This window comes from Chaetodon auriga, chromosome 19 (assembly GCF_051107435.1).
Source record: "Chaetodon auriga isolate fChaAug3 chromosome 19, fChaAug3.hap1, whole genome shotgun sequence".
NCBI lineage: Eukaryota > Metazoa > Chordata > Actinopteri > Chaetodontiformes > Chaetodontidae > Chaetodon > Chaetodon auriga.
The window spans coordinates 11,625,001-11,736,477 of NC_135092.1; the positions used below are offsets into that span (position 1 = coordinate 11,625,001).

At 42.0% G+C, this 111,477-nt stretch overlaps 7 protein-coding genes across 18 annotated transcripts in view; 2 read left to right on the forward strand and 5 right to left on the reverse strand.

Annotated features, from left to right (window-relative positions):
• Positions 1 to 23,589, reverse strand: part of rabgap1 (RAB GTPase activating protein 1) — a 71,775-nt gene extending 48,186 nt beyond the window's left edge. The window contains exons 1-10 of one of the 2 annotated variants that reach the window (XM_076757314.1): positions 23,444 to 23,589; positions 12,899 to 13,134; positions 11,065 to 11,094; positions 9,541 to 9,799; positions 8,262 to 8,475; positions 7,975 to 8,149; positions 3,668 to 3,828; positions 1,005 to 1,115; positions 313 to 379; positions 128 to 230 (exon numbers count right to left, since the gene is read on the reverse strand). In XM_076757314.1, coding sequence (XP_076613429.1) covers positions 128 to 230; positions 313 to 379; positions 1,005 to 1,115; positions 3,668 to 3,828; positions 7,975 to 8,149; positions 8,262 to 8,475; positions 9,541 to 9,799; positions 11,065 to 11,094; positions 12,899 to 13,051 — 1,273 coding nt within the window. In that variant the 5' untranslated portion in view covers positions 13,052 to 13,134; positions 23,444 to 23,589. The remainder of the gene's footprint in view (positions 1 to 127; positions 231 to 312; positions 380 to 1,004; positions 1,116 to 3,667; positions 3,829 to 7,974; positions 8,150 to 8,261; positions 8,476 to 9,540; positions 9,800 to 11,064; positions 11,095 to 12,898; positions 13,135 to 23,443) is intronic. The other variant, XM_076757316.1, reaches the window with a different exon arrangement.
• A 5,638-nt stretch (positions 23,590 to 29,227) lies between these two features.
• Positions 29,228 to 50,139, reverse strand: rc3h2 (ring finger and CCCH-type domains 2). Of its 2 annotated transcripts, none has more exons than XM_076757765.1 (20): positions 49,852 to 50,139; positions 42,764 to 43,092; positions 42,548 to 42,665; positions 41,795 to 42,028; positions 40,766 to 40,941; positions 39,105 to 39,305; positions 38,788 to 38,920; positions 37,905 to 38,023; positions 36,642 to 36,754; positions 35,942 to 36,256; positions 35,390 to 35,592; positions 34,976 to 35,286; positions 34,485 to 34,631; positions 33,054 to 33,191; positions 32,013 to 32,177; positions 31,669 to 31,918; positions 31,256 to 31,340; positions 29,904 to 30,111; positions 29,630 to 29,793; positions 29,228 to 29,517 (listed from the first exon to the last, which is right to left on the reverse strand). In XM_076757765.1, the coding sequence occupies exons 2-20, from the start codon at positions 42,992 to 42,994 to the stop codon at positions 29,370 to 29,372; spliced, it is 3,459 nt and encodes a 1,152-aa protein (XP_076613880.1). In that variant the 5' UTR covers positions 42,995 to 43,092; positions 49,852 to 50,139; the 3' UTR covers positions 29,228 to 29,369. The 2 variants fall into 2 exon arrangements, with proteins under 2 accessions (XP_076613880.1, XP_076613879.1); XM_076757764.1 differs by having other exon boundaries at positions 34,976 to 35,289.
• A 3,591-nt stretch (positions 50,140 to 53,730) lies between these two features.
• LOC143338374 (zinc finger and BTB domain-containing protein 6-like) lies at positions 53,731 to 55,527 on the reverse strand. The gene is made up of 2 exons (XM_076758731.1): positions 55,219 to 55,527; positions 53,731 to 54,795 (listed from the first exon to the last, which is right to left on the reverse strand). Exons 1-2 carry the CDS (start codon positions 55,525 to 55,527, stop codon positions 53,731 to 53,733), a joined length of 1,374 nt encoding a protein of 457 aa, XP_076614846.1.
• Positions 55,528 to 57,070: 1,543 nt separating this feature from the next.
• On the forward strand, positions 57,071 to 79,512 carry LOC143338154 (tyrosine-protein kinase JAK2-like). 3 transcript variants are annotated; one of them, XM_076758360.1, is made up of 25 exons: positions 57,071 to 57,490; positions 60,840 to 60,972; positions 64,012 to 64,297; positions 67,141 to 67,264; positions 67,376 to 67,496; positions 68,191 to 68,336; positions 68,637 to 68,931; positions 69,128 to 69,247; positions 69,788 to 69,945; positions 70,030 to 70,141; positions 70,229 to 70,415; positions 71,383 to 71,507; positions 72,545 to 72,679; positions 72,767 to 72,854; positions 73,869 to 73,996; positions 74,101 to 74,239; positions 74,440 to 74,591; positions 75,079 to 75,229; positions 75,369 to 75,502; positions 75,743 to 75,932; positions 76,399 to 76,523; positions 76,794 to 76,966; positions 77,311 to 77,428; positions 77,650 to 77,763; positions 77,857 to 79,512. In XM_076758360.1, the coding sequence occupies exons 3-25, from the start codon at positions 64,036 to 64,038 to the stop codon at positions 77,962 to 77,964; spliced, it is 3,405 nt and encodes a 1,134-aa protein (XP_076614475.1). In that variant the 5' UTR covers positions 57,071 to 57,490; positions 60,840 to 60,972; positions 64,012 to 64,035; the 3' UTR covers positions 77,965 to 79,512. The 3 variants fall into 3 exon arrangements, with proteins under 3 accessions (XP_076614475.1, XP_076614474.1, XP_076614473.1); XM_076758359.1 differs by lacking the exon at positions 60,840 to 60,972; XM_076758358.1 differs by lacking the exon at positions 60,840 to 60,972 and having other exon boundaries at positions 57,071 to 57,322.
• A 439-nt stretch (positions 79,513 to 79,951) lies between these two features.
• rln1 (relaxin 1) lies at positions 79,952 to 81,529 on the reverse strand. The gene is made up of 2 exons (XM_076758836.1): positions 81,159 to 81,529; positions 79,952 to 80,659 (listed from the first exon to the last, which is right to left on the reverse strand). The coding sequence occupies exons 1-2, from the start codon at positions 81,352 to 81,354 to the stop codon at positions 80,319 to 80,321; spliced, it is 537 nt and encodes a 178-aa protein (XP_076614951.1). The 5' UTR covers positions 81,355 to 81,529; the 3' UTR covers positions 79,952 to 80,318.
• A 339-nt stretch (positions 81,530 to 81,868) lies between these two features.
• plgrkt (plasminogen receptor, C-terminal lysine transmembrane protein) lies at positions 81,869 to 92,454 on the reverse strand. Of its 6 annotated transcripts, none has more exons than XM_076758840.1 (5): positions 92,260 to 92,454; positions 91,769 to 91,862; positions 84,265 to 84,395; positions 83,399 to 83,508; positions 81,869 to 83,119 (listed from the first exon to the last, which is right to left on the reverse strand). In XM_076758840.1, exons 2-5 carry the CDS (start codon positions 91,847 to 91,849, stop codon positions 82,992 to 82,994), a joined length of 450 nt encoding a protein of 149 aa, XP_076614955.1. In that variant the 5' UTR covers positions 91,850 to 91,862; positions 92,260 to 92,454; the 3' UTR covers positions 81,869 to 82,991. The 6 variants fall into 6 exon arrangements, with proteins under 6 accessions (XP_076614955.1, XP_076614952.1, XP_076614953.1 ...); XM_076758837.1 differs by having other exon boundaries at positions 92,195 to 92,429; XM_076758838.1 differs by having other exon boundaries at positions 91,769 to 91,865; positions 92,195 to 92,429.
• A 3,011-nt stretch (positions 92,455 to 95,465) lies between these two features.
• On the forward strand, positions 95,466 to 106,002 carry LOC143337635 (butyrophilin subfamily 3 member A2-like). 3 transcript variants are annotated; one of them, XM_076757290.1, is made up of 10 exons: positions 95,466 to 95,687; positions 96,718 to 96,778; positions 96,935 to 97,206; positions 97,532 to 97,628; positions 97,929 to 98,195; positions 99,237 to 99,347; positions 100,548 to 100,616; positions 101,619 to 101,669; positions 103,455 to 103,581; positions 104,075 to 106,002. In XM_076757290.1, the coding sequence occupies exons 2-10, from the start codon at positions 96,724 to 96,726 to the stop codon at positions 104,559 to 104,561; spliced, it is 1,536 nt and encodes a 511-aa protein (XP_076613405.1). In that variant the 5' UTR covers positions 95,466 to 95,687; positions 96,718 to 96,723; the 3' UTR covers positions 104,562 to 106,002. The 3 variants fall into 3 exon arrangements, with proteins under 3 accessions (XP_076613405.1, XP_076613404.1, XP_076613406.1); XM_076757289.1 differs by having other exon boundaries at positions 95,467 to 95,687; positions 96,932 to 97,206; XM_076757291.1 differs by lacking the exon at positions 100,548 to 100,616 and having other exon boundaries at positions 95,467 to 95,687; positions 96,932 to 97,206.
• Positions 106,003 to 111,477: the final 5,475 nt, after the last annotated feature.

The following is a 111,477-nucleotide window of genomic DNA, read 5'->3' on the forward strand; positions in this document are numbered from 1 at the left end:
CAAATGTTAGTGTGAAGATAAGAGTCAATAAAAAAACAACTAACCAATGAAATATGAAGCAAGGAAACAGCAACTGTTGAAATTCATTCTGCTTTATTAGACTCTTCGACAGATTTTTGGCCGTTACCTTTGGGCGTTTCCTCATTCACAGCCTGGAACTGAGGCGTGTTGGGGTTCCAACTTCCTGTGATGATGTAAGACTTCCCGTCTGAGCTCTTTCCCATTGATTCCTGAAGGGGCACAAGTTGGAAGAACTTAGCAAACACACAATGACACACACACACAAACACACACTTGGAAACAGCAACCCACCAGGTCTAGCAGGTGCATGTCGCTGTTCTTTACATTTTTCCCTGGGCTGAGCAGGAGACCGAAACACCTAGAGAAGAGACACACATTAAAGAGACACATTCAAATAAGAGACATAGAGAGATGCAAGAGAGGGAGAGAAAAGTCAGATGAATAGGATTACATAAGGAAAAGGAAGAGTAAAAAAAGAAAGAACAGAACATGAGTGGGAGCCAGACATGGAACAATAAATCTCCCTATAGAGTAAAACCAGTTGTTAACTATCACATGTTACCGCAAATGGCTTCCTGGACTGATCCTCTAACACAGACCAGAACATGGAGTACATTAAACACAGCGCTTCAATCCTTGCCTTCTCTGGGTTCATCAAACAATAACAAACCACGATGAAAATGGAAGTCCGCAAGAAGGTGATGGAATGTTTACATTTCAACAGATTTATTAAAGGTGGAAAATGAGGAGCCCTGGAGACGGACTCGCATCAATCACCGTTTTAGAACAGTGCCGGAACACTTGAAACCTGACATGGACCGACATGCAGATGTAAAGGCGTTCACCGGTGTGTGTTCTGCGATCACAGAACACACACCAGAATGTCTGGTCGTGTTTACAGCAGACACGTCTCGACTGTAGGAAGCTATTCTGAAGATGTTCTGGGTGTCAGTGTATGTGATTGAGCTTGTGCTTTGTTTTACCTCTCAATGGCCAGTTCCTTATTGGAGGTCTGCTGGACATAAATGACAATTTTCTTGTCCATGCCTGCACGCAGCTTGAAGCTCTGCTTGTCCTTGTCTTTTGCTACAGCACTGAATATGTAAAAAAAAAAAAAAAAAAAAAAAAAAAAGTGAAAAGGTCACAGAGAGAAAAACAGCAATAAATGTGACAGAAGCGTTGTTAAATTGTGTAGCAGATACAGTGTTACAGCATTGAACAGTGTTACAGTAAGGCAGATTTACTATTATTTGAAAGCTTACATTAGAAAATGATATTAGAGACATTTTAGGTAATATGTGACCACAGGCTGACAGGACAGGTTGTGTAATTATGCCTGGACTAGGAGGGAAACCAACAATACTGCAGTTACTTCTCTTAATGCAAACAAACACATAAATCAAAGCAACTCATGCTTCTTCTGCTGGACAACTACACCACTGGAATTCCTTCAGTAAAAACAAGACTTGGTTAAATCTAATATATGGCTGGATCGTGTATGGTCAGCGGTCGTGTCTATAATGTGAATTCCTGGATATTAAATGTTCCTCTACAATTTTCTCCAGTGGTCCCAGTACTATTTGTTCTTAAAGTGTACTGAAGCAGCATATCGCATGACAAAGTTAAGCTACCTTTGAGTCATAAAATGTTCAAAATGCAGTTGCAAGAGCAATACTTTCTACCCATACCTTAAAATGTTTGATTTGAAAGAAAACTTATGATTAGAACTATTCTAATTACTGCCCCCTGCTCAGTCGTTCTATCTGCAGGATGACTGTCATTTTTCTATGACTCACTTTGTATTCAGTGCTTTGATACAATATATATATGTGTATAGTTTATTTATATATGTTCTTCGGGGTGCTTTAACTGTGCGCTCTCCCTCGTGCTTCTTGGCACATCAACAGCTGTCTTCTTGTCATTGTTCAACTTGTACATGTACCATGTGACACTTTGTCTTTGTGGTATTTATTTCGCCTCTCCTCCGCTGTGGTTGGACAGGGGTAAAAAGTGACAGTGGCATCTCAGTGACCAGGAAAAAGACACCAAACATGCAGCGCTCAGTGCAGACTAGATGCTCAGCGCTTCATCACATTGCTGACGTTTGTATCATAGTGTAAATGCGTGGCGCTACCACTGTTCGCGCCTACTTTGAAAGACCAATGGCCAATGGTGAAACTCAGCACTCAGTCGACAGACCAATGTCACTCAGGTACTCCGTCAGTCAGTCACAGACAACCATGGCCCCTCTGTTACAGTCCAAAAACCAAAAACTGGATAGACCCATTTATCATAATAAAAGCCTACATAAGAGCCATGTTCAAACACGCTCTGGTCCTGGTTCTCCTCTGCTCTGAAAGCAGATGTTTGAGACAGGAACAGTAATCAACATTCTCCAAACCCTCGCTGACACAAATTCCTCAGGAAACACTGAGGAAACCATTAAGTACAGAGATTCTTGAGTAAGAAAAAAAAATCAATTTATCAATTTTGAACTCAGTCAGAACCTGCGATGATGTTAGGCACCACTTAAGTCATGGAATTACACTGACTCCAGACTCCAGATAAACAGGCTTGTTTAGATCCCATTAAAGTAAAAATTTAGAATATGTATATTCTACTTACAGATATTTATTTCCACAAGGAAAAAATGCATGTATGCTTGCATGAGAGAGCTGTTTGCTTGGAGCACACTAAATATAATCAGCCAAAAGCTAATGAGGAGGAAATGTGTGCTAACTAAAAATAATCACGGGCATTTTTGTTTATTTTTTTTTTGGTTTTCCAAATAAGATGAGTATCAAGGCCTGTTTGTGAATACACAGAAGTGACTCAGTAATATGGGGAAACAGAATAAAAAAGGTCAGGGAAGATGTGTTGAATGGAGCGAACACAGGAACCTTCTGTTCTCTTTATCAGTGTGTGAAAAAGAGCATGATCTTAATTCGAGGTGGTCAAAATATGAGTCCACCGTGAGAAAGGAAGGACCCCTCTCTCTCTTTCACATGTGATCCTCTGTTTCCTCTTTAGTTATATTTTCATATATCTATAAATATTTATCATTTCACATTACTCTCATAATTTCATGTTTCATTTGGTGACACATGCTTCCTGTATATAAACCAATAAGATGATGCTTCCCTCATGGTATGTACTTCACATGCTGTCAACCCTTGAATGGTTTGTGACTTTTTGTAAATGGGTCACCCGAAAGTGTGCTAACTTCACTTAATCCCCAAAAGTAGGGCTGCATGTCCCTGTGTTTGTATGCATGATGGTTAGTTTGGTGAGAAACATTTGGTGGTCATTTTCAGTCAAATCTTTACATATTTTGCTAGAATGATGTTGTCCAACACAAACATTCCTGGCCAGATTTGACTATTACAGCTGGTGTTCAATACAGTATGCGGTCTAATAACAAGAGACTGAGCAGTATGCCTACATCTACAGCACAGAAAGCTGATTCGTCTCTGGCAAAGGTTGGCTCGACAGAAAAAAGGTTCCAGACGTCTGTGTAACTCAAACGTATTTCAAGACAGCGTATTACACATTAACTTTTCATGATTTCTACAACTGTGTGTGAATCAATAATGATGATCGAAAGCTCTAAACATTAAAATACATGATGTGTGAGTGTGTGTCTCACCTGTAAGTACCCTTGCCATCATCCTCTTTGATTTCCAGGCTGACGGTGAAGGTAAACAAGTCGCTGTCAGGTGTGAGCGGAGCAGCCTGCTGAGATGATAGAACTGCCTTCTTAGCTGACCGCCGAAACGCTGTGGCAAAGCTGTACAGTATCCGACTCACCTGCAGGAGGTAAGGTACCCAAGACCCTTAATGAACAGGAACTAAACACAATACTACACAAACACAAGGAAGCTCAAAGAAAATGAATGTTTAATTATGGATAAACTATCATGTGACCTGTAGTTTATTCTCCTGTGAGCCATTTCCCTCAAAGAAGCAGAATTCAGCTTCACAATGAATAAACTTGTAGTCATGTTCAGGGGAAAAGAAACAAATTGCCACACATTTTGAGTGTGGAAACCATAGACAATAAACAAGGACAGTCCAAGTGGTGCATTTGTGCAATCAGATACAGAAAGTCTTTTGTGCCAATCCCCGTCCACCCTGCCTCCACTCCTCCATTGGCTTGAGTTATAGACACACGCAACACTGGTAAGTCAGATAGCTAATTAAAGCAGAAATCCAAAAGAAAACATCCACTGAAGAGATGGACAGTATCACAAGGCAAAATACTGCTTTCTTTTGGCTTTTCAGCTTCTGTAGCTGAAATGTCTTGTGGACCATAAAATAAAGATTTGTAGTGATCAGTAAGTAATCACAATCATTAGTATTGATTTAAAGCTCAATCACACCTCTGCAGATCTGTCATTGCCACTGTGTTATATGGGACATTAAAAAGCTTACCTAATGTGATCAACCACTCTACTGACAGCAGAGTCTCCAACCTATTAACCATTTTGAGTTTTAATCAAAATACTGATTCATTTTTGCTTTTGTGGAGGTAAGTTTTCTACTAACATTAAACAGAGACACCTCAGTCCTTCCAGAGACTGCAGGGTTCTGCTAAATCTCCAACCCCAAAGAGGAGCAGAGTTGAAGAGGGAGTCAAGCTAAAGACTGCCAAGTGTGGAAAACTGGGTGGTAATGATTTATTTATATTCACTAAATGCACTTTTCACTCAGAAGACTTTAGATTTGTGAGCTTCGCATTTAGTCAAGAAAAAGTATTTTATTTTTGATTATTACTACACAGACATGTGTCTGTGATAATAAACAGTGCTCCCCCAACCAGAGGCCCACAGCACAGTGGTTTTGGATCATCTCTAATTCTGGTAAATAACAGAGCGTGGGGGTGACTGTCTGAGGGATGAAGCAGGGAAACTGCTGTTATCAATAAATAAAAATGCTCTTTTGCTTTTTTTTCAAAGCCCGAGTATAAAGCAGCTTCTAACCTCTCCTACACAAAACCTTTGTTAAATTCTTGGTACGGCAGAAGGATGTTAGGGCATTACAGGGGGTTTATTTGTGGAAACAACGGGGTACTGGAAGTAAGAGATTTGGAATGAGTGGAGTTAAGATGGGGGTCACCCCTTGTATTCAGGAAAGTATGACAAATAACAGAAAAGAATAGTGCTGTACTGTTCCAATAAATGCTGAAAACTGACCAGCTTTGACCAGTCTACAAATGGCTTTTTTATTTTTTGTGTTCGGTGTGAAGGAGTTCTACCAGGACCTGGACAGTACTGCAAAAATGTCAATCTGACAAGTAATTTAGGCTGATATTAGGTGCTTCTCCTATAAAAAGAGAAACATTCTACCATCCGGTCTTTCTAAAGTTTTTTTTTTTTCTTCAGGCAAACTATAAAATGACCCCACACAAGACAAAATAAAGCAGATCAATCAAAAACGAAATTTAAAACAATTCAGTTAACCTTTTCTCTCAGAGTTCAAAACATGTGTCCCTGGTTGTTTCTTTACTCAGGAAAACACTTAAAAATATGTTGAATAAACTATAGAGGAAATTAAATATTACTGTATTCACCCTAAGATTTCTTATGAAATCTGATTATATAAGGTGTTTCAGATTTGGAATCAGCCTTTTTCTACAAGCTGTAGCCTTTAAAGGTCTGGAACTTGTTCAGCATCCTGTTATATTGTTTTACTTTCCGTCTAGGATATTCTTATTCTTTCTTACTTGGCAGCATGATCTTAATGAGCTCACCAACATGAATCTTTGAGACATTTTTAACCGGTGTCACAGAAACCATCTACATCCATTTGCCAGCGTCCAATTTGTGTTTTTCTCTCTAAAGGTGACATAATTTGTGTTAGGAGCCCAAATCATTGAGTGAAACAAATCTATTGAAGCAGTACTGATCTGAATAAAAACAGCTCTAGATATACATCTTTGGACCGGAGCAGCAAGTTTATGGGCACCGAGGGGAGGTGTTGGGTATGAGACTCAGCAGGGCTCTGCATCACCATCAACACCAGAAAACTGGGAACTGTTAGAAACTAGCCTTGGGGCCTGACTAGGAGGTCTGGCACAAAGGAGGACTGAGGAGGTGGTTTGCTTTATGTATGAACAGTTCCACTCCAAAATCCACAAATCTGTTTAGAAAAAGAAATTACACAGACTCTCCCAAAAAAAAAAAAGCATATGATTACAAAACCTGAAAGTGCTGCCAGTGATAACTTCAATAAAATCATAATTCCTTTTCCAAATTATCACATTTTTTAAATTATGGGTAAAGAATGCTTCAGACGCTCTTCAAAATCTGAGCTGAGGCCCCCTCACCTCGACCTTTAACCCCCTAACCCAAACGTGTGATGGCTTGCCACAAGGTTACCTCAATACACATCTGGAAGTTTGAGTGTGTATGCAATCAGAAAATGTATTTCAAAAAAATGAACATTTGTAAATACCTTTTAGGTATGGCTACAGTGTGCAAAAATATACTTCAAAATAGCAAGTCAAACATCTTAATGAAAAAAAAAACTGTGGTTTCAGAGGTCAAAAGAGTTGTTTGATTTGAGGCTAATGAGAGGCATATGACTAGAGCAGCTTTTTTATGAAGAAGAAGGCAACCAATGGGCTGACTCGCACAAGTCTAATAATGCAAATGAGAAGCTACCCAAAAAAAAGAAAAGAAAAAGCTAGCTGGTTTGTTGCTGGGGGGTTTGGAAGGAAGAGAAGGGCGGGTGCAAGAGGATGAAGAGAGGGAAGAGGGAGCCGAAGACAGAGATGTCCGCTTACTAAGTAAAGACACAAATTACTACTGGAGATTATGTGGATTTGTGTGTGTGTGTGTGTGTTTATGCATCAGTGTTTTAGCGTGAGCATGTCTGTAACGGGTGGATGTCTGGGAAACTGGATAGTGGAGTGATGTGGGCCTGATAAAGTAGCTTCTGTCTGGGGGCTCTTAGTGACATTGAAGGAAAGTGCTTCCATGAGGGAGAAATCAGGTCACTGAACACTGGAGCAGTACTTTAACCCAGTTCCATGAGTGGATTCTCTCTTCTCCTCTTTAATGTTTCTGCTGAACCCACAGTATATAAGCAATGACACTTCCTCTCTCCTATAAGTTGGCTCGGGGGATTGAGTGTACTTTTTGTTTGTGTATGGTGTCCATGTGCATTGCAGCGTGGCCTGCAGTGCATGACATGGTCCCCGAGAGATCACTGAGGAAGCTCCCACACTGACACTGAACCCTGAGGGACGGACTACAGGGAGATCAACAATTTAAGACAAGGTCAACCAGAACACTGCTGGCAATATTAGTGTGAACACAAGTATATGTATGTGAGTGGAAGAGACAGAAAAAGTGTGAAAAAAGTGAGGAGTGTGTGAAGTGAAATGCAGAGCAAAGCATCTATAAGAGGAGCTTGTGCTCCCCCTTTGGTATACTATCTGAATAGCAGCAGCTTTGCTTGTTTCTGAGTCTTTTTGGATACAGGTTTTGCTTTCTGTAATCATTCCTCCTGTTCGTAGTGGCCTTTAAGAGATCCCTTCCTAAAGCGCTGTCAATGGAGGTGATGGGAGAAAAAAAATTACTGTCCTAACAGTTTATCTGAAACTAATAAGAGGTTCAGCAGTCTGAGTTAAAGCTCCTCTTTGTGTTTCCCTGGACAGTGTTTCCATGTTGAAACAGAGTAAAAAAAGAGAGTATTCTGTACTAAAAACGCTGCAACCTGTCTAACTCAGGCTGCTGAAGCATCATATAGGAATCTGAATCAGTTCATTACCAAATATGTCTTCACATCAGAGGGATTTGCCTTGGTGTTATTAACTTCATTAACTTCAGATACATTTTGGAATGCAAAAATGTGCACCTACCCTTTAAATGTGTCTTCAGTGAACATAGTTAAACACTAGCTGAACAACAGTCAATCAATCAATCAATCAATCAATGATTGAATCCTCACCGCTTCTTGGATTTGGCAGCGGAACACGTGGATCCTGAAGATCTCAGCGTTGTAGTGGCTCTCAGTGAAGGCGAAGCAGTCGCTCTCTGGTGTGCCGTCATGGCCTCGCACACAGAACAGAATCTTATAGATAGGGTAGTTGGCGATTTCCGTACTGGCATTGGGGTCCAGCAACCTGTAGGATATGTATGAAACAATTATCATGCCGTTTGATATCTCAGCAGTCACTGTTGCAGGAGATTTCTTATGCATATCTTTCAAACTAATAATCCATATGTTCCCCCTACCTGACGGTGCCTTCGGACACGCCTGGCACAGACAGTGTGACATCCAGGGGGACTTGGCACTGCCCTCTAAGGATACTCATCATACGGAGGGCCTCCACCTCACTGCGGGGGGCGTTGACCGAAGCACAGCCCAGATATGTCAGCTGACTGAACACAACGCTGTCCTCATCTGGGATGGGACTTCCAGGACTGCCATCTGATGATGATTCATCTGCTGCAAAGGGGGAATGGATACAGAGAGGGACAGACAGAAAGGACAGGAAAGAAAAGGCAAAAGGATTTGATTATTTTATCATTTCAATTAGAAGCCTGACTCCAAAAAAATGGGATGCTTTGGAAACAGAATGCAATGATTTGGAAACCCTTTTTGAATTATATTTTATTAAATATAGTACAAAGACAAGATATGTCATGTTCAAATTGATAAACTTTTTTTTTGCACATATGCACTCATTCTGAATTTGATGCATGCAACATGTTTTTGAAAAGTTGAGACAAGCCATGTTTACCATTGTGTTACATCACTTTTCTTCTAAGCAAGTGTTGATATACGACCTTCACTGTGCACAGTCGAATCTTAACGTGCATTTTTAGATGCGACAACAAACAGTATTTACCAACAATGGTTTCCCTAAGTGTTGCAGAGCCCATTCTGTAATATCCTTTATACAGTCATGTCAGTTTGAATGCAGTGCTGCCAGTGGGAGTGAAGGTCACAAGGTCATTACATTTACAAGAAAATGAAAAAGTTGATCAGTATGAACATTAAATATTTTGTCTTTGCACTGTATTCAATTGAGGTTAGATTGAAAAGGATGCACAAATCATTGAAGTCTCTTTATATTTAGTTTTATGAAGCATTCCAACTTTTTTGGAATTGGGGTTGTATGATGTAACAGTTGTGCATCAACACCACTTTCCTCACCTAGGATAAGCCTTCTGCTAAGGAAAAATAAGGTAGTAGATAGCAGGAGGTGAGATAGATGGGTACGTGAGAGGAACAACAGTCATATCAATCATTGAAATTCATGTAACAAACGCATAGAGGCGACAAGTAAGTGAGAATAAAATGGCAATAATCCTCTGTTACAAAGATAAAAAGAGGCAATGAGGGAAGTGGAAAGACTCACAGAATACTCTATGATTTAGAAACCTGGGTGTTTTTGTGATATTACTTTGTATGTCTGACAAACACATCTATAAGCTGACGATAAGTACCATTGTGTGAGCTCTGACAGACACAAGAAAGGAGGATAAGATAAGTCACATCATGGCTCACCTCGGTACGACCTCTCATTCAGCTCGCTTTCCTGAGCCGTCTGAACAGGAAGCACCATCTCCAACTTGGGCGGCGGCGCGCTCAGAGGGTCGGAGCCAAGCGCTACAGGTGATGCCGTGGTGGGAAGAAGGCCATGGTCGCCCCCGCCGAGTCTCTCCATTCCTGCCTCTGATCCGAGCCCAGTGTCAGCTACCGATGGGTCCATGAGGACATCCTCTAACTCCCTCTGGAGCTGCTGCTCACTTCCATTTCCCACAATCTGATACAAACACACACACACAGAGGAGTAGAAACACACACACACACACACACACACACCCAGAGGAGCAGAAACACACACAGAAACAGACATGAACACAACCACACCAAGGAGCAGGGACAAAAGGAAGCATAAAAAGTAACACAATTACATGTAATAAAACACAAGAACAAATATTGTTATCCAACAAAATCATTGTAGTAATCACCATAACGTATCAAATTTATGATCATTTATAGGCCTGCATCAACTGAATTACATTCTTCTCTTCCCTTGTAGAAATGTGCAATGGCTCTGCCTTTAAATGTGATTTTGTGATTCATTTCAAATGACTGCAGTGTGTTTAAGTGGGATATTTCATCCAATATTAGTGATTAGTAAGCACGTGAGTTTGAGTTGTGAAATACTTCTGTCAAGACACTCGAAGAGCCATCCCTACTTTCGCTGTGTGCACTTATTCCAAAGCTAACAAACAGCAAAATTAAAGAGCAAGCTTAAGGCTGGACAAACCATTAAGCAGCCACAAAAGGAGGCAAGGCCCCTTTCTCCCTGCCTGCTGTGGCAGCAGCCTGATGTTAGGAAAGAAATGAAGAACAGACTTAAGCTGCAGAGGGCACTGCTGTGCTGAGGAATAAGGGATCAACGATAAAGGATATACAATCAGATTTTTCAGCTTTTGTGGTATATGTGATTATCACATGATTGAATATTCTGGTTAAATTTTCCAAGTAGGCTCTCCAGGTACAGGCAAGCCATAAATAATATGTGTGCCTCAGAGGTATATGGAAATCTGTTCCCTGCTGTTAGACTCAAGCAAAATAATCCAAAGCAGGATGGATACTACAGTACAACTATAGTGTCAACGATTCTAGTGCCATATAACAAAAAGATATAATTTGAAGACTGATGTAAAGCAGCTATCAATTCTATATTTAGGTTCAAACACCTGACATCACTGCGTCGCTATGCAACTATGGTTGGCCTTGACTTACAGGAAGTGCTAAAAGCCTGGGTAGTTATCAGGTACACCTGAGGTTCTATATATGTGAGAATGCCTATCACTACCATCATCAAAACCTGAGTGTTAAAGAGGCTGGCGAGGGCCATCACTCAGTGGCCGGCAAAAATACACAGGGCACAAATAATCACAGACAGAATCACCACGGAATCACATCACTGAAAGAGAGAAAAATAGATAGATACAAGCAAGGGAGAGATACAGAGAGAAGAGGAGGAAAGGAAAGATAGTGAGAGAAGAGACTGACCTTAAAGCTGACCCCTTCCTCAGAAATCACCTGCATAACAAACAACAAGTTTAGACACACTGACTCCTCTCTGACTGGATGGGCTGACTGGGAGGGAAATGTGCACAAGAGTGTGTTGGGCAAAAACCAATACATGATATCTGGATGACCAAGTGTCAGTGAATGGAGTGATTTCACCACTACATACTGAGAACAGTGTGTGTGTGTGTGTGGGGGGGGGGTACCGCTTTCCTTCCCTGTGACAGCAGGCAGACAGCCGCCACTAGGCTGCACAAAAAAGATGCCTCAGCTCGGTTTTCCATCAAAATTACTTTCAATACTTTAATGCACTCTATACTTCTGTAATATACAAAATCATATTCTCTAATCTCCGAACGCAGCGAATGACAGGAAAAAAAGTGTGACCTCTTCCTGCAATCTGAATATGCAACGTTCACCCTCTGCTGACACCATCTTCTGCCACCTTTACAACATCGAGTCAACAATTCTGTACTTCACAAAGAAACACAGGTACAGTAATGAAATATAAACTAATGAACACAGTATGAACATGCAAGCCAGCTAAATTCAAGTGAAAGTGGTAACTAGTGAACTGTGAGACACATGGACAAAAATGCATCCTGAGGAGAGGAGAGGAGAGGAGAGGAGAGGAGAGGAGAGGAGAGGAGAAATCTGAACCCATTTGGGACACGCACAGGACAGTGGCTGGTAGCTCAGAAAGTCTTCGTTCTCTTTGTGGAGACACACCCCTGTCACAAAACACCATTATTTTCCCTGACAATGAGTTCAAAGCACTCGCTGCTGCATCCCCACACAGTTTGTAAACTAATATCTGCTGAGTGAGCGCTAGCTGAAGCACTGAACTGAAGCGCAGAGGGCATCCTGTATGACAGACATGCTGCGGTGCGATAGCACATGTAGCATACTGACAGAAGCAGCTGACTGACTGCAGATGGGAGCTGTTTTCCCCAAAGTTAAGTAGCATGCTGATACTGAATGACAAACTGGTAAAACATCAGCTGAAAACATCAGTGTTTTCATCAGTTGTTCTTTTGCCACTTCCCCATACCACTTAAACACCAAGAATTTACCATAGAAAAACACGGAAAGCAAATGAAGTTCCTCACATGTCTGAGAGACAACAACGAGTTCTTCACAACAAACAGAGCCTGTGACAGCATGCTCTCACTTTCTAGTGATGAGCAGGCATCAACAAGGATTAAAGGGCTACCTTACCATAAGCAGCAAATGAAAAGGGACAATCACAGATAAAACACACAGGACCAACTATGAGAAGAAGGTAGAGTGAGAATGTGGAAAAAGCAAAACAAGAAATGGTTAGCCTTATGGTTAGAGTGTGAGAGTGTGTGTTTAAAAAGGTGGATGACAGCTCTTGACATGTGAGTGATGAACACAGCCTGACACACGCTAGCAATGTATGTCAGATCAGGTATGTATGGACTGTGACTTCTCACCTGCAATTTTAACAACTTATAGAGGTGATGAATAGATAAAAGTGAAATGAACCTCTATATGTTTTGGTAAATCGTGCTGTGGGTGCTGAGAGAGACTCCTAAATCTCTTTAACTATTACAAAAAAGAGTGCTGATACGACACATTTAGCCCGCACCACTGGCCTTTGTTCCTGCTGTTATTATTATGAGTAATAAATAGATATTTACAGTAAGAAGGACCTACAGACACAATCTAAGGTGGTTATCACTGTAAATGTCAACAGACCAGTGATTCTCTGCACCTAAACTCTGATTTGAACTCTGAAGTCTCCTTTCTCTCCCTTGTACTTCCGTCCATACCTACACCCAACCATCCTTACCTTCAGTCCTGTCTTTTCGTCATCACTACCATTATTAGTGGAGGATGGTGTCTCGTCCCCCAGCCGGGACACAAGGACAAAGTCCTCACTGTTGAGAGTGGACACTGAGTCCGAAGACACGCTAATCTTCCCCACCGAGCCCTTGTCATCCATGGCTGCCGCTGTTAAACTCAGCCACGCTGCTCATGAATGGAAGACGGGAGGAGGAAGAGGTGGGAGATGATGAGCAAAATCACCTAGAACAAGAACAAAATAAATAAAGAAAAGAAGCAGAAAACAGTCATGATGTGATGAAATCCATGAAAAGCATCTTTTCAGGCAACTGGAAACTTGGCTACTTAGAAACTAACCCTCTAAAAAAATGGTGAGACTACTTATTCTTCACTTTTAAAGGTCTTTTTAAAAACCTGAAGGGAACAGTGAGGCAGCTGTACAAAACCCAGAGAGCAGGAGCATAAAAGAGAAAATAAGGGTGCAAAAGAAAGGTTAAGCAAAAAAGCTTAGTTCAAGTGAAAGTGACTGACAAGAGAGCAGGCCACACTGAAGAAGGCACAGGAGAGATCAGAGGAAAAAGAGGATCTGGGGGTCATTTGAGGCAATTCTGTCTCTCAGCAGACTAAAGCAGTGGTACTTGCAAAATAGTTTGATGCAATGCAAAGCCATGATGATGCAATTTTGAAAAAGAAATGTGCATATGAAATGAGGTAATCAGCAACGAGCCATCTCGCGTCCACCATCCACCTATTCCATGTCAGTCCTGCCCCATACAAAGATTCAATTGTGGTCCCCCCACCACCACATTACAAGTACACCAGAAATACAATACCACACAAAAAAATGATACACTGATTGTGCTAATTGCATTGCGTGCACCGACTGCTCTCCCGGCCTGCTGCCACAACCACAAATAACCTGAGCTGAGATCCTGAGGGACACGCTGCACATCATCAGCTCATCCCTCGCTCTGCCTTTCACCACAGCTACCATCAAATATGAAACCAGTCAAGAAAAGCTGACAAAAGTTCAAAAATCATAGAATTTGTGACGACAGCTAACTGCAGGACCTGGAAAGAGGAAGCAGGGTTTGGAACAGGGTGAGGAAAGCAAGAAAAAGAAAGGGTTAAATAAATAACTTTCACTATTAACTTACAGTGGCATGATCAAAAATCACGTCTACAACACAATGGTGATTTTTCTTTATTCTCTATTAGCTAGTTTAGTGATGGCAATAGGAGGTAGAACTCAGGAGAAAAGTAGTTTTACAAGCAAAGTGAGGAAGAGCGTTATCGTTACAGCTGGTACAAGGTAATTCCTGAAAGAGGGAGGTGCCATTGTGTGTAACACAGGAGGAAAGGCGCAACAGAGGGTTCTGGCAGAGGTTCAAGAGGAGACCATAACAAGATATTTCTAGCCACCCTCCCTCCACTCCTGCCTTTGATTCTCACCAGCCCGCTCCCTTTCTTTTACTACGCTTTTCTTCTTCATGCCCTCCTTATCTCTTCCCCTTGCAATCTTTTATTTTCTCAGCCGTTAGTGCTCTAAAATAAGCCTTTTATTTTTCCAACATTTTTCTAAAGGTTTCGGTTGCTTTTTCTTCCACTTTTCCTCTTGTCAGACCCTTGTCTTTCCTATTCAAAGCAGGTCCAACAATGGAGATGTAATAGGAAAAAAGGTCTACAGCGGAAAAGGTCAAAGCAGTTGATAATGTGCATTACTTATGATAACATTGTTATCCTGACCCAGAATAAACCTCAATATAAGTAGCTATGCCTGTGTGACTAGAAAGCTTTATAACAACTTACTGGATGGATTTTATTATGAGGCTACCAAATACAAACTGAGTAACATTAAATGACATCTTAGGCTTATTCTCTTTATCTTTTCACAGCAAACTAAGGAAATGAGCGACTGGTATTCATCCAAAAGTCCCGGGTGTTGTTTTTCACTTGTATTGCAAAACTGAGGTTGAGCGACAGGGTCACAGGGTACGATGATTTGTCACATGAATCACAGAGTAGCCTTAGATCAAGCAGAAAACTGTCACACACAACGGCTCATCCTTGCATAAATAACAAGCTATTTAACTTTAAAGTCAGTTTCACACTTGAAGTTTGGTTCACTTGGCCAAGACCTAGATAAAAAGATATGCTGCAGTGTTCGCACTGCCTTCATGTTCACACTGATTACAAATGACCCAAGAGGGGCAATCAAGGAGTCATATGCAGGTGGCTCACTCACTGTGTTGGCAACTATCATCAAGCGTCATCAATGCTACATAGTCTCATGGGGGAATACCAAAGACCAGTAGTACTTGGTGCGCACAGATTTTTAATATTTTAATGCACACACTGGAGGATTCAAGACAAGATGCAGGACCACACAATTGTGGTTTCCACTAACCGATTCAGAGTGACTTGGGAACAGAAACTTGCGCGATCAAACAGGACTTCAGAAAAAAACAAACATGGTGACAAACTGTCTTCGTCAGCTGGTTGCACTTGTGTGCGATACGTTCTGCACCAAAACACAGGAAAAACATCGAAGACATAGCTGAGTAGACAGAATCAGCATGGCTTATACATGTTGCAGTGCTTTGGAGACAAAAGTCCTACTCCTGCTGTTGGCAGCCATGTTTCTGTTGTACACAAATATGCATTATCTGGTTCACTCTCATTGGCTATTGTGGGTTTCTGCACAATTTTCTATCATGTTAGTATACTCATCCAACACAGATCAAGCCATCCCTTTCCTGAGTTCACAGTCAGCAAATAGATTAAATATTAGTTAGGTCTTTAATATATCACATTAAAATCGCATGTCTACTACCATAAAATCTTGTCGTTTGTCCATTTGCTTTCACGCCACATCAACTGGAACTGGACCAACACCCACCTTTTCAAGAGGTTTTGGTATGGCCACCATAAACGCACCAAGGCAAGCATTTGCTTGAACCAAACTATACAGGCTGCGGTGAAAGCACCCGAAAAATGCTCCAAAAGGTGTTATACAGCTGTTTACAGTGGATGAAAAATATTACAAACATAGAGGCAAAAAATATGCTCATCTAAAAGCTATGTTCAGGCAGGTCTGGCAATGGCCTGAAGTTAATGTCAGACTGTGGGGAACATTTAATTCAACTTTCATCATGGGCTTTACAGAACATGTAGAAGATCCCTTGAATAACACAGAGGGAATTTAATAAAGGCTTATATCTACAATGATTCAACGTCTAATTTCCCCCCCAAAAAAGCACAATTTACACGGTCAGGGTGCAGTCAAAATCGTTTGGCAAAATTTACACATGTGGTGTGGCCAAAAGCAGGGATGACATGAAATATCACAGGCTGGGTTGTAAACATAAACTGCAGGAGCAAGCATGGCTAGCGTGCTGTTAATTGTACCGCTTTTATCAAACATTTTCCTATCAATAACCTCTGTCACTGTCCTTCCACTCACTCCGGCCAAAAGGCTTTTTTCTTATCTGCTGTTTTCTTACTTCAATGTGCAGCTATAAAACTGAATATAAGCAATTTTTCTGCATGGCATAGCTCCACCCAAAGGAATCTGAAACACCTGTGTGGGACTGCACCCTATTATCTGCTTGGATGTTTATGTCAAGCAACTGTCTCAAATTTCTTCATACATATAAAGCACTAATTTTAGGGTGCATCGGATAAATTGTAGTAAACCTACCAGTCCAAAAGAAAAAGAGCAGCTGACTCAGTAGCAATCCAAGAGGGATATTTGCATCAGTCCTCAGCCCCTTCTTATCTTCTCAGGCTTTTAATCTTGAAGAGACGTTGCAGATGTTTACTCTACTTTTGGCTCAAAGGCAGCTGCTTTCCTTTTTTAGCACACGTGTCCTCTGAGTGATTAGTCTAGTTCTTTTTCCTTAGATTTATGTTGATGAACTTTGAGTTTCTACACGGTCTGGTTTTTCAGTTCTGCCCCAGTAGTTTCCACTGATAATACTTATTACCAAAATCTTACTTAGTTGATTTCAAATCCACCATTTCTGCTGAAACAGATGTACAAAGATGATGCCATTAGAGAACTTTCACAGAGGCAAACCAATGAGGGATGCATGGTTGGATATGGATAATGGTTTGATACGGACTTAAATGACTGCATCTGGCATCACTGACAGTGGGGCTGATCTATGGACAGATCTATTCAATTGAATTCTATGTTTACATCTATGTGCCTATTTGCCTTAAACATTCCCAAAGAATTTGGATTCAAGCATCTTTTTACATGCTTAGATAATCCGTTGAATGGTCTTATTTGATGGTACCAAGGCCTTATACTAACAGACCCCATGAGTGAAGAGAGACATTTATCTCAGCGAAATACTGTTTGGTGGCCAGTCCTTTTTTTTTCTGGCCACCATAAAACTTAAAGTGTAGATCACTGGTTTGGAACCCCAGAGCGAGTCATTTCATTTGGGAGCAATGCAAACAAGACTTCAAAACCAGTGGCGTTATCTGAGAAGGATGCCAATTAGCTTCACTGATTCATTCATGTTTTAAGCAGCAAACACAGAAAACTGAACCTTTGCAGTCCAGCCAAGACACACACACACACACACACACACACACACACACACACACACACACACACACAAACACACACACACACACAGAAAAGAAAGAACGGTTTGACGCTGGACTACACATCTCTACACACACATGCACAAGCAGCTGTATTATGAACACAAATAATCACTCACTCGCAGGCACACATGTGCACGCACACACAAACCTCATACTCTATGTGTCTGACTAGCTGGCGGCTCCAACAGGCTTATAATGGTTGCCTTGTCACCCTGCTTTCCTCTCTAGCCTCAGTAACAGCCCTCTGTCTGCTCCTGCCATGCTACACTGTTCATTATCAGCCTTTTTCAGCGATTTGGTATCCTTCCAACAGGACACACAGCTATTTGCCCATCATGCGACTGACTGTTACAACGTTAGCAGCAGCGTTTTTTCTGTCTAAATGTCTTAAAGTGGAGAACATATCAAGGCTTCTGATGTTTGTTGTGGAGCGGCAGACTATTTCTTGATTCCCTCTCACTATTTTTTCTCCAGCCACACCCTTTCTCTTGATTTTTCCACCTTGTGTCAGTTTCATTTTGTAAATCTCATCTTTTTCCCTTTCCTCTGACTGTTTTTTGACGCGCTTTCCTTTTTCTCTCCTCTAGTCTAAAAGGAAGAGGGACCGGCATTGAGTTTTCATTTGGTGCAAACCACCTTGAGCATAGGTGGTGATACGAGGGCAAATATTTTGCTGTTCATATGCACCGTTGCTGTTATTTCTGACAGAAACCATTCTGATAGTTGTTATTTAAAGTTCATTATTTCCTCAGTAAAACACTATCACTCTATATCACTATGCACTTCCCTCAGGAGACACTTTTTTATCCATGAATAAGGAAACAAAAATTGCCAGTGTGCACATTTTAGAGTTAGTTTAGGTTGAAGAAGACATTAATTACATGTTAGATTCAAGTCAAGTTTCATAGCAGGGCTTCAACCAAAGATTATTTTCATTATTAATTGGCAGTTTTTTAAGTGACCAATTAACCATTTTGCACATTGCACATGGCTTTCTATGTTCACCACAAGGAATCAAAATGCATTATATTTAAATTTAAATATTTAAAGTACAGTGGGGTATAACATAATTTACCTTTTAAAATGTCAGAAAATAATGAAAAATGCTAATGCTATAGTCCCACTGGCGAACTCAGATTGTTTGCTTTGTCTAACCAGCAGTCCAAATCCTAAAAGTATTCAATTTACCACGTCATATATGCCAAGGACAAACAGCCAATCTTCACATCTGAGAGGCTGGATACAATTTTTGATAATAGTCAATCACTCCAGTAACTGTTTCAGCTCTATTTCATCGGATCATACGCACATGGAAAGGCATCAGATCTGCAAAAGCTTGTTTCCAAATAAGGTAAATGGGTTCAGTGGCTGTTACAATGTGACTGTTGCATATATTTTTGGCCATGTCAGGTTTCAAAATGAACAGCATCCACCTAAGAGTGTTAAAGTGAGCACATTTAGTAACAACATTCAATCAGGCATCAAGCTCTGTTTTTCCAGATTGCAAACCAATCGTTTGGCAGGGCTGACTTTTACCAACTCAGCTGACACACACAGCAACAACAGCAGTGAGGCTGATGTAGTCTGGGTGTGTTCTGCAACAGATCATGCAGAGTGCAGCTTAATTCAGGGACCAAATAACTGACGAGAGTGACCTCTGAGCTGTTTGTCGCAGTTAGAAACAGAGGTATCTGAACCTGTAACATGCATATCTTACGTCGATCCATGGGTAAAAATGTGCATTCTAGAAACCTACGCCTGTCTTTTTTTTCCCCCCTCTCCACCACTCTCCAGCTGAACGGGCTGTTCTGGGCTGCCAGCTGGGCCCTGCGTGCACCTCACAAGGGAGAGGAAGACACAGCCAGACACAGCCAGAGAGCATTCAGGCTTGCAACACAGTCCCTTTCGACTCGCCTCACAGCAGTGATTTCGGCCAGGCAGAGATAGCAGGGAAAAAAGGGGGGAGAGAGAGGAAAAGGAGAAAGAATGACAGAAAAGGCTGAATACCACAAGGTTAGTCACAAGGTACAATACAAAAGGGAAGAGAAAGGAAAGAAACAGAAGAAGAGCTGTGAAAGAGCACACACACACACACACACACACACACACACACACACACACACACACACACACACACAGATGCAGTCCCTAATTTACATCTTATTTGTACTGTGTGAGCATCTAAGAATCATCTCAATTCAGATCCACAGCGGAGCACTGACTCCCAGTCGGCTATCCTCAAACGAAACCTCTGCATGTCTCACACTCAACAACAAAACTATCTCACATGACTGAGGAAAAAAAAGACTGGTTCACACAGTGCAGGCCTGCTTTTAACTTCTGAAATGGAGCACTTGCTGCAACAAACCCCTGCACTGTGACATACTGAGCTGCACAATGCGTGGCTATTCACAGACATTTATTTAGCAGTGGTGTGTCTCTGCCGGTTTTTAAAGAACAGAACTATGCCTTATAAAGGAAACTTGACACCGGTGTGTGTAGCTCCAGCAACAAATAGTTGTTAAGGGTGTAAGCCTTTACAAACTGGAACTGAAAGCTGCAAGTGCCACTTATACTAGGATGTAGTTAAAAAGAAAGAGTAGGTTTATTAGATAGTTGATTTATGGATATTCTGCAGAATGAAAACGAGAACATTCATTAGTTTCACTCTCAAAATACCACATATGATCACAGTCATATAAACATTGACATTTCACATTAATAAAAGGTGTGATCAATGCTTTCCTTTCATTTCTGCAATTATTTAAACCTAACAACAGAAGTGAATTTAATTGTAGGTATAGGAGTTTATCTTCTTTGAAAATAATAATAATAATTGGCCAACAACAGTGGTGTAGTGATTGCCTAATATCAATCTATGAATTACGCAACCATGAACCACTTTGTGTTTTACTCCATAACACATTACACTCATACTACAAGGGACTGGCTGTGGATTCAAGAAGTAGCATGCATGCAGTGTGACTGTACAAAGGAACTGAAAAAACTGAGAATACATGTGTGAGTATTACACGAAAAGATCAGGAAGTGTCTAACTTGAGGACTGAAATACATATCACTGGCCTGTCGAATCATAAAATCTAAAAACCAGCCCCAAGATAAGCTGCCTTTCCCACAAATCAAAAAATTCAAATGGAAAAATAATTGGTAAGGAGTCAGTGATTCATAACGGTGATTAAAGTTCTGGCCTTCCTGGGGTGATAACTGGAGGTCTGAATAATTTGGAGGGAATTGATTAATTTTAAATAAAGACTATATCAATTATGCGTCTCAGGGTAAGTCATTAAACATCATTAAAGCAAACACTGGCTTTTATGATCTGAATTATTACCAGTGTGCTTTAAAAGACAATTCCCAGTATAATACACTGAAACAGAGATGGCCTATTGAGAAAGGCTTTGTTTTTAGATGCAAGTAAGTCACAGGGGGCAACCAGTGTTAACTCACTATCACTGATGCTTTACTCCTACAGCTACTAACACAGATATTGCCTAATGCCACCAAAAACACAATATTTCCTAAAAACGTTACTGAGTGCTCTAACAAAGGCGTTACGCTTCTTCAAACTACTCTTTACCATGAAATGTATTTCCATGCTTTCGACACATAGCTTCCACAGCAACTGCAAGGAACCACTAATCCAGGCCCCAAAGCCAGCCCCCCGCCAATCAGTCTCCACTAGCTCCCCAAATGACAGGTGCATCTGAGGGGCACTGTGAGGATTTCAGAATATTCAGGGCTCAGTCCAGTTTGGATAGAGCTGTAATGGAAGGCATCAGGCATTACATTTGACATGTGTTCTTCAGAGAAGGAGGATTACATTTATCATATATAATTATGGTTTATAAGCTCTGTATTTCATCATGGCTGACTTGAGAGGAGAAGCTGGCATGCAGCTATTCAAATGAGAAGCTGTATTATTTGGCCCTTTGTATTTGTTGATAGAATTGCTTGTGAGTACCTTTAATAGAGGTAACTTTGATCAATCAATAACAATTCATGCACTTTAATTATGCCCAAATGTGCAGGAAAATATATCACATTCGTATTGGCTGAAAAAAAAAAAACCATACTAGAAACAATATCAGATGAAGCACTGACCTTGTCCCTCCTCTAGCACACATACTGACATTGGTCAACTCAGCAAATATTTGCATACACACAAATCTTGGTTATGTGCTTTTTTATGCCCGTCACCTGCATTACCTGCAGCGTGAATGAGGTTTTACTGTAATACCGGAGTTTCCAGAAAAAGAACAGGAACAGAGGACGGAGACAAGTGATAGGTACATTACGTTCACTGTTACCATGCATGTTATCCACTTCTGGAAAGTATTTAAGAAACAAGAGATACTGGTTTCAACAATACAAATAGCAATAACAGTCTTGGGCATTAAGCGAACTACAGGTAGCTCACTGCTACAACTAATTGCATCTCCATATCAGTAGAAAGTAAGAGAAATACGGGATAGCACAGTGCAAAGGGATTAGTCAGTCTTCATAACCATTTGTCTTGGCACAACTTGCACTACTCACTGAGAGATCTGTGCAGTGTTAAAACGCAGAACTGAGTTGATGGGTGTTTTTCTGAGATGCTGAAATCAGAGTCACAGAGGTTAGTTTAAAATATATAGTTATATAATTGAAATATTTACTGGGCACACCATATGTGGGCTCAAAGTTCTTCCAGAAGATGCTAACACATTAAAACAATGTAATACACATAATAATACAGTCATACAGCTGGTTTGTAAGTGTATTATACTATTACTGTTTTTTATTGTCGTGAGTGTTGCTGTGCCTAGCTAAGACGACCGGTAAGACGTTTCAGTGGGGTTCATTCAACATCTAAAAATCAAGTTCATTCTTGCAATGCTTCAAGGCAGACAACTCAGACCCTGAATGCATCCTGACACCCATGCACACCACCACCACTGGGGCATTTCAAAACAATCCCTGCTGGTGCCTCCCTTATCATGTGACAACAACAGAACCTCAACTAACACAAAATAGAGTGGTTTAATAGATATTCCCCCTGTGAACATCTGTAGGGCTGTTATGCTACAGTCGTAAACAAAGACTCACTGTCATATACAACAAACGGTGTTCAGTTTGTCTTGTAACAATACACTGTACCAAACACTAAATGTTGGAAACAAAAACAATGCACATCCTGCTGTTATTCTGCCCTGAACTGCAATATTGATAGTGACAAATAAACCAGAGCAATTGATGTGCAGAAAATGTGTTTTTCTTAACAAGTCACTGCTGTCAAACGGTCTCAGAGTGGTTATTCGACGTTTAACAGACAGAGCTACCGGAAGCACACATTAATTGGCTTTCTGGTCTCACCGGTACACCACTTAATCTGGACACAAGCAGACCTGCTACATGTCAATGCAGCCTGTTAAGACTCATGGCGCATTGACACATTTCAGACCTCACAGCTATTTAATAGGTAATTTACCCAACAGATGATAATGTATACTCGATAACGTTGGGCGAGTCTAATGTGGCTAGCTCTACTGGTAACTTATTGCCCCAGTTAGCCCTAACCAACCTACCTAACGTTAGCTATTCCGCAGCCATCGATTCAAAGTCCGAAAAGAATGTGTAACGACATAATGACCATTTGAAGAAACTGTCCCGTTACCATAGAGCAAATAATGCAAACTGCTGTGTAAAGGTATTCGCGATAATTTGGTGAATAAACCCGCTGACAGGCCGTCGCTGGAAGGAGCTTTGATACAGGCCATTACTGTATATAGCTAGCTAGCTAGCTAGCTAACGTCTGCTAGCCATGCTATCCTGGCAGTTACAGTCAACAAGGTGGCTACATTTCTTCATAACTTAAGGGACAGCCGCGTTGAACTTTAAAGGTAAAGGCATGTGCAAGTGCAAAACAGCTTACCTTTATTCCCACAGTTATATTTATTCCAATGGCCGTTGGCACAACATTGCACTTTCCCAATAACATCAGCAGCCAACAGCATCCAGCCGAGCTGTAAACACAAGCCCAACCAACCCGCTGACACCCACACCGCGCATGCGCCGGTCAGTGCCCCTCTGTGTCTGTGCTGAGGGAGGGGACGCGTTACCTAATGATTTGATGCCCATGGAGCTGTCTTTGGGACAGTAGGGCCAAGTCCCAAGTCAGTGTAGACAAGTCTCAGTCAAGCCTCTGCTCAGATTAGGTAAGTCTGAGTGTCAAGTCTCAACGCCTGTTAAAGCAGGTCTCAAGTCCAAATCAAGTCAGCACTCTTCTATTGCAGACTATGTTGCAGGTCGAGCCATATTAAAGAATTAGGCCTTGCAGTTAAATATTGAAGATCTGTGGCTACGCAAGGTATGCCTGTTGTGTTTGTGGGATTTTACCAAGTCAAAAAGACACTTTCATGTTCTTATCTTTTAAATCTAAAGTCAAGTAAGGTCACATCTTAAATTAAGTATCGCAGCAGTCAAGTCCAAGTCTCAAGTCCTTATTTTTCTTCAGAGGAAAGGTTGACCCCACAAAGTCAAACTGTAAACTGAGATGGGACTGTTTGAAATTTTCATCTTTTAACAATGATTTATTCTTTTCCTAAATGAGATCAAAACATCTCGTTAAACTGTTCTACCTGCTACAGTATTTTGTCTTGGGCCCGCCATCACCACTACTTACCTTCATCACTTATGAATATAGTACAATTCAAATTTTCTTTTTTCATTAGTATTACACATTAGACACTCTTCAAAGTCAACTTAATCTACTGTAAACTCATAATCCATCAGTTTGGGCTCTGGTTCGGTAAGGATGGCACCCAGTTGTTTACAACAGATTTTGAGCAGAACAGTGAGGGGGGTGGGGGGGTGGGGCAGGGTCTGATTAATCTGCCTGAGTCTGCCACCAAACCACAGCAGTCAGATGTGAGAAACACGCCCACTGTTCTCATTGTGTTGCGGTCATGCTGGCCCTTCCTGTCCAGCCTGTCAGGACTTGTTTGATCAGAGTTGGACCAGGAAACACAAAGCACTTGTTTTCTTTTAAATATAATAAAACCCAGGTCACCACATTGGAGAGACAGCTCCTCAGACACGTACCCACAAAGCTAGTTAGGTGTTCACAGATTTCTGACTGTACTAACTATTAAGTTCTCTGACTCCATTTACCTTCTGATTCTTCCACAGACTTTTGGAGATTTTTAGCACCCCCTGGTGTTTAGATGACCTTCCTGTTGCATGATTAGATTTGAATTCTACATCTTGAGACAGCAAGGTAATCCAAGAGCCATGAGCATATATGTGCATTAAGTGTGTGAGTGATGCAGCCACCACACTTTTTACATAAATAGTGAGATTGTCCTGGTAACCTATATGTTAAGTTAATCACTGTATCAAGGGTGTTTTAAAGAAAGACGGCTATAGTATCTACATTGAGTGACAATGATCACAAAGAAACATTTTTTTGTTGTTTGTTTATTGTAGCATGCAATTTCATGTGCTGAAATCTTCCTTTTCATGACTTCATCTCTCAGTGCAACACAGAAGCAGTATGCTGCTTGGATAAGCTGTCTGTAAGTCAGTGTAATACAGATGAACAAGTCAGAAAATGCACAGGAGAATCAATCAGTCAGTCAAACAATACTCAAACAGTTTCATCAAGCATAGGTTAGACTTACTCCAGTCCTGCATTACCTTACAGTAAGTAAAAGGGAAACCTTTCACAATGCGATATTTCCAAGGAAATAAATGGAATACGTAACAGTATTATTCATTATGGGGACGTTTTAGATATGCTGTCTCTAAAGGATTTTATTTTCCTCATTCTGAAACATTACACAACTGCCCCAATGATTTAAACATTTAAATATATCTGATTATCACAGGTTGTATAAATGAGCGTCTATACTATAAGTCCATCTAATGATGGTGCCAGACTGTATACAATGACGGATGTGTACCATCTCTTAATAGTTCATTTACATTTCAATCGAACAATAGATTTGCAAATAAAATGTCTAATACAGACATGAATAGTCAGAAAACATCAGTTCATCATATGTTTCACGATCAACAAACAGGCTTTTCCCATATAATATAGAATAATGAGACACTTTCTGGTCTAATAAAAAATTTCAGCAAATTGTCAAATTCAAAACAAAGAAGCAGACTTAGAATATACCAAGAAGAAAAATACCGCAACAACAACCAAATGTGGTAATAACAATAATAGTCATAATAGTAACATAATCTCTATTAAACAATAATTAATTTTCATGAGCAAACAAGTACAATGCTGCAAGCAAACTTCAGCACTTGACGTGGCCACACAGTGGGCATGTGCAGAACTCTTACAGCACTGGGTGTGTTGTATCACAACTACAGAATCATCAATACTCCTCCGCCATCACAAGAGGGACTATATCGCATGCATGACGCAGGATGCAGGATGCAGGGGTGGGGTGGGGTGATGGGGTTGGGGAAAGTTGGGGAGGTTAGGGGTGTCTCTCACTGGCAGATTGCACCCGCTGGCAGTGATGACGTGGGAATTAGTGCAGTGCAATTAGCCACTACAGCAGTGTTCTATAGACAGGGGAGTATCACTTTGACATTAGTTCCATACTCACAATACTGTTTTTACATACAGTAGTGCCCAGCCCTTTCCCATGAGAACAGGAATAGCAAAGCCAATATTGATACTGAGAGGCAAAAGAAAACACTGGCAAAGTAAACACTGACAACAATATAATCAGCGCAACCCATTTATGCATTGGGTGAAAGGGCCAGTTATCAGCGAGTGAGATTCAGGCAAATACATCCACAGAATACTTAAGTGATGAATATAGAAAAAGCCAAAGTAGCTGAGCAACTTAAGTCTTTCCCTGAGCGATTCAAGACAGACAAGGATGTAGCCTCCTCTAATGGAACAAAGCAGGACTGCAAGAGAAGTGTCTCACTCCTCACACTTGACTGAGCCTCCCCCTCCTCATAGTTTACAGTGGAGGAATATGAAAAAGCTATAGGAAAATTGCAGGGATTGATTGTACTGTACTGTACACAACATGGCACTTAACGTTACATGACTTCAAAGGCGAAGTTGTAAACAGATGCAGAGCGATAGTAGGTAGCTGGGCTAATTTCATGACTTGGGGCAGCTAAATCCCTGCGCCAGCTCTTGCCTTTTCATCTCAGAAATGAACCCTGCACAACACTGGAGAGTTTTCAAAAGAGTATTATCACATCGTGTCATTGTTCAGCCCAATTCCTCACTTGGTCTACCCGCTTCCCCCAGGGTAGATAGAGGAGAACAACCCCAAAAAGGTCACCAGTCCACTATTTCATTGTTCATGCATGTTTATAAAGTCTGAACATGAAATTAAAAGGGCAGTCCTCACACGTACAGCCATTCTGCCATCCTCTAAAATGGGATTTCATGTATAATCTGAGAGGAAAGACATAACTGCAGAATAGGTACAGTTAATAAGGTGAGAGGAGATTTAAGAGGAAGCTTGAAAGATTCAAAGATTCTCTTTCTACACAAATCTCATAAGATTAAGAATAGGTGTAAACACACTCAGTCTTCATGACTTTAAATCCTGTACATCTAAAATGGATTAATGTTCTCATGTTTTTCATTACGACTAAGCCACACATGACAAGTTGCCTCATGTCTATAAAAGGGAGTGAGGCGAGGCTGGGCTGTATGGAAATCACCCATATTGCACAAAATTACAGTGAACTAGAGAGCGTGCTGATGGCCAGCAAGCACAGAGGAACATTAAGACAAGACGAGCAGTTTTGTCTCCGTGATGAGTAAAACATAGCAAACAAAACAAGAGTAACAAAGATCCTGATACAAAATATCCAGACGAACAACTTCACAGAAGTTAGCAACGCTGAAAAGAAAACAAACCAAGACTTCTTAAAAAGTCGAGCACAGAAATAGCACGAAGAAACACAAGAAGTGGTGTCCCTCACTTTTGTAGGCTTCAGCTTGAAACATTGCGCATGACCTCTGGATACTGTTTACACTGTACGTAAAGGTGACTGGACTGGAAAGCACAGAAAATGCCAGGGGCTTACAAAAAATGTCATTTCCAGTGTTCGGTTTCTGAGATCACTGCTTAACACCTCGGAAACAGAACAGGAGCCCAACGTTTAGGTCTATGTAACACCAAGGAGAGAAAGGCCACTGTATTGCATGTTTGTGTCTACTGTGTGTGAATGACAGCTTGTGCATACTTGTACTGCGTGTGTGTGTGTGTGTGTGTGTGTGTGTGAGAGAGAGAGAGAGAGAGAGAGAGAGAGAGAGAGAGAGAGAGAGAGAGAGAGAGCAGTGCGACTTGTCAGCAGGATTAAATGCCAGAACCACTACAGGCACACAGAGATGAAATAACAGTTTTTAAGATTGATTGTGAGCTCTTGTGGCTTGTATAGAAATCTACTAAATTAGCTCCATGTGCAGCAGAGCATAAAAAAACGTCTGTTCCAAAAAGAATTGCTTTGTGTTCTTTAGGTATGCAGTAAGATAAGATGTTAAAGGTAATGCAGGCTAATGTGGATCAAGAGGAAGTGTACACACATCTTTGTTTTGTTGCCATCCCTCCCGACCTCCACTGATCCTTTGATCTTGAGTGGTAGACAATCATTTGCAAATTTTAATGTTCATGACTGTCTCATTGTGTTTTGTGATCCCATGACAGTCGATGGAATTTCGAAGGTCAGTATTTAAGGTCGTATGACTGAGAAAAGACAAAGGCTCGTTTGAGTTCCAGCATAGTGAAGACCTCTGTTCTCTGCAGTGTTTTATTTTCTCGGAGGGTCCACTGCCCTAGCCGCTTTCCTTCTCAGTACTAGAACATCTACCTCGTGATCTTTCAGGGAATACTTGCAGCGATGCAACAAAAGCTGTGAACTAAAGTCGCGGCATCAAGCTGGATGATGGCATTGCCACATTTGCTTATAGAAACAAATGCATTAACGTGTAAAATGACAGCACAGACATGTAAAATAATTGTCAGGTGGCAAAAATAATGTCGCTGGTTTGTACCTTTTGGATCGCTACTTGGCTCTAAACCAGCATCTGCCTTGAAGGAAACAAGCACGAGCTGGAGAGCAATTAGGTACAGTAAATTATATTCTGAACATTATTATAGCATTTGATTTACTGGAGCAAATTACTTATATTTACTTTAAACATACCATTACTGATGAAGCATAGTGTTGCTACAGAGATGCCCCAGCCTACAAATTATATTCTCCAGATGAAAGGGAGCATGTTTGGTACAGACCCCAGCAAAAATCAGATCATCATCATTTTTAGAATTCTTTTTAATGGGAGGGGTTTGCATCCACCCAACCTCAGTACTGGGAGCAAGACAGAATCTGGTGGGAAATGTTGGTTGAAATGTTGTTAAGTCTGTCTTTGTCAGCCACGATGAATGACAACAAACTAGATGGTGTGTAAACCTCGGGAGTTAGGTAAAATCGCGTGAAAATGCTGTTAGAGCAGTTTAAGTCTTTCTCATAATTGTGACTGGGGTTGAAACTGCAAACACAGTTCAAGCATCTGCAGTACGGGCAAACTGGCCATGTGCCTTACAAGGCATAAACAGTGATAGCACTAAATTCTACATAGGTGAAAATCACCACTTACAAGGCAGGACAACGTGTTTTCTCTTGCCCCTTGCGATGTGGCACAGCACAGACTGTTGACCCATATCTGTCAAGCTTTATTTAGGCATATGATTGACATATATGAAGGCTGGAATTAAATGGTATTCCCTTAACCAGGATCTGGTTGTGGGTAAGCGACTCAGCTCTAGCTAGGTGCAGGTCAGTGTCTGACTTTGTGACCCTTAGCTTCCATTGAGCAGCATCTCTGTCACGGGAGTGTCGGGACAAGCCCGAGCGGAGTTGTCCCCCAGCCGAGGAGGTCCAGTCCGCAGCACCAGCTTGCCCACGCCCAGACCTCCTGAGACCAACCCTCCAGGAGACAGAGACTTCCTGGAAAACAGCAAGAGAGGAAGGAAGCGAGAAAGGAATGAAAGCGTGACCGCGGCCAGCTCATCAAGCCGAAGGCGACTCCTGTGTGACACTGGCTACCATGGTAATTCACCTGAAGGCCATCTTTTTCAGCAGGTGAGCATCCAGCTTCTCTGTTGAAGGACCCTCTGTTTGGGAGTGCTCCTCCACAGGAGAAGAGAGGAGGGGAGAGGAGCAGGGAGGTGGGAGGAGGTGGGAAGCATCCTGAGACTGCGGGGTGGCCAGGTCTAAAGACTCCTGGAACATAGAGGTCTTTCACTCAAACTGTTCCCCCTGAACAGACTGAAATAATGTGTTTGACTGTATACGGTCCATCAGTCTGGTCTGATTCACATAATCACACCAACCTGACACTTGATGTCCTGGTGGTCTGAATCCTCCATGTCAAGAGCACACAGTTCCAGCTCAATGTCTCGATCCGGATCTGGTTCGCTCTCGGCCCGGCTCCGGTCCCGGCTGTAGGAGGTCTGACGGGCTTGCAGGTCAGACGTGATTTTCTCTCCACTGCTTATGGAAGTTCGTCGGCAGTGAAGCTCTGATGCACACAGCTGCTCACTAAAACCATAAAAACACAGAAACAGACAACTACTGCACCCATTTTTTCATTTTGAAATAGCTTGTTATTAATATCTCTGGCATCAGAGGAGCATGGAAGCCGGGTCCAGCTGTGCTTGCAATTACTTTTTAATACTGTTATCCCAAGATCATGAGTTAATTATCTAATTATCTTGGGATAGCAAAGCTTGTTTTCTTGTGATTCATTTATCTCACTACCTCAAGATAATGAGATAATTTATCATGAAAAAAAGCAAACCATATGGACTTTTCATGAGAATCTGACATTTATTGTAAGAATGATTTCCCTTGTGATTTCATATGAAGCTATTTACATTATGGTTAGCTATTATAAGGGACATACAGTGGTCAACTTAAATCAGATGTGTTACAGGCATAGAGCACTCTTTTCCAGTTCCTCTATGCCTGTAACTACGCACATTGGTGGGTGTTTGAATGGTATAAAAAAGCATGTATATAAATAAGTAAGATTAAAGAACAGTCTGATGCATCAATCAATAATGTGTATTCCTTGATATTTCTTTGAAGATAACAAAAGATTTACAAGTTCTGTTCTCTGCTTCCTTAGTGGAGACATGACAATGAAGGCAAAATAAAATGAAATATAAGACAACATGATAAAACATTCCACTGTGTGTTAGCAGCCTGGTCAATAAAAACACACGTCAGTGTTTGGAATATATCCTGTGCATTAGAGACATCAGTGCAAAGGGCTTTCCTGACTCCTTTACACCAACCACCCAGCGGCTCTATTTTTAGTCTGACCACAAAGACGAAACAACTGCAGTACAATGAGAGAGGAGAGAGGGATGAGAGAGGGAGAGCGAGAGCAAACGTGTTAAAAACAATCAGGAGTTAACTTCCATGTGTGCCTAGGGGGGGTTTAAGCAGACAGAAATGTAACCAATACAGCTTTCTGGGGGTTTGTGGAATTAAAGATTTGAATGTGGTTGTAAGAGAAACAGCACAGCAGCCACAGCCAGCTGTTCAATCAATTCTCACTTCTTTCCATCTGGAGTTTGTATGTTTCCCCATAATTCAACCACATGTAAGACCTGAAGGAAAATAAGATGAGATTTAAGGAGGCAAAGTGTGTGTGTGTTTGTGAGTGAATGTGTTATACCTCTCTAGGAAACTTGAGTGGCTGGAAGAGTCTGATCCTCTGGAGCTCCACCTGTAGTCGCCATGATCCAGGTGAGGGTTGTAATCTTTGAGAGAGAAGCAAAGAAAAATGGAAATAATGGAGATAAAAGAAACAAAGACAGCAAGCTGCATGTCAGCAACAGGATGAAAAAATGTAACTTTAGTTGAAAACAAGAAAAAAACATTAAATTAATAAATCCAAAGAAAATCACCATGGTGACATAAGACTTCTCCTCAGGCAAGTTGTTTCACAGTTGCATCATGTAACAAGGAAAAATAAGCCTTTTGTATGTCTTCATTTCCCCTTCCTCTGCCTCCTCTGCTCCATGCTGCACTTCCTGTCTACTCCCTTTAGTCCCACACCTCTCATACCGCTCTTCTATCCTTCCTCACCTTTAAAGTTGATGGGTGTGGTGCTGGCGCTGCCCTGGCAGGCCGTGGCTTGGACAGGGTCGGTGGTGTGGTAGCCTGTGCGAGATGCCCTGGATATGGCACCCCACTTGGAGATAATGGGCCCCTCGCTAAAGGGAATGATGGGGTCCTCGTCTTTCAAGCGACGGTAGTGATCCAGTGAGTGCAGCCACTGCTTCCCGACACCACCACCGCTAACGCCACCGCCTCCACCTCCATTACTGTCCAGTTCCTGTGCGAGAGAAACACGCGAGCTGTTAGAAAAGGAGCCCACTTACCCATTTGTCCTTAGATGTGTGGGCTTGCTGCTGTGGGGAGAGTCTCACCGAGTGCTCTGAGCAGGAGTGAGCCGAGGTGTGTGTGAGCGTTTCGGGCTCAAAGGGGCTGAGGCAAGGGCCGATGGTACCGCAGGACCACGGAGAGTAGTGCGCTAAACTTTCCTCGCCTCTGAACCTGCACCCCACACACTGGCCTCCACTGCTCTCCACATGCTGAAAGAGAGAGAGAGAAAGAGAGACATTTATAAAGTGTCCATGATGTTAAAGAGAGAGAAAGTACAGTGGCAGTGTTTGCACAATACATGGGGCATGGGTCGTGCTCCCTGCCACATAGGTAATGCATGAAAGAAAGGACACTGTCACGTGTGAAATGAGTCTCACAGATAAGGTGCAAGTTTTAGGAGGCTCATACACCTCATTTGAATTTATGCTCGCACTGCTGACTTGCTGCCACTTTGCTGCCCTCCCTGTGGCAATCACCGGATATCATTAAATAGAAACGGTCTCTTTCACAGATGGTCTTGTTTGCTTATGCTTGTTATGCAGAGGCATCAAAATTAAATTGAGATCATTAAACAAACACTTAAAAAGTCCTTGCAGTTTATTTAATAAGTGCTCAATTTTAAAGCAGATGCCTTTGCAAAAGCATATCAGACGTGCTGCTAAGCAAAGCTTTACTCAGCTGAAAGCCTGAGTCACTGCTTGTTAAAGTCCCTCCTCCTGCTTTCTCTCCCTCCCTTTTCTCTCTCTCTCTCACTCACACACACACACACACACACACACACACACACGCCACAATTGTGTATTGCTATGATATCTTCCTCCACAGTTGCTAAGCAACTATCTCCCACTTAAATAGCATTGGACAGAGCCGAAGCGCAAGCTTTTGGGATGGGAATTCAATCCTACATATTTTAAAAATGGCAAAATACACGAGCAATTTATTACTTTTAGTTTTAAGGTGGATGCAGTGACACTATTCATGAAACTGGTCATGGTCATGACATTTTGATTTCCACTGTCATGCCTATAAGCGCCCTTAACAACGCTCTGTATGCACACAGGTTGACTCTCTTTTATGCTTTGTACCTCAGTTCCAAAATCGATGGTGAAGATGGGGGAGGACTGGGAGGGCCTGTTGGCGTTGTGATGGTGGTGATGATGAGCCCACTGTTCCTGCTTCCTTCTGAACAGATCCTCATAGCCCAGAGGAACACGGCCATAATCCTGATAAGGGAGCATTTGACAGAACAGGAACAGTGTAGAAAAAAGAACAGATACTTATTCTAGACATGGTAATCTATTTAAACATTTTAATTCACAGTTTAGTCATAATACCATTAGCTGGCAGTACATCTGGCTCAAACCATGAGTGATAACTACCATTCAGACAACTCAATACTACTACAGTACTTTGAGTTTTCAGCGTCAGATTTGTAATCAATCTTCCTCCATCTTTCCCCAAGTTTAGGTGCTCTGATTGCATTTCATGTTTGGTCTGGGTCTAGACATCAGGGGCAGCCAGAGGAACCTTTTCTGAAGATGTGGGGGTGGAAACAATAAAGAGCACAGCTGTGCGGTGTAATGCAGTGTAATACAACTACTTGACAATAATAGTCAAGCCTCTAATGTTTTGGTTTTATTTAGATTCGAGCTGTTTATTCAAACATTATTTCTGAGAGTGTAGCTATTAGTGGTTTTGTATAAACAAAAAATATATATATAGGTTGTCTGACACACAAATACATACTTAGGTAATATGTTATTTTTGGTTATTTGCTATTTTTAGCCCTGAGTTACACAATAATTATACAAATTAAAAATGTGCAAACTGCGTCCTGCATCATGAACCTCCGTTACAGGTAAAGTGGCCACATACAGCATTATTTGTAAAATATACAGTAGTACTGCAGTAGTCACATCGGTAATGCTATATAATGATGTGAGAAGGAGAGAAGTGAGTGGGGGAGGCAGAGACATATTTGAGTGAGAAGTGGGAGGACTACAGAGGAGGGTGAAGTTACATACTGCAGCTCTGTGGCTGGCAGGGAAGGTAGAGGTGAGATGATATGTGGGTGTGAAAAGAGAAACGGAAGGAACAGAGATTTTACTGAATAGAATGCAGAAATAGATCTTTGCAATGTAACAACATCAATTAAAACAGGTGCTCTGACTGGACAAACTGGATACCACACAGTGATGTTCCATGACCTTGAGGCAAAGCAAACAACCCTCGGCAGAGAGAATTATTTTTTAATTATTGAAAAGCTCAAAGTGGATTATCAATAATTAAAATGTGATCTTTTAAATCATTAAGCTTTTTAAATACATACTGTGCTTTCACTGCTAATGTCAACATTGAAATAAACGTCACTCAAACAAGTGGTTGCAGCCAGCTGGTACTCTTTTTGAATGAATGTGTCTTATGTGTGTGTTGTTATCTGAAGATAAATCCCTCCAGCCAATCACATGTGAGTATTCTGCTTGGTGTTAATTTCAGACATGCACTGTTTCACCTACCCTGTGTAGCCCTGCACGGTGTTCAGCTCCAGAGCAGTAGTTGCTGTCTAGAGAGTTGAATCTCTCCCTGAGTGGAGGCTGGTAGACGGAGGAATGAAGCACCTCTGGAGGCAGTGAGTTACTCCTGGCATCCTCTCTGTGGTACAGCTGTAATCATAACAATCATCATCATAATCCAGATTAAAGATTAAAGGATTAAAAAAAAAAAAAAGTCATGTGGCACATATACAGCTAACAGGTTTTGATCAGATGATTTTAGGGGCCTGGTTTGGCTTTAAGGGGTTAGAGGTTTTTTAATAAAATCTGGAGCCAGATCATGGATGACCTTGAAGGTAATTAATAAAAAGTTAAAATTTATTCTGAACGAAATGTGCAACCAGTGCAGTGATGCTGAAATTGGAGTGATATGACAGGACCTCCTGGATTTAGTTAATATAAATGACAGACTGATCAAATTAACACGGTAGCATGATAATCAACAGAAGGCTCACCTGAGGCCTCCATACTCTCCTGCTGTCATAGAGGGGAGCATAAACTCCATGAGCAGGCGCCAGAGGCCCATACTGAGGCTGCCCCGGGTGGGGGTGGAAGGCAGGAGGTCCCATCCGATCTCTAGGTGGGTGTGGTGGGTACCCCGACGAAGAGGAGGAAGGTGGGTGTGATGTTTGAGGGTCACTGGGGTAGGGAGATGGTTGAGGACCAATCGAGGGCGGCATGGAGGATTCTGGGACGTTAGAGGACCGAAGAAACCGAGCCATGCAGGGTTTGTGAGGAGGATGAAGAGTAGATGGGTAGTAGGAACCTGCTGGAGAGGAGATCAGATAAGATTTACACTTTTCCATGTGAACAATAAAGTTGTTTTGTTTTTTTTTTAAATTCAAACTTCTATTTAAGACTGGACTCACAGGTTGGTTGATAATGGGCCGTGTCGTATGCAGAGTGGGACTCCTGATAGTACAGCTCTGACGCCTGAGAAGGATGTGGTGCACGCAGTACGAACTGACCATGTTTGGGCATAGGAGCGCCACCATCACTCCGTCCAGCTGTTGTCAAGGGAGACGACGCTGACGAGTGGCTGACTGGAGTCCTGGGAGGAGAGATGGGCTTCCTAATGGACAGAATGACAACAATGAGACAAAGAATGAACATGTGAATGCCCCTCAGGCTGAGTTGGACATTCCTAACGTGACACCTTCCCAACAGCACATACATGTTTATGAAGCACTACTTCTCTGCCACAGTCGTATGCAAATATCCAGTGTGTGCAAATCCACACACCAGGTGACATGTAAATGTGGATTTGACTGCATTTGTTCAAATGTAAATGAACGACCACAGTTTTTATTACACCTAACCAAAAAACCCCACAAAGTTTGGAACCATGTATGCTTATCTATGCTTACAATCATCTATTTAGACAAATCTGACTCAGTGTCTAAGCAGATGAATAATCTTACTGTTCAGTTGATGTGTTTCTGTTGGTGCCAGATAGCCCGTTGGACCCGTTAGCCCCACTGGATCCATTTGGCACCACTCTCTTCATCTCCTCCATCATGTCAGCCCCTCTGGAGATGAGTTGGGGGTGAGTCAGACCAGGCACTCCCTCTGTCAGGGTGGCTGTGTTCTCCCCTGTGCCTTTGAGCCCCTGGCCCACCCCTGTAGACACATCTGTGTGGATGCTGCCCTCCATGGTGAAGGTTTTACCCATAACTCCTGGTGCTAAAGGGAAGGCACGGCCCACATTGCTGCTCTTCTTGTTCCTCAGTCTGAATCTGTAAGGAGAGGAAGGGACAACAGGAAAAATCAGCATTATGGAGGAGGGTTATGTTTCAGTCTAGTTGGGAAAAGCTGTGTGGACACAGAAGAGAGCAGAGAGAGGGCAGAGTAAGTGCATCTCAGGCTACAAACCCTTAATGCAATGTAGACATTTGTTTCATTTCATCACCTTATGAGTCTTCCTCATGCATGGATACTTCAATTAACAGAGTGTCACTTTGCAGTTATAAAACAGAACAACTCCCACAGTGGCACCAGCAGACTAATGTCTAACATAAGTATTTTTTAATCTAACTATTAAAGGCAAAATTGGATGATTGGATGATCTCAAATAGAGTGAACAGGGAGTTTTTCAGAGTGTATGTGTGTGTGCTCACTCACTTCTCCAGCTCGTCCTGCGTGTGTGCAAATGTACAGTTGGTTCCCCGGGGACAGCCTCCCTGCTGACGAAGGTCTCTGCACATGCTGGTCTTGTACTTGCTGTTTGCCTGAGGCTGCAAAATGCACAGATACAATGCACATTAACTGTTCAATTCAAGTCTCACCTCTGTTCCTCCTAAGCACAAAAGCATTTCTTTTCTTTTCCTGGCACATCAATCTAATATTGTTATATTGCTGAAACACTAAAATAAAGCATAGTGTATGACTATTAGTTTTGATAGCTATCATAAAACATGGCTGCACTTAATGATGAGTTCTAAGTGTAAAGTTCATGTCAAGATGTTAATTAATGTTTACTCTAAACTGTTACAGCTCATTAGAGTAGATGCTGAAAGGCAAAAGTCTTAAAATCTGATGACTCTAGATGGCAGAAGTCAAAGCCCACAAACAGGTATGGACAGACTACAAACTATAGCTGCTAAACCCTATAAAACTAAAAAAACATAATACTCTCTGCTCATTCTCTGTGGAAGACAGGTGCAGTGTTTATGACAGGGCTGCCATTTCAAAATGGTTTGCGTCCAAGGCAAACACATAAAAATACTTCCTGGTCTATACCAAAGGGTAAAGGTGAGGGCAGTCACCTCGTGGTCGCTCTGCAGGTTCACAGACAAATAAGAAAATATTTTTTACAAAAGATTTCTGAATTAATTCCTGAAAAGAACTGCCAGCTTTTCTTCTTGTCATGAATGATGACAGACTGATCTGGAATCTGCGTCTGGAACTGAACTTGTTTTTCGTGTTTCTTTTAAACTTCACTTCCTGTACATTGTTTGACAACAGCTCATTCACACAGGACACCTGCAGCTTCTATTCACTTCACTGTGCTGCATGCACTGCTAGAGACCAGCTTCCAGCTGCACTATCTGATAACAGTGACTTTAATGTTGTTGTGTCAGTTAAAACTTTACTGCTGTTAGTGGTCAGAGACCACGACATGTCCATTAAACTATCTTAGAAGCCAGAGCCAGGAGGAACAAAGTGTGCTGCTAGACAGTGAACAGCACCTTCTATGGTGCCTGGATGGAGCAGCAACACAACTTCTCCCCCAAGGATTGTCCTTATTCTGCCCTTTTTCACTCCTCATATACCATGATTGCTCACGCTTCCTGCAGCCCATCTCATTCTTGCATTTCTTGCATTGTTCTGTTGTCCATTCAAAGATTAGTACTATTACAATCTCCTCCTACCACATCGGCGTACCTGTGGAGTGTCGTGGCTCTTCTTGCTGAAGTTCTGTATGAATTCCACCAGTCCGTGAACCACCAACTTCACAGCCAGCATTACACTTTCCAGCTCCTCCCATGACGGTGCCGGGGCATCTGCACACAGATCAACAACACAGTCTGTTCAGTTGCCACTCTTTTCACTGAGCATGATCCCAAAAAGGCTCAGGTAGCAGCAAGCCTGGGAAGAACTCTCTAGTTGACTGACTTTTTGGGTTAGGACACATGCTCTTTCATCATTATCTCCACGATACAGTATGCTAACCAAAAAGGACACCAAAAGAAGAGAATGTCTTGAATAAAGGATAAAATAATAAGACTTTGTGTCAACCATGCTAGTTGCTCTGTGAGGCTGTACTTAGGGATACCATAACTTTGAGATGAATGCTAACATCAACATGCTAACATACTCAGAGTGACATTGGCAATATGACATAAAGTATACCATGTCCACTATCTTACGTAGTTTGGTGTCTTAGCATGCTAACGTTTGTAAGCACTACACACACAGTCGAGCTGACACAGACTCTAAATGAACAGGGACCAGATGTCATGATAATCCATCCAACAGCTCTGTCGTTTCACAATATAATAACTAAGTTTATCAGAGCACCACAATACAGAGTATATATGAGTATCACACACCCTGCTTGTTGTTGTGCTTTGATTAATAAATGTTTCACACACAAGATGAATCTAGTTTTAATCTTCTCTTCTTTCTGTTCGTTAATTGCATTTTGGTATGTGAGTGCCACAGCTTTAAATTTTGAGGAACTGGACGAGCCACTTTGCTGAGAAGTGTTAGTCAGTCAGACTCATTAGCATTCGTTCAGATGAACACTGTAAACAAAGTGAAGCACCTGGGTTGTGGTCTATGTTGGCGAGTAGCTCTAGGTGTGGTCTGAGGCTTGTGAGGTTGGCAGGGTCTCCTGTCCTCTGAAGAACGATTGTCAGCTCCTGAACGCTCTTTGCAAACGACTCTGGAGACTGCAGCTGGAGCAGAAGATAGGAGAGGAGAGTGAGTCTTTGAAAATAACAGATAAAGAATACATAAATGCATTTGTCCTATGCCTCTGTTCCCCAGAGGCTTGCTAAATCCTACGGACCCACTCACCATGGGAAAGTGCGTTTATCAAGAATGAATGCTGAATCTCGAGCATACGAATCATACAGGTACCTTGTCAATAATAGACTGCATATGTGACTTGTGCACCAGGTCTCCATACAGCAGAGAAGACCACTGCTCTGGTGAAATTCGTAGGCCCGCCTCCATGGCAATGTGGACGATCTGAGCGTCGTGTTCTCTCCTCAGGGCTTCGTACGTCCGAAACTCCTCCTTCAGCTGCATCAGTGAGGAGTCCTCGTCACGCTTGGTCACCTGATACAGAGAGCAGACAGTGGAGGGAGATAGAGAGTAAGAAGGAGGGCGAATTGAGAGAGGGCGTGAAAGAAGGACGAGGAAGAGATGGAGGGTTTGGAGAGATTATTATCTCCTGTGAGACTTTATCTGAACAAATGTACCGAACAAACGGAAGAATAATCACTCAGTGTTTCACTTCAGCCCCAAACGAATTGCGTATTCCGTACATGACATTTAAAATGTACTAAATGACTAGAAAATGTAACATTTAGGGATCTGGGCTGGTATGACAAGCTTTTTTTTAATGTTTTATGCTTTAATTCTATACAATCATTGAGTCTCTGTCATAGTTTGTAGGATGCAATCCTCTAGTTAGAATAACTTCTTAAAAATCAACATGCTGCATGAGTCTCTAGTGAGATAATTAAACATTCATTTTGGGGTGACTTATTCCTTCAAAATAAAACAACATTTTGTCTCAAGTTCTAAGAGATTTTCCGGTTAAACGTTACCGGACCAGTGACTTTGTCCTTATGTGGTGTCCTCAGACTAATAAACTCAAATTCAGATCAGACAAGGGGATTCTCCCCTTTTTCAGAATCTGCCCTATGAGTAATCATCACAAGACACCGACACACAGCTGTCACTTACAATTCTGCCAAGCTCAACGGTCAAAATTATAATCGAACAGAATCGGATTTCATTTAGCCGACCTCTTGCTGCTGTCCATCCTCTGTCTGCTTTTCTCTCTGTTCCTGCACTTTCATCTATCTTTCTCTCCATCTCTGCGCTGTCTGTCTCTGTCCTGCAAGGCGGGGCAACAAGGGCAAATATAGACTGCTGTTACATCACCAACAGATAGCTGGCATTTCTGCCCTACCAGCGATGTCTGTCATCAGATAACAGGCACTAAAATACACAGACAGAAAATACATCCACAGAAGCCCATATCCTTATTATAAACATGACTTTCAGAATATAGAGGATACTTGTTGTATGAGAAACCCGATTAGGGAGTGACAAAACTTCAATGGCAGACTGGGTCACATAAAGTTGGAGAACAATCCACAGTTGATGAGGGGTTTTCCGAAGCTCCCTTGACTAATTTTGAGAAGATCATTGTTTTTGTTTATCTTAATTTAAGCAAGCTTCTCGGGTGGAAACTGACATGAATGACAGTTTTGGAAAACACCTCTATAACCGATGACGTAAAAAAAGTATTCATTTGAAGCTCTATCTCTGCAGTAAAGGGATATGTGATGGATCTATTTAAATACCCTTCATCTAATCAGGTCATTTATTATGGCTTGGGTTCTTGGGACATCAGCGAACTGAGGTTATTTTGTTGAGTTTGGCATAGACTACATTCAGAGAGCTGTGGATAGCTTCTTTTGTCTTTTGAAGGAAGCAGTGACTGTGCGCATACTCTCGGGTTTGTTGTGTATCTATGTGTGTCTGCTCATTCATGCAGCCTGTACCTTGAAGCAGGAGGCCCTGTACAGAAGCTGCACCACGTGGCCTATGCTGGTTTTGGAGGCCTGGGGGAACCGGGCTTCGAGCTTCTGGACTACAAACAAAACCAACACCTTCCTGGACAATGCTGAGCCGTCCTCCAGAGCCAGTAAAACCAGCTTCAGTGCATCTTCTTGCATAGCTGATGAGGCAGAGTGAGAGGGGGATGTAGGGATACAGCAAAGGACAGATAGTGAAGAGAAATAGACAGGTGAGCATGGATATGCATGGAAACACTGCAAATAATACATACTTTAAATTCCTATTCTGAACAAACACAAACAAATCTATCTATCCTAGAAGTTCTTAGAACCAGGTGTCCTCAGACATTAAATGAACTCATTCTGTGATCATGATGAGAAACAGTTTCTCAGTCAGAATCTGCCCTATGAGTAATCATCACAGGACACCGGGTACCAGCACCAGCACTCTGTTTTATAAGGGAGTTTTCACAGACGATTCAAAAGGCAACTACTGGATACAACACGTCCAGTCAACTAAAAGGCTACCAGTTCCTTTGAATTCACACGTCAAACTGCTAAAGCAACAGTCAAATAATTTGAGGAGCTTAAATCCAGCAGTCTTATGGCAATACGTTTGTATACTGACTAAACAGTAACTCAGAAACAGATAGTGTTATATGAAAAAATGAACCAAAACAAATATTAACAATGTAGAGGTACTATTGTGAATGGTATGGTTTGTATTTAAATGACACATTCTTCATAGACCTGTGTCACACAGCTCTTGTGAGTACATTATTCAGATTACAGAAGTTTGCATCAAGTGAGCTCTTTCAAACAATACTGCCTCAAAAAGTTCAGATGCAAATGCTTCACCCTAACTGTCAACATGTTAATGCAAGTCTCATTCAGATCTACAAAACATGCACTATTTCCATAGAAATCACATGTATTGCCTCACAGATTTACTGTACGTGTACATGCTTGAAGTATGACGCTGATATGTGTGTGCTGTGTGTCATGCACACCCACCAGGTCCCAAGAACTGGCAGCCCCGTGCCCTCACCGCTGCCCAGAGGTTGGCAGAGAGCTGTTGGGGGTTCTGGTGCTGCAGGATGAGCTCGGTTACGGTTCGTTCCCCCAGCGAGCGGCCCGCCCGCACCGCCCGTACACGGCCCTCCTCCTCCACCAGCTGGCAGTTCACCAAGGTCACCAGCTTCCTCTGCATTGGCCGGCTGAGCACGCTTGGACTCAGAGTCGCCACACCTGCACAAGGTGACACCTCTGTGGTAAAACACTGTATCTTTATCACAATGAGAACATTTACTTTAAGCTAGCATTCATTTTTTTTTTCATCGATTTTGTCTAAATTTAAAGCAAGAACGTTCATCCTCTGACCCAAAAAGAACAGAGGGATGGCACGCAACCAGACATGACGCATTGTGAATTCACCAAAAATGACGACTGCTACCACAGTAGCGTCACCCAGAATTGGCTGAACAAACAACCAAAAACTACTGGTCAGTTTCAAGAGGGTTCATCTTATTTTGTCTGGTTACGTAAAGAGCTGAATTTTCCTTCAGTATCATAAAAGCTCGGCAGCTTTCAGGCGTCATTAGAAGTGTGAGAAGCATGGATGCCAAGTTGCACAAGCGGCTCAAACGCAGCCCCCGCACATTTAGTCGAAGAGCTACATTCTCTTTTACAAATGTCCACGAATGAAACTGGAACTCTAAAATTTACCATAAAAACACACACGCATAACTCAAACACACACACATAAACCTTTTGCTCCGCTGATGGGTTTTAGGTAGAGAGCCAGCTCCTCCACGCACACCCTGCAGACCTCGTAGTTCTCAACCTCTGCTGCACAGCTCAGGCTCACCGGCTGCACATCTGGCACCTAAGACACACACACATCATGAGCATCCATAAATGCACAAGACACAGACACACAGAACGAGGTGCGACATACAGATGCCTTCTTCCTTCCTGACTCACCTGAGCTCCAACCAGCTGCAGCAGGGCACAGTTGACCGGCAGCAGGTCGATGTCAGTGCTGATGGGTGTCTGATCAAAGGGGCAGGCCTTGCGGTGCAGTTTGTGTAGGCAGGTCTTACACACCGTGTGGGAGCAGCCCAGGCTGATGGGCTGGTGGCCGCTGCTGTCAAACTCATTGTAGCAGATGGGACAGGACAGAAACTCTGTCCACTGGGCCGCCTGCACTGGCATCCTGCCACCACACCACTGAGGGAGGCGTCGCCAAGCTCAGGGGGAATGCATGTCAACGAGCACCAACAACAGCTCCTGCTCGCCAGTGCCAACGATGACTGTGAAGAACAGGACATACAGTTATGGAGTAATTTTTTCAGTGCACAGAAACATGACTAGACACAATACTGTAAAAATGCAGTGACACTAGAGCTGCAACTGACTGACGTGTCTATGAACAAGAGATAATAAAAACGCCTCACGAGTTGTGAAAGCTGATGAATCAGTTAACTACTTATCAATTCACAAGTGTTTCAGTACTAACCGGCGCAATAAAGCACTTCAGATTATCCAACAAATGCAATAACTATGCAGTTACAATATCATAGCTACACTATAAGATGAAAGCATCACACTCTGGGACTCGCACTCAAAACCCCATATCAAATCAACATAGTGGAAGAGTGTAAAACAGAGAACGTATAAAACTCCACCTTTACAACTTAAATCTCAATGGTTTTGTTATACAGTCCATTAAAATTCATTATGTGCATTATGTGTGTGTGTCATAAAAGATTGGTCACCTGCCACCATAGCTTTAAAAATCAGCAATACCTTTTCCATGCTGTATTATCACCTAGACGAATAGTATGTGAGCTACCTCAGAAATTATAACACAAAGAAGCATGTCCTATTCTTTGTATGTGCATAGCGTGTAGCAAATAAAGGAGCAGCATTAGAATTATTGTACTTTGAGCTCTGTCAAGCGAAGTAAGCATTTATCTCTCGCCATAAAAGTCATACATTTATTTCATCTAATGTGGGCAACAAAAGTGCTCTCTCCCTCTCTAGTTGCCAAATTCTAATCACACATTGCATTAAAAGGCAGCCTATAAAGACCTTGCTGTGAACACAATTTGTACAGTAGTCCACATTTCACTCATTTCATTACCAACATGGCCGGGATATTCTTTAAACAACATCATAAAAGATGACAAATATATTTTGTAAAACACAGTTTGGGCTCAACTCATAAAATGAGTATTGCCATGCTGAACCTTAATAGCTGTGAGAGCACAAAAAGGTAAAAGATTATTTAAGAGCAGCAGTGAAGACAATTACCTCTTGGAGAAAAATACAAAATAAAGGTCCAAGATTGAGTATGAATTTGAGAGTGAGATCAGTCACCCATGAATCACTGTGGCTTCCACTTTGCTCTTTAAGACAAACCCCCTCTTGTCTAATGAAGGCTGAATCATAAAAACACCGAATGAGCAAATCAGCATGCAGACAACGACGGTGTCCGCAGGTTGAGACAGATAAAGCAGAATAACACCAGCGCCCTGCTTCAGAGCAAGTTTGTAGGCCAGAGTGTTTATGTAAATGTGAACTAAATGTTACCAAACATCTTTTACATCTGACTAATTCAGTTTTGTATCTGTATATGTTATTTTGGTGAGCACAATTAAGACTGCACTGACCTGGTACAAGGTGAGACAGGGAAGTAGAAATAAAGACTCACAATGTTATTTATTTAGATGTGTAGCATCAAAACAGAAGCTCTGCTTTCCAAACAGCAGCTTCAGTCTGTTTAGATCTGCAGCTTTAAAGCCACTTTGCCATTGTTGAAGTCCACTAACATATCAGAAAAGTTCTGCATTAATTCATTCTTTACGCTTTTAATTTTCCACTTGTACTTTTAAGAACATTTGATTCCAGGAAATGTTCCTCCTCTTACGTCACTGTAAGGCGCAATAGGATATTTGTTACTCATTCTACAACCTCCCATTAACGAAAAGCAAAACCTTACATAAAATACACGCAAGCACAAAAAAGCACCATCCTTCTGACTCCACTATGCAAAGTATTTTGGACACTGTGTGCAGACAGCCAGCACCTGTTGCTTTTAGTGTCTGTTACATCTGTTCAAACTGCTCACCACAATAAATAACAGCTGCAGCCCTCATAGAGCAGGTGCTGGAAAAACTGAAAAAAATCTATTCAAATGGGCTTTGACATAAAATAAAACAACACTCAGAAAGTAAAAAACAGAAAAGAAAGGAAATTAGAGGGCAAAGCGCCTTTTAACTGACTAAAATATGCTGCAACCTGTGTGTGTGATTCTGAGAGCCTGCGTGTATTTACTACATGAGCAAAATGTACAAAGAAATGTGTATTTACTCGTCCATAAATACTACAGTGTCTTTGTGGTCCATGAAACGCCCCCTTCTACATGTCTGGAAAAACAACGACCAAAAGGACTTAAAGAAAGGTTTACAAGGAAGTGTCAGAGCATATAAAAACTTCTATGGGAAATAAACCAAATTTTCTTACAATATAAACATGCTAGCACAGCGCGCGTGTTCATATTGAAACATGCTAGCAGAGAAAGTCCATCACAAAGAGGAGGAAGAGGAACTGTGCGCAATACGCACGCGCTGTACGTCACATCACATCGCATAAACAACAAAAACACCCAGAGCTTCACCATAAAAAGCATTTTAACGCATTTCTTATCAAATATATGGCGACGTGCCGGTTACAATGCAAGTAATACGCACCTGCCAAGCCGGCCGCAGCGCGCGGAGCCCGCATTGCCTCGTCGGTCGCGTGGACAGCTCCGCTCCGTCCTCGCGCGTCATATTTCCTTCCGCGAGAAGCCCAAATATAACACCGATTACGACTACAGTAGCCCACAAGATGCCGAACCACCGTGTGAGGAAGAGTGCGGCAGCGCTCGTGGTGAAACGGGTTCAGGGGGGACTTTTATCCTGGCGTGTGAGCCCGGCTAAAACTCTCTTTCTGTGCATGTCCGCGACGTCGGCAGTGGTGCAAACTCTGGGGCCAACTGTTAACCATGATTCACTGGCTGCAGTCACGTTGACAGCCACCTGTTCCTGCTCTGAGCAACAGCTTCATCCTGTTTTTGCAGAGTCCCTGGCAGAATACAAGAAGTCTGGCAGAAACTACTCCTGCAGGCATAAACTGGACACAAGTGTGTGCACTGTCACACTGTCAGATTAATGAGATGATGTGCAAGTACCTCCCAGCACATGGAGACTAAAAAATATCATGATGCATTCTTGACTTACATTACTTGCCTGAATGGATCACTAGTCATATACACATGCATGCACACACACACACACACACACACACACACACACACACACACACACACACAAAAAGCCCCCACAGTCATAAGTCCAGTCTTGTGACAGGGAGAAGTGGGCGTGTTGTATTATCACAGGAGACCTCAACTTCCTCATCAGGCTCCTCTCCCTCACTGACTGTTATAAAATAAGGAAATTGACCTACGAGCCGCGTTCCTATTCTTTCAGAGTCAATCGTGCCTGCAATTCACCGAGAGAGAGCTTTGTAGCGCAGGAAAAGTTGGAGGATGTGCCATCTTAAACACACCCAGTCATCAAGACAGACGCTGCACATTAAGTTTCCACTTTCTGGAGCAAAATACCCCTAAAATTGCTGAGAGAACACTTTGGAGACCCATAAGCAGCGACTTGCTGTTGAGGCCTGTTGAGCCACCCACTCCCCTGAGCGGAGGATGAGAAGTACATTGCGTCTTTACAGCCAACAGTTGGCGAGCTATCATCTGGCTCGGGACAGTGAGTCCTCATTTGGCCCCCCCTTCTGTGTGGGGGAGGGCATCTGGAGTTTCCTTTGGCATGTCTCACCCAGAGAGAGACAGAAAGAGAAAGAGAGAGATTGTTTAGGAGGGTGTTTTTCAGAACATTAAGGTAAGACTTTAACAATAGGAGGACATTTGGCCCATCCTCACTTTTCAAGGTTTATTCGATTTGGACTCTGGTTTAGGCTCAACATGAGACTCACGATTGGGTTGAGGTTGGGTCAACTTAAGGCTAAAGGTTGACGGTCTCACATTGCTCACCGCGTTTGAGCTTTGCCAGCAAAAGCTCAGGTAAAAAAAAAATCAGGTGGACTCATCCCGGTACAGCTCAGTGAAGAGCTATTTAGCTTTTTTAAAAGCCATGTTTTGCATCAACTATAGGATTTAACCTCAGCTAAGATTACAAGAGTGCCCGCAAAATATCAGGCCAGGGGGACAAACTTTGGATGAAAATCTTGCACATGGCGGTTGTGCACAATCCAAGTTTTTGCCACAGAAGTAAGGACTAGTAGGAGGAAGTAGCAGCAATACAGTGGTACACACCCTAATGTTTGGCTACCATTGGAGGAGGAGTTAATAAAGATGGATGGGTGTGCTCGTTATGGGATCCTCAAACTTAATGTGTGTATATGTTGGTTTTTCTGTGTATCCTTGCAGGCATGAGTTTCTGACTGTGCCGTGCCATGACATTTAACTGTCTCTTTGCAACTCAGGCTTGAGTATTTCTGTAGGCCCAATGGAGTGAGTTGGCACAGTTACGTCTATTGTACCCCTGGAACTGTAGAGAGACACATCAGGGACAGCAGAGCCACATTAATCTGTGTATAAAAACGGTGACTAATAGGTCTGTGTTATATGGGAAATTTCATATTTCAATTTCAGCTATCAAATCAAATAAAGGCAACAAAATGCCATAAAGAAGTCAGACATTTGACCAGTTTATAGAACAATCTGTGGCAGCAATAATGGACAAGCTGTCTCAGGGTGCTTCAGCAAGCCCTGCGTCTTGCTCATATCACCCTAAAACCTGTCTACTACACGTTCACACACATACATGAATGCAACAATGAATTATAAGTGGATGCATGGACCCACACATGCACTCACACACCTCCACAGAGCATGTGTTGGACCTGAAGCAGAGGAATCTGGAGTAATACGAGGCCCCCAGGCTCCTTCTCACTGTCACCGTGACCCCAAAATTAGAACATTCCATATAGTGTGTGTGTGTGTGTGTCTGTGTGTGTGCAAGCATGTGAGAGAGTCTGCAAGAATATGCACATAACCATTTATGACGTCACTGGATCGGTAAACCCAGGCTGGTGTTTTCACCAGAGACAAAGATTTATGAAATCAAGACAACTGTGAAAAAACTCCTCAACAGCTGAGTTACTGCCACTCATGAAGTAAATCAGCACAGAGCAATAAACACATAAATGATTATAGCCTCATTCTGTGATTTAAAACACCCCTTGTGTAATCACTTCGGCAATTTACTCATTTTGAGAAACATGTGCACCAAGTGTTCACACACTGTTTTAATGAGCCCGTGTTGGTATTTTCAAAAAACTGAAATATTTCTCATGACTCACTTTTCTTCACTTTCAGAAACGTGCTGCTGACCTTTTCAATTCCTCCCCAACTATGTCTTGCATGCCCCACTCAGCCCCCTGAATTATAACCACAATTTTAACATAAACGCACTTGTGCAGCGTTCAACACAGCCTTCTGGAAACAACATGGTGGGTACAGCACAACAAGACTCAAACTTCACACCCACCATACTGTTGAAATTAAAAAAAAAACTGAGCCACCGTATCATCAGTTTAAAGTCAAGCAAAAAAAGAAGAATGTAAACCGAGCCTGAGGGAAACACTTCACTCTTTATCTTAAAATACATGCAAGTGAGACAAATTAAACCAGATTGTGTGTATATGAACAAAAACTTTTCTACTCCAGCTGCTCAGGAAGCTGCACCTGTCAGCTGTAAAATGAAAGCAATGCTTGTAACCACAGCAAGCAGGTAAATGATGAAGAGAAGGTTAAACTTTAACACTGAGAGCTGATGAAGCTTGTTAATCTTCTCAAACACTCAACAGGCACACAAACTCAAGTTTATAGCACTCTGGAAAGTACAAGCAACACACCCGCAGTCCATATTACATAAAATCCCATCATAGAGTGGCATTATCTCACGCATCGTTTTGAATTTTCTGCATGGAAATGCTATGCTAAACTGAAGCTAAACCATCTAGTTTTCCTGTACTATTTGAAAACACTTCATTCCATTATTCATTGCAGGGTTACTACAGTTGTTTCAGCACGTCTGCTCCGTTGTTTTCAAGTGTACAGTGGGGATATGTGGGTCTCTGTGATTATTTATTCATTATGCCTGTCATCACAGTGTGTGGGGGTAGTTTCTGGATGGCGGCAGGGCAACCATACAGCGCTCGAGCTGCTGTTTTATACAGCACATACAGTATAGGCCTACTTTATTGCCCCTGTGAGATGTCTCTGTGGTGTCAAGAGCAAGCAAGACTTATGCAATCTTAGTCAACCATCAGGTTGTTGCAGCCATGGATAATATTGTCAGAATATCAGGTTGCTCCCAGTTGCAAATCAGCAGGTTATAGTTGCCTCCAACATGACAGGCTGCTGCACACTTAAACTTTATGATGGCAGTGCTGCATTTCAGACTGAAGGCTCCAGCAAATAATAAGCAACACCTGAACTTGGAAGCTGCTCTGCTGTGGCTCAGGAGTCACTTTAAGAGCAAAAGTGATGCTCCACTATAAATTTCACATTTGTGCAAATTCCTATCATCATGCACGGGAGGTAACATCACTCAGTCTCCACCATTGCAGCAGCATATCTACAGTTTCACGTTGCTTTACAGCAATGACTGCCTCAACTCTTTCTAGAAAACCCTGGTTTGCATTCGTAGCTGGCTATGAGCTATGGGCCCATATTTCAATACAATCAGCCTTCTTATAGTCTTCCATCAGCACCAGTTGCAGAAATTAGTGATGAGCTTGTAGCCGAATAGTTCGAGAAATAATGTTATGATTTCTGAAATCTGTAGCTGCGAAGCCATCCATCATTTTCAGCTGAGGACAACAATAACAACAGTCCAATTCTGGGATCAAAATGTCAAAGGCTGTGCACAAATCAAACACCTCGATTTGAGGAGCAGGAGAAAGTAGCGCGCACCTCTGGATAAGTCACTTACCTCACGCGCTACACCAGAGCCCCAGAATAAACATATTCATCCACAGAAGCGCATCAAAATAATAGTGATTAAAAAAAAAAAAAAAAAAAAAAAAAAAAAATCTTCATCAGTCGCAAAACAACCGCAGCAGCCAGGCCAGGGAGATCATTCGTGATGCGAGAGCGATGTGAAACTGCATTTCAGAGCATTTTTAAAGGCAGGTCCCTTGGTCCAGCTGTGATCCTCTGCCCCCCTTTCCGACACTCTATGACGGACACGTTCGCTCAGGTACAGTGAGCCACACACTCTGGGTTTGACAAACCAGAGCTGAGAGGAGATGGTGGTATCGCTCCGCCGGTGATGGTGCCTGAACTGCGCCTCACACTCACCACCAGCACCGGGCTGCAGCACCGGCAGAGAGCTGCTGCACCCCGCTCCGCATCATACTCCGCCCGAGACGCGGTTCTGGTAACCCACCGACGGCTCAGCAGAAACGCTTGTGCGTGAATAGTCGCAGCAGCGTGGGGCACTATTTTAATGTTGTGAGCAAGGATAAAAAGATGTAAAGGGGCAAGCCGGAACAAGCCGCTTTTCGAGGCGTGGGCTGCCTTGTTTTAAAGGAACAGACCGAGAGGCAGAGCAGCAGAGGATGCGCTTCGACAAGTGGGTCTGTCAAGAGGAAGTTCACACGCATGCAAACGCACACAGGCCCCGCTCGTGTTTTTGCAGCCTGGCGTTTACAGAAGTGGAGGAGCAGAAGCAAAAAACATGCCCAAGCTCACTTTGCATTGCATTATTAAGTGTTTATAAGAGCTGCAATGATTAATCGATTACTTGTTAAAAATTAATCACCAAATAGTTTTATGATTTATAAAGAAATGTAGAATGTATCAAGAAAAAAGTCTAAATTCTCAGATTGCAGGCTCTTTTTATGGAAAACAATCCTGCAGGCCTACAAACATGTTATTTTGTTTTGGGAGAGTCTTTTTATAGCCTGTGCTGGTCAGTTGTATAGGACACTGAATTATGTTGATGAACGTAGCCTACTGAGGCTAATCCCATTAGCTGGATAGCTTCATCCTGCACATTATAATGGACTTAGTCCAGCATCTCAATGACAGGCTCATTGGCCATGTATGCTTACCTCCAGTGTTTTTAATTGTATCACACTGTAGTAATAACTCTGACTTAAGACCTACTATTATGATACATGCTGGAGGGCCATTCTGTGCTAAATTACATTTTTAAGATGTTATATACTTCCTGTATGCAGAATTAAAGCAAATTAAGTGTGATATCCACAGCCTCATTGTCATGACCAGACGATCTTAATGAGATACGTGCTTTAAGGCACAATGTGTTATTTCTGCAGCATGACGGAGGGACACTGAGTCCACAGGAATGTTCCTGCTCAACAACATATAAGATGGGACATCTTTTGCATCCCATCTGCACAGCACTGTTGAAGCGAGCCATTTGTCCATGCAGCAGGCTGTTGGCTTGACAAAGTTACTTTAGTTAGTGAAATTTGAACAGGCACCTGTCTCTGTGGTAACGAGTGGTGCATTTGGCACTGTAAGGAACTCAAACTCACTTGCATAACAAGTCTGGGTAGCATTAGTGTAAGTTAAACAGAAATTGAAACCTTCCTATCTGTGTGTTTTACTTGAGTGAGTTTTATTTATATGTAACGCACTTTGCGGAGCTGTTGGCATCATCAGAGAGGCGTTCATGATAAAGGTCAGCACACTCTTACATGATGCTGCAGTAAACGCACAAAGTAATGTTTAACATCTCGCCATCACAATACCACAGCGCCACAGTGTTCAAGAAAACTTGACCCTAATAGTTAGGCTGTTCTGATGTATATGCATGAGGCACTGACACTGTATGGAAAGATACATCTTCCCTGTCTGTGTGTGACGGTGGCTGCAGGTTTTATGCTTCATCAACACGATGTGGAAATAACCAGTCGAGCAACTTGACAGCTGCAAGCAGTAACTTCAAAGTGTTTGTTCATTCAAAGTCATTTGAGGCCTTGGAAAGCAGTGTTTTCTAAATGACAGCCTTAAACCACATGCATTCAGTGAGTGATGCATTTGAGTTTGTTTGACAGCCTTTGCCGTCAAAAGCGAGCAGTCTTTGCAATCTGTCATATATGCATACTTTATGTGTGTGATATAAACACCAGTTTGGATGTTTTACATTCTGACAACCAGCAGAGAGTCATCTGCTCTACACTCACACGGTTACACACATTCACACCTGTGCAGCCGCCATCTCATCTGTTGACGCTGAGCAGCTTGCCTCCTGGAGTGGGACGGGACGGGACGGGGGGGGGGGGGGGGCGGGGTTGAGGGCCTTGCTCAAAGACATTTAATTGGTGGATATCAAGGAGGTGCAAGTGCTACTTTTTCATCTTCATCCTGCCACCAGCCGCCAACATCCACGTAAACTAACTTCTCGGTACAGTCATACAGATATGTGGTATATTTAGAGGTTTGAATTATCATAAGAACAAAGAAGATGTGTTTTCTCAATATTTGTTTTTATCACTTTTTTTCATTCCTGTTTCTGAATCCACCACTACTCCTCCATCTTCCCACTTCCCTTCATCCTCCTCATATTTTATACCTCTAGTCTCTCATTCATAATGGAGGTGCCCCAAATCCATGCTGCATGTACTGTTTGTGTGTGTGTGTGTGTGTGTGTGTGTGTGTGTGTGTGTGTGTGTGTGTGTGTGTGTGTTTATGTGTGCAACTGTGTGCAAATTCTTCAACATGCCAACATCACACACAAAGAATGGCTCCAAAAATGACAAATGAGGAAACTGTTCTGAGGAAGATATAAGCATCTCTTTCAATGGAAGGCAGATATACCACATGTGCTTTGGCATAAAATATAGTGTGTTTCTATGTAGTCTCCGTCTTCCTTGGTCACACACACAAGCGCATACATTCACACTATATTCTGTACTGAATACACACCCCATAATGTGTTCATTATTTGCGCATAGACTCACAAATTTTAAGTCAGTGGAGCCTTGGATGCCCTGAGGAGAGCAACAACTATTGTTCCATTCACTGAGATGAGTGACAACTACATTTCTAGGCCAAAAGGATAAAAGAAGGAGACAAGGAGAGATGTGAAGGGAGAGACTGGTGCGAGAGAGCATGGAAACCCTCTCAGCCATGAGGGAGAACCCACTCACTTATAACATAATGCTCAGCGAGCTGCACAAAATTCCAGTCGGGTCAAATGGAGAGGCAAGGGTTGTCTGTGAAGCTCAGTCTCAGTTTAATATAGGCAATATCTATCTTACAGTATGCAGTCAAGCCAAGAAATAATCTTTTAGAATAGAAATGCATTTTATTTCTTTTATTGAGTAAACAAAGTTTCCTCCAGAATTTGTTGCAGCGCTTCCAGCAATCTTTCACTGCACTTTCAATATGCACAACATTTTCTTTCTTATGGTTCACATATACATTATAGCTTATCATCTTGATAAAGCAGACTAATCTTCGGTTGTAGAGGTGATAGAGGCCCACATTTAGTTGGCTGTACACACTATAAAGGCTGGAGCACTCTCAAAGGTGCTGGAAACAATGGCAAACTCAACCCTATATGAGGCTACATTCACTGTTGTACATGGCAGATGATATAACATCATTAATTTGGTGCATTGCATGCCTCAGAACTTAATCCAACGCATTGTACCTGTGGAGATCAAGACACACTGCAGAAGGTGCAGAAGGACCCCTTCTCCATCAGCCAGTTGTTACAGTGCAAATGCATTAACTCAGTGTGATGGCAGACACTTGTGTAGCAGAGTGGGAACTTCTGTACATTGAGATTTTATTCAAATGTTTGTGAAACACAAAATAATGCATTTCTTTATTACTAAACTTTATTGCCTTCCAAGTCCACAGCCTCCTCGAGCATGTTTTGCAGGGTGCTTTTACCATGAATGTCCTTTAGGTGGCGCCTGAGACCTGGCTTGTGAGCAAAGTGCACAGCACAGTAGTTACACTTATGAGGCTTGTTCCCTGTGTGCAGATTGAGATGGTCTCTCAGTGTGGCCTTCTGGGAAAAAGTCTTGTGGCACAGCGGGCACCGAAAAGGCTTGACACCACTGTGGACACGTATGTGGTGGGTCAAGTTACTCTTCTGTTGAAAGCCTCTCCCACAGACCAAGCATAAGTACTGCCTGTGCTCCTTCAGGTGGCCCTCATAGCTCTCCAGGTGCTGGAAGACTCTGTCACACCTCCTGCACAGGTACGGCCTTTGCACCAATATGCCATCTGTGTCTTCTGTCAACTCATCTGCAGAACAACGGCTCTTTGGCAGATGTGCTCCAGATAGGCAAAACAGATTGGAGTCCAGCTCTCCACGTTCTTCCAATTGAGCTGCCAGTAAAAACATTTCCTTTTCATCTCTTTGCTCTTCCCCTGCCTGTTTATCTTGGTTGTGGGAGTTGTCCACCAACTCTCCATGTTGACTCGAACTTCCTCTGGCTGGAGAGGATATATTATCTTGGACAGCTGTAGGAGGGTGCAGCTTACATTTTTGGGCATCTGTAATGTGGTGATCTTGATGGATTTCTCCATCTTCCTCTGACTGGAGACAACATGCTGCATCTTCAGATAGGTCTACGTTTGCTATAACCACCCTCCTCTCGCCCTCCTCTTGGCCGACCCTCGACTTGGATTGAACCACGACCACTTGCCCCTCCTCTGAGCTTGCTTCCTGGACGCTGGTGATGAGCAGGGCTGCATCCCTTTCCTCTTGATTTTTGAGGCTGTCTGGCTGATGAATCTTCATTTCCTCTGAGTGTCTCTCCAGTTTTAGGAAAGCCAGTGTGGGACTGAGGTACTGGGAAACGGCCTTGGCACATTTCTCGACAACCTGAGTCATCTGAAGCGCACTGGCTGCAGTCAGGTAGCTCACCAGCTCTCTCAGAGGGACCTTCAGTAATGGATATTTCAAGGAAACCAATGAGAAGAGTGAATTAATCAAAAGAAAACCAACAAACAGTACATGTCAAACTTCCACTTGCACAATTTAAACACACACGCAAGAACAGAAATACAACCACTGAGCAAAGTCATCTCAGTCACCTTTATCTTTAACTTTCATATCACGAAACACCCACTCCTTTGTTGTTGTACATTACATTTGTTCCTTAGTTCTGTTTTGGTACTCTACCTATTGATGTGGTTCTTATACACTAACATTCTGACAATGTGATGTGCAGCAATTTCATCCTTATTGTACAATACAACAGCTGCAAAATAGTTTAGAACTGGGGTATATTTGGCAATATGACTACATTCTGGATATTCTGCTCTGTTTTTACTGTTCAGAGAAGCAATGTGTAATGTATGACACCTCTAAGAGCCCGGTGTAGCAGGACAGGAGAAGTCTCTTTCCGACCTCCACACTGGAAACTACACCCACACTCAGCTCAGCCAGACCTTCGTGGAGCAGGAACTGGTCACGGAGGAAGTCTGAGGAAGCCGCAAGCACCACTCTGTGACCGTGGAAGTGGAGAGGCTGGACAGTGGCACCTCGTGGACTCCTGAGGACGAGTGTGACATCACAAAAGCGCTGCTCCTCTCTCAGAGCGTTAATTTTACTGAGGATGGAGTCTCCGTGGGTGGGGAAACGAAACTGTAGTGTGTCAGAGGAGCTTGACATGACGATCTGTTTGGATTTAAAATTATATTTGGTGTGCAGTTTGTTAAAGTGTGAAGACAGAAAAGCTGTGAGCTGCAGAGATCAAATTAAATTGATTAGGAGCAGCTTTTTCTGCTACTTCTAGTTGAACAGTGTGCATTTTTTTTTTAATCTAAATTTCCTAAATGTTTTGACACTGCTGATGAAATACAGCCAAAATCCACTGATTTACAGTCAAATCACAATTCCCACATTGTATTATCACCATAAGAAGCTTGTGGTGTGCAATTAAGCAAAAATCAACACTAAAGCACAACAGTCAGTCAAATACACACACACACACAGAGAGAACGCACTTGGATGTGATGATCTGGCCGCACCTTTTACCGCAGCCTCATCCCAAGATGATGGATCCAGTGGGTGAGAAAGACTGTTTTTCTTGCTTGAAAACCACAATTAACTTAGAGAGAACAGCGAGTCTCTGTTCGCCTGATGGCTGACAGTTTAGCCACAATTATTCACAGAAAAAAGAAAATGATAATGAGCTACATATGCAGAAGGATGAGACGCATCTTTCAGCGGCGAAGCATCATCCTGACTTCCCCTGGCTTTTCTGCTGAGGATCCTAAATCCAGACAGCAGTGTGTGCATGTCTTTGTGTGTGTGAGAGAGAGGGAAGGAGAGAGAGAGACAGAACTAATTAACTCCTTCTGTGCCTTTATTTCACCCGGGTTTTCACAATTTTTAACTTTTCTACTATTGACTGTGTTTGACTTTCTCTTTTCAGATTCACTCCTCTTGCTCTGCCTCTGTTGGGATCCTTTCCTCCAAAACTAAAGAGCTCCCCTGTGGCCCTTTTATTGCTAAAGCTCCAATTGTTAATTGAACAATTGTGCAGCATGTGTTGGCCCATGTGAGGAGCTATCAGGGTGGACAGAAGGAAACTTAAATCCAGCATAAACACCAGAGATTTTATTGATGAAGGTTGTGTGAAATGTGGAGAATTGTGTGTAGTGTTTTGTCTTTTTAAAGGTGTGGTTTAGACCTGCGGTTAATGCAGGAAATGTGGCTGTATTTTAGTAGAACTCGTTCAGGGGGTTGATATGAGCTACATGTTGTGGTCATTGTGTCTCAAGTACCAGTGTAGAAACAACTGAGAAAAACTGTAAATGAAACTTAAGTCCAGTCAGGCTTTGACATAACATGACATTAACAGCAAAGTGCACTTAAAGTATAAAAACTACTCATTACATAGAATGGCCCCTTTAAGTGATATCATATTCTATTTGTGTATTATTTATCAAGTCTACTAATGCCTTTTAATGTTAATTGCGCTCATTTATACCGTGTGTGTAAAACCATACCCTGACAGTATTTCCTTATGACATGTAGTGGAGCAGAACCATAAAGTAGCACAAACTAACTAGTAATTAATGCTCTTAGTTACATTCCACCTCTGACTGATGGCGTCGCCTTCTGCAAGGGGTCTGGGAACTAAAACAGTATTTCAAAGGCTTCCGCGTCAAACACGGAAGAATTGAGCCTTGAGTCAGAGGGTGAGAACGGAGGCTAAACCGTTCGGAGGCATCCTGCTCCGCCCTCACCGCCACCATCGTGTTCTGTACTATCATCTGCTCATAAGAGGAGACAATCGAGGGTGAGTTAGGGTGGTAGGGGCTGAACCCCAGCGTCATGTCAGGCAACCAGTCAAGAGTTCGGTGAGAGTGGGCCGGTAGTCGACATGACATGACAGGAGTTGAGGACACGATGTGAAGACGACGGAATGGCAGTTAACGGGACAAATCACGACGCAGAGGTACTTTTGTTGACAGCTCACGTTAACGTCCGCCGTGTGGTTCGCGGCTTAGCTAACAACAGCTAACGCCGCGAGCGCGTCCAAGGAGACCGTGTGGGACTACAAAGACCGACGGACCTGCGAGAAGTTTAGAGAAGTCCAGCGGAACATCTGGAGGTCACAGGCAGGGTAAACTCTGTGTGTGTGTGTGTGTGTGTGAGAGTGAGTGAGTGAGTGAGTGAGTGAGCGGTCATTGTGTCACGAGTGACTGGTACCAGTTACAGTTAGCTTAGCGTGTACAGGACAGTTAACGGTAACTTTAAACCAACTGGTCTGTTATCCCAAACATGTTGTCAAGTGAGTCTCTAAGAAAGTTTGCGGAGGGAACTTGTGTTTTTGTGATCAATAAGGATGAAAATGTTGAGCAGAAGCCACAGATCCATAACACTGTCAGTAAGATGTGAAATGTTAATCGGCTCTAGTGACAGGCGTGATCTTTCACTATATGTTTACCTTTGTGCTCTGTTGCTAGTTAAGTTTATGTCATGTTATTGCAGGACATCCCACCGTCATGAGGGGTTTAAATATCAGGTTTTGTTTAAGGGGTTTTGAATATGGCCATGTCGATATTGGATTTGGGATTTTTGGGGCAGATACCAATACTGACATTTGAGAATTTAAAAACTGTGTGTTGGCCACCTCTTACTTCTTTAACAGTGACACATAACACAGACATACATACATATATGACGTGTGTACTGCAATCTCTTGCTCCATATGTGCCGATAACAATATTTCTGCAAACAAATGCTGGTCGATATATCAGCCTGGCTCATTTATCGATCAGAGTCTAAATCCACACTGATTTCCAGAGGGATTGATTCAATTTCTGGTCATTTTGGAGGATGCAGGATGTTATCGGAGATTGTTAATAAGATACAGAAAAAATGATTCCCTCATCCACGGTTGAAGATTTCTCTAAAGCAGTTTAAACTAAAGGTAAACATTCTAACCTTCATGTAGGTATGATAATTGCAGGGCTGTTCTAATAAACTGCATTAGGTTTAGCCTGGCATGTAAACCTAATAAACTGGTAATTGAGTGTATGTTAAGTTTGTTGGTGGTGCTGCCACATGATTCACATGGATGCTGCTCTAGCCTATAGGTGATTTATTTTACAAGTCAGGTTGGTTCATTCTCCTCAGAGCAATCATTTTCCAGTTCAGGCTTCATAATGGTGGCTCTGCTTTCAGGTTTTGAGAAGGGAAGAAGTGTTGTTGGCAATGTTTTAGTCATCCCTAACCAACAATACTCAATATGGACTCTTGAATTGACTGTATACCTCGTTAAGGGGATTGCTGCACTGAGGGAGTCAATACAGTATTAACTAAACTTTTATCACAGCAAGGCGATACTTAGTAGTATATTTGTGTGGGGTTGGACATGCTGTCAATGGTGTACTGTTCTGTTAATGTTTTGATGTTGTTTTTATGTTTCAGAAAGCAAGTACATCTTAACCTTTTTTTTGACACTATGATTTAATTGTATGTAGGCAGTGTTGATTCATTAGGCTACTTGTCAAAGCACATCAGCCCATTTAGCATTTTTATTTCAGGTCTTTACTGGAAGAGCATAACCGGTGACATGTATGGGGAAAGTACATTATTCTTGCATCAACGGATCACGTATAACATTCTGCAAGTTTTATCCAGGTCACATACAAAGAGCTGCACTGTCAGCTGCCGTAATAGACAAAAATGAGTTGGCTAGTTGAGAATGGAACAGAGCAACATCAAAGCAACAGTTTCTTGTTTTTCCTTGTCACGTTTTTGCCAAACTACTGTTCAGTGAGACTTGCAGCTAGGTCTGAACTCAAGAGAACGTAGACATCCCACACTGTGGTGTGCTTTAGGGTAAAATGAAATGTCAGACTGCCTTTTGTCTGCCCAAACCTTGATTCGTTACATTTTTAAAGCATGTTGCTTTAGGCAGTCTAACTGACTTCATCATGGGTGAGTGATAAATAGTAACTCACTGTTTGCAATAATAATCCATCACCTTTGCACTCATTTGTGGTTTTTGATAGCTCTCGCAGTGGAAATGGTATCTCTACCAGTGGACACATTTCTACCATTGCGCGGTATATACTGTCATATCCTCAAGCAATAGTACAAGCACACATTTGACATGCAGCAGGGACAGGGATCGCCTGTGAAAAAGGACTTTTTTAAAATGTCAAGGGGTGACAGAACACTGAAAGAGGTTGGTTCAAGGCGAAATCATGTGCCAGCAGCATATTTGTGCAGCCTTAAGTAGTTTTTTTCATTCCTCTGGTGAACCCTCAGGATATCAGCTTGGATATTAGGATATAACATATTCATTGTTTAGCGCTGGCTTGAGTTTCTGTCCAAGTGTGCACAACTTCCAGCTGCACATGGTCACTTAAGCTGTGGGTCCCTTCATGGGAAGATTGCCAGATAAAATACCTTTTACACACACTTTTTTCATGTTGGAAAAAGGCACATAACATGTGCTCTCTATAAAACGATAACAAAAGTGTTATATTGTTCCTACATTGATGAATAAAGAATACAGAGCAGAGACAGAATACATCAACACACAGAATCATGTGCAGTACTAAGTAATAAGTGGCTACTGGATACCCTTGTACATTAAGATATAACACCAAAAGAGAATGCAATTTACAGGAGAATTGTACTGATTTCAACTCATCATCACAGAAAATAAGTGCACTGTCTGGCTGTGTTTTATCGACACTTTTGGGAAGTGTAAATACACTGGAACAACTACAGTGTTGCATCAGTAGATGGAAAGTGGGTGAGCAATACCACCAAGGGCAATATGAACTTTAGACACAACTCTCTTATTGTACTGTTTGCTCACTGACTAAAGATTACATCCCACAGTCAAACCAACATTTTTGGTCAACCTGTCTGGACCGCTTCCGTCTTTTGATTGGAAAAAAATCAGAAGTATCTTGCCAAGAGAAAAGAAAAGGGGATTGTCATAACTGCTTCAAATAGATTCACAACAGATGGCATGGTTTACTTCAGTGGATGGGAGTGTGGTTACTTTTCAAAACATGACTAGGTATGACACACGAAAATTGCTGTTGCGTTTCTAGTATTGTATGAACAAGATAAGTAACATGAAAACCTCTCCAGCCTGTGACTGCTGTCGTTGCACATTGCAAATCACCCATCGTCTGAAGCCTCCAGACAGCCCATCATTGATGCCTCACAAGTATATAGTATTGTACGCCTGAAGGTGAAGAAACGGTGCATGTTGTGCGCACAGTGAAGTGATCCCCTCGCGGGGCAAATAAAGGAATATTGATTGATTGATAGTGAGACAGATGCATTTATTAATCCAGCAGTACACATGTGAGCTGTGAAATAATCACCTGCCTTCCTTCCAACAAAATCAACTTCTTACAGCTGTGCAGTTGTGTTGATGTGTGTGGGCAATTTGCATGTGTTGCTCATTGTTTTTTAGGAGGTATCCCCTTGTGTTCTAGGGAACTTGGGCTGGGTTGAGAACTGTCGATGGTGTGTGCAGACACACTATAACACTTAAACACATAACACTCTGGACGACTGAGCATTCACCCCTCCAAGTCAGCAGAAGAACCCCTGGCACTGGTTACAGCTGTGAGTCTATGCAGCATCTGCTTTGCACATCTGGACTCTGGAAATTTAGCCTGTTCCTCTTTGCAAAAATGCTTTTCCACACAGTGTGATTGTCCAGCACCAGGCTTCGTGACTGGGCTGATGTGCTTGTGTTGATGTGTCAAGTTTGGTTAACACAAAACATACTGTTCAGTATCATGGTCAAAAAGCTGAAATGGTATTTAGGGCATTTTTAAACTTTGGCCCTATTTTTTTTTTTTTTTTTTTACATATTTTGGGATCTAAATGATTTATAGTACAAGGTTTGGAATTGGTCCAGTAGATCATCTCAGCTGCTGGCCGCTAAACGGGCCGCAATGGCTGCAACGTAATCCTTGGAGACAAATGCTCCCTTCTGAGTGTGTTCACTAAAAGATCTTCTTCTGTTGTCTTAAAGGACTGTGGAAAGTATGTTTTTATTCCCTGCACTATTCCCACTCTTGGTCACAGAGCTTTAACCTTATCCTCACAATCTTCTCTTCAAGAGGGATTCCTATAAGTTGGGTAGCCAATTGCCATCTGCTAATATATAGCAGTGGGATCTAGTCCTTTCCATGTGTGTGACTATTTACACAGTACACATTACAGTAAATGGTTGCAACCTGATCCAGGTTACCCACAGTCATAAACAGGCATTGCATTCTGCCCCGAATAAGATGGCATTAATCACTGAGAGGTTGGTGCGTAAAAAGACTTTTATCCTAAGGGACTTCTTTGTGTCTCGTGATCTGGACTTATTGTTTATAATCGAGACCTGGTTGATGTGTGGAGACAAGATGGCCTTGTCTGAACTACGCCCAGGATGTCTGGTCAGGGAGGAAGCTTAGCTGCTCAGTGGACATTGGTGAGTTCAACGCTTTTGAAACACCAGATGCTCAGGATCAGATCGGCTAATTATTTTTATCATCTGTGCCAGCAACGGCCATGGCTGGAGGCGTCGTGCTTTCTCGTTGTTTACCCGTATGTTGTCCTCCCGTACCCGAACTCATTAGAATTTGGTGGTCAAAGGTCACTGTTACCACACACAACACATTCTTGGCTGCAATTCAAGAATTCATACACTAATTAAGACAAATTTTGACACACATCTCATAGGGTAAAATTCATGAAGTGATGACAGTTTATATCTGAAAGAGTCAAAGGTCAGCTTCACTGTAAAATCATAATAATCTGCAAAAACAGTTTTCTGGCCATTTTTCTATGAATCAACCATAACTCAGGAACAGAGGGGGAGACTGTGAGCATTTCACATTTGCTCAGATACTGAATTGGTGACACTAATACACCTTTAATCTGTGATGATTGTATAGATCTTCTGTGCTGCCAGGTTGAAGATGTCTTTAAAGTATCCACTTTTTAGAACGCGTAGCTTCTTTGCAGCAGCATCCGTGTTTGAAGCATTGTCGTCCGCCACTAGCTCAGTGGGTCTGCTGATATTGAGCTTCAGGTGATTGCTGTTGCACCATGTGATGAAGCTCTCTATCAGTCCTCTGCACTGAAAATAGTCTCTGGGTGAAGACAGCATGCTTCTTGCTGGACATTATTCACTGGAATCTGAAGCTAATGTGGTTTTGTTTGGTGTTGCTGATTGTTTGTGCATCTTTAACAGTTTCGTACTGTTTCTGACAAACGAAAGTGATAAATGGGTGATGTACTGTGCCTGTAATAAATCTTTGCAGCAGCACAGAGCAGTGCCGCTGTGGCTCGACTCTCAGCAGCTGGTAGCTCAGGAACACTGGCTAGAAAACTTGCTTTGATCATTTCAAGTGTTGGTCATTTATAATGTATTAATATTTGTCATTTAGCCAGAACCTGCTTTCATGCAATTCCGCCTTATGCTTAGTTGCCTCTTTGGAGAATAGATACCTATTTTGACATAAATAGGTTTTCACAGTGGCACTTAAGTTGCAGCCAACAAGTGGTCTCAATCTGATTTTGCATGCCAACAACATAGCCAGTAATTGTAGATTTCAGTTTAAAGGAAGCCCAGCAGTTGGGTGGTAAGTGCAAAATGTCCAGAGGCTGATTAAAGAAGTGACATCAGCGGCCATCATTGCAGCCAAACAGCCACTAAGGGCAAAATGTGTCCAAGCTGATAGCTCTGACCTCAACTAGCACCAAGGCTCAGATAAGGAACAGCAAGGAACTAGTCTAACTCCCTGGCTGTCTGCTACATGATAAACGCTTTGGGTGTGTAAACACACCGACAAAAGTCAGAGAGCGGCGTTTTCCTGTATTCTTAAACATGTGCTGACCTTCCTCCCTCAAAGGTCTAGAGCATCTGTAGCATCTATCATGCTCTCTTATCAGCTGTTAATACCACCCTTGTTTGGCTGTGCTACACCAGAATAGAGCTCAAGTGTGGGATGCTTTGAGCTTTTCACTGTTTTGGCCGTGTTACTATAGGTCATCCTTGTCCAGAGTGAAGCTTTAATAAATATACTTTGTGATCTCTCACCACTGTACAGGAGAATGACGTATGGGAGTGCAAGGAAGGTATTAGATCAGTCTGTTATTTAGTGTTACTCAATATCCACCTCAGAAAATAGACATAACCCATTAAAGACTGTACATTCTTGTTTTTTCTTGAACATCTATGATCCATCTCAAGCCTAATGTACACAGCTTGTTTCAGACTGGAAAAATGACAGGTCTGACTGTCCTATCATGAAATCTGTTTGTTGCAGTATATCAGATATCATCTGCTTCCACCACCGTAACGCCTTACTGGTAAAAATGGAATTGTGCCCTCTATAAGGATACAGATATTATAACAACAAATTCATAAAACGATAAACATTGTCTTAAAAAGTACGAGGTAGTCAAACCATATTGAAAATGCCATTAATATTCATGTCAACATATGCCAAAATTAGAGAACTGAGACTATGAATTTTGATTGATAGCAAGCATGACAGGACCTCAGTGGGGAACATCCAAAATTATTGCAGTTCATTTTGGAGGGGACATGAATGTGTGAATCAAATCTTACTTCTGTCTTATTCCTTTGTTACCTGACAGGTGGATGTTTGTCTTCACCAGCACATGGCCTGTATTCTGATGACAGACATGGACCCACCTGCCTCCAGTCCCACAGCTGATCACAACGGCCTTCTCCCCAACCTCAACCCAGCCGCCGGAGCCGACCCCAAGCAGGATACGGACGCCACCTGCCTCACGGTCCACCTTTACTACCGGGGGAAGGATGAGGGAGGTGGTGGAGCCAACGGTTCAGCCAGTGCGCTCACGTTTCCATCTGGAGAGTATGTAGCAGAGGAACTGTGCATCAGTGCAGCGAAAGCATGTGGTGAGTCACAAGAGGATTTCGGTCCTGATGTCTGCCCACATACACAAAATATAGATGACTTTATTGACGTGATGTTTAGAGCAACAAAAATGAAGCAAATACATGAATGAATTATAATTGTGATGTTCAAACAATGAATAGTTCACTGGTTACACGATGTCCTTGTTTAATCAACACATCTGTGGTCGATTCTGCAACATTGTGAACTTCTGCTTTTGTTTGTGTTGTACGCCCCGCTGAGAAACCAGTCTAACTCTAAATGGATCATGCTAAAGGAACATTATTTTATTGAAAGGACTCAAACATTGGGCTTCTTTACAGTTATTTTTCGATATACACAGACATTGGAAATTAAAGGCACTTGGCATGAAGGCATTTTTTTTGTGTCGAACATGTGAAATATCATTTTAAAACATGCCATAAATACATGTGGAAGTAAGAAGTGAAAGGTATTAAGGCATTTATAAGCAACTGTTTATAAAAGAAGTGTTGCTGCTTGCATCAGTGCTTTGTCCGTGGCAATCGTAGACTGGATCGTACATGGATGTAGTGTAAAGCTTGCATTCAAGTGTCATGCATGCTGCCATCTTGGTCAGTGTGATAATGTTCTAAAAATGGTGGAGAAAGTCAGAACAATGAGTTCCTCATTTCTAAACACAGTGCAACAGTGATTCTATTGGTTGATCGAGCACATCTGCTCGGTTCAACCAAGGTGAACTCGGACCTGCAAATCCACCAGAGCGCGTTGGAGATCGCACCAAAACAGGAAATACATGCTTGAATTCGTTCATCATATGGGCTGGTGATGAGCTGAAGTGACTCTGAAACAGAGGGAATATTGATAGGACAGATGCGTAAAGTGACCACACCGTTAGCCAAAACTGATTCAGGACAAGCTGTTGGCCTATCACCAACTGTGGTGTGCTGAAATATCATGCCCAAGATGTACTTCCCACATGGGGAAAGCTAAATATGTACTTTACATCCCTCTCAGCACCAAGTGAGGGAATATCTTTTGGAAGAATGTTGTTCATCTCTCCAGTTGCGTTCAGAGACTTAAAGAATCTACTGTATGTCAAAGAGCATTGATGCAGTTGGCCCAAACACCTTATTAGGACATTTTACATTCTTTAATTTGTCTCCTGTCTGTCTATGTGATGAAAAAACAGGGTCTGTTCTCGTTCACGTCAATACAGTTGGAAAATTCTTCGTGAGTACGTTCAGTTGCCATGTAGTGGCAGCGAAGTTCAAGGCCCCGAGCCATGATTGGCTTTAGATTCATCTCACCGACGTAATAAGTAAATAATCAAGTAGACTGGTTGACTGAAGTTTGAGACCATTTATTGTTTATTTTCATGGCTTCTCCAGTTCTGGTGTCAGGTGTCGGGTGATGAGTCTTAATCCCTGTTAAGATCCCGCTGAATCAGTGTCATCAGCCAAAAAGGTGCCTTTCCCCTGGTCATTCTGATACACTGAAAATATTTTTGGAGAAATTGATCTTTTTCTTCATATTTCTTCCTATTTCTTCAAAAGAATTTCCTCGAGGTGTTTCCACTATAAGAGCCGATCCAGCGCTTTTTGTGTGGAAACTGCAGCACTCCGGTCGCCTTCTGTTTCATGCAAGCTAAAATCAGGAAGCTGTCGACTGTTGTAGCAGTTTTCCTCTCCGCCTTAGCTCTATCTGTCTGTGCCACGCTCGCTTGCTCCATTCCCTCTTGGCTCGATAAGAAACAACCTCTTTCTCTCTCTTGTTTATCTTCCGCTTTTTCTCGATTCTCTCGCTTTTCTTTTAATTTTCAACTTCCTTTGTTCTCTTGTGAGTCAAAGTAACTTCCACCTTGCCTCCATCTGTCATCCAATGTCCCTTTCATGATTTAGCAACGGTCAAATAGCATTCATGTGAGGGACTTTTGTGTGCTTTGTCTGTCTTTTTAGTCCTTACACTTCCATTTTTACCTGGTCTTGAGGTTGGGACACAGCATAAACTTGTAGTGCAAGTCTAGAAGAACCACTGAAGTGAGATTTGCTAATGCAAGGGGATAGATTAGATGTCACATTACCAACAACGACAACTCTTAAGCCAGACTGTTAAATAGGTTGTTGGTAGTAACATGATGGTAACACATTGTGAGTGTTGGTGCCCACCCTTTGAATAGAATGGTGTGAAGTATATGGCTAAGCTGCGTAACATATATTGCAATGAATCTCAGCTCTCGGGGTCTGCAAGTACAGTAATTCACTCTGCAGTGCATTGCCTGTTTAATTATTTGATAGTGTAATAAATAATACAAGGTCGGACCTGCTTGCAGATCAACCTTCTTAGTACTCTGACTTCACTTCCCCTGTTGTGGTTGAGCTTACTTCCTTTTAAGCACCCTCATAGTATTGCTTCAGTCTTGTGGGTGCTTCCTGCCGTATAATGACATTTTCTGTCTGCTAGTGACCCACTTGGCCCGACTGATAACGCCTCACTGCTGCTGGCGCTGGTGTTTTGAAAGCAGAATGAGGATTTGTGGGAATGGTCAGAAACATAGTGTAAACACAGACATGTCGGAGTGATGGGCAAGCACCAAAGAAGACTATTCTCGTCAGGCAAAGTTTGCCTCCGTGCATCATCGTCATTCCTTCATCATTTCATTCCTGTTGTTATTGGATGACGTTGAGCAGCTAACTGAAATACACTGCACTTGAAGATGAATCATGGGTATAATGTGACCCACTGCACAGGCCGGAGTACAAAATGACTCTGATCAAATCAAATGGAAAACAGATCTCTGTGAGTTATCGTAGAAGTGATTTCAGTAATGACTTTTGGTGCGTCTGTTTTCTTTCTCTTCCTCCAGGGATTGCTCCAGTGTACTGCAGCTTGTTTGGCCTGATGAGGGAAAGTGACCGGATGTGGTTCGCTCCCAATCACATCTTTAAACTGCACCAGCCAGCCACTGAGAGCCTGCAGTTCAGAATCAGGTAGATATATGCATTTTTTGTTATCCCTAATCTGTTTTCGACTTTTCGTGTGTTGTTATATGCTTGGATTTTTATCTTATTGGATCCTCTCTGGCTTCCTTTTCTGTCCAGATACTATTTTCCCGGCTGGCAAAACAGCAGCAGTTCATTGTATGCTCATCGCTACGGCATGTCCAAGGGGATGGAGAGCCCTGTGATGGATGATTGTGTCATGTCATACCAGTTTTTTCAGGTCAGTCTTTATTGCTTACACCTCATATCAACATTAAGTCTGTTATTTTCTTCTGTAATAGGGTGTTTTGTGTTTACAATTATTCAATTTCTTTGTATCTGTGTCATTAAAAAGTAGGGTGCATTGTTAGTCTGGATCATTTCTAGGTTTTTTTCCTTAAAGCGGATGCAGAGCAGAGGACAGCGTCTTGCTTGTTTTGCTTGTTTTGAAATGATAAGCAGAAATGTCGGGTGGGGGGAGATAAAAGATGCTTGCTTCCTTTTCTTTCTGACTGACTGCCGGTCCGCCTGTCATGTCAGCCTGTTCTTTTGTGCTGGTTGAGAAACCAGGATGTGGGGTAGTAAGAGTGTTTAACAAGCGCAAAAGGGGAACAAATGTATATTAGGTTTCTTTTCAGTTTGTATGTGTCTGCATGCATTATGTGTGTGTGTCTGTGTGTCTGTGTTTGCATGTGCATTAGAAAGAGTTTCTGCTTTTCTTTCACACAAGCTTGTGTGAACTTGACACATTCAGATCTGTTTGTTTTTATCTCCACCGTCACACTGACACCACAGGTCTGTGTGTTAATAGGCTGACTGGTTTCATACAGACGCCTCTGAGTTTCCCCTTTAAATTACACATAGTGCAAAATAAATTAGAATCTGTCTTCTTCTCTGGATCATCCATTCGATTTGACTTTTTTGTCTTGCTCCAGTGGCGTAGTGACTTTCTGAACGGCTGGGTCCACATCCCAGTGAGCCACGAGGCGCAGGAGGAGTGTCTGGGAATGGCCGTGCTGGACATGATGCGGCTCGCCAAAGAGAGTGGCCAGTCACCTGTGAGCGTCTGCAATGACACCAGGTAGGATGCACTCACTCACACATTCCAGATTATTAGAATCTCATGCACATGCTGCACACTCTGACCTGAAATTATGTGAAATAGTTGTGCTGGTGTGCAAGTGGTACAGCTCATGAATAACGATTTGAGAGCAGCGTGACGGGCTCCCCAGGACACAGCGAGCGTCGAGATAGTTTCATTACGTGTGTTCATGGCAGCTGAATGAATTATCTGTGTGTGAGATGATGTTTCAGTCGAAAAGGTGATCTTTATGATATTTCTGCACCGTGTCCCGACTTGAAATATTGATTCTCCTCCTAGCTACAAGTGCTTCCTGCCGAAGTGCATGCGAAACCGCATCCAGGAATATAACATGTTGACCCGGAAGAGGATCCGCTACCGCTTCAAGAGGTTCATCCAGCAGTTCAGCGAATGCAAGGCCACGGTGTGCAACCTCAAGCTCAAATACCTGATCAGCCTGGAGATGCTGCTCCCCTCCCTCTACTCTGAGCGCTTCCAGGTCACCGACCTCTCCGCACGCAAGGTTACCATCATCGTCATGGGCAACAAGGGCATCCAGTGGTCAAAAGGGAAAGAGGAGGAGGGAGCAGAGGAGGTGAGGACCGGGCGGTGGCTTCGTGTTGCTGTGGTAACGCCACAGTTGTTACTCTGTCATGGCTCTTTTTTTACCAACAGATGGAGCTCCAGGAGTTGGTTAAAATTGGCAGTAATGACAAGAGTGCATGTGCGTTCGTGCTTCTTCAGGGAATACAAATGTGAATCACTATTTTGTCCTCTTGTTGTGTCTCCAGGAACTCCAGACATACTGTGACTTCCCAGAGGTGATCGACATCAGCATCAAACAGGCCAATAAGGAAGGCTCTGTGGAGAGTCGCATAGTTACCCTGACCAGACAGGACAACCAGATCCTGGTAAAGTACACACTTGCATTTACTTTGCATGATTCTAATCTAATCTAATCCACTTCTGTCTGCAAACCAAATGTCCCTTTGTGGACATTAAACCTCTGCTCTGCTCTAATCTTCTTCGCTGATGCCAGGAATGTGTTTAAATGATCACATACATGCATTACGGATTCACTCTCTGTTTTTCTACCTTTCACAATAAAAGCCTTAGACATATATACAGCATAATTGCTTTCCAGTCAGAGGTTAAACTCACTCAGAATGTTTTACTAGCAGGCAACTCAGTAAAATAGCTGACAGTAGGTTTGAAAATATTTCCTTCCTTGACATGTTGTGGGTTTATTTTGGTAGCACACTCGCCACCTGCACACATCTCTCAGCTGAAACTGAGGGTGGTGGGAGGGGGGCACTGCACAAACACCCGCGCAAATATATGTATCAGCTAATCACTAGATGTTGGGCTGACAGTGGTAATTTGGAAAATGATATCATATCGCTCAACCCTATTATCTTATCTTTACTCGTTGTCTCTGTGTGACCACAAAGGAACTGGAGTTTCACTTGCTCTCTGAGGCTCTGTCCTTCGTGTCATTGGTTGATGGCTATTACAGACTGGTCGCAGACGCCCATCATTACCTGTGTAAAGAGGTGGCTCCACCGAGACTTCTCGAGTGCATTCAGAGCTACTGCCACGGCCCCGTGTCGTGAGTATCCCACATGTGCTCTGTAACCACAGAACCATTCGCACTCGACAGACACAGAGAAACATTCTGTCTCTTTGATCACAGGATGGAGTTTACCATTAGTAAGCTGCGCCGCTCTGGTAACCACCAAGGCCTGTACATCCTCCGCTGCAGCCCCAGGGACTACGACAAATACTTCATGTCCTTTGTGGTGGGGGTAAGTACACTCATGAACGTGAATGCTTTCTCTGAAAACAACATTAGCATTTTCAGGACAACTCAACTGTAACCTTTTGGTTTTCAGTATGAATCTATGGTGGACTATAAGCACTGTCAGATTGTGAAGACGGACGCAGAGCAGTTCATCCTGAGTGGGGCGAAGAGGAGCTTCGGCTCACTCAGGGAACTTCTGCACTGCTACCAAAAGGAGGCGCTCCGCACCGATGGATACACATTCCAGCTGACCAGGTGTTGCCCACCCTCCCTGAAAGGTCAGTGTTCATGTACTGTACAGAGGAATATGTACAGCTACCCACACAGTAACACAGGTATAATAACACATAACACATGTTTGCTCATTTTTTTGTGAACTGTTTCAAAGATGAAATACTAAGAACAGTTTTCTGTAAGAAATGATAAACAATATGAGAAAGTGATTAAAATGCTCCCAGTTCAGCATCCTGTATCAAGGCAACCAATTAGCCCCATTTAAAGCCCAATAGAATTCCTCATAGGGGTCGTTGACACTGTTATCTCATTATGCTTTCACCATGAATTCAGTTACTTTTCCAGACCTCTTAAACCCCCACTGCTGCTAATTCTCAACTTTCAAGCTTCTGTTAATATCACAGACCTTGTTTTTTGTTGTTTTTTTTGGTAGTCAGAAACATTTCCTGCTGGATTTAAGACAACGAGAAACACAGACTCTCTGTAACCACTGACCTTCAGCGTATTTATTGACAGGCAGGATTTAGTTAAAGTGGTGGAACACAGTGTTCAGCACTAAATTCAGCACATGGGAACTTAAGATCTTCCGCACACAACTTGCTGAGTTTGTTAAGATACAGTTTTAGGGCTCCATCATGCCTTCCAATCAACTCTGAAATCTTTTAACTTCTGCCAACAGAGCCCCCTAAATCTTACAGCCTGGTCCTTTAAATGGGCAGAAAATAAGGTTTTTCCCGCCTCGCAGAACAACATGACCATTATATCTCTGTGGCTATTGGGTAGAGCTGCTGACGAATAACTACTAATGATTCAATAATTAACTTGCCAGGTTTCCGGCTGGGAAAGCTCTTGTTTCTGAGCAACGTTAACTGTCTTTAAAGGCCACAAAGACAGTGATTAAGCAATCTAATTCTACAATCAGTATCAGTTTCATTTCTGCTTAAATTTGCCATTTTACAGGGTCACACATTGAAATGAATTAAAGTGGTGCCCACCTTTGCCTTTCTTCAGATAAATCCAACCTGCTGGTGTGTAGAAATAATCAAGAGGCAGAGGTTCCAGTGTCTCCGTCTCTCCACAAGCACAACATCAGCCAGATGGTCTTCCACAAGATCCGAAAAGAGGACCTCGTCATCGTACGATAACCTTCTTGCTTTGCTTTACTACCTGTCTTCTGAAAAAGGCCTGCAAACGTCCTTAACTAAGCCGTTTCTTCAGTCCTAGTAGGTTGTATTAGTCTACAGGATTAGATGGACTGTTTCTTGTACATATATTTATTTGTAGAATCAGAAAGGCCCTGTATGTAATTTCTTGCCCTGAATAGTTAGAGATTTACAAAGGTGAACTGGGTGGGTGGCCACTGTCTTTGTAATCATGAAATAACCATGAATGTAAAGCCACAATAATACTGATGACTCCTGTGAGGTCAGTGAGGTTGCTGCAGCAGGACAACCTCAATTGATCCACCTACTCTAGCGCAGCATCAATAGCAGTCCCTGTGGACACGAGTGTCATGTGTGACAGTGTGTGACAGAAATCCGTTCTCACCTCAGCAACTTGTCTATTTCCGTCTCACCATACTCTCTGCCTTTTGAACGTCATCAGTTTTGTACAACGGGTCTGTCACAGGAAAACCACAGAAGCTGTTCCACTAATCAGTGAGCTCAGGGGGTTTTCGGTGTTACATTGTTATCCTCTCTCTCATCCCTCAGCAGATTCAACAAGTGCGCTTTTATCAGTCCGTTTTGAACTTGTGTTCAGTTTAGTTGTGCATTTAGTTAAGAGCTGTGGAGATCCTGACCTGAAATCTATTTTGCTGAGTCTTAAGCATGTGGTCTGGAACGGTCTGGTCCCAGCTCAGCCCTGGTGGAAGTGGGCTGTATTCAGTTTGGTTTCTGGGCCGCAAGTGAGGAAGTTTGTAGATTAGCAGATGCATGCGTACATACTGCATGTGACCGTGGCTTGAATTGAGGTGCCACAGGTTTACTAGAGGAATATGTTATTAATACATAATACATAATAATACATAAAAGCGGGGAGGGGGTTACAGTAGCTTAATTATTAGAGACTGTTGGTCAGGGAATTGTCTTCTTGATGCAGAGAGAGTGGAAAGAATCCACTCCACTTTCTTTCCAAAGTAAGTTTTCACAAAACAATAAAACTTTTGCTTCAGAATGAGAGCCTGGGCCAAGGAACGTTCACCAAGATCTTCTGCGGTGTGAGGAAGGAGCTGGGAGACTACGGAGAGATACACCAGATAGATGTCGTGATCAAAATCCTGGACAAGGCTCACCGCAACTATTCAGAGGTTGGCTTGTTTTCTGAGTGAGTGGATGTGTGTTTGTTTTTTTGATTTGGGACTTGACCGGATCTCCTCTCCTCTTTTCTCTCTCAGTCATTCTTTGAGGCAGCCAGTATGATGAGCCAGCTCTCCTACAAGCACTTACTCCTCAACTATGGCGTGTGTGTTTGTGGTGATGAGAGTAAGTCTGCAACACACACACACACACACACACACACTCACGTTTCCATCACTTCAGAGGACATTACATTGACCTATATTTGCTTCCTCGAGACCATATCCAAAACCCTAACCTCTACTTGCTTAACCCTTACTCTTACCTTCACCCTAAAATGTAATGATTTACATTATGGAGACTAGCATTTCGCACACAGTGTGTCATTTGTGTCAACACACACACAAACACACACACAGTACTGGGGTAAAGATGGTCACAGAGGAAGGAATCACTGTGGTTATCCTCACTTCCAGTAGCATACTGTATAAAGAGGATGATTTAAGATCAAGGCCAAACAGAATGTGTGTTACAAAGACAGCAGAGAAAGGCAAGACGTCTGTCGTCCTCCTGAATGAGAGAGCTCTCACACTGCAGCTGTGTTGACATCAGTGGACGGTGGCAATCAAACAGAGAGGAAATAAGGTTTCTGACCCATTGACCTGCTCCGTGCTGTGCCCTGACCTCTTCCACTCTGATTGGATTAAGCTCTCAGGATCAGAGTCGCTGATGGGCCACTGGAGTCCTGATCTTTACTCTACCTGAAGCCACCCACACACATCAGAGCGGAGTGTCTGGAAACCTCGACCATTCACATTTCTGAGTGCAGGAAAAGAGCTGGCAGGAAAGGAAGAACAAAGAAGCCAGTAGTGACCCTCAAAAGAAGTTCTTATTACTTGTCAGGATGTTCCATTGTTTTTTTTAAATCAGGCATACAGTATGTTGCAACAGCCTAATTCTAGGAAATTCAATTTTTCAGTTCAGATTTCATGACCAGTATCGATTTCACGTGGGAAAACAAAAAACAAACTGTACTCAATTGCAAAATATGGCTGAAGAAATTGGGTGGGTGGAGGTTTTGTATCAGCAACATCTCTCGGTGTACAACGCCTGTTTAAGTATCACTGTCGAAACCCCAGGAAGTCAGCTACAGTCTGACAGATGGGAGTGGCTGATAAACTGATCTTCTTTCCCTGTCAGACATGATGGTGCAGGAATACGGTAAATTCGGTTCACTCGACACCTACCTGAAAAAGAATAAAAGCTGTGTTAACATCACCTGGAAGCTGGAAGTGGCTAAGCAGCTGTCCTGGGCCATGCACTACCTGGTAAGACACATTGCCGTCAGTTGAGCGTTTTAACCTTTAATCCTGCAGCACATTTTTGCGTAACCCGAGGCCATTTATATTGTCATTGCCATGTCTGCACACAGGAGGATAAGAACCTCATTCATGGAAACGTTTGTGCCAAGAACGTCCTACTGATTAGAGAGGAGGACCGGACGACGGGCAGCCTGCCCTTCATCAAACTCAGTGACCCGGGTATCAGCATCACCTCGCTGCCCAGAGAAGGTGAGATACGCGGCTACATGTTGCGCCCTGTTGAGAGGACTTGTGCCTCACACCTGTGTGACATCACGTGGGAATCATGTTCACCAACATAGTTTTGCTTCGGTGTGATCTCGCTCCTTGCCGCCCGTCTCTATCTTCTATTCCATTCATGGATCTCCTCTTCTCTGTGTCTTCTGTGTCCTCTCATGTCCGTCCATCAGTTCTGGTGGAGCGTATCCCATGGGTGCCCCCCGAGTGCATTGAAAACCCCCAAAACCTGAGTTTAGCCACAGACAAGTGGGGCTTTGGGACCACCCTTTGGGAGATCTGCAGTGGTGGAGACAAACCACTCAGCACCCTGGACTGCTCCAAGGTCACGATTACAATAGGATGCATTGAGAGTATCAACTTACCGAGAGTGGTCTGTGTTAAAGGAATGGTTTGACATTTGGGAAATGTTGAATAAAAGCATAAAAACCGAGTTAACCGCTGGTGACTTCCAAGAACTAGTCCCAGCGTCATTTTTACATTTCAGTTTTGGCATGAATTAAACAAAATCATGAGTTTTTACTTTGCGATGGAACCAGGCTAACCATTTCCACTTGTTTCCAGTCATTAAGCTAAGCTAAGCTAACCAGCTGCTGGATATTCTCTTGTAACTCTAAGACAGCAAATAACCATATTTCCTAAAATGTTAAATTATATCTTTAACTCAGGCAGTTTCTTTTAAAGGGAGAAGGATAGAAGGCTATTGAAATCATATTCTAGCAATTTTATATTATCTGCCCCGAGCACCTTTACTCTGTCGCAGCTCAGGCTGAAAACATGCACGTTCTGACTTTTGCTCTTTTCCTCTGCAGAAGAACTTGTTCTATGAGGACAGGCACCAGCTGCCGGCTCCTAAATGGACAGAGCTGGCCAATCTGATCAACAGCTGTATGGACTACGAGCCCTCATACCGACCCTCCTTCAGAGCAATTATCAGAGATCTCAACAGTCTCTTCACACCAGGTAGGGAGGGAAAATGAATACATGCCACAGGTCAAGATGACTACTTCACACAGATCTGTTGATGATGTGGAGATACGATGCTCGACACAAACAGGGTTTTATCGAGGTTTTGTATAAAACGCACCCTGTTGTGTTGCAGACTACGAGCTGCTGGTGGAGAACGATATGGTGCCCAACAGGACAAGAGGCTCCGGCTTCCCGTGGCCCTCAGAGAGCCAGGAGCCCGCCCAGTTCGAGGAGAGGCACCTCATCTTTCTCAAGCAGCTGGGCAAAGTGAGACATGCACAAACGCACATGCACAGCATTTTTATCAGGATTTTTTTTTTTTTTGTATCTGCTTCAGCGCGGTGTTAATTTAGATTTGGTTTAAAGTCACATTTTAGTCTTTTTTTCTTTTTGTTTCAGTCAAGATTTTCAGTGGAACCATAATTCTCTGAGACAGTTTCAGGTTACTGTAATGTATTTTGCTGAAGGATATCAAATCTCAAATCTGCCTCTGACTTGGCGCTGCAGGGAAACTTTGGCAGCGTGGAGATGTGCAGGTACGACCCCCTGCAGGACAGCACAGGGGAGGTGGTGGCCGTGAAGAAGCTCCAGCACAGCACGGCCGAGCACCTCAGGGACTTTGAGCGGGAAATCGAGATCCTCAAATCCCTCCAGCACGAAAACATCGTCAAATACAAAGGAGTCTGCTACAGTGCAGGTACGAGCACATCGTTTCACCTGACCTCCTGATGTGTTTTATTAATATGTGACACAGTCATAAAAAAATTCCAAACCAACAATAGATCACTTATTATACAAAAGATAAGAAAATATGACTTCCTCTATGAGCATTAAAGTAGATCCTCTCTTTTCTGGCATGTTTAGATAAAGCAAATGATTTCCATTCTTCAGTGAGATGTAGGAGGCGTTCAGTGTTCTTCTTCACTCCAGTGACAGCACTAATGTTTCTGACCAGTTTCTTCCTTGATTTGATGCCACCACCCAGGCCAATTTTGTTATACATTTTAACGTCTTTACAATTGCCCACATTTGCTGCCTAGGGCATCAATGACCATGAAACAAATAAATCTAGATCTTCTCAGAGGCCTCCACTCCTCTGCTCCTCTGCTCCGACGTCATATTTTCTCCCTTATGTATCACACTTAACTGCTTGCTGTGTGCAGGACGAAGAAACCTACGGCTGATAATGGAATATCTCCCCTATGGCAGCTTGAGAGATTATCTCATCAAACACAAGGACCACTTCGACTCCAAGAAACTGCTTCACTATGCGTCACAGATTTGTAAGGTAACAGTGCAGTAGGCGGTGGAGATGTTGTGGTGTATACATATTGGGGTCCTGGACATGAGAAACATTTCCTCATGCATCTGCAGGGGAAGATGAATTTGTGCATTTTTCTGGATCCTTGTCAATAATTACCCATGAAATGAAAAGCATTTATTTTTCCTTCCCAGAGGTTGAGGTGTAGATGTCCTATATTATGTAGTAATAGTATTTTATCCTTATTGTTAGCATCTATAAAACACTCTCCTCCCTCTGACTGTATTCATGCTTCAGGGCATGGACTACCTTGCCATGAAGCGATACATCCACAGAGACCTGGCCACTCGAAACATTCTGGTGGAGAGCGAGGTGAGGGTGAAAATCGGGGATTTCGGCCTGACCAAGGTGCTGCCGCAGGACAAGGAGTACTACACCGTCAGAGAGCCTGGGGAAAGCCCCATCTTCTGGTGAGGAAGACACACTGCATGTGTTTATTCGTAGCTCAACGAGGATTTTCATGTTTTTGTGGGTTGACTGTTGAATGTTTTTGTCTCGCCTTTCGACACTTGTGGTAAGTATTATAAGCTTTTGTGACTGACCTTTAAAAACGCAGGTGTTAAATATAAAGTCATGTGATTGACACAGGAAGAAAAATATGGGGTTTTTTTTTTGTGACATCCAGACCAAGTGTGCCTGCTGCACTCCTTCATATCTGTCTGCTTGTAATGTAGAGCCAGTGTTAAAGACAGGTGCATCAGTACATATGTGTGTGTCATGTACTGTATATATGACGTGTTGTGGTTTTTTCCAGGTATGCTCCAGAGTCACTGACAGAGAGCAAGTTCTCCGTGGCATCAGATGTTTGGAGTTTCGGTGTTGTCCTCTACGAACTCTTCACTTACAGTGACAAGAACTGCAGCCCGCCAGCGGTACTGCGATTCTTCTTTTGCTTCTATTGCTCTGAAAATGCCAAACATCTGACTCGCTTAATTAAAGCACAAAACAATGGCCAGTTTAATTGGCTTATCGTGTTGTTACAGTTGATTGAGTGTTCAAAAACAGGAAACACTTCTCATTCATGTTTTGGGACCAGTTTTTTACCAAAGTGTTTTCACTGTAGTCCAACAAAGCTCCTTTTTGTCTGTTCTAGGTGTTTATGGAGAAGATGGGGAATGAAAAGCAGGGCCAGATGATTGTCTACCATCTCTTAGACCTGCTGAAACAGGGATACAGGCTGCCTGCTCCTGATAATTGTCCAAAGGAGGTCAGTAATGAGAAAAACTACAAGAAAAACAACCTTTTAATAACACTCTCTTGGCTCAAGTCATTTTTTTTTCTCTCGTGATGCTTCCTTCAGATCCACAAAATCATGAGGGAGTGCTGGAGCAGTGATCCCAGACTGCGCCCTTCCTTCAAGACATTAATGCACAGCGTGGAGACAGCACGTGACGGCGTGGACAGATAAGCGTCATTGATCCCTGAACCTTTGACCTTTAGGTGTTGCCTCCCGGTAGTCCGCCCTCACGGATCTTTACAGAACAGCGGATGTGTTAGTGATGCAGTCACTACTCTGAAGTATACTTGTTTTGTTCTATTGGTGCTCTGCATGTCTGCAGCCTGATTAACATGATGATGAAGAGCAGGTTAGCCACTTCTTCCTATGGCCACAGGAAGTATACTAATGGTCTGATTAGTCAGCACACTACATCTTGCTCAGACGCCAAAGAAAATATTGTTTCTGATGCTTTTTATGGGCTACATGATTTTCTCTGTGTTATTTGTACATGGTGTGTTTTACGAATTTGATGACAGCCAATACAAGACTTTCTCCTGTTTACGTGTGTTGAATGTTTAAGCCTTAAAATTGGTGCCAAAAAATGTCTAAATCACCACTAATCAACATTTTAATGCTCAGTCGTTCCTTTTTGTCCTTTTATTGCTTTAAAATAGAGCAGCGGCTTATTTTGTTGAACCAAAGAGGCCATGGGATTCTTAACCGCATGCCCGCCATCTGACTGCACACCTGAACCTCGCAGCGCTGCTCATGTGTGGCTGAACTGAGGGACTGATACAGGACAGACCATACATGTAAAGCACCAGCTGCACCTCTGTCACAAAGGGACTCACTGTCAACATCTGCTTCGGAGCCATGGTTGGATGTGTTTCTCTGAGCCGACGAAGCAACAGCAGAAGCATCCGGAGTCCTATTCTGAGTTGTTTTGCAACACGATGTTTCCACACACTAGAGGTCAGACTTAACACATCACTTGTCATTTGTTCACATCATTTCATGCAATGTGGAAACAAAGAAATGCATTAAAGAGACAGCAATACCTACTCATTAATCTCTAAGAAATCTTGTCGTTTGCCATTTCATGTTCTCGTTCAGCATTTTTCATGTTTTGGAAGGATAAAAATTGTAATTATTAGCCTGTATATATTTTATATAAACAGTATGATGTTTTAAGTCTATCTGCCTGTAGATACCTAATGTGAAAAGTCAAGAAAAAGTAATGAAGGGAGATGCTTTTATTTTATTTAAAACTTATTTGACTTGTTGATGTCATTGTTTTTCCATTCATTTAAAGATATACAGTATATGTACACATGGAATCTGTCTTGAAATTTCATGTTTTAATTTCTTCTAATGTGTAAAACATGTACCAAATGTTTTGTTTTGTGATTTGAGACTGGTGAGAGCAGCATCTTTCTTTTGAATTTAAAAAGAAAAAGAAGCTTCCCCAGCCTAACCTCTGGCGATCTGGACCGTCTGAATATTTTTGTTAATAACGTCACGTGTGTTGCCGATGAGAGATTGCCAGTTTCTACAGATTATCACCGTGCCTATGCTGAAAAAAGGTGCTGCCAAACGGGTTATGTTTTCAACTCATGCGACCGTTATTGTGTTATATGTGCATTGGTGTGTAAGACCAAATGTAACTACTTTGTGAAATATGTATGATTTTCTATTCTATTGATTTTCAGAAAAAAGATTTTTAGCCATTAAACTGTGGGCTCTGTGCATTTATTTCAGCGGTCATCTGATGATAACAAGCAGCTGCCCTTCATACATTTATGTGGAGATAGATGTAAATGTTTAAGGATGATATGTAGTATATTCAAGGTGTGTGTGCACCTTTATGAAACAAAACATACTGTAGTACCATGGATATGAAAACGGTAAAATAGCTCTGTGGGCTTTTGTTCAGAGGATTAAATGTGTGTTTTGCAGTAGTGTCCTCAGGGTGTTGAGAGTAAATGTTTGGGCAGGAGTAATATTGTGAACCGAGGCCAGCAATAAGTTCACAGCAGCCTAAATGACATTAATGTGAGACATTGGCCTGTGCTTGTATGAACCTGGTTTAGTCAGACGGTCTGCAGGCGAGAGCATGGATGCTGCTTATTGCTCCCATGGAGTGCTGTGGGAATAAATGATACGGCTCAACATTTCATATCAACAATATTTCAAATTTATTCTCAGTGATGCTGAAAAGGTGGCACACAGTACAGGATCTTTTTTTTTTTTTTTTCAAACAAAATATCAACCGAGGAGGATAAAATGTTTGGACGGAGACATGAAGCTGGAGTGATGTGGTGTCTTTGTAATTCAGCTGGTCATCACGATGTTTTGAATATTCTGTGGTAATAAGACATGAAAGGAACCCGCGAACTGAAGCCTATTAAACAGCAGATGTGAACAGATGTTCTCCATATTTTACCTCCCGCATCTTTCCACAACTGGACACTGTCCATTACCGCTGTAACACCACCTTCATGTCGCAGCTCCTCTGCTGTCACCCCCGCCCGCTCCTCCCTCCCTCAGCACAAGCGTCCGATATCATTTTTGGTACAGCCCTGGTTACAGCACTTCCCCGCCACGCCCAGAGAAAAGTTCCTCTTCATCTTGCTTGATACGGGTCTGTCAGCCTCAGCCGGGTTCCCGTCTGGCTCGGCTAAAACCACGGACGGCTGAGATGCCCTCAGCGCGGCCGGGTCGCTCAGCGACTGCTGCTGCCCGTAAAGAGCCAGGAGGTCTGCAAGGGAGTACGAGGAGGAAAGACGCAGAGGAGAGGGGTCATCTGTGAGCCCTGCGGCAGGTTGCCAGGTGTGGTGGTTGTCCTCCACTGTAACGTCACTGAAGGAACTCCACTGGATGGGATCTGCAGACAGAAAAGTTAAAAATAAATATATTAGTATATTAGGAAACCATTTGCCAAATGCACCTTTAAGTCATACTAAGTCATAAAAGTTGCTTTTTCCGGGACCATCAACACAGGGCTGATTTTTTCATATTATGTTCAATTACGTGAACATGAGCTGACCGTGGTGCTGAAATCTGAGGCTGTCAATCAGCTGCCTGACTGAAATACGGGAGGAACTGATTGAAACCCTGTGGCAGCCTAACCTTTTCATGTTCAACGACTCGCCATCCTGCATGTGGAAACCTACTAATGAAGAAAGCAATCAATTACAGTTCCTCACCTGTGCACCCATTCTTCTTCTCTTCAATCATCTGTAGTCTAACTGAGAAATCTTTCTTATACTGCATCAGAATACGTCTTAAGATATTTTTTTTACAGCTAGTTCACACATCAACTCACATCCAATTAGTGTGCACAAATGAAAACAATTACTGAAAGTGCAGTAATGTTAACTCACCTAAATCCCCCTCTGTGGATCGTCTCCAGCGGGAGCCTCCGCAGGTGAAAATGACCGCTCTGATGAACTCTCTGCCGCACAGTTTCACCCCGTAGTCCCTTGGTAGGATCAGCTTGCTCATCAGATCAGCCTGCACGCAGCTGCATATGCCACCGACACACACCACAGCCACGGCAAGAGTCAGCCTCCAGAGCATTTTTTTTTTTTTTTCCACTTCACAGCTGGTTTGCGGTGCGCAGGGAGGGTCAGCCGAGCTCCACCTCAGGTCTGGTCACTGCTTCAAATCCTGCTGGTTTTGTTCTCTGTTAGGAGAGTTCTGTTGCAGCCTGTTGAGCCAAATGCTGTAGAGCAGACTTTGGTTTCCTCTTCTTGTTCTCCCTGTAGTCCTTGTCCTAACTTATGCGCTCAACCTCAACCCTCTCCCTCCCCCCTCGCCGTCACACACACACGTCATTTAGATGGAGGACAGTGACGTACTTGGAGTTATTCCTTTATTGTCTTAATATTAGGGGAATGTTTTCATGTGAAGTGTGAGTGTGCACATTATTCATAGATTAATTGAAGCGATGATTTCAAGACAAACTACACTTCAGGTAGGAAGAAATTAAGTTAAAAAGTGGCATCTATGTTTGGAGTTTATACAAGGTTTTAGCTTTGGAGGAGTGCATCACAGCAGCATCTCGCCACAAAAGATGATTAGAGAAGAGAAAGTCTGCAAAATGTCTTTTTATTGATTATATAAATATAGTTTCCATGATGTCAAATAGGACTTAAAAGGATGGTGACTACATATTGCATAAATATCAGCACCTTGTCATATTCTGCATCCACTGAATACTACTGTGATAATTAAAATAAAAGTTAGAGGTGCACCAATGCTAACGATAGCTTCCTTAGCACTGAAATTCAACCTTGGCAAGTGAACTCTTTCAGTTGACAAAAAGCTTTAGGGATACAGTTTGAACAATCTTTGGCTGTCAGGACAAATGTCTGCAGTGTTGAGAATCTGAAACATTAAAACTCCATTAGGTCTTTGTGCCAGATGTCTAATGTTTGGATTATGATCCAAACTAGAGTTAAAAAACGTGTGTATATTGCAGTAGTACATGTCAGATAGCAGGTACATGTACACAACTCAGATTGTGAGTGGCTTTCTGCCCTCTAGTGGTCAAAAATCATCTAATGCAGCTTTAACGCAACATGAGAGTCCATGCTGCCAGGCTTCAAGTCATGTGCTTGACGACAGCATGACTGCTCGTTAGAAAACAACAACTGTCGCTGCTAAACAGGTTAGCATAGATGCTGCCATACAGGGCTGCCTCTCAACTCTTACTAAGCATGAGACTTACACACCTGACAATGATCTCACACTTTTTCTCTTTATAACACAGAGTGTAACAAGCTTAAGGCAGCACTTTTCACGGATCATCTGGGAACAGACCGATCATCATCTGTTTGAACCGAAAGCGTGCAAAAACAAAAATGCGTGTTCAGGTGGAGCAGCCAATCACTGTGGTCGAGCAACTAGCCTTCTGAGCACGAGTAGAGCGAGACTGAAGAGACTGACTTCATAAAGCTAAGAACACTTCAGTGCCGAAGAGTGTCGCAACTGATGCACCTCTAATAACAATGACCACAAAAACAACATGAACATTTTTATATCCATTGACACCAAGGCTGATTTGACTCACTGTCCATGATATAGAATTAGTGCAAACCATAGACTCAATGCCGTCAAAAAGGCAGTTGGTATGGACATTTTTTTCCATAATTAAGCAAAAGCAGAAGGATTAAATGTGTCGACTGGACGATTGTGATCGTATCATGATCACGTCATTTCTCCAACAAGGAGCTGAGGCTGCTTTTAGCGCGGCGGGCCTTCTCTATGCTATCGAACGTTGGAATCCCATGAGGCAAGTCCAGACGGTCGTGTTCAGACGCCATGATGCTCTCAGCCTCCCCTAAAGGTACAATATGGAAAAAAATGAGGTTGAATATATTTATACTATGGCTGGTTTTAGTTTGTTTAGTTTAAGTACGCATGCATATGTGTATGTTGTTGTTGATTTGCAGTATTTTGTTTAAAGCTGCTTGAACATGAGTTCAAGTGTATTGGTCAGAATTAGTATTTAAAAGTGTGGTTTCACTACAAGAACATAAACTGTATGCAAAATGATAATGTGTAGCAAATGAATACGGCTTATTTTCTCCCAACCTGTATTAAAGACTAACACTCTCACCTCGCATACGATAAATAAGTGTCCCATAGGCGCTGTCCATATGGAAGGCTAAAATGAAGCTGAGAGGTAAGATGGGAGCCAGCAGGACTGGCTTCTTTCTTTTGACGGCACTGAAGAAAAGTACAGAGGCAAAGACCAGAGAATTCAGTCAACATGTGATAAAAAGATGAATTTCCATTTAGGCTGAATGTGTGATTTGCATTAAAGTACATACAGTAATAGAGTAGACCATTATGATGACTTACATCTCTAAATATTGGGAATATGAGAATAAAGTTCCAGTGAAACGGCCTCATGATTGCTGGTTTACAGCCATTTAAATGTGTCATGTTGCTGTAGTGCCACCTATAGGCGACATGTGATTTTTAGCTGTGTCTACAACAACTATCTAATGTCATTTGAGAGTGAAGCACCCAGCATGAAGGTGGGGGCCACGGACCAACAATCAATGGCTAGCTTTGCCACCAGATGAAGGCAGCTTGATGGCAGACATGTAGAGAAAATAATGGCACTCATCACGCCTCCCATCAGCTGTGTTGAAGGCGAGACGTTCAAGTTTGATGGCATTTGTTGAGTTCATGGTCCATTATCACATAACTGGACAAATTATATGATGATAATGCAAGTGAGCGGCGCACTTCTGTGGCCATCAATAGCAATAAGAAAATCATTTGACAGAGAGGTCGATAGTTTCACTTAAATGCATCAAATACAAACAGCCATGAAAGCTCATTAGGAACATGCCCACACATGACAAGCTGATACAGGTTGTTCCCTCGCCGTGCATTATTAGTGTGTGTTTGTGTGTGTTAGAAACAGAACATCTCTCCGTGAGCACATCAGAGCTGAACACACACAAAACTCACCTGACAGTGAGTCCCACCGTGGCCAACGTAAAGAAGGAGCCAAAGTATTTGAGAAACTCTCTGGACCAGGCAACCTGCATAGCCATCTGCCGCTCTCTCATCTGGTTCTGCATCAGGATCTGACGCTCCATCTATACACACACACACACACACACACACATATATAAGATCATTCAGAAACAGCATCTTCATTATGTAGTGTGTCCACCAGAGAGCACTGACAAGTTCAGTCTCCAACCCCCAAATGTCCCATTCAGGACATCTCTTGGTCACAATTTGCTCAGAGCCAAATTTACAACATGTTTTCTTAGGTTATGTGCTTATGTGGAAAAAATGAATATCTGGGTTCTTTGATCTCCAGTTTGTAATGCAGTAAATGTCAAGGACATGTCAAACATGAGTCTGGGGACATTGCAACGTATTTAAAAGAAATCAAAAGGGAAATATTCTAAATCTCAGACCGTCCAGCCTCAGAAACACTGTGTCCACGCTGATGACCCTCAGTCAGATGGACCTTTTGTCTGCTGCTTCCTGTTTGACGCTCACTCACATCGGCATGCAGAGAAATGCAGGCTTCCTGCATAACAACAGCTATTGAGATGACGGAGTGACATTCTCATTCAAAAAGCCTTTATTCTCTCAGAGTGAACATGTCAAAGAGGAGCTTTGATTTCCACCAAACAGGAAAGTGACACTAACTCACTGATGCTGCAAAGGTTAAGAAAAAGCGACCATTCGAGTGAGCCGATGACGTCAAGTGGATGAAAGAAAAGAAAACATGTTGGAGGAGCGACGTTTTGCTGTCTCACTTTGGGCCCGTGTTCATGAATAACTCTCTATTAATGCCTTAATGAATGAACATTACGTGGCGTTGGAGTTAAGGTGAATGAAATGAAATAGGTGAGCCCTGTGAACAGTGACGAATACAGACTATCTATTTTTGAGGCCAGCACGTTTGCAGAATGACTTGAGTTGAGCCAATGAGTCATTAGAGGACCATTTAGTCATTAAAATGTCTAAAAATACATCAACCTGTGCTATATAATAAACTTAACGTGATTTATTATTATTATTATTATTATTATTATTATTATTATTATTATTATTTATTTATTTATTTATTTATTAATGCAGGAAAGGGGGATGAAAATGTGGAAAACATGCGGCTTCTGAGTCATTCGCATAGATTTTCATTCAACGGTGGATGTTGAACAATGCGACAACTCCCATGATTGATTTGGGCTGCTGTTGAAATTTGAGCCAGGAAGCATCCTTGTGAGAAACAAGGCAAAACATGTACACACAGGGAACTGACAGAAGCGTTAGGACAGAACAAAGGAGGATGAGCCATTTTAAAGCTTGGCTGCATGGTGCAGGAGGCCTCTGAGTGGACAAGTCATAACTAATTCAACAATGCTTTAGGAGGGAGTCGGCTCCATATTGACCAGCTCCCAGCACTGAATGTGTTTAACTTGTCAAGCAGGATAAATAACAGTAAGAATGATCAGTCAAGCCTCCCTCAGGGCCTGACAGCAGTTTTTGTTAATGCTCATATGCTCATTCTGAAGCGACAAAAGTGCGATTTACACAGCGTCCCACCTTTTTCCAAATCGGGGTTGAACATATCAGAGGGCAAATGTAAAAAACAGACATTGAAATTGCACTAATCAAACACTTTTTGTGGTTAACACATGACGAAACGTGTTCTCCTCTTGAGACTCTGTGAAGAACATTGAGTGGGGTGATTTGATGACTAAAATGCGTGACTAATAATAAACATCAGTAGTAGAGGAGAAGGATACGGGTGAAATTAAGACGCTCCGGAGGGTTAAGCTGTAATCACCGGGCTGAGACGTCACTGGCAGGTAAAAGTCGACTAAGAGGCACTTGTGCTAATGAAGCACAATCAACCCTTTAATATAGTGTGGTTTTTAAACACGCTGCTAGGCTGATTGTGGAGGACTCGTGGTGTAACTGCGCTGCTCATTCCACCATGGAGGTTTCTGCTTTTTACCTCAAGTGACTGGCTTCAGCTCAGCACCCTCACGTAACAAAGAAGCAGCTCTTTTCTTTTTCTAGTCAACTCGTCATCAGACACATTCAGTAACATTTATTTTACACTGTATTCCCTGTAAATGGCTGAAACTGAATTTCTTGTCTGGTAAATAGTTCACTGTTGAATGCAGTTAGAGTCAATCAAGGACTGATTTTAGGGCTGAGTGAACGGGACATCACTGGATTTTGAACATTTGAATATGACTGGATGGACAAAAAAGACAATTTGAAGACGTCACCACAGGCTCTGAGGATTTGTCACTGACATTTTTCACCACTTTCTGATATTTTATAGACCAAACATTTAACCAATAAATGCACAAAATGCTTGTCAGATTAAAGACTAATGCAAATAAGCGTCCGTTTTAGCTCTACTTTATTCATATCCTGTCTTTAATACAAAGTTAATGTTGCCTTACAACTTCAAAAAAATCCCTTTAAACACATTTAAGGTGAAGAAAGAAACAAAACAAAACACATTATCTAATCATGACTGGGAACACACGTATGAAATTCTGCGTAAATTTTGCTGCGTCTGTTCGTCATGAAACTTGCTAACCTTAGAAATCCCTGACAGTAACCAAGCTGACTATAACTGCTACTCTCTCCAGGAAGGGGGAAGCTAAGAAACTTTTTCAAGCCTCAGGCATGTGCTTGATACTCAAGATAAACTCTGGGTGGAGCATTGTTTCACAGAAAAGGAAAGCACAGGAACAGCTTCTGTAATCCACGCTGTGTGTTCTGTAATTGTGGGGTCTGCAGAGCCAAAGGACTGAACAATCCCGAACTCAAGAGCGCCTCATTAAAAATGAAGTTGAAACAGAAACCAAATGCTACATGTGTTGCTAATGAGTCAAGAGCTTAATTATGTTTTGATTGGACACCTTTCTAAGGACAGCAAGGGGAAATTACCAATCCATTCGAAGAACTGTTATGGCCCCCAGGAGCAAGAAATGTGTAATGACGTGATTACCTCCCGCTAAGTCATACATGCTGTCCTCTGGATGACAAAACAGGAAGTTGACCAGAGATACTGGATGTTTCATAAACTTGAAATCTAAAAGCTACCCTCTTCTTGTTAGTAATGATGTTATCCCTTGAGTCAAAGAGGGTCTTCCAATGGACACAAGAAGTCAAAAGAGGACATGGAAATGTCTTAGTGGAGTATAATCAACGTAATGTGCTCAGACAAAAGCCGACACCTGATGACTGGGAGTTTGCCACTTGGTTGAACGGCACTTGTCTCACTTGCTCATGAAGTCTGCCTAAACGATGCATTCAAGTGCAATTCTGCAGACTGCAGAAATTATTTCCCTAGTCAGAAATCAGCTTGTGAATGCAGTGCTGTTATTAAGTTGGCAACTCACAATTATTAAAACAGTGGACTGGTTCTTGATGAATTAGAACTGAATCTATAAACAGAGAGGATTAAGTTAGTTGAACATAAAATTTACATTAATCATCTCAGCCCAACTGCCTGCTCTCTTGCTTCAGATGTCCCAGACTGTGCACAGACACTGTTCGACCTCCACCCTGCTCACCCTGAGCATCATCAGCACCGATGCAGATGACATGGGATTGAGTTTCAGATATGTGGGAATCCTCATGGAAATTTGATGAACACTCCAATCACAGACCGTGCCAGCACAAGCTCTCAAACATCCGGAAACTCGACGGCCTTGTATCAAAGCATCAAACAGCCAGTCCTCGTCTAGTGCTCCATCTGCTACTTCACCACACTCACAGTCACCAACAGGAACAAACTCATCAAACCACAAACACACACACGCAGCCACTAAATCAACTTCCAACCTCACAGATGTGAGCACGAATGCATCCAAATCCATCACAATCACAAATCTCGGATGCCTCCAGAGAAGCTTGCTTTGCTCGACACGTTGTGCTTTCTGTCGACATGATTAGAAATTGGGTATCATTTAAAAATGTCCAATTCTCTCAGAGCTTCAATCTTTGAGGTTTGGTTATATAAACGTGGTTCTCCATAAAAACTGACTGAGCCTTTCCAGGATGCCCCTTTCATTCCCAATCATGATACAATCGCTTGTTACCAATGAACATGATTACCTGTGAAATTCTCCAAACAGGTGTTTTTGGAGCTCCAACTTTTTTTGGAATTGGGGTTCTAAGCTAAGTTACTTTTCAAAATGACAAAAGCAACACTGTTATCTTTACCTACGTGTGCACTTTAACAGTAGAAGACATTGTCTCTTCACAGAAACATCAAAAAGGGATGACAAATAGATTCAGAGGCAAGCTTGGACAAGCAGTGGAAGATTACACAATGACTGAGAAACAGTGACTGGAAGAGGCAGCGGAGAAAAAGTGAAAGAAGGAAATGAGCCACGAAGAGTCCACTCCAAAGGTGACAAAGTGAGAGCAGAGCTGAGCGGGAAATTCACTGACATTTTGTAAAGGCTGCAAGCACGCTGGACAATACTTGGAAGAGTGACACACATGAATCATCATGGTCCACATGCTAAACGAGGAGACAGAAGAAGGCCTAGAGAGAGAGAGAGAGCAACCCACAACAGACACATACACAGATATTATGGCTACCTTGTTATTTGTCTTAAATGTCCTGAATACTATTATTTGTATTGTTGCTACAAAATCCTGATCATTCGTCAATATGACACGAATGCTGGTTAATGGTTTGGTTTGTATCCCTGAAACTACACATCCATCAGTCATGCTTGATTAACTGTGGGGGTTCTTCAGAGTCCTGTTTCTGGTCCCTTTCTGATCATCTAAAATTGTAACATTATAGTTAATATTAAACATATTGTCGTTCCTGGGTACTGAGAAAGCTCTTCTTGCCTTTATCGTGTGGTTTAACCATGACCACGGTTCAACTAAGAACAGATGTCAGCACATCTGTTTTAGCTACTGTACACTGGGTCCCAGGACCCAATAGAAATAATTTTGCGATCATTAATTCCCTACAAGGCACGACATGGTAGAAGCCTCAATGTTAAGCTTCTTAAGCACCCTGGGGTTTGTTTTCTATCATTTGACCTGTGGGTTTTAGCTGTCCTCCCAATCTAACTTAAAACAGCAGGGTTTATTTTTACCTCAGCACTGTGTGACTGAGTTTCTGGACCTGTAGAGCTAACAGCTGTGCAAAGGTGAGAAAATTGGTATTTTTTTGTCATTTTATTCTCTTTGTTTTATTGTATCCTCTTTTAAAAGTTGTTTTTTCCTCTATCTGATCAGCCTTGAGCTATTTTTAATCACCTTGTGTTCTAATACATATGAGTATGACAAGTACTTCCTGGTTAGGGCGTCTACGTTCTGGAAAGTACTAGTAAATTTGTGTTTTTGAAAGGGGCTAAACAAGCTGAATTTTTATTTATCATTAGCGTTTACATTATATTTAGTAAGTGATGGTTGCAATGGCTCAAAAACCAGTGAAATCTAACAAATCAAAAACATATTGGGAAGGTCTTTGCTCACTTACTTTACCTTCTCTTAGCAGCCAAGGCCCGTTGTTGAATATGAAGTGGACTGAAACGTCATTTATGTCATTTCATTCATACTCAGGAAAACGTGTCATAAAACAGACCCATAACTAATGAATTATCAAGTAATGTTTAAGATGGACCCCGTGTTTCACACACAATGCCCAAAGACTTTGACTTCAGAGTCCACCAGGCGAGAGCGAGGAAACGATCAATTAGCTGTGAGTGCGGTGACTTGAAAACATTGTTGAGCAATCATCTTTGACGTCTTAATGCAGGGGGAGGCAACAGCTGCTGCTTCACAGATATTCTGAAATTGCTGGGGTCTATCTCACTCAAACGTCATCGCCGAAGATGAAAGGCAGCAAAACTATTTCCTGTTAGAGGCAGTTAACATAACATCTGACGATTAGCCAATCTGACGACCCTGAGTATGTTTTGTTCGGCCCAGACATGAAAGGTTAAATTAATCCAAATTAAAATAGAAAATACTGTCACGTATGCTTTTAAATAATTTAAAGCTGACACACAGATGATGGTAAAATGATAATATTTACCTGTGAATCACTGTCACGACCCAAATGAGGGCTCTCTGAAACTCAATTGCCAAACCTTTGCCATCACTGAGTAACGTTAGTCATCTTCTAACACATTTAGAGCTGAGAGAGCAGGAGAAAATTACAGGGCAGAAAACACAACAAACCTTTTGGGCGTCAGTTGGATAATGTCATTGGTGTTATGACAGTCACATCCCACCTGCTGCTCAGCAGCTTGCAGGCATGAATAAATCACAACAAATTGGCCCCAAAAAGGTGAAGAAAAAAACCCCCAATCCTTTGTTAAAATGAAAAAAACTAAAAATAATGACTGCAATAAAACCTGTGTTCTCTAAATGGAAATGCTGAGATTCAAACAGAGCTGGTATCCCTGACTTCGACACCTCTACAGGCCCGATTCCAAGAACGCTGGGACGCTGTGTAAAACGTAAACAAAAGCAGAATGTAATCATTTGTAAACTGTTTACTGACAACAGTTTTACGCAGTGTTCCTGGGCTCATGTAGTAATATCCTTTATCCAATCATGTGTTCACAAAGTGGGGAACCTCGCTCCATCCTCGCTTGTGAACGACTGAGCCTTTCCGGGATGCCCCTTTCATACCCAATCATGATACTATCACCTGTTATCACTGAACCTGTTTACCTGTGGAAGGTTCCAAACAGGTGTTTTTGGAGCATTCCACAACTTTCCCAGTCTTCTGCTGCTCTTGTTCCAACTTGTTTGAAATGTGTTGCTGACATCAAATGTTTTCCACAGTGACCCAACCTTTGTGGAATCAGGGTTGTAGATAGAAAACTGCTTATACTCAGGTCCATGTGAGCTGGGTTCACCGGTACAATTGATGGACTACCATGGAATTTATTACATGGCCCCATGTTTGCTGTGTGGAAATATGATAAAAAAATTTTTCAGGAAGTACAATGTTAAGTGAAACATTAACCTGAAAGTGAGGTTTCAACACCGCAGCTCCCTTTAAGACAGTATTGCTAATTCAGATAATGAAGCAGGAACCAGATAAAGGTCCTTGTTGTATCAGTTAATTTTGAGGTTTAGAGGCGCCAAAAGAAATTCCCATATTCCTCAAAAAAATTCCAATTGATCAAATGGCCACACAGTGACACACAGTGGCTTTTGCCTGCTTTGTCAGTAAGTAATTCAGCCTTGACTGGTGCAACATGCTTTGCTAGACAGCAGTACATTAACATTTAGGCAGATGCTTTTCCTCAAAAGCAACATGCAAATGTGGCCCAATTTAAGGCACAGTAGCTCAAGGACAAGCCTTCAGGCATAGCTGCTTCAACATTTAACTCCATGTTCCACCTGACACAGGTAACACAAGGTTGCAGGTGCATGAGGCATTCTCTGCACAGTGCAGTTCTGATACCGTGGGAGTGGGTGCAAGGACACTCACCTGCAGCCGTGCATTGAGGAGCATGAATTCTTGTTGCTTTCTGAAGTTTGCATCCATGGATTTAGACAGTAGGAACCCCATGGTGGCGCTGTTACTGCTGACACACAATACAATTATTCAGTTATGCTGCAGTCAAACGTTACCAAACTCATAGGCACAAGCAGTAACAGAAGTGTACAAAGATATAACTGTTTAACCAGATAAAACCAGTGTTTCACTGTGCTGTGATTCAACGTTACAGCTGTCTGCCATGTTCAGTCACTTATCTGGCTCGAGCTTCATTTCAAAGCTTGTTCTTCTGTTTTTAAGTCCAAAACCTGATGCTCACCATCGAATGTAACGTTAAACATTTTTGCTGTTGCTAGGTGATAAATGTACGGCTAATATTGCTAATATTACTGTATGAGATAGCCTCCCACGCTTCACCTGATAAACTTGGGTTGTCACCTTGAGTGGTAGCTTGGCTAACTGCAAATGACGCCTTTACATACCTAATATACTTTGAAGACGGTAAGCTAAACAATAAAATGTTACTGGTCACAAATGCAGTACTATCGTTAGTTCAAGGGCATGCCTGTGTCAAACAAACGTGTGTGTATCGCCTCGAAAACAGCTCACACTTAACTTCCTTCCTACGGTTCCTGTAGCCGCCCTGTAAGATAAAATATCATCAGCGGAAATGAGTCAAGGCTGTACTTCCGGCCAAACCTTCAAAATAAAACAAACGCATACTTCAACAGCCCTAGACCCAAATGGATGCTTTGTGTAAAAAATAATTTGTAGGATTGTAAATAATGATAGTCTATAACCAAAACAAGTCATTGAAAACTTATGAAAGTGCAATATCATGGTGATTTTTTCATTAGGGACAAATCACAGTCATCATTCAAGGCAGGCTACTAATTTATTCTGCTCTGAGTAGCCTTAAGCAAAAACACGGGGTTGAGAAATACAGAATACAATATACAAAGTATACACACAGTATTTGTGTTAAAATGCTTTTGTGCCTATCCCTGGCAATACTGAACATTATACGGAGCCAGGCTGGTTGCAGTTAGTTGAGAAATGGCTCCCTCTAATGGTGTTTATGGGCCACTTATGAATCCAAGTCAACATTATAATCCATCTTTTAAAGATTGTTGTTTCGCTCTTCATATTCTACTGCTCACTAAAACATATTTTTCTGAAAAATGGTGCTTCATGGGAGCTTGAATCACAGCCTATGTACTGTGTTCCTTGATTTAAAAATGTGCTCAAATATTAGTAATTAAAAGGAAATCTGATGACCCGAGAAATAGGTGAAAATCACAGCAGTGGAGTATTCCAGTTATAAACCTTATCAGCCTAAGATTATGTATCTTCCAACAGATTTTTAATGCTGCAGTCCAAGCAGCTACCACTTCCAGATGAGCCAAAGTAAGTTACATTGCTTTTTACTTACTTTAAAATAGCTTAAGCCATTTAACATGAAATAATGAGAGGATTTTTTGAAGCCTGTTGAATTGCATGTAAATGCTGTGACATGGAATAGGCTCCAGCACCCTGCACATGATGAGTGGGTAGATAATGGATGGATGGACTTTGCACAGTTAGCATCTCAAGCTGCTTTTTCTTTAGTTCTGACTTGATCAGTCAAAGTGAAAATCTTCATGCTGCAGTGAACCATGTCAAGCTAAGCTATCTGTTTACATCGATGCATTACAACAACGTGAGAGACTCTTTGCCAGCTTTCACCTTTGTGGACAGATAAAACCTGATTTTTGGAGGATTTTGATTTAGTAAAGAAATATATAGAAACAATTAAACTGACACACAAAAGGTAAAAAAAACAAAACAAAACAACCTCTCCCACAATGACAGGTGTATCTGTCTTACCTGAGAGTAATATGGGCAGTAAAGTCCATAAAAATCTCAGATTTTTCAAGGGGTTTCCAAAAGGTATGGTGAAATTAACCATTGATGACAGGTTTTGAAAAAAATAAACTCCCTTGTGAGACCAACATTGATAAGATAAGACATGCATGACTATCTTAGTCCTATATCACAGAAATAAATCCGTGTCTGAACACAGACAACATGAGGGGCCAGTCAGTGAAGTGATGGAAAGTCCACAAAGGTCACTCTATAGATGGGACAGTGAGAGCGCTAAACAAAGTGAAGATTATGGGATATATGTCTGTTTCATGTATATGGGAACTTCACCTGACAGCCTGCTGATGGAAACTGTATAAAGGTAAACTTCTCTTTCATATATTGTGTTAGAATATCTCCCACTCAAATTTCCAGTTTACTCCAAATGACGTGCATTGACTTGTGTGAACACGAATCTCCCTGTTGAATTGTTGTTGTTTTGGTTTGGAGCCTTTCCAGTGGAAAAAACATGATGAAGCACCATCTGAAGTGTCTCTCCAGTGGAAAAAATGTGGTAAAATTCCCTCTTAGGTACCCTTTTTATTTATTGATTTAATTATTGCCCCCTTCCCTCAGACTGCGTGAGTCCGCCACTGTCAGCGATAGAAAGAAACTCAGGACATTTCCACAAATGCTGTGTCTAATTTTGAAGTAACTGTACTTTCCTTTAGTATCTCCTATTCTCTAGTACCATATACTTCTACTACATTTTGAAGGAAATTATTGAACTTTTTACCCAACTGAACTTGATAACTATAATTAGTAGTTACTTGACAGATTAAGATTGTGCATACAAAACGAAATTATGCATTTGAATGAATTAAACTGCCAGACAGTCTAAAGCAATTGAAATTAATCAGATACAACCTTAAAACACTCCCTACAGGCTCATGAATCAGTACTGTCAACCCAGTAATACAATATTTAATGATGTAATTCTGATGTGAACGGGCCCATTCTCCTACATTATGAATTATTTTACTGTTGACACTTTTAGTACATATAATAATACATCTGTAGTTTTACCCAAGCAAGAACTTGAATGCAGAACCTTTACTTTTTACATTTTTATGTTGTTTACTTAAGTACAGGATCTGAATACTCCTACCACTGATAAGTACTGTTATTATTATGAGTAGTAGTAGTAGTAGTAGTAGTAGTATTACACTTGCGTGTATCAGCAGGTCGAGCAGCACAAGTCGCGTAATGTTGGAAACTACTGAAGTACACCTGAACCGACTGAGGGAAAGCACACCTGAGAACAGACCAGATATCAGTTTCAGATATATTTCAGCCTGATTCTACTTGGTTTCTTTTCTAAACGTCTCTATAACGTGTCTTAGCGTGCTGTTTTGTCCATTATCGCACGTGCAGACGGTTGAGGGTGGACCGCTCAGATTTGAGCCTTTATCATCACTGTTACAGCCGTTTAATGGCTGTTTGCTGTACAAGCTTGTTCTCTCTGACGTTCCTTACAGTAAGTACAGTGCACTACTTCCGTGTGGCTCAGCCGTAAATGTAAATATATCTCGCCTTTGAGCACTTCCTAGAAAATGTGGCGCTGGATCCTGCTCTGTGTGATCAGCGGCAGTGAAAATGAAAGCGCACTTTGGACTAAGGCTTGTAAAAATGCGGCATGTAACGACCTTTACAGCGTGTGTGTGTACTCATATGAAGAGTGATACTGCTCACAATGCGGCGACAAAAATCTGTCATTTTAATTGGGCTTAAATCTGAGGGTTAATGTTACACAGGTCGCCGTTATCGTGGCAGTCGTTCAGTGTTCGGAAATGACTAAGTCAGCGTGAACGCGACCTGTGGAAATGACTAAATCAAGTTCGTGTGGGTGTGTTTATGAGGACGTGGGCTACTCCTTCTTTGATATCAGGCTGTAGAAAGCGGAGTGACGAACTTCATTAACAGCGGAGGAGTCAAGAGACCATCATTTGAGCTGAAGGCAGCAGGAAACAACTCATGCAAATACAAGAAGCTGCTCCATGACCTGCAGGTAAGAGCGCTGAAAAACAACAGTTTGCACAGCCGTCAAACCCAAATTTCATTATTATTATTCACTTTTGTCCTGTTAGTGGCGAATTTAAGAGAATTTAATTATCTGTCAACAAGTGATTTTATTATATATATATATAATTTGTATAATTTGTATTTCGCTGTTTTTTCATATTTGAATCTATTTTTTTTTTTTTTGCCATTCATCACTTTTTAGTTTGACTGTACCTCTGTAGATTGATGACAGCTGTCTTAATTGTAGTAAATGTGTTTACATCAGGCCTTTTTTTTTTCTAATAACACTTCTAATAACATTTTTATTTCACTTCAGTGAGCCAAACAGACGCAGCATAATCATGAATGACAGCTCATTTCACATTCAGTGGTATAAATGTTGTGTAGAATTGGAGTTGTTGTTAACATTTCCTACAGGAAATCAGCACAGTACGCTGCTTTTCACTCTACAGCTCATTCCAGCAGCTACAAACAGCTTCAGACATCACCACTTTGAGATTAGTGTGATAAAGTGCTAAAGTTGCTTTGGCTTGAGGGTAGAGCTCGGTCCTGCAGGCATGTTCATGTCTCCTCAGATAAAAACATGCGTAGATATGCATGTGTTCAACTAAGTCTTTTCCACAGAAGCCTGCTGCGCAGCCAAAACTGGTGTACAGAAAGAAAAACAGCTGTTTCTTGTGTTTGTGTGGGTGTGTGTTTACAGCTCCACAGTCCAACAACCGCATGCTTGTGCTATTTTTGTTTCTTCATCAAGAAACACAATGGGGATGTAATGTGCCTCGTAGCAGAGCTGAGTCATGCTTCGACTGGCCAAAACGTCTCTTCAACATGTGACGTTGTGTGTTTTTTGTCTAAGGGTCATATAACTTTTTGAATGACTAAACAAGTAAACTAAATCTAACATGTTGCGGCTCTGGAATTCACATCTGGTCTTCTCCAGTAAAATGACTCATGTCACTGGTAGCATGACCAAAACATTTCAACATCTGTAAAACTCCCCTTTGTTTCTCCCTTAGGTCTCAATGGACTGGACCCTTATTGTACTTCTGCAAGTCATGTTCCAGCCATCTCTCTCAGGTGTGTTGCATAAAGTGTACGAGACATTTCTGGATAAATATGAGCAGGACAAACAATGCATCTACATGTAGCCTTTGCATTTCTGTTGAAAACATTTCATGGCTGTGGATCAAATTGACATAAATCTTGACATTGCTTTGTATCATTTCCCAGAAGTCTTTTTCACTGTTGAGGCCGAGAGAACCAGGTACGAGTCAGAGTTTGGGGGAGATGTTGTGATGGGCTGCAGGTTTCAGCCTAAACCGTCGAACCCTGATGACCACCTGAAGGTAAGATGGCACTGGATCACCTCCACCCTGTTTCGGGAATTTCGGGAAGTGTACCGGATGGATAATGGGGTGGAGCAGTTGGCAACCCAGAGTCCGGACTATCAGGGCCGAGCGCGTCTTCTCACTGAGGAGCTGGAGGAAGGCTGGGCCAAGTTACAGGTCAATACTAATAGTGAAATGTTCACATCTACATAGAATTTGCAGGCGTTTGATGGGTTTTTACCAGTGACGTCATCTTTTCATCCTGTCGGGAATCCATGACGTATATACTAAGGGCCCACTGCCAAGAAGTGTTTCCCTAAAAAAAGAACAATATGTGGACCAAGAGATTCTCTCTTTTCCTTTGACTGACAAGAGTTCAAATAGGGATTATACAGCAGAATTACTGATTTTGATTTATTCACAAAGCTCCAGTCTATGAGGGCACAACATGAAATACGATCACAAGGACACAGAAAGACTTTCCTCTTTTGTCACTTTACAGATCTCCAGGCTCAGGATCAATGACTCTGGGACCTACCAGTGTATGGTGCAGACAGGAGAAGGAGCAGATTACAAAACCATAACTCTGTCTGTCAAAGGTTTGTATCGAGTCTGTGGTAGTGTAAGTTTTTTGGGTTTCTACATGATGGTTTAGGGGCTTTGTTCTGGGAAGGGCTTGGTCATTGGCCTCAGCATGTGGTCATTTCTGGGCAATAAGAGTATCACTCATTGTGAAAGTGAAGCCAGTGTTACTCAATTTGGTAAAGAATCCTTTTGGCTTTCCTCAAGAGCTTCCGATTTTTGATATTATGCAAGATCCTAAGATACAATCATCATGATAGTGCTTTTCTAAACACAAAGTATTTATTATATATTCTTCCTGTCTGATTCTCCCCTAGCACCTTACAAAGAAGGGACTAAACACATTGAGAAGTCTGCCGGGAAGGATGAGGTGCTGCTGACCTGCCAGTCTAAGGGTTACCCAGAGTCCTCTGTTAGGTGGCAGGATGGACACCTGCTGAGAATCAATGCCAGTACGACGGTTGTGTCAACGCCAGACCAGCTTTTTAAAGTCACCAGTGAGATACGCGTCCAAGCGTCAGACAAAAACAACTACACGTGCAGCTTTACTAACGATGGCTACTCTGCAACATTTCATATTCCAGGTAAATATTAATTTCCTTTTAGGCTTTCATCCAAGACTGTACACAAAACCTGTAACTGCAGACAGGATGCAAGCAGACAGGGGTTTAAAATGCTGACCGTGGAATTGCAACATCCTCAGGTCAAGTCTGGCCGGGGACCTTTATCACATGTCTTTCCCTTTCTCTCCCACCACGTGCCTTGTGAGCGCTCTACTGCCTACAACACCGTACAAAATGATATAAGAATCACATGAGAAGCAGCCGTGTTAACCTCCACAACGTTTCATATGAATGAAAGAAAACTCAAGCTGAATTGTCCCTGATCTTGTAGTCTGTGTGTTAGGTGAAGCCTTGGAAACTCTCACAAAAACAGGAAATAAAGCTACGTAGTTATCACAATCTGCTGCTTGTGTTTCCTGCTGCGTTCATATTTTCTTTCTGATGGAGGTGTCTAGTGTCAAACCACATCCAGTGTAATAACAAGGGCGGTATGTATATCAGCTGTCAGCGTTTCAGCTCTTGCCCACAGTTTTTCGAGTTACAAGATTTTTCGTAAGAAAAGGCATTTGGGTTTGAGCTTTGAACGATGCAGCACTGTGTAGGAGTGCTATGAATGAGACGTGTGGAAATGTGTGGCTTTTTTTGTGCGTGTATGTTTCTGCTTATGAGGGATTATTTGCTCTTTGGATCCAATTATTCTGGTTATATCATGGTTTTGTGGGGTTATGGCTCTGCTCCTGAAATCAGATAAATTCAGGTTCTTTTAGAGCTCAATAAAGAAAAAAAGGTCTTTAAATAAAAAAAACAACAAAAAGAAAAAAGTAAAAGGGCTGTTTGCCCAGTTGAAAGAATATTAAACAAGCATGAGTCATTTACATAGCTTCTTTTTTCAGTCCTTGACCAATAAGGGGAAGTTTGCAACAGTTTGTCTTTGGTATATTTGGTTATTTCCATAGTGGTCAAACATATTAAAAGCATGGGTACAGTTCTTGTCCAGGCCCTGTCATTTCTGAAACTGGGTTTGTGACACACGTTAACGCTAATCCTTCTCTGTTTTCACAGATGAATTGCCTGTTCCCCATGTCAAAAATGATGCTCCCATCATTGTACTGAGCGTGGGAGTGATAATGGTTGGGATTATTGTTGCAGTGTTCATGTACCGACGCCGAAAAGGTAACCAATCACTCAGTTCTTGATGTGCACATTACAGCCAACAACAGATTCAGGACATGTAGCTTACAGCAAACACAGCAATCCTTCTGCGTCATATGGAAATTTGTGTTTGACGCTCACACACCAGTCATAACAATGTACTCTACATACTTCTGTGGGGAAACATTAATGTTACCAAAGGACGAATGGATTGTTCCGGCACATGTATATGAAGCCATCACAGTGATCTATTTGCAATAGATTATTAAAAATAATCCCACTCATCATTCAAAATGCAGCCTAAAGGCATGAACAGAAAGTTAGCGTGTGCAGGGTCGGTGGCATCGATGCACGGCTGGATTTCCTTTTAGGATGTGCACTCAAAGAATAGCTGCAGGAAGTGAAGTGGATCATCCAGTTTATTGCAATGGGACATTATTTTCTTAAGCGCTTCATTATTTCCTCATTGTCAGCCTTCACACTGGTTTATTTTTAGCTGTCAACAACCTAGTTAAGAAAGTGAAGAAAAGAAAGAACTTTTTAGCAGAACTGATTGAACTTAACTGTCCAACCAGAACTGAAATATAGCCTTCAGCGGTTGTTTGTCAAATGGGCAGCAGAATTTGTGCCCGTCAGTGAAAAACTATGTCAGTTCAAGCGTAAAGACAGTTGATTTGTGTTATACATGAAGCAAGTCATTCTGCCGCTGAAAAGAGGAAGTATTTGCAAAACACTACTGTTAGACGTTTGATCTGGCGCCAGAACGATTGCCATTTGGCTTTTAGGGAATTTTATCAGCATGTGATTCCTTACGCATGTTTTCATGTGAGCATGACTTTGCATTTTGGACCCGACATGTGTCAAAATCATCACACTTGGAAACACCCAGCTTGGTCTTGGTTTGTGTGAAAGGGGAATTTGAGGTTATTTGTGAGTGCGTGGCTAGTTTTTCAGTAGACCATATGTTTGTTGATTTTGCAACCACACAAACACCTCCATCATTTCAATAGCAGGCTTATACAGCAACGTATATGAATGTGTGAACACGATAAGAAGTCTGACTACAGCTGCGGGTTCGGAAAGCTGCAGATGGTATTTTTAAGATGGCATCACAACGCCTCGGTGCACAGGATCAAAGACTTGTATACGGTATACATCACCAGTCTGTCAGGACACGCTCCGACAAACTGAATTAATGTCAGTGTTTCTTTTTTTCTGTAGGGTTTAGCGCTCAAGGTACCAGGAATTTTTTGGTCAACGGTCGAGGCAGATCTGTTTGTACTCTTGGCTGTGAGTCTAAACAATATACTACACACACACATGCACAACGCCTGCTTGTGTTAAATGCTACACCCATTAAAAATAATGTGTAACAGCCTGGTAATCATAACAACCAAAGCCACACAGACAGCAACAGCTTTCAGGGGCTTTATCGATTCCGCTTTTGTTGTTCTGGAAAGTGTCACATAATCTTAATATCTAAACGTTTTGCAACGAACGGGCGTCTCTTTCATCAAATTGCTGATGATGCATTTGTTAAATGTTCATACTCTGAATGAAAGACACCCACAGTTGCCATCACTCTCCATGAAGAAGCTTGAGATCACACATTTAGGGGCCATCCTGAAACTCCTCCTCCACTGCAATGATTCATTCATTGTACTATCAGTGTCATCCATTCCTCGGCTGCCTGTCTGTGCCGCCTTTTTCTCACCAAGCTGATTAGTTGTTGTGTGTGTGTTGCCACTTCAACAAATTTAGTCATAGAAAATAAAAATTGGTCGTTTAATGAATCATTGGAGTGTGTGCCTTATCTGTAAAACCCTGGAGGCTGTGCTGCATGTAGTTTGTCTGGGCAAGCAAACACGTACTGTGCCTTCACAAGGGCTAAAACTTGAATGTGTTGCAAATATGTAACACCAACAGTAACACAGTAAGACCTTAAATGTGTGCATGTGAAATGCTCTTAGACTGAAATGTACGTAGGTATTCCGTAAATCACCATTAGTATCGACAGCATGCAAAAGCTAGTTTTGTTGCATGATCCTATCCCTCATTCTCCTGAATACAGAAGTGCAAAGATCCCCTTCACTGTGAAGCTGCGCATTACGAAGTACACATGTTTGTGTTCAATTCATTTGATTTAAACTTGCACTGAGGTGCATGTGAGTGGATTTGGAGTTACACCTCTGCAGTTCTTGTAGTCACTAAAGCAATGATTAAATGACTCAGTGACTAATTCAGTGCTTCTGTCTGTGTTAGTTTTCTAACGGTGTTGTTTCTTTCACCCAGGCCTACAAGTAGAAAAAGAAAATGAGGAAGAGATAACTGCTTTTGATGGAAGTAAGTGACTCTTATGACTTGAAGAGCTTTTTGATTTGCACAATTTCTGTATTTCTAAAAATGATTTCGGCTGCAACTAATGGTTATTTTCATCTGCGATTAGTCTGCAGATTATTATCTCAGTCAGAAAATAGTGAAAAATTCCTAAAGCTCAAAGTGATGTCTTTGAATGTCTTCTGTTGTCTAACCAACAGTCCAAAACCAGCAATATTCAGCTCACTGATAAGATATAGAGCTGCTTGTGAAACCAGTGAACATTTGGTATTTTGGTTTGAAGTATTACTCATGTTACTGATCGATCATGAAAATAATTACAGTGGGTGTGGTAACAGACAGACAGACAGACAGAAAGGCAGACAGATGGACAGAGAGTGAGACAATCAGATAGACGGAACAGTTTGGTAGATAGAGTCAGAGAGTGAAAATGAAAGTGGGGGAAGATAGATAAATAAAATAATAGAAGCGATAGGGAATACAGTGTTTTTCACGAAAAATAAATAAATAAAAAGAAGAGAAATACTGTAGAGTAACAGTAGATAATAGATAACTATATATGATCAAAGGCTGCTACATAAACTACATGTGGAGTTATGTGGTGAAAGTATACATTTGTGTGTGTGTGTGTGTGTGTTGGGGGATTAGGTCAGAGGCAGATTAAATGAGACTTAGAAAAGGACCCAGATTGAGATGGTTTAGCCAGTGTGGGCTGTTCATTGTGTTTCTTGTTTTCTGCGGATAAAGGGTGTTAATAATGAGGGATATGAGGTGGAGTTGATGTAACGGTCTGATGTGTTCACTGAGCAGTGCGAGCAGTATGTGTCCGAACCTGAAAAACCCATTTTATGCATCTTATGTTGAGTAAAGTGTGTTTTGTGAATCAGTTTGTTTGTATTAGCTGTATCCTGGCATTGTCAGTCACTGTAGAGGAGAGATTTTAATGGAAGGCACTGAAAGTATTCTTTGTCCCTTGTGTTGTATTTTCTGGATCAGATCCTGGAAAGGGATAAAAAAAATGAATATGGGAGATGTAGCTGCCTCTTTGTTTCCATGATGAGTTGTGTTTTTTGTGTTACTTTTGAGTAGAAAGTGTGGCTGTGCAGGGTTGTTGAAATCCCAGTGTTTCTGAAGCATTCATGATGTTTTATGAAGGTGCTCAGGAGCTTGACATCTCTTTGCATACTGACCGTTGTATTTCTGTCCATGTGTTAATGTGTTGCTTGGGATGGATTCAGTTTGGTGTATATTGGAGTTGGTTTGCGTGATGATAGAATAAGAAGTGAGGAGCGAAAATTGAGACTTGAGGAGGATCTTGTAAGTAAAGCAACATGTCGTCTGCACAGAGACTGATTTTGTGGTGTGCTCGATTCCAGCTCCAGGACCTTCGCTTCGTATAATCTCCTCTCTCTCTCTCCTCTGCCTGTCCCGTCTCTTCCCAGCTTTCACTATCTAAATAAAGCAGAAATGCCAAAAAGAAATCTTTTTAAAAAGCCGGGTGAATGAAGGATTAGTGCAGAAGTTCCCCTAGACGCTGACTTTAATGGGAAGTTTTGACTTTAAGACAGCCACAAGTTCAAGGTTTCGAAGAAAAAGGACAAATTGAGTAAGACAACTAGCTGTGTGTAAGACTGCTGACCTTCACTGTAAAAATATCTGCCTGCGCACTCCTCTGCTACCCTACAGGAAATTAACTATGCAACACAGGAAGAACACCGAAAACATCGAAGGGATTTTCTCATATTGGTTGATATGATGCTGATTTGATTATCATCACTTTGTTGTCTCTAGGCCGTACAGAGGAAAACCTGGGGGCGTTTGTGAAAACCCATTATTCTGGTGTCTACCTCAGCGCGGATGCCAGACGTCACTTGGACACTTTCAGTGTGGAGGAGCTGCCTCAAAGGCTCCAAAACAAGTGAGTCAGAAGATTTACAAGAAAATCATCAAGGATGCAAGACTCTTCTTCCAAGATCTCATTTCCAGTAACAGCAACAGTTCAAGTTTTTCATTCCAGCTACTAAAAGTTTTAGTTATGTCCTTTTTATTAAAAAGATTGAGGGCACCAGATTGTTACCTGTTCATTTTAACCCATTTTAAACTTCAGCTCTCAAGTCAGCACTGCCAAGGTGGTTTGATATTGGCTGACGTCATAAATTTGTAATTCAGAATTCACCAAAGTTGGACTCCACATCAAATATTTGGGCAGACAAATTCACCAGATATCATTGAGTCCATTGAAATGAATAGATTTCATGAAACTTGCACATGCTGATTTGACTGGGCCTTGAGGCTTGAAGCTTTGTATGTAGACACATCCAGCCGACCATGCTTAAGTTTATGATTTTGTATTTATCCTCACTTGTGTCATTTACACTCATGATTCTTCTTGTTTTGTTTCATTTTGTCAGGAACGGCCAGCCTGTGACTCTTCAGGCTTTACTCCCAGAAGCTGGAGAGACGCTTTTCCTTGAGGGACCCCCAGGAAGCGGGAAAACAACCACAGCCCGCATCCTGGTCTCTTCTTGGACCAAAGGGCCCACTCACTCTCTCGCTCGCGTCCTCGACCTCAGCACCATCGGACTTCTTTTATATGTCGACTGCAGCAAAGTGAAAGGTGACTTGTTTCAGGAAATAGCTACCCAGCTTTCTCTCACAGAAAAGATATCAACAGAGGATGAGCTGAGGACTGTGTTAACCAGGTCCGGCGAGGTTCTGCTGCTGTTGGACGGGTACAGAGAAGGGAACCCAATTTTCGATGAGTCTTTAAAGAGATTACTGAGTGAAAGAAGAGGATGCAGGGTCCTGGTCACTGCCTGCCCAGGGCAGTGCCCCATTCTCAAGGACACAATTGGGACAGAAGGAGTGCTGGAGCTCCAAACAAGAACTGTGAAGTAGTGAGGGGGCGCAAAAGTTTGTTACCAAAAAAGACATTAAGCACTTGTTACATTTTTAACCACATTCTTGTGGTTGTAATTGTAATTGTAATTCTTGTCTGATGTTATTTTCTTACAATGACTGTGTTCTCAGATTTCATAGAAACTCAAATATGTCAATAAAAATAATTCTTTTTTGCATCCTTTTACCCATCCCCTGGAGCACTGGATGAGAAACTCCATAGTACAATCGGTACTCCACCTCGTCTTTGCTCACACAATTCATGAAACTCCTGAAAGTGCTTTCAGGCACACGTCAAACTCTCTGTAGCTGATCGTTCAAAGGCTCGATTAATGATTTCTGTTCTTTCTGTTTCTCTTCTGTGCCAAAGAAAAAGAAAGGTCATCACTAAGGTCGTTTTCTAGACTGCAAGCAAAGCAGCAACAGTTTCTACGTGCTATTAGTGAAAAGGGAAGTGACTCTATCAGTATTCCTGTCAAGAGACTGCGCTGATTCCAGTAACATGATAAAAAAAGGCCTTTTTTTTTTTTTTTTTTTTACATTTCTGTGTGTTCTTCATTCTCCTGTAATTGCAGCATCTTACCTCTCACCAAATGTATGAGTAATTCAGATTTCCACTCAGTCAGCATGTTGTCCTCTTGCATCATTTTTGCATTTTTCACACACACAAATCTCTTCCACTGCGCTGGTGATCTCCAACAGCTACAGCATCAACCTTCAGACATGTTTCAAGAGGAGCCTTGCACTGCAGCTGCTGGCTGTGTGTGATATCAAAAGCTCTACAGTCAGCACTGTTAGAATGATGGCCTCCAGATATTTAAGGTTGTTGACATGCGTTGCAGGCAATAGGATATGATGCTCAGTGGAGGATGGCAGGGGCATGAGAGGGTATGCTGGATTCAGGAAACTTTGTACAATCAGTGCATTTCCAGTTTTATGATCAAAATGTTCATTATGGCAAAATGTTTTTTTAAACCATGAGCAATTTTTAAAATTTCAGCTGTGCACAACATAAACATGCTCACTTCCAACAATACTTGGATAGAAACATGAAACCACCCAAATGAGTTTGAACCCAAACTAAAAGTGTGTTTGGGAGCTCCAGAAAACAAAAACGAGAATATATTCCTGTTATTAATGTAGGTTTTGGAGGAACAATCTGCTGAACTGAGGGCAGTGCATCACTGTGCATGTTAAAAATAAATTACTCGAACAGAGATCTTGGGTGATTCAGAACTGTAGTGCTCACAGCTTGTGCAGCATGAGTCTTACAGTAACTTGTGTTGCCGATGATTCTGCATTTTTAAAAAAAATTTGCATAAAATACACAGAATTGAACTTTTATCTCAGTCTTCACTTTTTTCAGAATGTGAATGTTAACAGCAAACATTGCAGGAAAAATGTCAACTTTTTATGCAATTAACATGATCTGATGATGAATCCTCATGAAATAAAGGTAAAGATTTGAAGCTGTATTTAGACTGATGTTGTCATGTTGCTGACTAATGAAATTGTGTTTGAGTACTGACCAAAAATATGAAATTAAGGGAATGAAAACATTTCAAACAGAAATTGCAGTGACTATAGACCCATTTTACTGTTTGCCAGCTTAACCAAATGCCTCCATCAGCTGTTGCTGCTGCAAACTTCCTCCTTGAACATAAATACTGCAGACACGACTGTGTGATTCTTCTGCTTTTCTGCTTTGCTCAGCGGGTTAAGTGCCTCATCTAATCTATAATTCCATCTGTGAATGTCCCTCTGTTTGTTTGTGAATTTATCAGTCAGCATTATGTGAAGAGGAAGAAGAAACTGTCACATAAGAGTCACCAGCGACTCTTAAATCAATACACTGTCATCCCAAAAGACCAAAGACCACAGTTAACGTGATCATAGCTGTTACTGTAAAGACTATAATCTTGAGGATTATTCTTCGAAATGTGATGCACGGGAAATATGGGAAATACAGAATGTGTTGTGATATTTTAGAAAAGATGACCCTTTGGACTATACCGATGGACAGAAGAGAAGTGGTTTATGATGCAAGAGGAGTTGCAAGTATCTGCTATGGGATGTTTCTGTACTTTTTAACAAGAGACGAGCTGTGCCTCAAAAAACTTTTTTTCTCTAGTGTGCTACGCATGGAAAATACTGCAGTGCAGTTAAATGTTTCTATTTGATATGTTTCAGGGCTGTAAGGAATGGGCAAACGTTTCCACACTACACTTTCCTCAGTGCAAAATGAGGCATTTGAGGCTACATTTACACTTAGGGAAAACGCATATGTTTTCATGTGGTTTGGCCTCTCATTTACATGCAAACAGAGTTTTTTTCACGGAAAAGGATCATTTTTAAAAACTCCGGGAAAAGTGGAGATTTCTGAAAACGGCGGCTACATGTTGGCGTGTAAACAGGGTTAAACAGCGTCTTAGGTTCTGAAAGGTCACAACATGCGACTCAATACTCAACGACATGTGAGCGACCTATGTATACACTCGTACCGTTAAGTTTGGCATAGTTATGATGGCGCTCGGCGGCGTATTTATCCGGGTTCATGTAAACGACAACATTTTTGAAAACGATGTTGTGTGCACGATGTTATTTTTGAAAATGGAGGGGCTAAAATATCCATTTTCCAAAGTACCCTGCTACGTGTAAACGTAGCCTAAGATGAGTCATGTTGTATGTGGGTCACTCCACAGGTGCACCTAGTCAGTCATCTAAGCCTTGATTGAGCACACATGAGGCCAACTGCCTGCAGGTCAAGACATTACAAACACATTAGAATAATACACCTCCGTATACTGCCACATTCTCATACACAGGCTGATATATACGCAAATGTTAGCGTGTACATTGAGAACGGGAGTCATGGGTAAAGACAGACATGAAGATAGAGTCAGGACCATGGTCAAATCAATTTCAATGTGATCCAACATTCACATTCAAAGGGGAAATTGGTTGTTTTCTAAAGCAAGCCTTGTCCTCTGGTCATGTGAGTCAGTTCTCTTTCTGGACCTCAATCTATTTTTGTTGATGATCACATCAGACCATTAGCTGAAAAGCTCCCTTCATCTCTAAAGGACAACGGGGACTGGTCAATTTTTCTGAAGCGACGTACAGCTGTGCTGACCTTCTCCTGGTCACTATGGATGTAGTTAGCCTTTGCACCATTTTCCCACACTCATCTGGGCTCTGTACTTTAAGGTTTTTTCTCAAAGCTGGAGAAGATTCCCCCACTGGACTTCCTGCTTGATATGTGTGAAAAAACCTTTCTTGGTAAAGAGTTCTTTGTCCAGACACATGGCACTGCAATGGGCGTGTGCTTGGAAAAGACATATTGATGACATATTCTAAATGAGACCTCCAGGCTTTTTCACAGTTCTGAACAGTTGCAGTGATTCTCGGACACATGGCTATAATGGGAGAGCACCACACTGTTCACCAAACCACAGACAGAAAGTTTATTTTTATTACTCAAACTATCTGCACATGGGATGAAGGTGTCCACACAGATGCCCAGAGGGGGTATCTGCAAGATGTCTCTGATCAGGGTTTTGCAAAGGCTTATGAAGACCTGAAAGGCATAAAACACTCTCCTGTGTATTCAGCACTACCTGTTCACCATTTGGGTGTGACATATCTGTTGTTGTGAAAAAACACTGCAACATTTTATCAAACTCCACCCTTCAGGGACATGTGGACATACCACAGATTGCTTTACTTGCCAAAACTGTGCTGCATGATGTTCTAATTGTGAAAACACATTTCCACCCTCAAAAAATGTAAAAAAATGATAATAATAACATGCAGCTCTGTTTGCCTTCTTGCCTGTATCAAATGTGGCGTTCAATATGTAGGAAAAACAAGGAAACAACACAGAATGAATGAGCATAAATCAGCTGTTGCAAGACACTTTGCAGACGGCAGTCATTCTGATTTGGCATTCTGTGGCATTGACTTGATGATTCTTCATCGTCATGGTGGAAATGTGGATCAAATTTTACTCCAAGGTGAATGCAGGTATATCTTCTACCTTAAAACTCTCCACCCTAGTGTCTTAAAGGAAGAATTAGATATGACCTGTTTTCTGGGACTTGCTGTCTGTTTGTACCTGTGACTCCTGCTCTCAGTGTCAGTGTTATGGAGGTGTATTATTCTAATGTGTTGGTAATGACTTGACCTGCAGGCAGCTGGTTTCATGTGTGTTCAATCAAGGCCTAAATGACTGACTAGGTGCACCTGTGAAGTATCCCCACATACAGGCTGGCTCATCTTAAATCCCTCATTTTGCACTGAGGAATGTGCAACATGGACCAAAACATTAGCACACTATGTTCTTAAATTCATTAGAATTAATTAAAAAGGCTGATTTGGGTGAAGTCTGTTTCTTCAGTTGCACATTCCATAGAAAAAGGAGCCATATTATACAACATTTTGCACTCAAGGTGTAAATAGGAGTGTTAGAGCACAATTAATATTTCTGTTGTTCCTATTCTTTTTCTTACAGACACTGTACTTTTAGCCAATAGAATTGTGTGGCTTGCCTCCCTCCCTACATCATAGTTTCACTAGATGGAGCCATCCTCCTTTCCATGCAGGCTCAGTGTGAGCGCTGTGGAAGCTTCCTGGCGCTGTCTGAGTTTGAATCCATGAAATTATGTTCACTTATGGAAGCAATCTTGGAATTATAGGGTCACAGGAAAAATTATTCAGACACACAAAAAAACAATTTTTGCTGGCAGTTTTCATTTGATAAAATGGATGTTTCTTATAAGGCAACGGTTTGTCTTATTCATTGTCTATGCTGTGTTATCTGATCGTCATGGTCTATGATCTCTATCTTATCTCCAGAATTGTCAGCTCTATGTGTTGGAGCACAGTGATTTCCCACTGCCAGCAGAATCTGATGACAGCCATAGGATCAAAGATAGGAACTGATCAAGCTGCAGATGCTGAATATCACAGCTTTCAGTTAGGGTAAGATGATAAGTGTGTGCACGTTATTTTCATGTCTCAATACTCACATATCTAACTTTATTCAGCGTGGAAAAGGCCTCACTGAGACTGAAACAGAGTGTCCTGGCCAGAACATTTCAGTACAGCTTTCTTTTCATGCTTTTTTTTCTTCTTCTTGAACACAATTTTCTTTGGAGCCAAGAAAAAAAGTATTAATTAATGCCAAAAGCACAACTGCTACGTCCAGCTGTCCAAGATATTCTCATCATCCTTTCAATCTAAAAACAACGCTCCCCTCTGAAACTCAACGCCCCGACATGGCTGATGCTGTGCTCCATCCCCTTCACCCCCTCCCCGCCTCCCAACAGCACCACAAACTACACACACAATGCACACACACTCAAAATGAGAGTTAACCCCATCAAAAAGGACGATCTCCTACATGCGCAGCCCCCATTTCCTCCTTCAACCTCAACCTCCCGGACCAAAGAGGCGGTTTCATCATTTGGTAATTAATATTCTAGGGAAGAGGAGAGCATCAGGAAACAATTATGCAATAATGTATGGAGGTAAATGCACACTGTGTCCACACAAAAACACACACATGCACGAACACATATATATCAGCATGATCGGCTCTTCCTCTCTTACAAGATCAGGTTACTCATACATGTAACACAACTGCGGTGAATATAATGAATGTGCTGGGTGGAGGGTCAATCTTGAATTGAAATATTCTAATTTTTGGCTTTTATATACTTACTACATTTTTACGATTATGTCTCAAAACTATTTTCAAATTCTAGCATATCTGCTCTCCTGCAGTCCTAAAAGTCACACAGGTTTTAATGGATTTGCATAAGCTGATGCTGAAACACATGATAACTGTGCATTCAGCTGTGCAATGGTGGTGGTTTTATCAGTCAGTGGAGGAAACAGAAGTTAAAAGTAGGAGACAATTATAGATGATACAGGATGTGACGTGTTTCATGTTACGTGAAATGATAGGCCATGACGTAAAAGTGCGTAAGACAACTTCACCTGAACAGTTGATAAATGACATGATATGAAAATACACTGACAGACTAAGATATGACATGTTACAATGTGACATGGTGTCACGTCACTGTAAATGACCTCAGGTGAGACTAGGTGCCATACAAAAGGACAATAAGACATGCATGACATGCAAATACATAAACCGTCTCAGCCTTTACTGTGTGTATTACCTATTTTTGACAGAGAATACATATTAAGTGCATATATGTATTTATTCATGTGCAAAAGCTGTGAAATAAGTCGACACTTCTACTCTCTGACTTGGCAGTTCGATACCTTGGAGGTGGTTTTGTGGTTACATTCCCACTGCAGGTAAGTCACAGGTTTGATCACCACAACATGCTGCTCTAATGTCCTCGAGCCATCTGCGCTAAACCCACACAGACTGACTTATGCTAAGCCGCTTAAGAGCATGAGCTAAAAAATGTATGTGCAAAAACCAGACTGGTGTGTGTGCTTGTATTACAGTACAGATGATTTTTCAGAGGACATGTTGCACAGTGACGGGAAGGATGGGGCATGGAGGGGTGGCGATGTGTTGATTTAAGCCAAAAGGATGCCACACTTGGGTTGTCACTGGAGTCTAACACACGACTCCAGTCTGTATCCATATAGTCTCTGCTGGCTCTGACCCAGTCTGTCTCGTAATTGGGATCAGATGAGTGGCAGCAAAAGCGAGGCGACCTGGTTTCTCCGGGACCCACGCTAACCTGGAAGCATTTATTTTATGGAAAAGATGTTTAGTTAAAGTGCAGCGCGGCAGCCTGCAGCCCAGCCCCTCTAATGACTCTCCAGTTCTCTTGCCCAGGCCTGGAGACAGAGCCCTGTGATGGATATGACTGGTGAAACAGGGACACACACACACACACACACACACACACACACACACACACACACA

What these genes read in the sequence shown, in the direction of transcription:
- rc3h2 (XM_076757764.1), bottom strand. Translation starts at nt 42,994, where the DNA reads ATGCCAGTGCAGGCGGCCCAGTGGACAGAGTTTCTGTCCTGTCCCATC. An exon ending in CACACCCATCAACTTTAAAG is followed by an intron (nt 31,341 to 31,668) that starts GTGAGGAAGGAT and finishes TCTCTCTCAAAG; the next exon opens with ATTACAACCCTCACCTGGAT. An exon ending in CTGAAAAAGATGGCCTTCAG is followed by an intron (nt 29,518 to 29,629) that starts GTGAATTACCAT and finishes GCTGTTTTCCAG; the next exon opens with GAAGTCTCTGTCTCCTGGAG.
- LOC143338374 (XM_076758731.1), bottom strand. Translation starts at nt 55,527, where the DNA reads ATGTCAAGCTCCTCTGACACACTACAGTTTCGTTTCCCCACCCACGGA. An exon ending in GCTACACCGGGCTCTTAGAG is followed by an intron (nt 54,796 to 55,218) that starts GTGTCATACATT and finishes CCATTACTGAAG; the next exon opens with GTCCCTCTGAGAGAGCTGGT.
- LOC143338154 (XM_076758358.1), top strand. Translation starts at nt 57,290, where the DNA reads ATGGCAGTTAACGGGACAAATCACGACGCAGAG. An exon ending in CAGTGCAGCGAAAGCATGTG is followed by an intron (nt 64,298 to 67,140) that starts GTGAGTCACAAG and finishes CTCTTCCTCCAG; the next exon opens with GGATTGCTCCAGTGTACTGC. An exon ending in AGCCTGCAGTTCAGAATCAG is followed by an intron (nt 67,265 to 67,375) that starts GTAGATATATGC and finishes TTTTCTGTCCAG; the next exon opens with ATACTATTTTCCCGGCTGGC.
- rln1 (XM_076758836.1), bottom strand. Translation starts at nt 81,354, where the DNA reads ATGCTCTGGAGGCTGACTCTTGCCGTGGCTGTGGTGTGTGTCGGTGGC. An exon ending in ATCCACAGAGGGGGATTTAG is followed by an intron (nt 80,660 to 81,158) that starts GTGAGTTAACAT and finishes TTCTGTCTGCAG; the next exon opens with ATCCCATCCAGTGGAGTTCC.
- plgrkt (XM_076758840.1), bottom strand. Translation starts at nt 91,849, where the DNA reads ATGGGGTTCCTACTGTCTAAATCCATGGATGCAAACTTCAGAAAGCAA. An exon ending in TCCTCAATGCACGGCTGCAG is followed by an intron (nt 84,396 to 91,768) that starts GTGAGTGTCCTT and finishes GTGTGTGTATAG; the next exon opens with ATGGAGCGTCAGATCCTGAT. An exon ending in ACTTATTTATCGTATGCGAG is followed by an intron (nt 83,120 to 83,398) that starts GTGAGAGTGTTA and finishes TTGTACCTTTAG; the next exon opens with GGGAGGCTGAGAGCATCATG.
- LOC143337635 (XM_076757289.1), top strand. Translation starts at nt 96,724, where the DNA reads ATGGACTGGACCCTTATTGTACTTCTGCAAGTCATGTTCCAGCCATCT. An exon ending in CATAACTCTGTCTGTCAAAG is followed by an intron (nt 97,629 to 97,928) that starts GTTTGTATCGAG and finishes ATTCTCCCCTAG; the next exon opens with CACCTTACAAAGAAGGGACT. An exon ending in CATGTACCGACGCCGAAAAG is followed by an intron (nt 99,348 to 100,547) that starts GTAACCAATCAC and finishes TTTTTTCTGTAG; the next exon opens with GGTTTAGCGCTCAAGGTACC.